We start from the raw sequence: 144,179 nt of genomic DNA, 5'->3' as shown, positions 1-144,179 counted from the left end.
ACCTTATATTTTTTACATGGTTCCAAATAACTGCAAAAACAAAGTCATTTTTACTGAAGTTCAAACGAATTCAGGGGTCTCATCCTAGACCCTAGAGGGCATTTATTTATTCAGAGCACAAAAGCATCACACAGTTTGGCACTGCTTCCCATTACTGTTCCACAAAGATCCAGGACTAGAGCATTCAGGGCAGTGCAGATCAAGAGTGAAGGAGGTGAAGTGGGATAGCTACAAGAAGAAGGCAGCACTGCACTTACCCAATCTGCTTGCTTCTTGCCAGCACTCAGTTCCTCGTTTTCATAATTCACTTTAATGTTTTAACTGCAACGATTATTAACGGCTTTTGAAGTCTCAATGGCTTTGTGTTGACCCTCACCATGGGCAACTGAAGTCTGTGATATTTCTCTGGATTTACACTGGTGAAACTAAGAGCAGAATTTGTCTTACCATAACTGTTAACACTTTGCATGTAAAGTGTCTTTCCTCCGAGGGTCTCAAAGGTCCTTACCAAGGGAAATACTATTATCAACTTTGTTTTATGTAGGGACAAATCTGAAGCACAGAGATGATTAAGAACCACATCTTCAGACGTGTACTTGATGTTAAGCACCTACATCCCCATTTACACACCGAAAGAGGAGACATGGGGCTAGATCCATAAAAGGACCTAACTGCCACTTTAGTTGCCTAAGTTCAACATTAAGGCACCACTGAGATCCTCAAAACCCCTGCTCAGTTGCCTCCTGCCTTGATAGGCATTAACGTCCCTGGGTTTCTACATTTCCATTGTTAAAGTCCTTTAGATGTCTAAAAGTCTAACAGCAGACATGACACTGTGGTCTCAACACTAGCACCCTACACTAGCCTCCTACCTCACATCTAAGGTCCAGCAGGATCCTCATGCAGTGTGCCCCTGCTTATCTCACCTGTGCTGTCCAATCTGGTAAGCATTCTCAGAGGACACCAAAACATCTACAGTGGGTGATAAGGTAGTGCCCACCTTATATCCTGTAGCCCAGGTACAACAAGCACTCACCCAGGATATAGGCTTCAATTTCCACCACAACATGAAGGAAGGACTATGAGTCTTCCCTCAGCATGACCTAACCATTGAGCTACGGAGTATTCTAAAGCAAAGTGCTCTTAATCTCTCCCATAAAAACTTTTCCACTATGTATAAATAATTAAGTATTCAGGGGAAGAGGGGGAACTGGAACTTGCATCACCTATTTCCTAAAGGAGTGCTCTAACCACTAGGATATATGCCCAATGGATAGTTTAGTGTTTATATCAAGTGGCAACCTCTGCCCACCACAAGTTTTTATTGCCCCCTTTTGCCTTTTCCTCCCATCACTTCCCTCTAAATAATCCCTTTTTCTTTCTTCTAAAGTATCCTCTTCCCATCATGTCTTGGTCAATAGCTTCTCCTCCTCTTTCATTGCCGAAAGAGTCCATCCAGCTGGTGAGCATGGATACCATACAGCTGCTTGCCCTGAGGCTTTTAGCTCTCACTTGATCTCAGCCTAAGAGAGTATTTGATAGTGTAGACTCAACATAGCTGAAACAGTCCAAGATTTTAAAAAATTGGCGCAGACATGGGTGAAGCCAGTAGGAGCTACTGTCAAGCTACCAATTTAAGTGCCTAAATGAGGACCTATAGGATGCTTATCAAAGGCACAAAGGAACAGATGGGCACCTGACTTCCCTTTGTGCCTTTGAAAATGTTCTCTAACATTATGCACCAGTTTTGAAAATGTTGGCCTATTGCTTTTTGGGTTTGCAGCTGGAGATTTTTGTTTTTGGTAATTAAAACAGATAATTTTTCAAAGAACATTATTAATACTCTGGAGAAGAGTCATTTTGTTCTCCAGTAGAGATTCCTATATAATGTGTTATGAACAAAACTCAACCAACAGGCCACAGTGTTACAGCAATGTGTGTATTACTGAATACACCTGCACACTTATTTGACAGCAGTGAGAGCAGACTTTGACTCTAAACAAACCCCATTAAACTACAGTTGAATTAAACAAAAAAGTATTTTCTAAAACAGAGTAAACCTTACTTTTCCACAGCTCCTGAACCCCACCTCTGTCTAACAGTTGGCAGAGCTCCTACCCTTCCCTACCCTCTGCACACTCGCTGACTACCTGGGTGGGGAAGGGACAGAGGGTTATTTAGGAAATCAGATAGAAATAGGGAAACATTTATTTCTTTATGAATCACAAATCAGACTAGATTTTTAATTTAAAAAGACATGCAATATAAAATTTGGTTGAAAAAGTTTCAACCAACTCTTTTTTCTACTAAACATATTTTTTTACCAGGAGCTGGGAAGATTGAGTTTTCCAGCTAGCAAGGTGGCTTCTGTTTCCTGGGAAAAGGTTCTTATAAGTGGTTTAAAAGTTCCCAAACTCATGAGCCAGCATAGAATGTGTAATTAAAGTGTAATTATTAAGTAATTAGTCTAAGTCAAAACAAAGCATTCAAATATATGCAGGTATCACTTGTGATATTGAATTGGAACGCAATGCAGACTCCCAATTTTCCTCTTTTCCTTTCTCAGGGAGATTTCAGCAAAAAAATTAATTATGTTCCCAAAATATGGCAGCCCCCAAATCTGATTCTAAGCCCTTCCGAGGCCAATTCTGCATTGCAGAAGCCAAACTTTTGTTGTTGTATTGTAGCTAAATCGGGCCATTGGATGCTTTTGCAGGAGGAATAAATAACTCATGTTACCTCGATCTTAAACTGGGATTTTTGCCTCTCACAAGCAAAGTATAGCTAAGTCTTAGACTGAAGACTTCCAAGACCTAAAATCTTAGACTGAAGACTTCCAAGGCAAAACTGGGATGCTTAAGAAAGTAGTGCTGTTGATTCAGTAGATCAAACTCTTCCCTGCCAACCAATACCAAAACAATACCCTGGCATGGTGTTAGAGGACAGTGTGCCATTGGGAGATTCTCTCCCAGATAAAATGTAACAATTAGTCATTAAATATCCCATTTCGCTTTATGAAAGTAGAGCATTAAACTATATGTGCCTACCCAGATTCCCCAACAATTTCAACTAGATATTTCTGTTTCACTTCCTGTCCTAAACTCTGTGTACAGTTGCTATGTGCTATTGGATAGAAGTGGATATAGTCATTTGTGTTTATCTAAAGGGAAATCTCTGTACTCTCATTTAAATCTGTGGGTCCCATTAAATTAAACAGAAGCCCCTTAAAATACTTAGGGAGAGAAGTAGGCACATAGTTTATGAAAGTCTTTGGTATTCTTTGTATGAAAGATGTATAAATGTGCTACAGTCTGCACCCCTATGTTCACCCTTTTTACAAAACTATAATGGATTTTGTACAAAGTATGGCTTGTGAAGTCTCATCTGAAAACACATAATTTGCTGATCATTCTTGTTCTCTTAACATATGTGTGGCAACATGGTATGTAAATTTATAAGATTTTACTGTAGAGAGATAGGCTCAGTGATTTGAGCACTGGTCTGCTAAACCTAGGGTTGTGAGTTCAATCCTTGAGAGGTATAATCTATAGGGATCTGGGGCAAAAACATCTAGGGCAAAAATCTGTCTGGGGATTGGTCCTGCTTTGAGCAGGGGCTGGACTAGATGACCTCTTGAGGTCTTTTCCAACCCTGATACTCTATGATTACTGAGACAGGTTCCAAGGTAGAAAAGTAAGCACAAACCAGTTCCTCAAGGACAAAAGGAAAACTGATGCCTCAGCCCAATGTCAACAAAATCAGATAGACTGTCACCTGATTAAGTGGCCATTTTTTGGCAGGAAAAGGGGCAGGAGAGAGAAATCTACATTTTGGCTAAGAAGCAGCTGGAGATTTACTTCCTCAAAGACTTCTCTCCCCTGAACCTCAGCTGGAGATGATTTTCAGAGAAAAATAGACCTACAAGAAAGGGGAACAGATGCCCCAAAATATCCCTCCCCTTCTGTCTGCCAATGGCATCAATAATATCTGAAGGACAAGGTAATTAACACTGAACTGGGAGAGGGGTCCTAGCAGAAAGGATTTCAGCCAGTAAGACTGCTAAAGCATGTGGTGAAAGAAACTTTTGCTTTGAATTCATTTATCTTGTTAAGTTAGATATTGATTACATTTTAACTTTTTATTTTCTTGTAACCATTTCTGACTTTTATGCCTCGTTACTTGTAATTGCTTAAAATCTATCTTTCTGTAGTTAATAAACTTGTTTTGTTCTTTTATCTAAACCGGTGTGCATTTGGGTTGAAGTGTTTGGGAAACTTCATTTGAGATAACAAGATCTGTACATATCATTTTCTGTTAATGAAATGACAGACTTTATATGAGCTTGTATTCTCTAGGAGGGTGCTGGGCAGTGCAAGACACACATTTCTGAAAGACAGTCTGGGACTGGGAGTTTGATGACGTTGCCCTGCAGTGTAGCTCATGGCTGGATGGCTGGCTAATGCACTCATACAATATAGCTTTGAGTTATTTACTTACTGGAGGCTGTATGTGAGCTGACGAGGAGTGGTTGCTCTCACAGCAATGCAGCACAAAAGGTACCCTAGGTTGGAGTATTGAGAGGATACAGCTATCCATCAGTCCAGATTGTGCCCTGGGGAATGCCACAAATGTAAGGTATTATTTATTCTGGCAAAGACTGGGCTAAAATCACTTTGCCCTACCATAGGAGCAATGGGAGATAGTTTGCCTCATAAAGGTAGCACCAATGAAAAGTAATGTGTAACAGCCCTTTATGTATATTTTCCATCCCCTCCACCCTCATACATGTTAAACAAGTTGAGGATCAGTGTACAATGGGGAAGAGCCATAGTTCCTCCACTTTAGACCTCTCTCCACCTCTTTTTTGGTGAGTTGCCAAGTGGGAAGTGCAGAGGTGTACACATAGTTAGATTAATCCAATGTTCATAAACCTCCAGTCTTTGGGTATGTCTACACTGCAATTAGACACCCATGGCTGTCTCATGGCAGCTACCTCAGGCTGGGGGCTCTTTAATTGCAACATAGATTGGATTCCATTTGGTTTGAGTTTTGAAGAGCTGCTGGTTCATACTGTATCCAGTCTGGTTCTCAGAAACTTTATCACCAGCTGTGATGTGAATTAATTTGATTTTTTTTAAATATTATTTAAAACTGGGTAGAAATCATTCCCACTATATACCATCAGCAGTTAAGTTTTGTTCACTGTTTCAGTTTGTTAATTTGATCCTGTGAGGGTATTTGCAAGACTTGTCTGCTCTATACTCTAAATTATAAATTTATGGAAAGGACCAGTAAAATGTATGTAGGTTGCCAAATTATAATCTGATCCTGCTAACCTTTTCTCACAAATAATCCTCACTCAGTGTGTCAATGGGACTAGTCAAGTGAGTGAAGGTTTGCAGGACTGGGTCCACGAACTAATAATTTCTGCTATATTTAAAAAACTGAACCATACAAGGGTACATAAACATCTGTGTAGTGCTTATATAGATATGAAACTGGACTAACATCCAGAAGAGCTGGGAAGTATTCCTGATTCTGCCAATTACTTACTTGTGGCCTGGGTAAGTTTTAACCTATCTGTGCCTCAGTTTCCCATCTTTATGAAATGCTTTGATTTGACGGACAAACCAAAATATCTGAAAATATTTTTGGTTTAGTTTGACCGAGAAAGAGAAGTTTGTTTTGTTTTTTCTTTGTTGAAACAAAAAACTGATTTTTTTTGTTCAGCTGAGAATGATTTTCTTTTAATATTTGTTGTTATTTTCTTTTTGTTTCATTTCTTACCCTTTTTTGTTTGACTTTTTAAAATAAATCAAGCTAAACTTTTAAATGAAAAGTCAAAACATTTTATTTGCAAAATGTTGAAATAAATCAATTTGACTTTTTAAAAAAATCCATTTTTGGCTGAATCTTTTGGCTGAAATTACCCAAATTTGTGACTAGTTTTGTAGACAAATATACTTACTACCCAGGAAAAACGATGATCTGATAGGAAAGATATGTGATTGCCTTTCCCTGTACTTCCAATGGTTATTCTATTTATTAGTGGTGCAGTAGAGATGCTACATGAAACATTCAGATGACACTTTCTTTCCAAACTCTGATGACAGCCGCTTGGAATGCCTACCTCACCTCCAAATCATCCTCTGAGAGTATTACTAACACCTTTCCTCTAGCTCAATCATTTAGTAGGCTCTAAGGATTAAAAATTTGAGACAGGCGATCCCTTATAAACGGGAAGTCACTTCACATTTATCACTTGTCATTAGTTCTTACTTGTCATTAGGTTTTAGGCAACTTGATTGTGTTTTGCAAATATGCAGTATTATGTGAGTAAAGTGACTGAACTGATTAATAGTGCTATCCTTAAGTACTGTATATTATTGAGAATCCTGCCGTTCTAATGGCAGGCTTAACTAGTTTCCAAGTTTTGAAGCCAGAAAAAGCCAAAGAATTTTTTAGATATTAAAAATTATACTTTCCAAGCACATTTTAGAGCCAGCTAATTAGATGCAAATATAATATGATATTTAGTGAAGAAACACCCTCAGGTTTGGTGCATCTTCTTAAGCAGAATAATGTTTGCTACAACAGAAAGGTATCAGATTTACTATGAACACATTTCCTGCAAGGGACCTTTCTTTTTAATAATAGCTGAAATGTAACAAAGAAATAGTTCAAAAGTCTGTTTCTTATATTATACCCTGCAGGTATGGTATTTAAAACTCCTCTTAAATTTTCTCTGCCTTTTTCTTTTCACTTGAAAAATAATGAGTACAGGCTAGGTAGCCAAGGCAGAGTTTGATATGGTTCAGATAGCAGGAAGGATTACAGGACAATAAGAGACCACAGCCATGCCTCATCGCAACAGCACTGCAGTCTGCACAACTTTATGCTCCATTTAGGAGGGCAGGTTATGGCTGGGAGGAGGGGCAACCCCCAAATGATATATTTTAGCACTTGAGTCAATTTGCAGACATCAAACAGTTCCACAGGGTTGTTGTACTAACACTATGCCATTTGTTGTACTCTTATACTCTGGAGAAAACTTTTGAGTAACACTGAGTTTACTTAGCTGAAGAAAGTTTGGTGAACTTCAGTTCAGAATGAGGCCTGTTAACAGCAGGAAGAGTCCAGCCTACAGCTACAGAGGATTCAGTGCTCGATGACATTAATAAGATCCAGATCCACGAGTTAGACAGCTGTGATCTCCTTTATCCTCTGCCTTGCAGCGTGAGTATGTTAAAGCTTTTCATCCCTTTTAAAGTATTCCCCCTCCCCAGTCCAGAACCCAGGGTAAGGGAAAAATAACAGAAGAAGCAGGAAGAAATTACTGTTCTAATTTTGCATTAGTAAGAATTTGTAAACGACCACTGGAAAGATAAAGCTAAGTGGGACTGTTGCAAAGATACCAAAATAATCAACTCACTGACTGTTTAACAGATATGTTGATTGGAAGTGTAGAAGCAAAAGCTTCTTACAAAAAAATAGGAAAGAAATGTATATGTAAGAAATCCGACAGTAATTGCTTAGATAAAGTAAGGATTCTGAAAGCACAAAGTATAGCAACAAATGCTAGAGCTGCAGTAAACATATTTCATGACATATTTCTGTGATGCATAATGAAAATTATTTTAAGCTCTAAGCATTATAATACGTTGAAATGTGTTTCTTATACATGAGTTTTAATGTTACTGTAAGGAAGTGATAATGAACTGAGACATATTGCTGTGATTTTTAACATTTAGTTTTTACATATAACATTATAAAATTATCTAGAAAAGAAAAATAGTATTCCTTGGTTGTTGTTGTTTTTTAAAATGTTTAGTCTTCTCAAAATTTCTCCTAGTCCCAACATGAATGAAACAGTTTGCTTATTGTAAAGTATCATTTACATATGTTCATGTATCTGAAGGGATTACATGCCACTGCGCTATTCAAGTTAAACTATTCAAATTAAGCGTTCAAAAAACAGTGAGGACTTGACCCTTCAAAGCCTTACTCACGTGAGTAATTTCAATACAGCTACCCCTCTGAGTGGTTGTATAGGATTGGGCCGTAATCTGTGCACCTGACATTAAGCGTTAAAGGAAAATCCATACAGACAACAGATGTTTATTCTAAACGTTAAGAGTTAGACATGCTAACCACATCAGGCACATCAGGAAAGCCCTTTGGAACTGTATTTGTTATTGTCAGAAAACGTATGCCTTTCATCTCATTTAATTTTAAATTTTTGCTTTCTAAAGCCTGGTTAAACAGGTGAAACAATTCAATTCAATAAGAAATAGTTGTGTCCCCAAAATATGGCAACCCCCCAAAATAGTGACTTCTATCACTAATGTTCAAGTTCTATTGCTATAGTTTTTTGTTTTGTTTTAAAGCCTGAATATCAGTAATAGGAGCAGCTGCTAAAGTGAATAAAGAAATAAAAGGGTTTAATCAATAAGCTCTTATTCCTACCTTCTTGTTTTCAAACCAACATTTTCAAGCAATGCTTCTCCAGTTTATTACTCGACTCAAAACTATAATCACAGCATTTTTCATTCATGCATTTATGTTTCCTTCATTTTCTTACATACCTCATTAATTGCCTAGTTTTAAAATAACCCGTTATTACAAATGAACAGCTATTAATCTTTATAGATACACAGATTTCAAGGGGACCAAAAGAGACTACTATATATCATCTATTTAATATTTATTTTTCCTTTCCATGATGTCTGCCTTTCTATAGGTTCAACATAACTACATGGAAATAACAGCTGTATAATTCAAAGTCGTTACCCGTGTTTCGGGACAAACCATAATTACAGGATTGGGCCCTTTAATAGTTGCTATTCTGTTGGTAAAAATTAATGCTTTCAAAACAAACAGTAGATTAGGCTATAATGGTTTCAAATGTGCAGTAGGCATAAAGTTCAAAGAGTTACAGATGTTTTTTATCAAATGGATGATACTTGGACATAGCTTTATTGGAAAGCTAAATATTTACTAAAATAATTGGTTTTGGTATTTTAAGGTCATTTAATGAAAGGAAAAAAACCTTGCCATTAAATTAGTAGCAAATGTTTCTAAAATTTTGATTCTTGTAACATAATTAGTCAACAGAAAGCTGAATCATGCGTCTCAAATTTGATTTTTAAAGCATTAAAAAGTGTCATCAAAATAACCGTGGGCTATATCATGCCACTGATGTTAGGGGCAACTTTTTTTTATTAGCGTTACAAAGCAACACCTGTTGAATATCCCTTTAAAGATTAGTTTTGTACCATGACTAAATTTGTCCATTTTTAATAAAATTATATAAAAAAGGTTCTATTCTAAACTCAGTGTTTCTTTTATGTATTAATGCAATCCCCCGTTGTCTACACCCATGGCTGTTTAATCATTGGTAAGATTTTATATTTTTCCTCCAGTGGTGAATAATATCACTATATTTCCCATTGATTTTCACCACAATGTAATTTGGACACAACTGAACAAATTCTACTCACATTTACACACTGTGGAATCCCCAATATAGTCAATGAGACTGCATAACATATATCTGTCAAAAGGTGACATTGCAATGTGTCTGTTTGCCATCAGGGTACTGCTGTGTTAAAAAAATAATATTACAGTTATCCCCAAACACCTTTTCAAAGCAAATACTCTTACTTTGAACCCTTTATGCAGGGGTTACTTCAGAGAAAACTTATTCTGAATGTATAGAGCGTTAATTTGATCCCTGTAATTTAGCACCTTTGTAGTACAGCGCTGTAAAGAACAGATAACTCAGTGGTTTCAGATGTGAGACTATAATGAGGTAGGATGGGCTCCTTTAGGATGGCCCCAGTTTTGTCTAATTTAACAGCTTTGTAGTCCATACTGTTTTTATTTTGTTGGTTTTGACAAGGGTTGTTTCATCTTTATTTAATACCCTCTTGATTTTGCTGAAAGAAGGATAGGCCTACATTGAAATGCTTGTACATCAGCCAGTGTTAGGCCCTGCTTGATTCATTCTGTGTGAAATTGATTTAATTAATGAAGGTATATGTACCAATGACCATGCGTTCTGCATCAACCTGAGACAAGTTCTTAGTGATTTAGCATGTTAGATGGGTGCTTCAGGGAGTCCAAATAATGAGACCAAAACAGGACTAAACACACCAGTTTCAATGACTGTAGAATTACCTCTGCATCAGAACATCTGCTGAGATGTGCTACTTAAGTGGTATTTTTCTGCTTTCATTTATAGTGTAATATTGGCATCTAATGCATATAACAGAATGTAGCTTAATTTTAAAGCTGGCTTTATTTGTGAGGTATTAGTCCTTGTTAGTTTGAGTACCACTAATGGCAATTATGTATATCTTTGACCCTGCTTTGTCCACATTGGACCCAATCCTTCTTCCAATGAAGCCAATAGTGAAGAAATACTGTTCAGTGTATGTGTAGCTCTGCTTATTGCTATCGGGAATACTCTATCTGTGTACTCTGGGGCCAATCCTATTTCAGTGAAATGTTATCCTTTTGTCACTCCATATATAACAATATTTACTGAGAATACCCAAATGTAAATATTTCCAGCAACTGAGGCACAACTGTTTAGAGACCACCATACCTCTTTATTCTCTAAATAGTCCATCTATAATAGCGTGAAGGCTCTCTGGTCTGCACTTACCCTCAAACCTGTCTCACATACCTTTTCTCTGATGCACAAAGACCTCAGTTGTCTACACCCATGGATGTTTAATCAGAAATCGCTCATTTATTTTAATCAATGATAAGGTTTTATATTTACTCAGTAGAATCAAAATTACAGGGTGAAGTGGGAGTTTTGCCATTGACTTCAATAGGGCCAGGATTGACCCACATTTCCTAACTCCACTAGCAAGATAAGGAAAGATGCAGATGTCCCTCAATGCTGTGAATCCCTATGGCTCTGTTACACTGCTGTAAATTTGAACTCCACTGGGGTGAATAGATTTAGTCCAGATATACACTGGTGTGACACAGCAAATTTTGTTCCACACATTTTGTCCCTTCTGTTTATTTTACAAAGGCTGCAACTCTCAGGGATCCCCTTCCTTCCTTCATTGACGAACATTGTAAAGCTCCTGTTGGGAGCAGGAGCAAATCCTTTCAGATCTGCAAGAGTGGTTAGAGCCTACTATGTGTCTTTTTGCAGCATAATCACCAGCATCCAAAGAGACCATTCTTGTAATGGTCTCTGAGTATTCATAACACTGTACAGTATCCTGAGTAGACAGCTAATATTGTTTTCTTAACCCCTAGCAATTGGCAGTCTTGTTCAGTCCCAACAGGCCAGTTGTGTTTTCTTACTTATGCTTATGGAAAGTTCAACATCAACAACATTTAGTTTAAAAATGCTCACAGAATGTGTGCAAGTGAAACAGAGACAGAGTCTCTTGCTTGTTTCTTTAGCCATCCCAACATGCACATTTACTCAGCTGTCACTCTGGATAACATCGATTAATAACACAGTAACCCAGGCAGGTAGCACAGCACTCATTTCATACCCTCATCAGACTGCTGGGCAAGCTGTCCCTTCACCCCAGTAAAAATGGTTGAACTCTTCACCTAGGCACTTCTTACAAAATGCTAAATCTTGATTTCTAACACTTTCATAATTAGTTTGAGCTCTGGCTATGGGGTGGAGCAGGAGGAAGAAAAAGGTTGTGTGTTAAATATTGTAAGACTTCCGCAGTTTTATATGTAACATCAGAAAGGGGGAACTCCTGCATAAAGTTGTTCTCATGGTTTTCATTATCACATAGAGTTAATCAAAAACACTTCAACCCCCGGCAAGGATCACACGGCAGTGAGAGTATTTAGAGGGTATAAAAGCATCTTACTCACTCAGACACTAATTAACCTGGTTAAAAATGAAACAGTTTAAAATAAAGTACTGTATGCGTCAGGCAGGGCTGCGTGTTACCTCGGATTTACTGTGTGCACACACAAATGAAAGCCAATCCTACTTCTATCAAAGGTAATGGCAAGATTCCCGTTGACTTCAGCGGAGTCAGGATCAGGCCCATAGCCTTCATTTTAAGTATAAAGAGAAATAGAATTACCTTGTATACAGTTGTGCTTTATATTAAACAAGTTGATATTGTATGTGGAGTGTGAATTCAAAAACTCTATACAAACTCTGCCCTCAGTTATGCAGGTAAACCCCAATGAAGTACAAGGGCACAGTGTATTCACTTCAGACTCAGTCGTGATTTATTGTATGTAGCTGCTGCTTACGGTGAGCAGATAGCAAGGGTGAAAAATGGGGACAATTTTTTTTCAGGGTGGGGAGGGTATAGTTGCCCTAGTATTGGGATGCTCCTGATAATATTGAGATGTCTGGTCACCCTAGTGCTGCTAAACTGCACCCCAGAAGCTCCCAGGCCCTCAGAGAGAATAATCCAATGCCACACCTTTTCTGAGGTGTAGCATACTCCCTTTTGCATGCTAGTCCCTCTCTATGGGCCATAACAAAGGGGCAGAGAGACCTTGGCCCCTGCCTCTCCCCCCCTCTTTTGAGGCAACCTGTATCTGCAGGAGAAGCAGCAGTCCCTCTGCCCTCCTGAATGCAGAGATTTAAACTCAGCATAGCCTTTATGTTATCTGCACAAGAGAAGAAGGGGAAAATTCCTTGTGCCCTCTACCTCCACTGTACACCCATGTAAGAATCAGTCTTTGTAATTTCAGTTAGCCTCGAGAAAAGGGGCCAAATGCTGCAGTAGGCAGGCTACATTGTGAGTTTTGCCTGAATAAGGAGGAGGATACATAATTTGGCCCAAGAAGAGCTTATGGTATGTTCACTGGCTCTTAACTTAGGCCTCAATCTTGTACTGAGAGCAATGTGGTAGACACCTATGCCCACATGGAGCCCCATGGAAGTCTGAGAAGCTGTACATAGCTGGAGTGAGCTGCCCCTGTGATCCTCAGTGGAGAATGGTGGCCTTAACTTGAAACCCTCCAGCTCTGACATAGAGTTAGAAAACAGTAATAACTGAACATAGCTAAGTGTGCTTTTATTAGAGAGCCACACTGAACCCTGATTATTTTTAGACATAAGTTCCCATTGATTTCAGTGAGCACTTCTCCTTAAAAGCTTCAGGTGCAATAGGCCTTTAGTTTAACATTCTGTGTTACTGGTGTCCATGATATTGTGGAACAGTTCAAGAGTTATTCTGTTGCACTGATTAAAAATAAATAGAGCACAGTAGAGTACTCAGCTTTCTCTCACATGAAACTAATCCACACATACATTATTTATAAATAATGCACACCTCCCTAGTTCACAGCATCTAAATTATGCAGAATAAGGAACAGCTGACAAACTAATTTACAGACGTATGTTTATCCTAGTGGAGATTACTACATTTGTTGTCAGGGTACTTGATGGCCCATAATTTAGATTAAAGCATAAATTGGTAGATGCTGCTATTACAGCAAAGCTAATGTAATTTTGTTAATTAAAAACTAATATTAAACATCTGTCTAGGCAGAAATCTAACTTTAATCAAATAAACACAAGCCTTAGTATTAAAAACAAATCCTTTGCTTAGATAAAAGGGACATTTTAATTAACTTAAATATATATGGAAAGTGTAGTTTGAAAGCATAAATGCAATTTAATTTAGTTTTAGTCAGCCTTGTTAGAAAGTTGAAAACTTTACATGCATTTCAGAGTAGATATTAACTTGTAGAGCTGTGTCACAATATTGCATTATACTGTACTTGATTGTCCACGATAAACTATATTTTGCTACCATGCACACACTCCCCTTCTGTTTATACAAAACTGTTTATTTTAGTGCAGGAATTCCTTAGATGTAGTCAAGGGACACATGTCTCAGTAGTAATGAAATATTTAGTTCAATATTCACCTGAGAGAATCACTTAGCATGGATTGTCTAAGCAATAATATTTGGTTACATTTGCATTGGATTTCTGATAGGAAGCAGGAGTTTTCCAATGCAGACAAACAGGCCAAATTCATCCCATCAATTTAATGGCGTTACATCTGGAATGAATTTGGCCTATTCTTCATTGAATTGTAAGGAATTAGGTGTATCCCTAAACTTAATTTATATGGAAATAATTACCTGCATAAATGCACACAAAAGAACGTCCATTGTTAATGCTATACCATTAACAAGACAGATATTTTGTTGTTTTGCGTAGTGTTCATTATACCTTATGCATTTTATCACTCATAGTTAGACAACATAGGTAAGCAGTTCTTGTGGTCAGCTGTTGGATTTTTTATTACTGTACGAGACTGAAAGCCCTAAAAGCAAGCCATTCTTTGGACACTGAAATCCAAATCCCATTTTATTATGATGCCAATGAACTGCTGAGATTCTCCTTGGCTTGTTAACATGATAGCAGACAGAAGAGAAGAAATAAAAAGTACTGGCCTGTGAAAGCCAAATCAAAAGGGGAGATTGAAGGGATTTCTCGAGTTACTCAGGTGAGTCTTTAAGACCCCACCAGTGACCCAGCCAATGGACAGAATGATGCAGGTTCCGTTTGGTTGCTCCAAACGCCTAGACATGGTATCCAACTGTCTGCACAAAAGGCTGAGAATTTGCAGTTTCTTTGTAAGCTTACTGCACAATAAACAAAAGAAGGGAATCTGATACTAACTAAACAAAGAATGAACAGTCAATAACATTGTATAAAGTTTTTGAAGTCACAAATCTTTATGTGGCAGGAGGGGCTTTGTATAGTCCTAGAATCCTTTACTGCAAAGCTTTTGTTGTTGTTGTTTGGTTTGGTTTTTCTTCTCATCTTTTAGGTGTAAGGTTTATTTTTCTAAACCTTAAGCCACACCTAATAATAAAGAATAGGATTATGTCATAAATTACATAGAATAAATGTGTTCTGTGGATTAAATTAAATAAAAAAGGATGAGGAGATGAATTTTATATAAAAGTCCCTATGATTAATAAGAGAGAAGAAAATATTTTGCAGGATGCCTTTGTTTATGTTCTTCAATAATATAGTTCATGTTTGCAAAACTGAAGAGTCTCATGAGAAACTGATACTATTTTTGTACCACTGGGTCTCAGCTTCCTAAACTGAAACAAAAATGCAGCATTTAAAAATACCTTGATCAAAATGCTCTTTCTATCATAGGGTCTTGTCATAAGAAATTCATGTGGAGTAATGTGTACAACTGAAGCACAGTTCATTAGCATTTATAGGCCTGAATTTGAGTCCTCTTATAGTGGAAACATTATTATGAGCTCATCAGAATATATTTTTCTCAGAATGCATTAGCTGTCAAGTTTAAATAATATCTTACATGCCCTTTTGTAACTTGTAGAATTAGCTTTATGAAATCCAGCTGTTTAAAATAAAGTCTTGACTAGCAGTGCCATCTAGCATCTCAAAAAAAAAAAATCACCGCCACCACCATGCAGCTAGAAAATTGGTAGGTTAGTATTTATGAAAACTATCAATCTATGTAACAAATCTATGTAGCAAGTTGTAGTCAAGTGAACAATAGCACATGTTTTGATAATCAGTGCTTTACCAAATATAAAATCTGTACACGTCACAAACCATCTGGACAATAAAAGTGTCACAGGCAGGACTTTGATGTATCCTTTAAGAGAGCTGAGATTAGAGAGTGGGGGGAAAGGGTTGCATTTAGTAGTTTCATGTTGTGTCATAATAGATTAGAAACAGAATGAAGCTGTGTTAAAAATGGGAAGGAAGGGACAGCAAGAGTTTATCTCCTTGAGGAGTTTCTTTACTTTGAATATAGAGGGCATGAATAACAATATAGCGCATAAGATTAACAGAAAAAATTATAAGTTTTGCATGTACAGTAATGGTAAACATCTGCTTTATATGGCTTGATGACTGAAATTCCCATGCTTTACTGCCCCATTCAGAAATGTAAGGGGATTGTGTTCATTTTACACATATTTTGGCAAAGATCCATATCCTTTGCATACATACATATACTCTTGTAAAGTGAAACCAGATTTATAGGAATATATGAACAAGTAGAATTTCACCCATAATATTATTGTTTGTTAGGCACCAGCAAATTGCTTAGTGTTACATAAGACAAAGCTTGAGTGCGAAGAAGTCCCTGCTTTGAAGATCTTAGAGTCGAGAAGATAGGCACAGAAAAGGCAGGATGCACTGGGAAGCCACATGAGAGATGTTTACTAATCATCATCATTGTTGGCTCTGTTCTTGTGGCTGTCATGGAAGAAGTGAGTCTTTAGGGGAGACCTGAATGCAGAGACGGGTGAATTGGCAAATCACGATAGGGTAAGTATTCCAAGCATAAGGAGTCACATGGAAAAGAGGCAGAGAGATAGAAATGAGAAAAGATGACATAGTAATTCCTCAAAACATCCCTTTGAGAGTCTTTTGCACATAACTATATACCAGTGGTCATGCAGCCAAAACCTGTTTTGAGGTGTGGAGACGGGTTGGATGGCTCAAAAAAGTGGTAATGAGGTCCTGCATCTTTCATTTCTGGGTTGCTGTTGGAAATGGACTAACAGTAAGAAAAAATATGGATTCTGTTGGTGACATCTAAACAGATTTTTGTTTAAACGTTTGCCCCACTTTTTCGTTCACTTTTGCATAGACTCTCGTGAAGCAAAAATTGTTAACATGACTATCTGTGGAAGATACATTTTGCATAAACAAATGAATCTTTCATTTTCTCAATAAAAGATATTCTCTTGGGGCAGAAGCAGAAATAGTGTACGTTTCGGTCAGATAATGAAGGAATAAGGTAATTTGGAGAGCAGTGAGGTAGTTCCAATATGGAATACTCCCAGCAAACAGTCTATAAAAAACTGCAGCCTGTGGAGAATGCAAAGTGCTCATCCTGGTTTGAATCTAGCCCAGTTCAGTTACCTAAAGTTTTCAGATAGCTGGTGGTGACCAATGTGAAATGAGTTATTGGGATTGGCCTAGTTTCCAGTGAACAGGTGTTGATATGACAAATTTGTCAGCATGCTGGCAGCATGAGAGAGAAACAAACAATTATATGGAAACTAACCTGCCTTCACATACCTAGAGATTGCTCCCTCAAAGAAGTTAATCTTTCACAAGTATGAAATTCACTTTATTATTTTGTTTTTTATTATTGTACTTTAGTGCCTAGAGTCCCAGTGCTGGATCAGGACCCTATTGTGCTAACAACGTAGAAACACTTTGTTAAAAATTCTGATTGCCTAGTATGAATGCTTGGGCCATTTGTTGATATAGCAACAGGCAAATGCACTTCTGTTTCAAACCATCTTTCGCACACTGCAAAATGCTACTTCCCTAGTATCTGTACTAGTTATTTCAAAAACACTGTAAATATGCAGTATTTTCAATTTGAACTGTATGTTAACATACAAAAAAGTCACTGTTAAAAAGAGAACTTTTATAGCATTTTATTCTGAGGATTTATTTCTACCTTTAGAGAATTAGGGCTTGTCTACACTTACCGGAGGATTGACACTGTGGCAATCAATGCATGGGTGGTTGATTTAGCAGGTCTAGTGAAGACTCGCTAAATTGACCACCAATCGCTGTCCCATAGACTCCTGTACTCCACTTGATTGAAAAGAGTAAGGGGAGTCGACAGGAGAGAATCTCCCTTCAATGTTGTGTAGTGTGAACGCTGTGGTAAGTAGATCTAAGCTGTATCGATTTGAGTTAGGCTATTCATGTAACTCAAATTGCGTAGTTTAAATCGACTTTTCCCTTTAGTGAAGACAAGGCTGAATACACACAAATGACAAATTTTGGTGGCTCGCTGCACATTTTAAAGTGTGATGAAGTCCCTGTTTTTGTGCTAGAAATGAAGATATCTTATTGACATGCTTCTGTAGGAAAATCTTAAAGAAGATGGTGGGAGTGGGTATTTTCTAGACAGTTTCTTTTTTTCTTATAACTGCTTACATCACAGTCCATGAAAGGGAAACTCCCATGAGATGAGTGGACATGAGTCTTTTCATTTTCAGTATGGTAGAATGCTTAGGTTTTGTATACTTTATATCTCAAAGTAAATGTGTAGCTTACTTTTTTCCTTTTCTTTATGTTCCAGTTGCTCAATGAATTCCTCTTCTTTTCCCCTCTTACATTTTCCTTCTATTGTGACAAGTCAGTGGGGAAAGAAACCCAGCCTATAGATGAACATGGTTGCCTCTGCAGCACTAACATAGCTATTTCGTTTATGTTAGTCCCATCAATCCAATTAAGGAGTTTCATAATACAGCTAAGGCCTTGCCTGCAGTGGTTCTTGTGCCTGATTAGGGAGTTCTCTCATTTGTTGAATATGTCCTCTCTTTTTATGCTTAAAGAGCAGGGATGCTAAAACAGACAGTGAAGGCAGAGGGTAAAATTTCCTATCAAAAGGAGAGGTAAAAAATAAAAAAATCAAACTGCACTCTCTTGCACAACAAACTCACTGGCACGAATCTGATTAGCTTCCTAAGGCCAGCAAAAGCACAAGAACAGGATGTTTTCCTTAAGGGATGAGGGGATACGCTGACCTTTTAATTTATAAAGGGAAACCACACACCTAGGTGTGGCAGCTCTGCTGACTAGGAGCAATTAGGACAGAATCTGGGTTGTTTATTCTGCTGGGCTCAGAAGTCCTTGTTGAGAGATCAACAAGGGCTTTCAACCATTCAGAAAGTTTAGTATATTTCATGCGTATGCTAGTTTTTTAACTGATTTGTGTGTTGATACTATGGATTTGTTCGTTCTTTGAAAAAAATGTCTCTTTTAAAAAGAGAGACTGCTTGGGATAGTCTGCTACCGTATAGAAGTCTGGCTGCCTCTTAACCATAGTGGTAGATTCTCAAGGGACATGCACTTGAAATGAATCCTCGTCCATATAACAAGTTGCACTAATTCAACTAGAGAAGTCTTTCTAGAACTGATTTGGTTCAAACTGGTGCAAACTGCTGTGTGGACTCTTAAAATCTATTTAAACCTGTTTTAGGTTAATTTAGTTTGTCAATTCCTACTGATTTAAAATAAATTGATATAAGCCATGTTTAAATGGATTTAAAGGGTTTGCAACAATTTAACTAAAACAATTTAAAAAACAATTTTAAACAAACTAATGCATCTTACACTATAGACAGAGAATAAAAAGCTGATGCTGTTGTGACAAGATTAGTAATACTTTATACCTAAATATGACCAGATTTGGATACCTTTATTCATGTTGAAAAGCACCCTACTCTATGAATAGCCCTTTTAATTTGAATTAGTCATGAACTAAGGTGCTACTAAGCATGAATATGAGAATCAGAATCTTGCTGATGATTACATTTGCAATCCCTGGGGCAGAATGAGAAAAGGAAGTGGTTAGGGTTCTCCATGAAAGCCCCTTGCCTGTGGAACTCATATTTCTTCTGGCCTGAAATAGCTTGAATTTGAAAGATAAAGTGGGTGAGGTAATATCTTTTACTGGATCAACTTCAAGCTCTAAAGCTTGTCTTTCTCGCCAAAAGAAGTTGGTTCAATAAAAGATATTACTTCACAGCCCTTGTCTCTCTCATATCCAGGAACCAGCAGGACTCCAACAACACTGAATGTGATAGGCCGTCAGACCTGCCATGGAAACCATCTATTTGAGAGGGCTTCTGAGGAAGAGTATACCTTGCTGCTCTCCTTCCTAGTTTGTGTGTTAACTTTTCATGTTTCATTCTGCCCCAGGGATTGCAAATGTAATTACTGTCTGAGCACCAAAAGCTGAGGTATAGGTTTTTAAAAGTACTGTATTTTAAATCTAAATAAAAAGTAAATCACTTTAAGATGCAAGCCATCATCAGCAAGATTCTGATTCTCATATTCATGCTTAGTAGCACTTTACTTCATGAGTTATTAAAATTAAAAAGGCTATTCATAAACAAATCGGCCTGGCCTGCCAGGGGCTTTCCCTACACAAGCGGCATCCCAAGTTTGGGAAACACTAGTGTAGAGTAATAAAATATTTATAAATATTCCCATTAAAAGGTTTGTCTCTATTGTCTAAATTGTAGGTATTCATGGTAATTGCACTTTGAAAATGCAGTCAGTTATCTACAAAACTAAGAGTTATTTTCTTACAAATACAAATTTTAAATTATGACTAAATTCTTTCCTCTACTTCTGTAAAAAGAGGAGGAGCTAATCTTGCACATTTCCCAGCCATCTCCTCTCTGTGGATGCTGTTCTACAGCAGTAGAGGGAAGCCCCAGCCACCAGTAGTCCTGGGGCAGCTCTACTTTTGCATGGGCCTCTGTGGACATCTTGAGATCTGGGCAGAAAGATTTCAGTAAGTTAGGTTGGCCCACGGAATTACATCATTCCAAGAATACCACATAGAGGGATAATGAAGTCTAAGGCACCTGTCCTGCAAAGGCTTGTGGGTATGCTTAAGTTTACATCCCGTGAGCCTGATCTAAAGACCACGGGAGTTATGGGAGTCTTTCCATTGACTTCACTGGGCTTTGGATCAAGCCCAGGGGGTAGCTCCATTGACTTCAATGGGACTATTTGCAGTCTATAAACCTAATCGTGTGTATGTGTTGTTGCAGGATTGGAACCTAAGATGGCAGCAGCAACTCAAGATACGTTGGGATCAGACAGTCAATGTACCAAAAGGCTGTTGAACTACTAACTTTTTTATGTAGCAAGGCTGTCTATTTGTAAGACTAGTATTTATTTTATGCCATTAAATTCAAACCAAGATAATTTGGATGTTGGGTTTTGTCTTGGCCCTTTGGAGTAGCATAAGCATTTTTTAACCTTTCTTTGAAGCAGAAAAAATAGGGCTTTCCAAAAGTGTTCAAACATCTCAAACTTTTGAACAAAGTTCTAAAAATTTGGTAAAACTTACATGTTTTTTAGGTATCTCTACAAAAAAAAATTCAAAAAAATTTAGAAGTTCAATTTTCTTTCTAAAGGAAATAGCACATGAATAAATTTGGCTCCACAACATCAGATTTACTTTACAGTTTCCTTCTTCAATTCCAAATGGATTGAGGAATATGCTGACTAATCCAGACTTCTGTAGAAATTTCAGTCCTTGGTTACACAACTTTGTTTAATAAATTATGGGTTTTTTTCCAAATATTAATCAGTTCTTCCAGTTTAGCCAAAGGGAACAAAACTTGTTAGCATGAAATAAAATACATGGAAACTCATTTCCTTTTCTTCATAGCTAAGAGTTAATTTGCTGTGAGACAAATTGAACAGGAAAGGAAAGATAACTCTTCATTTTGAATGCATCTGTTTTAAGAACATGTACTAAGCCAATCTATAGCTTTTTTCTTATAGTTGGAAGAGTTTTAAGTCCACCCCGCAAAAAGAAGTCTAATGAGATTAGCAAATAAAACATATTTTTGGATAAAAAATGGAACTAGCTAAGTATATTAACTGAAATCCAACAGCTTCACTTTTAACTTACTGTAATTGAAACATCTTTACATTATTTCACTTTTGAATTATTACAGCAAGGATGTTGTATGGGCTTGGAACATTTTGAGGTTCATAAATCAATGAATGTCTTCCTCTGCTCTTGTTAGCATCCCTGGCAACTCTGCTTGAAGTCTGTTTTGGGGGAATTCTGAAAGCTTTTTCAACCACAAATTACTGGGCTAGATGTAGCAATCATTAGGTGAAATTCTATGGCCTGCGTTACTCAGGAAGTTCAGCCTAGATCAGCAGTTCTCAAACTGTGGGTCGTGACTCCATTTTAGTGGGCTCGCCAGGGCTGGCGTTAGACTTGCTTGGGCCTGGGGCCAAAGCCCAAATTCAAGTCCCTCCCTTTCTCCTTCCCACTCCCCCCCACCAAGGCTGAAGCCCTTGGGCTTTGGCCCCCCTGCCCTGGGCACCAGAGTTCGGGCAGGCTCAGGCTTTGGTCCTCCTTCCTGGAGTCATGTAGTAATTTTTGTTGTCAGAAGGGGGTCATGGTGCAATGAAGTTTGAGAACCCCTAACCTAGAGCATCATAATGGTTCTTCTGGTATTAAATTCTATGAAAGGATTAAGAGGAAACAAGCTATTTTCATGCACAATTGATATAATTTTGCTTCTGCGTTGAAGAAGCTTCAAATATGCATTGAACAGGAAAACCACACCCACTTTCCTCACACTAGCCATCTGACATTTCAGAAGACAAGTACTTCTCAGCACAAGATAGCTGAGAAATGTATTCAAATTTGAAATTATTTTTGATCTTTAGCCACATAATATAGCAAAATCAGGTAATATTTTAAAAATTGTTTTATAGTGTGATGTAGGTGAACATTACAGTGGGAGGTACCAGCAATATTCTACAAATGAATATCAGCAAGAAATGGAGAGTTGAACCAGTTTTGTCTCATGAATAGAGCACTAGACTGGGACTCAGACCTGGTTTATGTTCCCAGCTCGGCCACTGGCTGGCAGGGTTACTGTGGGCAAGTCACTTCACCTCTATAAAATCAGGATGACAATACATCTCCATTGGGAAGCACATTATGATCTACTGATGAAGAGGGCTACAGACCCAGCTGTGACAGACGGACAATTTTCTCCAATATCTTGAATGAACTTTACTTAATTGAGTTAAACTTTATTGACTTCTTTCTGGCTGATTCTTAATCCTACTTTGGCAATCTCATGTTTGATATTATAATGGTCTTTTTAATGGCACTGTCATCTGTGTCAGTGCCACAGAACAATGTCATCTGCAAAGTCAAGATCTTGAGGTTTTCCTCTACTGCACAACTCCTGAATTTACTTTGATTTTGCTCTTTGAATCATAAAATCTGTCATAATGCAGAAAAGATAGGGTGGTAAGATACAACCCTGCTGCACTCCAGTGATGATATCAAACCAGTGTCTCCGCTCTGTCCTTACAAAGCATTTGAGCCTTCTGACAGCAATTTCACCAGTGACACCATCTTTTTAGGAAGCCCAAATTGATGCAAGATCTTCCATAGTAACTATTAATGCAAAGTGTTGGTGAAATCTATGAAGTTCAAGACTAATCTTTCTGGTAGATGAGCCCTCTCTCAATCAACTGTCTCAGAATAAAAAGATTTGGCATATATATGATCCTTTTGGTCTGGAGCCTGCTTGCTCATTACACAGTTTTTCCATCAATGACCAGTTTGATTCTGTTCAACAGTATCCTGTAGGGCACTTTTCCAGATACTGAAAGTAATTTTATTCCTTGCCAATTGCCACACACCAGCTGGTTGCCTCTTTATTAATTTATAGATCACATCTTTCTTACAATTCTCTGGACAGAGTTCTTTTCCCCAACACTATATTATGAAGTTTATAGTTATTACAAAGTTAGTTATTGAAACAACTCAAATACAAAATCCATCTCAATTAGCCAGCCAGAAGGAAATCACTGAGTTGACAATAACTGAATCTGAATGGAAAGATGATGGTCGTAGGCCCAACTCATGAGGGATCTTATCACCTGAAACAAAATATGCTAACAGCTTGTCACGGAGCACGACTCCTATCGTGCCTTCTCCCTGCAGAAACTGCACTGACTCCAGTGGCTGTGCCTTCACCATATCCTTTTATTTAAGGTCCTTCCACCATTTCCACAATTCCCATGCAGCAGTCTATTTACAGCACCAACAACACTTTTTGGCCCTTTCCCCAGGACCAGAGGCTTAAGGCTTCTGAATAACTGGGCTCACCCAGCCCTAGTCCCTTTACTCCTCCTTGGCACTTCCTTTCTGCCTTATAAAATATCATGTATCCAGTAGGGATCTTCCGTACTCTCTGTTTATAGCAATGGTATATGGTATGTAATAGGAACACTGGAACCTTAATGGAAGTTGGGGGGAGGGAGAAGAGGTCCTGCTTTGTGCCCAGGCTGGAAGCCAGAGCCAGACAGCAATAAGAGCAACCCAGGGAGCCTGGGCTGCTGTGGGGAGCCCCAGACCTTCCATCTGTCCTGGGGGGGGGGGGGCAAGAGGATCCAAGAACAGCCCCCAGCTGTGTTCCCACCCCCTGGGATGTACCATCCAGGGCAGGTGGAGGGTCTGGGGCTCCCTGCAGCAGTCCAGGCTCCTTGGGCGGCTCTTTCCACAGCCCAGCTCCATCTTCTGGCCTGGCTAGAGTGCGAGGCCTTGGGCGGGGAGAGGTGTGACCCCCTCTTGAACTCAGAGCTGGATTTTAAAATCCCTCCTAATTCCTGGGACAGACATTGTTTTTACATCAAATACCATCTCTTTTCTTGTTTCTGTCTTCTTAGCTTTATTCTGAATGTTCTGATGACAAGACAGTGAAATAAAAGTTTGCCGGTGGCCTATGTGCCAGTTAGAAAGTTAGGTAACTTCCACACTAGAAAAGGGGAGAGCACATTTCAGTTCCTTGTGTTGGAAGTGACAAAAATCCCTCCGAGTTTTTTCCACTGCGTGGCTGACCTTCCTGCTCTGTCTTGGGAAGCTATGCAGGAGACCTACTGTCACTGGTTTCCCTGGTTGCCAGATATGGAATGTATTCAGTGGCAATTCCACAATATGAAGCCATTTATGTTACTGCCATTCAGGCTTTCAAGGTTTTGAACTGAGTTGCAGGAGAGATTCCACAGCATCCAGTTCACCATCTCATCGCTCCCCTTTTCATCCCATGTCCTGAGAGCCTGCAGTACCAGAACCCATAGCGTCCATGGGCAATATGCCACAAAGATAGTGCTGTGCTTTCTACGCCTCCCCAGTTAGGATCTGTGGGTTCAGGCTCTTGTCTGGTCATGGAAGGAGATGGGAACAGTTAGCTCAGTGTTTAGAACTTTCATTGATATCAATGGATTGAATGCAGAGTACAGGTCTATTTGCACAGTAGATTAGTGAGGAGAAATAGGTTAAAAAGATGGCCATTGCAGATGCATATCTGAACTCTATGCTAAAATCCATCATTAACTTTTACATGATTCAGGGTTATCACATGGATACCTGTATCAGTTTTATCACTTTTTAAACATAACAGCACTTCAGCTAAGACATTTTATATGCATTTTAAAAAGGCAAATCCTTAATCCAAACTAATTGATTGCAAATTTTCATTTTAAAAGTGAAAGTGATATTAATGCACTATTCAGTCTTAAAAATTTACAATTTTGTTTGTGTTCCCCTCTAAATCAAATTCACCCAACAAAAATTATGGAAAAATGTCATCACTTACACAAGACATTTTTAATATAGGAAGCAATTTGTACTCCAGAATTACATAAACCTTTAAAATTTAACATTTACAAAGAGGATAACAACCAGGACTGGCTTTACCATGAGGCGAACTGAGGCAGCCGCCTGAGGTGCCAGACTGGGGGCGGGGGGTAGGGTGCCACTAGGACCCAGAGTGTAGAAAATTGTGTCTGCTTATGGTGCATATGTATTCTCTCTGCTCTAGATGCACAGAGATGGTGGAGTGCTGTGCTGGAGGAAGGAGAGCACAAGAGACATAAGAGGCAGTCAGGAGAAAAGGTGAGAGGGAATAACAGAAAGCAGCAAGAGCTGCAGGGAGAGAGAAGAGGAGGAGCCTCTTATGTACCTCTCTAGCACTCCCAGGAGCCTGGACTGATTAACACCAGCTTCTCAGGAAGCTTCCTGTTTTCTGCTGCTTCCCTGAACCTACTTGAGGAGAACAGGTAGTCATCTGAAGTAGTAGGAGCCAGATAGGCCCTTAAGACGCTGATATCTTCCCTCTCTCAGGCTCTGCTACCAGCTGTTCGTATTCGTCAAGCAAAGTACTAACAAACTTCAACAGGACTTTATTTTTAAAGTGGAAATCTCTTTACCAAGCTGCTGCTGCACCCTCTGTAACTCTCACTCTGCCTCCTCAACTCCTCCCCACTTCTTCCTGTTTCCTATCCTTTCAGACTCTCAACAGCCAGTGCTCCCAGTTCTAATAATTACAAGCAACATCTAAACACCACACCAGCCTGCTTATTTGTCCCCTTTAATTGAGTGTTGAGAGCCACTATAGCTGGCACAGAACAGCAGTCATGAGTGAAAGAGAGAAAACACCTCTCTGGGGTAGCATTTAGAAAAAGAAAGAAAGCAAAGGAAGCTTTTCTATCTAAGCAGGAAGGAGCTCTCCTGAGATACATAGACGCAAATGTTCATAGTGAGCCTTCTAGCCCCAGTGAGGATGTAGGTGGTGAGGAGATGCCTGATCTTCCAGTTAGTCAGAGTGCAGGTGACCTGGCAGCTACTGCAGCATCCGTATCTCCATCTCAAATGGATGTAACCATGCACATTCCTGAAGAAAAGTGTAGATCAGAGAAGAGTGTGGTGGAGGCGCAAGAAACAGCTGCAGCTGAGTTTAGTTTCTTAAGTCTAGATGATCCAGGACTGTGGACCCACTTGAGCAGTAGCCTGAGGGACTTCCTTGTACTGCATGGGCCACAGCAAGTGAAAATCTTAATGTTCCCCAAAGACAATGAAAATAGAAGTTTCCATCCAACACATTACTGGCGTGAAATCCCCAATGGTGACAAAGTGGAGAGGCCGTGGCTTAGGTACTCAAAAACCCAGAATGCTGCATACTGTTTTTGTTGCAAACTCTTCCAGTCTAATGTTCCAGCCACATTGGGTTCTACAGGAACAAAGGACTGGAAAAATCTGGCTAGAAATCTGGCATGCCATGAGGAGGCAGCAAATACCAGAGAGCATTCCATAGGTGGAAAGAGCTTGAGATGAGACTAAGGTTAGAGGCCACCATAGATGATCAGCATCAAGAGAAGATTGCAGAGTGTCTTTACTGGCAAAATGTTCTGAAAAGGCTCATTGCCATTGTGAGAATTCTTGCTACCCAAAACCTAGAACTGTGTGGCACTTCAGATCAGCTGTATATGCCAAACAATGGAAACTGCCTTAAAATTGTGGAGCTGATGGCTGCGTTTGATGCTGTACTCCAGGAGCATCTAAGAAGAGTCACCAGCCATTGATGATACTACAGGAGCTGATATGACAAATGTGCTTCTTAAAAAGCTGGAAGATACGGGAATTGCTATAGCTGACATGAGAGGTCAGGGCTACAATAATGGTGCCTACATGAGAGGAAAGAACAGAGGAGTGCAGACACAGATCCAAGAGTTAAACCCTCAAGCTTTTTATGTCACATGAAGTTCTCATTCATTGAACTTAGTGGCCAGTGATGCAGCACCAGTTTCTAGTGAGGCTGCTGAATTTGTTAATGTAATTCAAAGCATCGATGTATTTTTCTCAGCATCAACTCATCAATGGCAAATTTTGAAGAAACACCTGACAACATCCTCTCTGAGACTGAAACCACTGAGTGCCACAAGAACGGAAAGTCGAGTGGAGGCGATAAAGCCTATCAAATACCAAATTGGGAAGATAGATGATACCATAGTTGCCATTATGGAGGATAATACTATGACAGGAGCTGTTCGTGAGAGAACAGTGGCAGAGGGAAATGGAATCACAAGAAACATACATAACTTCAAATTTCCGTGTGGCTTAGTGTTGTAGCATGACTTACTGTTTGAAATAAACGTTGTAAGCAAGAGACTCCAAGGTGTTGACCTTGATATATCTGAAGCAATGGAACGACTGGACAAAGCAAAGTCATACCTACAGTCTTACCGGTCAGATGAGGGATTTCAAAGTGTTCTGAAGGGTGCAGAGAAGTTGGCAGAGGAACTTCACACTGAAGCTATTTTCCCACCCATTCAAGAATACAAGAGTCACCGAAGAAGATGACATTTTGATTACAGTGCACGAGATAATCCCGTAAGAGACCCCAAACAACAATTCTAAGTTGAATTCTTTAACCAGATGCTAGATTGTGCAAAACAGTCAGTTGACGAACGTTTCATGCAGCTCAAGGAACACAGCAGTATATTTGGGATGTAGTATGATATTCCAAAACTCCTCACTATACCTGAAGAAGACCTACACCAGCAATGCAGGGCACTAGAGACAGTGTTGATACATGATGACATGCACAATATTGATGCGAGTGATTCCTAAAAAGGATGGAAGCAAATTTTTGAAGTGGTGTAAGGAGTTTTGCTCTAGCATACTCATGCTGCGCTTCTATTGAGGAGATCACTTACCATTGCCACCAGCCCGTCAAGTTTTTATCTCTGTTTAATTCCTTTTAAGCAAAATGTTGTTTTGCTTTGTTTCTTTTGAGAAGTATTAGAATGAAATTAATACAACCTTGACATAATACAGTAGAAAATTCACTTGGGAATACAGAAACCGCCATCCTAGAACGAGCTACCGCAGAAAACTCTTCACTATATTAGTGATTTAATATTTGTGGGACATATTCTGTGCTGACCTCCACCTCAGGCAACGTCACTGAAGCAGTGGTAAAGGGGTAGTCTTGCTTGAGTCAGCACAGAAAATGGACCCTTCTGCAATATCATATAGCAATGAGTTCTACAGTTTAATTGTATATTATGTTAAAACATTTCCTTTTATCAATTTTAAGTGAATTTCATTTTAATTACATTAAGTTTATTGTTTCTATGGTATGAAAAGGGTTAGATAGGAGCAACAGATAAATAATTATAGAGAGGTTATTTTATATACACCTGTTATATCCTCTTATGCATCTTCTTTCCAAATAAATAGACCTAGTCTGTTAAATCTCTTTTGGTAGGGAAGCCTGCCCTCCCCCATATGGGCTTGTATTCAGTGGGTTAGACCTTTTCTATATCTGTCATCACTTTTTGTGATGTGACCTTAACTGAAATCTGTGTCCAAGGTAAGGACATGTAAATCATGTTACTATATAACAGCCTTTTTCTTATTGCTCCCTAACATCTTCCATAATTCCTTTTACCTGCATTACACTTTGAGCAGATATCATTGATCATTCTATAGTTACACCCAGATCATTTTCAGGGATGTTTACAATTAATTCAGAACCCAGTTATGTGTTTTAGTTCTTTTAAATTTCCCCTCCCAATATACATTAATTTATACTCACTTACATTGGCTTTCATTTGCCATTGTGTTGCCCAGTTACATATTTGTTCCATCTTTCTGGATCTCCCAAAAACCCTCAAATACTTTTTTGTCAGCAGCAAAGCAATCATCCGGGTCATTTAGTTAAGCACATGTTCAACTTTAATTGGGTTATTAATACTTTTAATGCGATTAGAGTTAAGTATGTGCTCACTCCATACAAGGGTCCCCCTATTCTCCCCTTACCCAACATGCCAAGGTTATGGACACACTCCTTTCCCCCCCTCATTTTCCCCTTCACACACATCCTTCCCTAACTGACATGTTCCAGAAAGAAAGCAGAAAACCTTTAGCGTGTCATCATATCAAATCTATTCGGGAGAATGAACACAGGTGAGTGAGGGTCAGAGGGCTCAGCAGCTTGCAGAACCAAGACATGTTCCCTTAACACATTCAATAGATTTGAATAGATTAGAGGTGTCTGATTTATGGAAAATATACTGGTTTGTCTGTCAGATTATACTCAACAACATACTTCATCATTACTGGAATTGTGTCAGCGTATTTATGCCTGCATCTGTAATTTTCACTCTCTGCATTTGAAGTTTTTTACCCATGAAAGCTTATGGCCCAATAAATCTGTTAGTCTTTAAGGTGCCACCAGACTCCTCGTTGTTTTTGTGGATACAGACTAACACTGCTACCCCTCTGATACTTGTAATTGACTGGATTATCTTGATTGTTTCTTACTACTGTTCATGCCTACAGTTCCTGCAGTCACTTTCACTGCCCTCTCCCTCTCTCCCCGCACAGGGTCCCCTAATCTTCCGGTCAGTGGGGGCTCTGTGTGCTCCCATTCTCCCCTCCACCATACCGGGATCTCCCATTCTTCCCCCTGCCAAGGGTCTATGTGTCCCCCATTTCTTCTCTCTCTCTATACCCGGGTCCCCCATTCTCCCCTGCCTACCATGCCAGGGATAGTGGGCATGCCCCTTATCCCCCTTGCTTTCCTCCTGGACCATTCTCCCTTCACACACACCCTGCCCTAATTGTTTTCATTCTTTCCGGAAGATAAGTCATTTAGAATGTCAACATATTCAGCTCTATTAGAGGTGATGACCAGAGATTAAATAGGATATTTTTTATACGAGAAGGTTTCCACAGGTGCTACCAACCACCTGTTTGATCTAAAGACAATTTCAGAGGTACTTGAGGCTATGCTAATCAGATGGCAGGGGTTCCATACATCTCCCAATTTTGGTTTTCCCCCCAAAATCTGTAGAGTTTTGGCTATTGATACCTAAAACATTCTCTGAAATTTTGGAACTGATCAGATGCAGCATTCAAATTTTATTGCATACAGATAGAAAAATTTTGTTGGATTGAGTATAAGGCCTTTACAAGTTCAGCCATTTAATAACTATATTAAAAGATGCAAGTGTTCAGCATCTCAGAAAATCAGGCCCATATCCCAGCATTCTCTATGGAATTAATAGAACCATAGACATGCAGGGCTGGACGGGATCTCAAACAGTCATCAAGTTCACCCTCCTGTGCTGAGATATGTCCAAATAAACCTGACTGGTGTTTGTCCAACCTGTTCTTAACAGCCTCCAATGATGCAAATTCTACAACCTCCCTTGGAATCCTATTTCAGAGTTTACCTACCTTATAATTAGAAATCTCTTCCTAATATCTAGCTATATTTCTCTTGTTGATGATTAAGACCATTACTTCCTAACTTCAGTGAACATGGAGAATAAGTGATCACCATCCTCTTCATAATAGCCCTTAACATATTTAAAGACTATTACCAGGTTCCCCTATCAGTCTTCTTTTCTCAGGTCTAATCATGCCCAGTTTTTTTATCTTTTCTTTATAGATCAGGTTTTCTAAACCTTTAAACATTTTTGTTACTCTCCTCTGGACTCTCGCCAATTTGTCCCACATCTTTCCTAGAATCTGGCAACTAGAACTGGATACAGTATGCCTGCTGAGGTCTCACCAGTACCACATAAAATGGGATGGTTACATGCTGTGTCTTACATACAACTCACCTGTTAATACACCCCTAAATGCTACTGGCAGGTGCAACTTAATTTTTTAGCTTTCCTACATTCTCCTTTCTGAGTCTACTCTTTACAAGTTAGTGGCCTATAGCATGGGCTGCGAGTATCACGAGTGAATGAAATGATTGCTGTTTGATATTCATATTTCAAAGTCCTTGTGAAGGAGTGGACTCATCACTGAAGCACCTCCTCATACCTGGATGTGGCATAGCAGCTCTCTTCCTGTATAGTAGCCCCTGTCAACAGCCACTATGGTCATCAGCCCTACAGTCAGGCCACAATTTAAATCTACTCCTTCAAGGGTAGCCAACAAACCAATGTCAAAAACTTTGTATCAGACCTCCAGCCTCAAATCTGAGCCCCCATGGTCTCATACCCATCTCTTAGGGTCTCCTCAGAAACTTCCCCCACCTTTTCTGGTGGCTAGTAGGGAAAATCTGGACCTTATCACTACACCCGGTTCCAGCCAAGGGACCTATAACCAGCAGCCAAGGTCTGGTCCACACAGCTATTTGCTGCTCCCTCCCTGAGCATCTTCCTATTGAGCCTCTCTCAGGCCTTCTTTCCCATTACATCTCTAGGTTAAGCCATCTTACCGTGCTGGGACTCTCAGAGCCCACCCCTGGAATCCCTTAACAAAACCCCCAGCATAAAAAGTATAAACAAAAATTCACTTCCATCCTTCGTTGGCTTAGCCTTACATCTCTCTCTATTAAATGCCTCTCAGATCTCTCTTCTTGGAAGTCCAGGTTCTGACCTTTTGTCAGAGCTTGTCACCAGACCATGGTCCATGCCACTCCTGCCAGCTTCCTCTACTTAGGTGAGACTCCCAGGACTTACACTCTGCCCCAGCCTTCCTTCTTGACCCTCCCACTCTGTTCTCTCTAGTCTCTAATAACGGAGAACAACTACAGAGTTTCACCATACAGTCCCTTTCTAAGCTGTATTTCCTCTCTTTAAACTAACCACTCAGCTCCTGTCCAGCTGGGCTTCATCCTCAGTTAAACCTGCTTGTCACTCCAGGTGCAGCAAGGTAGCCTAACTGGCCTGTCAGGGGGCCCACATTAACCCTTTCAGAGCCAATGCAGGGAACACACCCTGTCACAGTCGTATTATCTTTGAATATTCAGATGCATAAAATAGAAAGGGCCCAGTCTTACAAACCCTTATCTGGGGGAGTTGTTGTAACATGGCTGCTACTCTGAAACCTGTGTGAAAACAACTCAGGAGAATTAGGGTTGGCAGGATTAACCCTTTATCATGAAAATAATAGGGTTAAAATGTAATGAGGTTGGGCAGCCTCACAAGCAGGGCTGGCTTTAGGAAGTGCGGGGCCCAATTCGAAGAGTTTCGACGGGGCCCCAGCAGGGATGACTTAAAAAAAAACACATGTAAAAAAAACACGTGGGGCTTGTACTCACTGGGCGGTGGTCCGAGTCTTCGGGGGCACTTTGGTGGCGGGTCCTTCACTTGCTCCAGGTCTTCGGCAGCACTGAAGGACCCGCCGCTGAAGTGCCGCTGAAAACCCGGAGTGCCGCCAGGTGAGTAAAAATTAAAAAGGCACCTCTAGCCAGGGAAGGGATTCTCACTGGGCGCGGGGCCCTCTTAGGCACGGGGCCTGATTCGGGAGAATTGGTGGAATAGGCCAAAAGCCGGCCCTGCTCACAAGAGCAGGCAGGGAGAAAGAAACTGAGATTTCTCTTTTTCTTTTCTCCTGCGGCCTGCCTGTTTGGATGCAATCTGTTCCTCCAGTTTTCTGGAAAATGGTCAGAATTAGCCTGCATTGTACGCATAGGCTTCAAGTGCTTGTTATGGTCAGAAATACCTCTGGTGCTGGCATACTCTGCTGGCTTTAAGGGCTATGCACCCCTGAGCTGCATACTGGAGGTTGGAAAAATGCCTGCAGTGATTTTCTAATATTTAGTGAATACCCAGGGAAGACATTTATGTCCATTTTTAACATGCAAGAGGCAACATACGTTATTTTTAGCATGCAAATGCCTTCTTTTGCAATTGATTGAAGGCTACATCAAATTTCAAATTTAGGGAATTTTGCATTTAGAGCTAATTATCATCAGTGACTTGCAGTGTGGATAAAAACTTTAGTAATGTGGATCTGTGTGGCCAGTTGTTAGCTATATACTATACAGAAAAATTATGTCTCTAAGGCTAGCAGGATGGATGACTTCACTTCAGAGAGTTTCCTAAATCTTTAACATGTTGTATACATTTTAAATAATCTTAGAAAGAGGATACCGTATCATTATCCTTTGCTTATGTATTTTGATCTTAATAGAAACCTAAACAATTTGCTAATAAACATAAATCATGACTAAATTGAATTTCTGAGGTTTCATTTTAACTTACATTTAACGAGACATAACTAGCTCACAACTGGAACATACCTTCTTTAAGAACAAAAACATCTTAAGGAAAGGTCACAGTTAAACTATCGACTCTCTTTGAGGCAGGGACCATGAGTAGCTCTGTGTCTGTACAGCACACCGCACAAGAGGGGACTTATCAGAGCCTCTGCACACTATCAAAATATAAGTATTGAATAATAATAATAAGAGTGTATATATTTGAGTGGTCATATTTCAGTCATGACTAAGGCCCTACTTGAATCGTGGGGTGATTGTCAAATAATTGCGGCTGAGTTGCAGACAAAACATGGAAAATCGCTGAAAAGTAATAATATATATGGAGATATACCTATCTTGTAGAACTGGAAGGGACCCTGAAAGGTCATCAAGTCCAGTCCCTGCCTTCACTAGCAGGACCAAGTACTGATTTTGCCCTAGATCCCTAAGTGGCCCCCTTAAGGATTGAATTTATAACCCTGGGTTTAGCAGGCCAATGCTCAAACCACTGAGCTATCCCTTTATGGACCTTTATTAATTGTGGTAATTTGGAAAAGCCAGAGAATATCTGTTTAAGAAAAATTTGCTGTAACAATATAAACACTCATGTACTATGTTACGTCTGCTCATTTTTTGATAACCAGACATTTTGCTGCAACTGTATTACAATTATTAATGCGTAGGGCTGACAGCGGAAGCCCCAGATGCCAGCCACCTAGGGCTGACGGTGGGAGCCCCATCATGCACAGGGCTGACTGCGGGACCCCGCCCATCAGCCACACAAGGCTGACAGTGTATGGCAGGACTCCTGCTGTCAATCAGCCAGCTGACAAAATTGCAGTGGAAGCCTAATATTGTAGGATTTACAATTTCTGCAATATCACAAATTAAGTAGGGCCTTAGTCATGACCTTTTTTAGTTAAATAGCTTCAAGAGTGTGATGCTGTCTTCAGATATACAGAGTACCCCAAACCAGAAAACATGTCTGAGTAGACACCACAAAAACTTGATGCTGTGCGGGGGTGCCAGTATCCTTCAGATTATAGTAGGTGAGATATGTATTCTACACCTGTTAAAAGACTTGATCAGAAGTTTGGGGGTGGGGGGAGAGTTTTCAGCTCAGCATTTACATGCACACTCCATTAGAATCTAGTGTATCAAGAGCACACTATGTTCTATGTCCTTTAAAGAGCAGAGAACCGCTTTTGGGGCCTGATCTTGCAACCACTGGTGTATGATCAGGATATAGATACACATTAAACTTGGGGCTGCCCATTGCTTACCTATTATTGTACACATTTCTCAATCAACACAGGACTCAGTTCTGCAACCCTTCCTCATACTGAGTAGTGCTTACTCTCAGGAGTAGTCCCATTGACTACTACTCATTGTCTTTTCTGTGGCAGTCAATGTGTGAGCTGCCCCTGCAGTTTGGAAATAACAAAGAGGGAGCCCAGTTTGCTACTCCAGTTGTCTGTGGTGAGCGGAGTGTGTTCAGCTGCTGTTTCCGCCTCGCAACTCCATTTCAGACAGCTCCACAAGCACTGGTTAGAAGGGACTCCTTCCCTGAATTCCGATAGCACTCAGGAGGCACAGAGCCTAGCCAAGATGTTGATCTTTGGCTGAGCTCTGTACCCTCTGCGTAAGAGAATCTGGACTTCGTTCAAAGGAAATTGTAGATGGTCAGCACCCTTCAGGGACCAGGGCTTTATTTGTATAAAAGCTTGTGAAACTACAGGTATTTTTCTTATTCATGACACAGTCTACTTTTATTTTTAATCTTGCTTAAGTTATATCCTGTAGCAGGGAGTTAGCCCAGTTTACTATATGTTGGATTCAAAGTAATGAATATGATTTTATGTACTGAAGGACTGAATTATCCCTATGCAAGGAAAAACTTGCACAGGGACCAGGACACTCCAGGGTTTTCATGACACCAAATTTCCAGCACAATGTTCCTTTTGATGGGTCTGGCTTCTAGGAATGGTTTGGAGTAAGACCCACCAACCCAGTGGGTATCCCAAGATCTGTGAGAAAATTCCATAGATCTTGAGATATCCAGGGAGAGTGGGAATTCACACAAAAGGCTCAGTATCTGAGACGATCAGCTTTAATTCTCATCAGGAAGTAAGTAAGTAAGTGTGTGTGTGTGAGATATGCCACAAGGTGCAGCCATCATTCACCCCTAACATGTATGCCCAGACCCTTGGATCCCAAGCTCTGCAGACTTGGAGCGGATGGGCTTAGATGAGATTAGGTGACAGAAGGGAGCATCTTGCAGAGTCATTACTATCCTCTTCTGCCCATCCTGTCCAGGATCTGTTGATTTTGCTTCCATTTGTTCATTTTAGTGGAAGACTTCAGTGGCCTATATTTGAGGGAGTTCTGTATGCAGAGAGAAAAGAAAATATACTCTCTGAGGATGGTAGAAGTCCCTGCAGATTCTGCCCTTTAAAGTAGATTTTGCAGACTGGAGTATACAGATCTGGCTGTGAGTATGCATTTCTAGAGTCAGACAAATATTACCAAACATGGTCAGTGTTCAACTCATATACATGGCTATTTATGGGACTCTAGTTAAGTGTTTTGGGAGCTGTCCTGCAGTCTGTTCCACTGGACCCCAGTAGAATGAATTTCCTACTCATTTCTTTTTAAAAAATAGCATTATTTATCAAACAAAAATTACATGGATATCATCTCTATGTGGCACACATATATTATTTTACAAAGTTTACCATACTTTCTTTTCCAGACATAACATAACCATAAACATAGACTGGGAAATTAACCATAATTAGCATCTTATGAAGAATAAACTATCTTCTAAATCATCTGCTTAACGTGCAGAGTCCAAGCATCTTAGCCAATACATTTGTGACAAAGAAACACACCAGACATAATACAGAGGTCCAGTAATTATTATATATTATTACATAATGGAGCTTGTAGCATGAGTAAAGCAACAGGCTAAAAAATGGTGTGACAGCCGATGCCTCATGTTCACTAACAGGTGTGTCATGAAATACTGTCATGTGCACACTTCTCACATGTTGTTTAAGCAATTCTATTGTCACAGACAGTGTGGCAGTTGTGCCTAGTGGATGCAACCAGTTAAGCCTAGTGGGTAGGGCCAGAGATGGAATTGGAAGTCAGGAATCAAAGCCAAGGTGCAGGCATAAGAGCAGAGTCTGTCATAGCAGCCACCTAATTGCACAGATAAGTCTGGAGGGGACACCAAGAAGTAGTGCACCTTGACCAATTAGGGACCCTGGAAGCACTACCAATCAGGCCCTCCATGAGCTGTCACAAATCCTGTGGCATTTGGCTCCACAAGGATCACAGCCTGTCAGTTGCTGGTCTGCTGTGGCTGGCAACACAGAGGCTGTTACTGAGGGACCAGCAGTTGCAGGTTCTTCCCTTTGGATCCTTACATCTATTCTATTGCATTCTCTAACTATTGGAGCCTGGAAGGAATAAAGAATATGGAGTTTAATGCTATCTTGTCTTCCACATATGAAAAACTGTTTTTATGGAGAACAACAATCCATTCATTAATTTTTGCACCAGAAGTTCATGAGGGAATTTCACAAATCTACTAGATGTGCCAAATTCAGGTGGCTTTAGCTGCATATATACCACTGGCTTCAAGAGTAAGATAAGCAGCATTTGGCCCAACATCCTTAATAACAGTCATCATCATCATCCCTAGCTCTCAGCTTTTCATCAGTAGATCTCAAACCACTTTCAAAGAAGGTCAGTAATCATTATCCCCATTTTACAGATGGGAAAATTGAGGAACAGAGAGGTGAAGTCACCTGCCCAAGGTCATCCAGCAGGCTAGTAGCAGCCAGGAATAGAACTCAGGTATCTTGAGTCTGAGTCCAGTGCTCTGTCCCTTAAGTCACACCAATTTAAGTGCTATATTTTACATTTGTCTCTTTAAAAACACGTATAAAACACTAACATGAGCCAGATAATTACAATATAGGAGAATCCAGGACTTATTCTCCACTCTTCTCCCCAGCTCCCCTCTAGAACAAAAGATCAATTATTTATTCACACTTTTTGAGATCTATTCCCTTCTGAGTATGTGCAGACAGCTGTCATCAATGGCAGTTTTGAGTGCATATTGAGAGAATAGACCATTTTAAAGTGTTCTATCTCAGACAGCAGCAAAGAAATCTGTTAAACTTTCTGTCCAAACCATGTCCCTTTTGGATATCTGTCACTGCAAATTCAGAAGACCTGTGGATCTAGTAACCTGCAGTTTTTGAAGATGGTACAATATTGGTGGATGATGATGTAAAGTCAGAGACTGCTATCAGTTCCTGAAATACTTAAGAACACTATCAGGGACTTTAGCTGAAAATGTCAGTGAACTGGAGGATTGGAGAGAGCTTTTACAAAATCTAAATGTCCTAGAACTGTTTTAAGGAAGCTATTTTTCATTTCAGTAAAATATTTTTTGTTTGAATTTAAACATCCCCTTGCTGTGTTTGCAACTGCCACATTGCAGCACTGTGCTAATGCATGAGAACTGAAAAGCAAAATTGCCAACTGGCCAAATCCTACTCCCACAGACACTACTGGGAGTTTTACTATTGACTCCAGTAGGATCATCAATGGTCCAGAGGGCTGAATAGAAATAAAAGGAAAAGTGAGTCATCTGTTTTCATTGTCCTTGCTGAGTGAATTGCAAACAGAATCTTGGATTTTTAAAATTCTTTCAGTTTTATCCATCAAAGGTGCTCCTAGTAGTACAGTTATGCAATATACATGATTTTTAAGCTGACAGTCTCCCTTTAATGCTCTATGCTTTAATTACAATACTGCAGTATGGATCTAGGGCAGGCCTGGCTTAACTCAATTTTGTTTATTTCAGACTTGCTGTTTGCATGTGTTTTCATGGTTATGACTGACTTAGAAATTCAAGCTCTTTTTGAAAGATGAATGCAAACAAGTTGAACTCTGTTAAAACTCTTAATATAGTCCTTGCTCATATACATGGAATTGTGTCAGTTACTCAGTTGAAGATTCTAAGAGTGTGCAACAACTCAAGGGTTGCTCAAGTGTTACAAAAGGTAATACCCATGCAGTCATCTATATTGCAACAGGCAATTTATACTGTATTGAGCAACTATAGTCTACTGGACTGAGAATGGGTCTAGAAATGAAAATATCTAGGTTCTTTTCCCATCTCTGCCACTTACACACTGTGGATTAAATTCATCCATGTGCAGAGGGCCTGTGTCCAAGGTCTATGTATCACTTAAAACCCAATTAAGTGGGTCTTGAAGGGTGCATTGTGCTGGTCTTATGCTTAGGAATGAGTTTCACCCCATGTGAACTTAGAATCACAGATTATTAGGGTTGGAAGGGACCTCAGGAGGTCGAGCAAGTCACTTAATTTCTTTATACCAGAGTTATGAACACCAGAGTTACGGACTGACCAGTCAACCACACACCTCATTTGGAACTGGAAGTATGCAATCAGGAAGTAACACACACACACAAAAGCAAATACAGTACAGTACTATTTAAAATGTAAACTACTAAAAATACAGGGAAATTTTAAAAACAAAAATTTGACAAGGTAAGGAAACTTTCTGTTTGTTTCATTTAAATTAAGAGGGTTAAAAGCAGCATTTTTCTTCTGCATAGTAAAGTTTCAAAGCTGAATTAAGTCAATGTTCAGTTATAAACTTTTGAAAGAACAACCATAACATTTTGTTCAGTTATGGAGTTACAAACAACCTCCATTCCCAAGGTGACTGTAAATCTGAGGTTCTACTGTACCTCACACTATATGGAAAATGGGAATAATAATGTTTGCTCACCCTTGTAAAGCACTTTGAGATATGTGGAAGAGCACTATAGAAGGACAGAGAATTTTTGTTATATTGCAGATTACTTACAGGAGAACCATAATGGTGACTTGTCATAAACCATAACTTGCATAAAATGCCACAGATGCATCTGCCTTCATTTATGGGAGTAAAGCATACGGTGTAAAGGTTTCAGCGAGCAGTGCTCGGTCTGAGTGGCCTGCCTCACATTAACACAGAGTTTTGCATGCTGGGACTTGTGGATTCTACCTGTCAGACCACTTTTGTACAGGTGGGATTGGTCATTGCAGAACTCTGCAGCCTGAATTTGGCCTACAGACTGCATTGTTTGCATCATCACTGTCATATAGCATTCTTTGCATCATTTCAGGCAGCACTCTCTCTACGAATGACGTCACCTGCCCAAATCTGCTTTCATTGCAGTAGCTGGCAAAATTCCTATGGACTAAAATGGGAGCAGGATTGGATCCAATAAGGTGAATATACATCTCTAATTACACTGTCAGCAGCAAATGGTCATGATGACTATCCAGCAGTCCAAAATCTGTACAGGAGGCTGGTGGTATTTCAGAGTGAGCTGACTAAAATAACACTTAAAGATATAAGAGAGACGAGGTGGGTAAGGTGATATCTGTTATTGGATCAACTTCTGTTGGTGAAAGAGACACGTTTTCAGGATCCACTGAGCTCTTCCTCAGACAAGTTTATTACCTAAACAACCTTTCAGGGTTACCTGAAGAAGAGCTCTGTGGAGCTTGGAAGCTTGTCTCTTTCACCAACAGAAGTTGATCCAATAACAGATATTACCTCACTCACCTTGTCTCATATCCACGGACCAAGATGGTGACACCAATACTGCAAACTTAAAGACATAGAAGTTACATACAACACCAAATAAAGATGATAGTTTGAGGGAAATCAAAAGTATGCAGAGCCTAGTGTGTCCACCCGTGAGATACTCCAGCAAATCAAGAATAAAAATTTTGTCTAACTACAGGAACACTTGGAATTCTTACTGTAAAAAAAGATCTCTACTGATCAAAAGAAAAGAAATTGATACAACCATCGGAAGCTAGTAGATTGTTATGAATATTTCCAATTAAAATTCCTATGTGTACTTCATTTTCCCCAACATTCTGAGGAAAGTTGATCTGCCAAAACAACACCCTGAAAAATGTTTTCTATTCGTTGCATATATTCTTTAAAAGGGGGGGGGTTGCTTTGTTTCAATGTGGATGAGTCAATGTTACTGAATGTTTATGAGAATGCCACTAAATATGCTATGTGAAAATCATAAAGAGCTTGGAGGCAAAAAGGAAACAGTTTTAGAGGTAGTAGGTACCACTTCTAGTGTAGGACCTGTACTGAAGTTAGTTCCTTTTCAACTTAGCAGTGGAACAATTAATAAAGGAACCCATTAAGGTCTGATTGTTGCTGCTAAAAAGGAAGGTTGAATTTCAGTCCTTTGAAGTAACTGAGAATGATTCAGGCCTCATTACAGAGATATAATCTACATTCATACATTTATGTTAGTGATTCAAATCTATTGGGACAGATTGAATTCCGTTAAATAGTGCATCTTTCCTGTGGAACTTTTCTCAGGCTTTCTCAGGCTAACCTAAGAGGTGACCTAACAATACAAAGTAGTGGGGTATTTAGGGATTCAACTGTGCCATAAAAGAAAGGCTATACAGAAAGTAGAAAAAGGAATGAGATATAATCTAAAAAGCTATGTCAGCTTTTCATTTGGGCTCTGTTTTGTAAATGCCTTCCCTGTCATCGCACAGTATAGAAAAGGACTCTAGCTGTTGTAGTGGTTTTAAGTACTGCACTAAGTATTGCACCTGCCAGAACCAGATTTAATATGAAACTTCTAAAGTTGCAATTTTTATTTTTGAGTCATGAAATCAAGCAGAAGTTATAAATAGGTCTAAGTAGAACTTCTCACGTGAGCAGAAAATTCAGCTGTGATGCTTTAAATAATATTTTAAATAAAGCCTTTTTAGCTTCTAGTTATATATTCTCTTCCCAGTGCAGAAAAACTCTTTTAAAAATTGCTGCATTTTGTGACATTTGTTATCACAAAGGGCTATAATTTGATGGTGTCATCAAATGTACAATTTAAAAGACATGTATTTTTAATTACTTGTCATTTTAAATTTTTTGAATCAGCTGAACTTTTGGCTGAAATACAGATCCCTCAGAAACCCTATACCGTATTCAGACATTGTGGGTAACCCAGGTATAAAACTATGAGCTAGAAAATTGAAATTAACATTGTGGCCACATTAAAGTTGTCAGCCATTCATTATAAAATAAACTTTTCCTTTTTCTTTTCTCTTTAAGATTAGTAACTACAAAAATAAATCCTAAATCAAATTAAGCCCCAGAATTTTCTGAAGCCTTTACCATAGTGAAAATATGAAGAATAAATATTCTGAAGTAACATAAACAACACCATAAAACATATTGATTCCAGCATTAAATGGTTCCATTTTTAAGGTTGTTTAAATGTCACCCGCAGAATCTAAGCACATAAATTTAAGAGCTGACTCTTTTGCAACTGAATAAACATCAAAACTGGAGAAAATCATTTCTAATTTTTTACTGTGAAGTTAACACTATACTAAAGAGCCCAGCCTAATGAATCAATCTAATTTTTTTACCTATTTGTCTTTTATGTATTTGCTGCTGTTCAAAGTAAGATTGATTCCAAATGCACAATATAATGGCAGAGGCTGTTTTTCCACTGCATTCTATTGATCAGCATTATTTCCCTCAGACAAGTTCTATGTTTATGCACAGGATAACTCATTTTGTTTCCACATAATGTCAGTTTCCCTCTGTAATCTATTCTCTTACTTAATCGTGTTTGGTTATCTTGCATTTTATATGGATTATTTTACATTAGTGAATGCTCATGCACAGTTTAATATCTTGTGTACCACTGTCCTTAATCACGAGCAGGGACACTCCCTGGTCTCTTATTAAGGTATAAAAACTTAGTGCATCACACAGGGTTGCCTGTTAATTGTTGGTTAAAAAAAGCCACAGAAAACCATTCAGACAGATTTTATGGGGAAAACTTTGCAATCCCCATAAAAGCCCATTTTGCTTTGAAGTCCGACGCTTGATTCAGTCAATGACTCATGTTAGTAATTAGAAATTATAGGTCATTTAGATCCCCGATTTCATTTGAGACCAGGAGAGTGAGGGGAGATAAATCTTGAGAGGCTTAAAAGGAAGAGCAGGCTAAAGTGTGAACTTTTTATTTCAGCAACGGAAGCGAGAAATCAATGGTATATTAAAGGGGGAGAGACCTCCATGGAAGCTGGCAGAGGGGAAGGAAAGGGAGCTAATTATGTCTCTTCCCTTTTACTCTCCTTGACCAACATATAATCTTACTTTTCAGGGCTTGTCTGCACTATATTCTTCTAACCAGTCTCGCCCCCGATCCCTTGTCTAGCCCAGGAAGGGGGGTGGGGGAAGAAAGTACAGCAACAAGCTCCAGGTGGTTCTCTCAAGCGCTTCACTGCCAAAAAAATAAAATAAAACCCTGCGCAGAAAACAAGCATAAAAAAGAGGAAGAAAGGAAAGAAGGGGGGTTCCCTAGAGGGGATTGGTTCAGCCTGGAAGACAGGGAAATTAGTAAAGCATGAGTCTCTAAGCCATGCTGGTGGCCAGCACTCGGAGGAGAAGAACGCTTTAGGAGCAATTAGCAAAGAGCTGAAGGCTGCTACTTCTGCTGCAGACGGGGAGGAAGCAAGGGCAGTTCCGTCCGGAGGCTCCCTCCACAGCAGGCATTTGCTCACTCCAGCTGCAAAAGAGTTTCAGATGTCCCACCGCTGCTTGACCCCCTGCAAACAAGGGTTGACCACCAGAGGCACATCCCACCTCTTGCTTGTAATCACTGATATACACTGAGGCTACAGCTTCCAAACTGTTTACAACCAGACGGGGGAGAGAAGTTGGGATTTTTTCTCTCTCTCTCTCTCTTTGTTTTTGTTTTTTTTTTTGTTTTGTTTTTTTTTTTTTGATACTTTCTGGAGGATTCAAAGCAAAACAAAGAAACTGCCTCCTCCTGGGCTGTCAGTGAAAAGGGGCGAGTTGTACAACTGGCTTGCGCTTTGCCAAGGAAAGGGGGTGGGGAAATCAGAAGAAGGTGCAAAAGTCATCAAGTGTGTGTGTGTGTGTGTGTGTAGGGGGGGTGGGCTTGGGGCAAGAAACCCCTTCCAGTACCCCCTTGGGTTCTAGTCGTTATTTATTTTTGCTATCGTTGTTCACTCTGCTGTCATCTATTTTTCAGACCTTTCTGCATCTAAGATGGTAAAGAAAGGAGGGAGGAAGAGAACGAAATAACCACGGGGAAGCCTCAGACCAGGTTGGGGAGGGGGGGTGAGAGTAAAAGGAAAGAGGATTAACCACCACCACCACACAAAAACCCCACCAACTTTCTTCTGTGAGGGAGGACTCGAAGGATTAAAAAGGCAGCAACTTCTGAGGCGATTTGTCCCGAGTTATGGATGTTGGTGCCCTCGCTTCAGGCCAGATCAGAGCTCAGAGGGCTCTAACCAGAAGCCGCAGCCACCAGCTCTCCATTTGCCTTTTACCAGGTTTTACCCTTCCAGTATGTTTCTTCTGATGAGACATTTTCCAGCGCCCAGTGTTTCAGTACAATGTGCAAATGGATACTGACAAATGGTGCCTCAGCCTTTTCCCACCTGCCTTGCTGCGGGTGCTGCTGCCTCTTCCTGCTGCTCTTCTTGGTGTCTTCTGGGTCTGTCATCTGCCAGGACATGCGGTCTCCGGTGGCCACCAACGCGTCTTCTTCGTCCTCCTCCTCCTCTTCATCCTTCTCCTCTCCTGCCGGTGCGGGGAGGCACGTGCGGAGCTACAATCACCTCCAGGGAGATGTGCGCTGGAGGAAGCTCTACTCTTACAACAAGTACTTTCTCAAGATTGAGAAGAACGGCAAGGTCAGCGGGACCAAGAAGGAGAACTGCCCGTACAGTAAGTACTGACTCCCCGAAGCCCCTGAAAACTGAGCGCCCAGAAGAAGCCCAATCAATATCCCACCTCTCCCCCCAGAAAAGCCTCACACAACTAGGACAGTCACCCCACTACTAGTGCATCTCGTTTGCTCACATGCCAACCCCCACCCTGCCATCCAAACTTTTAGTTCTCAAGAGCACTTGCTTGGGAAGGTGACAGGGAGAGGTGGGGTGGTGTCTCTTTGGACTCTGCTCGCTGCATCCTTCTCCTATCTGCACATCTCATCTCTCTCCAGAAATTTGTTTTGCAAATGGTTTGAGTGAACACAATTGGTTTCCTGGGCTGGCAGAAAAGCAACTTAGAAAGATTTGTAAAGGGGGAAGGGAGGGTATTTTCTACAGAGTCTGAAAACAATTATCCCCTGTCATTAGAATGGTTTGATGTGAACTCTAGTTTAAAACAATACATTGATTCCCCACCTCCCTTTAAGCCCCACAAGATTTATCTACTTCTTCCCCCCCTCCTCATCCTTCCACTCTCTATCCTGTGAAAAGTGTTTTTCTGGTTTTGATTTCTGTCCCTGCATGTTGTTGGGTTTTGAGCGATTGCAGCCCATGAAGTTAACTTTTAAGGCACCACTGCTGCTATTTGTCTTTGCCTTATTTTGCCTTCTCTCTGGTAACATGATGCTCATGTCTGCGTTGTCAATAGCATATGTGCTGCTTTGTGGTGTCCTGTTGTACTCTGTTCTTCAGAAAGCTCTCATATTGCAGCACTGCTATACGACTATTGCATCGTAAACATCTGGGGCTGTACTCATACGGACCTCACACACATTTCATTGTCATCGTTTTTAAAGAAGAAATATTTTCAAAGTAAAAGTCACAAGGCTGTTTCAGTGTCTGTAGTTTACCCTGTAGAGTGAACGTTTCTCTAATACTAATTAGCTTCTAGTAATATTGTATCTCTGGTAATATATTTTTGGTAGTCAGTCTTGAGAAATGTAATTTTTGTGCAGGCAAGAAAATGAATAATCTCAAGTGGAGGGGGTGGGGAACTGTAGTAAATCACAATACATTGTAGTAAAAACATTGTACAATACATTGTAGTGTAATTTTAAATGCCAACATCCCTGTGTTGGAAAGGTAGCCTGTGCTATACCAATGTTTGAGAAAGCTACTTTATTTGATCTTACCGGTGAAGAGCAGCTGGTTAGGCTTAGTTGTTTTTTTAAATCCAGATATACCTAGGGATATATGCCCTGCTAAAAATAAATGAGAGCTGCTTGAAACAGTAAGTAAAGTACAGACTGTGGTTTGGCAGGATGCCATGTTGTATGTTTAAAAAAAATTACAGTTAATTCTCCAGTACTTGTATTCTTTCTTTACACCTCCATAATATGCCTTTTTTTCATTTGAGTTCTTGTGTCATTGCTTCCACTTGCTACAGCTAGCAACTTATTTTCATATTTTATATTATCACAGGTGTTAATTCTGCAGTGTTAGACCTATGTTTGTAATGCTTTAGGTGTCAAAGCAGATTGGTTTTCCCATGTAGTCTTTTAATTTTCATAGAAAATAGTTTTATGAGATACAATCATACGCTGAAGACTTCATTTTGGTAGGTTAGCCTGTACCTCTAGCTGTTACCATTGTTGTACCATGTTTCTTAATAGAGCAGAGTACTGAGCTTCTTAGAAATGTGTTTCTAAATGTGTACCCCTCTACTTGTAAAGTAAATCGGTTTCGTGTGAACATATTGCTTCAGGAAGGGAATGGGAATTAATGTCTGATTCTGCAGACATTAATGCAGGCAAGTAACTTTACTCAGGTGAGTAGTCCTATTTTAATCAGTACAGCTATTCATTTAAATGGAGTTACCTACATGTGTAAGTGCCTACAGGATGAGTCCCTAACTGAGGAAAGAGAATAAAGGGAAACACAAACATACACATGATCAGAGCCCCAGTCCTACAGTAGGAGCAACTCCCCTTAATCTATCTGGCATTATGCCTAGGACTTTGTTTTTCACCCAACACATAATAAAATTAGAAGGTAGTTAATATTCTTGTTGGCATGTCATAGATATTTTCAGATTTGCAGAATGTTTGTCTGCAGTGCCAAAAATTAAATAAAACATAGATTTGTTTACCTGTTTCCCCCCCATGCACATAAGAACTTCAGAACGGCCATACTGGGTCAGACCAATGGTCCATCTAGCTCAGTATCCTGTCTTCCAACAGTGGCCAATGCCAGGTGCTTCAGAGGGAATGAACAAAACAGGTAATCATCAAGTGACGTAAGTCAAGCATTAATTCAGAAACTACAAAATAATTACAGCTTCTTGTCAGCAAAGTTTACATAAAGTAAATGAAGGGCACAGTTTCTTCAAAATGAGTAACTTGAGAATGCTTAAATGAAGCACAGTACTGGAATACCTTTAAAAAGCAAACCCATCTGGATATATAATATTTTAGTAAGTATTTAAGTTCTTGCTATCAGATCAAAAAGAGTCAAACATCTACACTGTTCTTTAACTACATACCAATGCAAATTAAAATGTCTTAATGAAAGTGCACAGCTGTGTTAAATGATCCCCACCTATGTTGCCTTGTATTTCAAGAACATCCATATCAAAACATTGTAAGTGAAAAGCATAGGTTCATAATTTAACATGTGGCTATGTAATCAGAATACCACCATAATCTCCAGATGGATTGAGTCAGTGGCAGTATTTTGTATCATCATTAAGATATTGTCTAAATGTGTAATTACATGTGAATAAACTCCTGCCATACCTAAGAGGTAAGCCATCTAGCCAGCCCATCAAATTGTAGTCTGTTAAATATTAGGGTGTTTAACCTCTGAAATAAGTTCCTCATCCAAAATCACATTTCCCTAGACAAATAATGATTACTATTGACACCCATGGCTTTATTTTTTAAATATTTTAATTTGGGGATTAATTTCTTTCACTGAGATGATAATGTTTAAAATCCAGTTACACTACAAAAAATGTTATCTATGGGGCTGCAAGCTTCTGATATGCTACATAATTAGACAACAGTTTTAATGGCTGCTTGCCAGTGAAATGCTATGAAGTAAAAGGAACAGTTGAGAAAGTCAGGATAAACCTTCAGAAAGTACAATTTAGTTTCCAGTTCCTAAAATGGCTCAAGAAGCATTCATTGCTTTGCTCTATAAATATTATATAGTATGCACTAAATAAAAGTTTACTTTGGCAGATGTTTTCCAACTTGATTACACCAGAACTGTTACCTCAGCCTTTGCATACCTCCAGGATAACAGAACGGGTGAATTATGACTATTCTGTAAGAAGTCTGGGGGAGCTTGCATAATTTATCATAGCTGGAGTATATCTGTCACTAGATATACATAGTATAGTTTAGGTTTTGTTTTATTATTCTTTACATCTAGAGCTTTGCCCTTGAAACTCTACCACTCGGCACTAGTTCTTACCTCAGTGTTACAGCTGCAAGGTCCTCTTGCTACAGCTCCTGATAAGTCCATTTCTAGAAGTGAATAAAACAGCTGTAGTGCGCTCCAGTGACTGTGAGCATGTGTGAAACAAAAGCCCTGAGTAATTACAGAAGTATTGCCTATAACTTGACATCTGAGATGGCTAAGAAGAGTGTTACGCTTTTAGCATATGTAAAGATAGAGGCCTTGCTGTGTGTAGACATATGGCCCAGTTGCATCTTACTGGAATTAGTAGGATTGCACGGGTCTAATGGAGAGTGAATTTTGGCCCATATAACTTATGATGAGTTGGCTAAGGTAGACGTACATTCAGTCTTTTTAGTATTACACTGTCAAAAACAATAAAAAATTGACTACATAGTCAACTTTGTCTGAAGGCCTCGAAGTATGCAAGATATGAATGTTAATAGGCATAGCAGTAACAAGGGAAGAGGGTAAAATATGAACTGCACAGTTATTAAGTTCTGCAGCCTGAATAGGGATTGCAGAACTGGATTCATTTTTTTTTCTATTGTATTAAATCTGTGGGCCTGATCCAAAGCTCATTGAAATCAATGGAAGATTTCCCATTCACTCCCATGGGCTTTCACTTCCAGTAAGGTGGTATGTGCACAGTGCTGTACAAAACATACTATAGAAGGTGGCACAGCAACTACCACAAGGAATTTACACTCAAATTAGGCTGGCACCATAGGGGTATGTTCTGAGCTAGTGTGAACTGATGCAGCTATATTTAAATCAATGGAATCACACTGATTTTATAGCAGATGAGATTGTATCGTCTAGTATACCTACTTATTGACTTCAGTGGGCCCTTGCAGTCTTTGCATTGACTTCAGTGAACTTTGTATCAGATAGATAATTCACAAAGAAAATCTACATCAATGTCACCTATGTTAACAGTGGCACATTCGATTAAGGATACATGACTATAAGAAAAATCTATTAATTTCATTGTCTCTTGTAATTGGCTTGTCAGCTGTAAACAATGTTTAACTGTTCCCAGGTGTAATAAAACCATTTAATTTGATTGTAAATAACAGTGAGATAGCTGCAATAAGATCAGATGTACATCTTTAAATAAAGACTAGAACATTGAGCAAACTGTGCTGTCTTAATACTGGATATTATTAGAACAGAATGTATGAGATCATTTTAATTCTTTCAGAGTTGGTTTAGTATATTAAGCAATATTTTTTTTTTAAATTAAAGACTGCTTTCCAGGCTCATGTATTTCCCTGGTGTCACTTTTTACATGTTGTTGACAGTTAAAAAACAATTTTCAAAAATTGACCTCAGGAAATCATATACTGCCTCCTAATAAATACTTTTGTTTCTTGGGAAGGAAATCTATATATTTTTATTACTTAACTGGTATCTCATTTAAGTCTAGGTTGTTCCTGGAGTTCAGTTACATAATTTATAACCATCAGCATACAAGCACAGACACTTGGGATTTATGTATATGGAAGGAATTGTATTATTTAATGTCTACATGACACTCTCCTGTTACCGTGACTGCATTACCACCATGTGGACCCTCCACACTGATAGTGTAGCCTTATCATAAATTTCTTAAGATTTACAGTTGTAAGGAGTCTTTTTTTTTCTTTTTGTCTTAATAAATCTGATTTATAACCCCTTGCAAAAGAAGACTGAGACAGCATTAGGTGTGGATCACCCTGACAACGTAAGAAGAATATGAGACCAAGGACAAGTAAGCTTACATATTCCACACTGCTATTTCAGTCTTAACTTGGTAAGGACCGTAATATGTGGCTCAAGGCAGTATGAAACTTCTCAAGCATGTTCCATTATAGTGTAAGAGCCTCTGTCTTGAAAGAGGGCATTTTAAAATGTTTTCAGAAGCCCTTCTTAAGTCTCCAATTTTATGTGCCCAACCCAGTTCACATTGAAGTCGGTGGGAGTCTTGCCACTGATTTCAGTGGGAGTTGGATCAGGTCCTGTAGGACTAAAGTTTTCGCTCGTCTACAGAGCCTTACCTGTTGAAGGAAAGCTTATATTTGCAAGCAATGTCTTTCCACTCTTTGTGTCTTGGGTGGTTCCCAATTATTTTTATCACATTGAAGATTCATGAATGTTAAACACAAACAAGGTAGAACCTCCTTCATGTGAGTGCTAATGGAAAAAAAAATCCTTTCTGAACCACAATATTGTGTTTTTTCTCAAACGTTTTCCAGCTGAGGAGGTGGAAATGGTGTCAATAAAGTCAGCAGAGTGATTGAGCAGCCACTATGGGAGTAGTTCTAGAGTCTATCCATTTTTCTCCTAAGCTTGACTCAGTCTTTAATTACTCAAAAAAAGTATTGAATTAAGATTACAGTTCACACGCAAATCTAATGTCATAACTATTCTGTGCAGCTGCAGTAAGAAGTGGAGTGTTAAAGTGTATTGTTGCAGGGTATTTTTTTTAAATCTTATTTTTGAAGACTTTAATGATCTCGTTTGCCTTTAGAATAGTACAAATGTTCCTTATAGTGTATAATTCCAAAATTTGTCAACATTAATAGTGGATATTATCTTGTTGGAATTAAATGAAAATTTCGCATCACTCACTCCAGGATATGAAACACAACTTCGTTATATAATGAAGGAAGGATTTACAAATGGACTCTATACCAATATACTTTAATTTCTATGTTGGCATATGCACTATTATTGCAAGTCAGACCATGCATGGCTAACATAGAGATTATCCTTCTCTTACCCCAAAGATTTATTTAGTGAAAAAAGCTCTCCAGTATTTTAATGTCTATGGCTTCTTATTATTTAGATGCTTTATTTTTTCTGTTGAATCAGTGGTTTTTATTACTTGGTTTTGTGGACTGGGAAAATCATTTTCTCACAGTACTAGTTGCCTTTGTTGCTAGTGCCAACTCATTGTAATGAACAAAAAGGCTTTACAATATCGAATAAAGAAGAAATCAGACATAAAAAATGCCATCCAAAGCTTTAAGAAGAAATCAACCTGTTTCTTGGAAAGCCGTCTCTGTCTATAAACATCAAAATCTTCAAGGAAAAAAGTGTGTACACTTTCATCTTTGAATGGATTATTAAAACTGAATTAATCCTTTGAGAGGGTACAGTTTTACACAAATGTGAGTTTCAGTTAATTTAAATGTGAGCCAGGTCACATGCAAAACAATAGCTTTAGGGGCACTCTTTGCTTTTAAATCAGGTCACTTTTGTTCTTTCTTTGAACATTCTGTTCTAATTAGAACAGTAAATCAAAGAAAACACTTAAACTATATTCCCATGTAAGGTGGAGAACTGGATAATACCTTTTTACTGCTACTAACACGTGCATCCAATTATTGCTTGATAGATTCATAGTAAGTAGTAGTAAAGCATTACCTTATTTTATAGTTAGGCTAATAATTCTTTAGCCTATCTCCTTACATGTTTAGCTCTAAATAACCTGTCAGTATTGTGTATCTTCTGTGATTAAAGAGGAATTTTCACACACTGGGGCAAGCTTCAAAAATTAAAATATGCTGAAACAAAAAGCTGTTTAATTTCTTTCTAACTTTCCACATGGTGTTTCTCTTGATGCTTGTACAGTAGATCCTTGTTCGCAGCAACAATTTGTAAGAGCAACTGCTGCTTACCAGCAACATTTTCTCTGGGAACACTTTCCCTAATGTGAAGTGTCCACTCAGCAACATAGCCACCACATAAGAGCAACATTTGTGACATTGTGACGCCACATACTCCACTTACTTGCATCATTTTTTTGTGTGGCAAAAACAGACAAAATGCCAAGAAGTCTCTAACTCAGGGATCAGCAACCTTTCAGAAGTGGTGTGCTGAGTCTTCATTTATTCACTCTAATTTAAGGTTTCATGTGCCAGTAATACATTTTAACATTTTTAGAAGGTCTCTTTCTATAAGTCTATAATATATAATTAAACTACTGTTATTGTTAAGTAAATAAGGTTTTTAAAATGTTTAAGAAGCTTCATTTAAAATTAAATTAAAATGCAGAGCCTCCCGGACCAGTGGCCAGGACCCAGGCAGTGTGAGTGCCACTGAAAATCAGCTAGCGTGCCATAGGTTGCCTACCCCTGCTCTAACTGAAAGAAAAAGTACAGATTATCCAAGACTGTCCAACTCCAAGGGCTATTCAAAACCAAGTTGCAGTCAAGTGGGAATTGCACAGGTCAGTTGCATGCAGAATATGGAAGCAGAAGGATAACTTTTGGCTAAATACTATGACGGACAGTTGAATAACTGCCGTAAGAGTGGGTGTTAAGGAAAAGCCCCTGATGTTGACCAGCTGTCTTTATATGGTTCAAGGAGAAGAGGGCACAGGGAGCACTGCTTGCTGGACCCACAATCAAGGAAAAAGCCCTTCAGCTTGCTGCTTCACTTGGATTAAACTATTTTAAGGCAAATGACAGTTGCTTTACCAGATGGAAGAAACGCTTCAATGTCACTTTCAAAGAAGAGCATGACAAAAAGCAGTGGGCAGACACACGAGCAGCTTAGCAGTGACAGTACGAAAAACTTCCTCACATTCTTGAAAAGTTTTCCCTGCTGACATCTACAGTGCTGATGAAATAGGACTTTATCTGAAAGGCTCTGTGACAGAGGACATGTAGGAAACAAAATTAAAAGCAAGAAGGAGGGAAAGCTTCAAAGGACAAGGTAACTCATCATCCCACTGTGGGCTCAGAGGGATGTTTCCATGGAATGATCAAATGGTCTCAAGAAGACAGGGTAGAACCCCCACCCACTCCCACAAACTTTGCATAGTCTGCATGTGTGGAAGACAAGGGATGTATAGACTCATAGACTTTAAGGTCAGAAGGTACAATGCAGGCCACAGAATCTCACCCACCCACTCCTGTAATAAACCCCTAACCTACGTCTAAGCTATTGAAGTCCTCAAATTGTGGTTTAAAGTCTTCATGGTGCAGAGAATCCTCCAGAAAGTTACCCATGCCCCACACTGCAGAGGAAGGCGAAAAAGCTCCAGGGCCTCTGCCAATCTTCGCTGGAGGAAAATCCCTTCCCGACCCCAAATATGGCGATCAGTTAAACCCTGAACATGCAGGCGAGACTTACCAGCCAGACACCCAGGAAAGAATTCTCTGTAGTAACTCAGATCCCACCCCATCTAACATCCCATCACAGACAATTGGGCATATTTACCTACTAATAATCAAAGATCAATTAATTGACAAAATTAGGCTATCCCATCATACCATCCCCTCCATAAACTTATCAAGCTTAGTCTTGAAGTCAGATATGTCTTTTGCCTCTACTACTCCCCTTGGAAGGCTGTTCCAGAACTTCACTCCTCTAATGGTTAGAAACCTTTGTCTAATTTCAAGTCTAAACTTCTTAGTGTCCAGCTTATATCCATTTGTTCTTGTGTCCACATTGGTACTAAGCTTAAATAATTCCTCTCTCTCCCTGGTATTTATCCCTCTGATATATTTATAGAGAGCAATCATATCTCCCCTCAGCCTTCTTTTGATTAGGCTAAACAAGCCAAGCTCTTTGAGTCTCCTTTCATAAGACAGGTTTTTCATAAGACAGATCCATTCCTCGGACCATCTTAGTAGCCCTTCTCTGTACCTGTTCCAGTTTGAATTCATCCTTCTTAAACATGGGAGACCAGAACTGCACACAATATTCCAGATGAGGTCTCACCAGTGCCTTGTATAATGGTACTAACATTTCCTTATCTCTACTGGAAATATCTTGCCTGATGCATTCCCAAGACCGCATTAGCTTTTTTCACAGCCATATCACATTGGTGGCTCATGAATTTGAGTTTGGCTTCTACCTCGGATGTGGTAATATCTACCTCCATGTCCTCATTTCCATTTATCATCCTACCATTATCCCTAAGCTCCTCATTAGCCTCATTAAAGACTGAGGCAAAGTATTTGTATAGATATTGGGCCATGCCTAGATTATCCTTAACCTCCACTCCATCCTCAGTGTTTAACGGTCCCATTTCTTCTTTCTTTGTTTTCTTCTTATTTATATGGCTATAGAACCTTTTACTATTGGTTTTAATTCCCTTTACAATGTCCAGCTCTACATGGCTTTTGGCCTTTCTCACTTTATCCCTACATGTTCTGACCTCAATAACGTAGCTTTTCTTGCTAATCCTTCCCATCTTCCACTCCTTGTAAGCTTTCTGCTTTTTCTTAATCACGTCTCTGAGATGCTTGCTCATCCAGCTTGGTCTATAACTCCTGCCTATGAATTTTTTTCCTCTTTCTTGGGATGCAGGCTTCTGATAGTTTCTGTAACTTTGACTTGAAGTAATTCCAGGCCTCCTCCTGCCTTTAGATCCACAAGTTCTTCAGTCCAATCCACTTCCCTAACTAATTTCCTTAATTCTTTAAAATTAGCCCAAAATAAAAAACCCAATCCCAGATCAATTTTTGTTTATCCTTCCATCTAGTTTGAACTGAATTAGCTCATGATCACTCAAACCAAGGTTGTCCCCCACCAGCATTTCTTTTATGAGGTCCTCCCTACTCACCAAAACCAAATCTAAAATGGCATCCCCTCTTGTTGGTTCTTCAACTACTTGGTGAAGGAATCCATCAGCTATCGCATCCAGAAAAATCTGAGCCCTAATATTATTACTAGCACTTCTCCTCCAGTCTATATCTGGGAAGTTAAAGTCTCCCATGATCACACATTTCCCATTAGTGTTTACTTCATTAAAAACATTATAGATGTCTCTATCTGTATCCAAATCAGATCCTGGAGGTCTGTAGCACACCTCAAGCACTAACTCAGGGGAGACTCTAGTAGCTCTTTCCCAATGTGATTTTTGCCTAGACAGACTCTGTCTTATCCATTCCATCCCTTCTTATTTCTTTACAGTCTACCTCATCACTGATATACAATGCTACTCCACCACCTTTGCCTTTTTTTCTGTCTTTCCTAAACAGCACATAGCCTTCAATACCTGTACTCCAGTCATGACTACTATTCCACCATGTTTCTATTATCTCTATTATATCTGGTTCACTTCCTACACCAGTAGCTCTAGTTCCTCCATTTTGTTACCTAGGCGCCTCGTATTAGTGTACAAACATCTTAATTTTTGCCATTTGGCTTCACTGACATTCTTTACCCAATTAGGCACAGACATTCTGCCACTAGTATCACCTATTAGACTGGTATCTACACTACCCTTCCTCCTTATAGAAAGCGCAGGGCATGGAATATTTCATATGCAGTCATGAGGCAAGATTGTTTCAGATAAGGCATGTCACTTTTTTAACTGCACAAATACTCAGCTCAGTCTGAGTCTACTAAGGCTTCTGGAAACGTTTAGTGTACACTGGACATGCTCAAAGGATTAACACAGGTACTGGTATAGTCAGTTTCATACTAACTGAATTGAGCTAAATCATTATAAGTCAGATGTAAACCAGTTTAAGTGTGTCCACACTGGGGTTTGGACAGGTTTAACTAAACTGATGGAAAAATTATTTTAGTTAAACTGGTGCAATTTTTGAGTATAGACAAGGCTGAGGTTTTGAGAAAGATTCTGGAAACATTTTGATATACACTCAGAATGATCTGAGTCTCAACACAGGAGTTAGGGGAACACCAACAGACCCCAGTTAATGTTGGCTGGGATCAAACTTGGGACCTCTGAAACTTAGTGCTACTACCTGAGCTAACAGATTAATATTGCTTAGCCAAGACTCTGGCAGACTTCTTCATCTCTAGCTGGACTAGGTCCCACTAGAGGGGGACAGTGCCACACCAAGAAGATATGGGTTACATTAGCACAGTCACTCAGATACTGCTAACATAACTGTTTTTATAAATTAAAAGTATGTGAGCTACTGTGCTAATTAGACATCACCCTCACCCTGAACGTGTGAAGTCACAAACCCACAAAGGACGTGTACAATTTCTTAGAGTAATGTGGCTGAAATTGTTTCACTGCAGCTTCTGTGCATGCCACCCAGTGATAGCCAGTATTTATGTAGTCTCTGGTCCTTCCACGCACAATAGGGAATTGGATTGTTCCCTTCCCCCAGAATCTGTGACAATATGCACTATTGCTATGTCCTCCTACCTGTAGCTGATGGCACAACTTCAGTATTATGAATACTAGTGAGATGAAATACACAAACTGAAAGAGAACACCTTGGTTTAAACACACTGCCCTAGAAGTTATCAACTATGTAGAGCATTCACAATCAAAAATCTTTGCTAGAAGGGTTAAGGTTGAATTTTTTTCAGTGCAACATAGCCAGAACTCAAAAATTTAATATCTGCATTTACAACAATCTATTCATTTCTAGAAAAAACAAACAAACAAACTTGGAAATACTGTGTGAAAATGAAGAGTAAAGCCTGTTCCCCACTGCCACAGAACCCGTATCACTCACTATCATTGTCCCATTGTTTTTGTCTTTAATGGAAATATTCTGTACACTGTTGTGATTGTGTAGTAAAGTTTTCAAAAGAAGCACAGTCCTTCAGTACACTAAGTTATGTCAGAGTTCTGCAAAGTTTCTGACAGGTTAGTATAATGGTGGAGTAGAAGAATCTTTTTTATAAATGATCTGTCTAGTGTTACGAAATATCTTTATTGTGTAAGCTTTACTGGTTTGTATATTCAGCTATTTTAACTACACATGTATCAACTATAATATCTATTTGTAGTGAGTAATGAAGTAGTATATGCTAGTCTTCTAATGTATGGGAAGCGGATCAGTTTAATAGGAAATAGAAGTTTAAGGCCCTAAGGAGGGGAGACTTTAACTGCAATTCTGCTGGAAGTGCCAGGAATGGATTCCAGAACTGAGTACAAGGAACCTTTCCTTTTCTATGCTTTCAGTGACACCCCCTTTCTCCCTCTGGGTCCAAGCAGCATGGAGCAGGTAGCTGTCTAATTCAAATGCAGAGAGCAGAAGAGCCAGACCTGGGGAGGAGGGCCAGCATAAATTTGGACAAGGAAGTGGGGGTGGAAGAGGCTGACTGGAGGCCACTGAAGGAGAGATTGAAACTGGGAACCAGAAGACAGAGGAGACTAGAACTGATTGAGCAAGGAGACGGGGGTCTGGGAGCAGATAGGGGGAGACTTGGGCAGGCTGAGCAGAGACTGGAAGGGAAATGGGAGGGACTCAGAGTGAGTGAACGTGTATGGAAGAAACGGATTGGATGAGAAGCTGAACAAGGAAATTGGGACTGGGAACTAGTTGGCTGGGAGACCATCCTTTCTCTTCCTGCAATGCCGTGCCTCATTCACTACAACCTTCCAGGTTCTGCAACAAATGAACTAGTGGGCTTACAAATACCAATCTCCTTCACTATATAACCAAGCTTCATCCCCAGAGCGGATCCTCCTCTGCACTGACTGAGGCAGGATCCTTTGGGAAAAAAATTGTATGGATGATGTAATTAAGAGACTGTGTCCTAATACATGTGCACAAGGGGGTAGAATTAAGGTTGCTTAGGCAATCTTAATTTGGGCATTTCCTAACTTTTGAGTGCTTGACTTTGCAACCTTAATAATGTTCTTTTAACATAGTTTTTGTGTGTATAATATAGCGAGAGACCGAAGTGAAGACTTCAATATACTGTTTTATTACATAATATATATTTATTATTTCAGTCCTTCAAACAGTTAATCAAGATTCCCATCTAAGTACACAAACTGCCAGGAGGTTTATTTCTTTTCAGATCATTCTAAAGATGAGATGAAGTTAGAGGTCACAAGAGATGAATAATAGCTTTCAATGCAATTTCATTTAACTCCAGACTTCAATATCATTGACTTCCGAGGAAGTAAACAATAAGGGATTTACTGCCTCATCAAATGACCATTTTTAGGCAATCATGAGCCAAGATTTTCTTTTTGTATATAACCATATGGCTGATTTTTTTTTCATGGTATGATTTATGTTTTCATACAAGTATTTTAGGTATATTAAAATGATGTTGGGGAAAGGAAAACAAAGATCTTTGAAAGTGAGGGAAATTGCCCTCAAGTATCAAATAAAACTTGGTAACCTCCGTAACTGCTTCTGCTTCACAGCTTTACTCATTCATTCAATGCACTGTATGGATCATTCAATTGCATTGCATAGCACAAACTAACAATACATGCACTCCCCTTAGTCAAAATTAGTGCAATACATTGATTTATTGATTATAGGATCAGCTTCTTGTAGTAGCTGGACACAACTACAAACATTAAAAATATAATAGCCAGTGATCAAACAGTATAGCTACAGATGCAAATGGGTCCTATCTTTATAACAAACAGCCCAAATCTTATTATACAGTACAACAGTGTTACATTCATGACAGACAAGGTGTGCTAAACATCAGAAATGATTGTATCTTAAAGACCTAAACTTGGGATGTTTCAAGACTAGATCTTAATTCTGTGGGTTGGGCCTCTCTGTAATCATTATAAAACATTTCTATAAAAACATAAATGTAGATGCTTTAGGAAATACGCCATGAGCACAGCTTCTTTCTGTTCCCCTTCCCTATACTTCTATATGCTTTAGTCACAGGGTATGTCTACACTATGGGATTATTCCGATTTTACATAAACCAGTTTTGTAAAACAGATTGTATGAAGTCGAGTGCACGCGGCCACACTAAGCACATTAATTCGGTGGTGTGTGTCCATGTACCAAGGCTAGTGTCAATTTCTGGAGCGTTGCACTGTGGGTAGCTATCCCGTAGCTATCCCATAGTTCCCGCAGTCTCCCCCACCCATTGGAATTCTGGGTTGAGATCCCAATGCATGATGGGGCAAAAACAGTGTTGCGGGTGATTCTGGATAAATGTCATCACTCAATCCTTCCTCCATGAAAGCAATGGCAGACAATCATTTTGTGCCCCTTTTCCCTGGATTCCCCTGGCAGATGCCATAGCATGGCAACCATGGAGCCTGTTTTGCCTTTTGTCATTGTCACTGTATGTGTACTGGATGCCGCTGACAGAGGCGGTACTGCAGTGCTACACAGCAGCATTCATTTGCCTTTGCAAGGTAGCAGAGATGGTTACCATCCCTGTTGCACAGTCTGCCATTGTAAATCGGTGATGAGATGACAGTTATCAATCATTTTGTACTGTTTGCAATTGGAAAGTGGTGATGACTGTTATCAATCATTTTGTACCATCTGCTGCTGTCATGAGTGCTCCTGGCTGGCCTCATTGAGGTCGACCGGGGGCACATGGACAAAAATGGGAATGACTCCCCAGGTCGTTCCCTTCTTTATGTTTTGTCTAAAAATAGAGTCAGTCCTGCCTAGAATATGGGGCAAGTCTACTAGAAAGCCAGAGAGCAGAGCCGCTCTGGGTCAGAGCCCCAGAGATCCTGCAGAAGTGATGAGCTGCATGCCATTCTAGGGGGTGCCCCTGCAACAAACCCACCCGTTGCTTCCCTCCTCCCCCAACCCTGCTCGGCTACCGTGGCAGTGTCCCCCCATTTGTGTGATAAAGTAATAAAGAATGCAGGAATAAGAAACACTGACTTTTTAGCAAGATAAAATGAGGGGAAGGCAACCTCCAGCTGCTATGATAGTCCAGGCAGGACATTAAAGGGTGCGTGGGAGAGGAGCGCAGCCTCCTGCTGCTATGATAGTCCAGGGAGTACAGAATCTTTTCTTTAGACACGAAAGGGGGAGGGGCGGCTGATGGATCTCAGGCTCCAGCTGCTAAGATGAGGATGGTTATCCAGCATTTTGTACCATCTGCCAGGAATGACAGGGAGTCATTCCCATTTTTACCCAAGTGCCCCCGGCAGACCTCACCGAGGCCAGCCAGGAGCACTTACGGGCTGATGACGGTTTTCCACCATTTTGTACCATCTGCCATCAGGAAAGGAAGGGGAGGGGATGCTGCTGTTCATTGCCGCAGCACCGCGTCTACCAGCAGCAGGCAGTAGACATACGGTGACATTCAAAAATGGCAAGAAACGATTTTTTTTCCCTTTTCTTTCATGGGGGGGAGATGGGGGTAAATTGACGAGATATACCCTGAACCACCCCGGACAATGTTTTTGACCCTTCAGGCATTGGGAGCTCAGCCAAGAATGCAAATGCTTTTCGGAGACTGCGGTATAGCTGGAGTCCTCAGTCCACCCTCCCTCCCTCCATGAGTGTCTATTTGATTCTTTGGCTTTCCGTTACGCTTGTCACACAGCACTGTGCTGAGTCCCTGCTGTGGCCTCTATCATAGCCTGGAGATTTTTTCAAACGCTTTGGCATTTCGTCTTCTGTAACGGAGCTCTGATAGAACAGATTTGTCTCCTCATATAGCGATCAGATCCAGTATTTCTCGTACAGTCCATGCTGGAGCTCTTTTTGGATTTGGGACTGCATCGCCACCCGTGCTGATCACAGCTCCATGCTGGGCAAACAGGAAATGAAATTCAAAAGTTCACGGGGCTTTTCCTGTCTACCTGGCCAGTGCATCCGAGTTCAGATTGCTTTCCAGAGCGGTCACAATGGTGCACTGTGGGATACCGCCAAAGGCCAATACCATCGATTTGCGGCCACACTAACCCTAATCCGACATGGCAATACTGATTTCAGCGCTACTCCTCTCGTCAGGGAAGAGTACAGAAACCGGTTTAAAGAGCCCTTTATATCGATATAAAGGGCCTCATTGTGTGGATGGGTCCAGGGTTAAATCGGTTTAACGCTGCTAAATTCGGTTTAAATGAGTAGTGTAGACCAGGCCATAGGAATTTGATCATGACATCAATTTCTGACAATATTAGGCTATTCCAAATCAGTCTACACCTCCTTGAAGTGCTAAATATATCTTAGAGTTGGGGTATCATTTTTTTCATTATTGTCATCATGCCTTTGGCATCCTAGGGCTTTATTCTTTTGGCTGAATTTGCAACAATTGCATTTACTTTTACACACACACACGCCCTCTTTTTGCCTTCTCTTTTATGGCACTTATGGTATAGCTCTTCTTTGAAATGACAGTCTCTAGTTTATACTCTATTTGACTACAGTGAAAACACTTACAATAAGGTTATTCAGTCTGACACTTGGCTAATGTGACATTAATCTGGTGTACATCACTCTTGGTCATTTCTTCTACTTCTCTTGCTGCAGTCTTCATTAAAATAGACACATCTGCAGCTGGAAAACACGGAAGATCAACTTCCGTTTCTCTGTGTCTTCATGCCTCAGACCACACACCAAACAACCCATCCAGATTTGCTCAAAATATACCATGCTTGTTTAATTTCTACAGTTCTACCACACAGTCACTTGTGGATTCCATATGCTGATTCTGCTTATGCAACAGAAAATGTTTTTGCTATGGTAAGAGGATTTGGAGACAAAGACCTTTATAAAATACCTATAATAATATCTGTGAAACTCTTCTCTTTTGACTTCATTGGTTTTGTGTGTACACAATAATAGATCATACAGGTAAACAGGGGTGTTAGCTTTTGTATCTGCAATGCTATTAGCATAATAAAACCTGCTCTAGTCTTTCAACATATAATTCATCATAGGGATCCATATGTCCAATAAACCAAACCACCCTACACAGGCTCAGAAAGATATTTAGTGCTGTTTGGAATAAAATATTATAAAATTGCTGCTTCACTGACTAAGGAAGTGTCAACAGCGATCGCTTATTCTGGGATCCCATCTGTATTGCCAGTTTGTGTCATTTGTAGGCTTTCTTGAGGAGAAGCTGTCGGTGTGAGGCCCGTACACACACAAGGAAAGTCTTGAACAATATTGACGAGCAAGAAGATCAGTACACAGGAACATCCTGTAACTTGCTATTACATTATAGGCAATGTAGCAAGTGATGCCTATGGTTAAGTGGCCCAACGTTTCCCATTAGATGCACAAGGGGGTGAACTGAGGTACAAGGAACCTTAAGTCTGGTGTTTCCTAACTTCAGAGTGCTTGAGTTTGCAAATTAAATGTTCTTTTAATGGGTTTTTTATTTAATAGATGGAAACACCCTTAGAAACAGCTCTATCACGTTACAATACATTGCAGCACCAACAGGATTTTGATCCACGTTTTCTGTCTTTCCATAGTAAACAGTCAGCCACAGTCAATATACTAAGTACTGTACCATGTTACATCTGCTAACTGATGGAAATTGCTTTTCTAATTAAATTAGAATAAAGCCTCACAACACAACTACAGCATAAGCAGAAAGCATTATCAGCTGCTAGCCAGACTGTATTCTAATATTTCATTTGTGGACCTGGTCACAAAAAAAAAAATCAGAAAATGTATATGCCATTCTGTATCTGCTTTTTCATTTAAATTTCATTTTTTGCAAAACCTTCCTACCTGCTGTAGTCACATGTGTACATGAATAGGGATGATTTCTGTTCAAGTTGTAGTCTATACTGTTAACCAACACTTAACACATGCTACTGTACTTCAGCCTGGTATTTCACACTTTATGGGCCTAATCCTGCTTGCCTTACAAAATGCCCACTGATCTCAGAGGAAGTTTTATATGACTAAGAAAGGCAACATTTGATCTTAAGAGTACTTTTCCTGTAATCAGGATGCCACAGCCATGCAACAAGCATTAATCAAAATGTTTTCAGTTGAACTTGGCAGTATGCAACAATTGACACTAACCACAATCTGCAGCATATTAGCAATGTGGCAGGCTCATTGAACTGATCGTTCTAAAGCAATATGCCTGGGTTAAAAACATCAAAATATCTACATAGGGTTTGAGATAACAATTTGTTATATCCTGCTGAGCTACAGCTCAGCCTGTATTTGGCTTAGTTCCTTTACATGCTGCCATTTTATGCTCTTTCCTGGTATCAAATGCTCATAAGAGACTGGAATTTTCCACCACAGAGTTTTTCATGTAAAAGCCCATTAAATGCCATACTAACTGTCAAAGTAATTTTTTTTCTTTCATTGAATTTGATGTAAGAACGTCAGAATTACCAGACTAGGACAGACCAATGATTCGTCTAATCTGATATAGTGTCACGGATAGTGACTAATGCCACATAAGTGTAGAATGAATAATGGATCGAACTGTGCAAAGCTATAACACCAGGGACAATGACCCCAACTAACAATGTTTTTTTATTCCCTGAGGCATGAGAATTGACAAACTTTAAAATTTGTTTTTCTAGCATGATCATACTGTAAAGCCCCAATTTTATTAACATTAATCTGATGCACAACCGGTTATATGAACATTTTCCTGCTGCCAATGTCTTCCTTCTGTCATGACTTCAGTCCTTCAACCAACGTTCACGCAGCTGAACAGGTTTGAAAAGACAGAGTTTTGTCAGGAAAGGAGAGACAGAGTTATATCTGTTACCACTCATTATAGTCATTCAGGGATAATGTATAACTTATACACTCTACCTACTGTAATTCTGAGATGTTCAATTTTATGAACTTTTTGATTTTATGAAGTATTCAATTCCCAATTAGTTCATAACATCGGAGTTATACTGTATACTCAATATTATTTGTAAGGGAATTGAACTCCCTTAAATGGGAAGTCATGGTCTGAGTGAACATAGTTTTTCTTCTGAAACATACTTCTCATAAAAACATTTGAAATATAATACTAGTGCAGTAAAGAAGAATTATCTAGCTATTAAGTATTACAAACAGAAATTAATTTGTCTACCCTATAAAGTAAAATATGTTGTTTTCATTTTTTTAAATTATAGGTTATTTATTAGATGCCAATACAGTTTTCTAGCACTGCTATAAAGTAGGATAGTTTTCAGGGAAGCTAATTTTCACCTCACTTTTTTGATGATTCAGTATATCTATCCTTCTTATGTGCAATCAGCAAAAGCCAGAGAGATAGTCTAATCTCTAGCTTTTACATTTCTAAAATTCCCTGGAACTGTAAATGTATTCTGTGAATGTTAATTCAACCCTTCCCACGTCCATAGATTATAAGGCCAAAAGGGACCACTCTGATCATCAAGCCTGACCTCCTGTGTAACACAGGCCATAGGACTTCCCTGAATTAATTCCCATTTGAACTAGAGCATATCTCTTTAAAAATAATTCTTCATCTTCATAGGTAGATACATTGAGTTCCCTTCGGATTTCAGAGAAGAACAAGGTCCAGTCCCCTGTATCTGAATTTTCAAGATCTCATGACACTTTTCATGAAAGTATTGGTATTTACCCCACTGTCCTTGCCCAAAATTATGTCCTTCTCTTCCTCCAACTCTCCACCAAGGTGACTACATCTCACTGGCACTGTTTAAATTCCAAGACTGATGCTGCAAGTCTTCTGTACATGGAACTCCTATCACATACTGGCAAATATGCAGTGATAACACATGGCTAATAGAAGGCATGCAGGGATGAGTTTTTCCAAAGGAATCCTTAAGGGCATAGCTATTTAAGTATGTTCTTGTATAATTCACAAGTGGTCCTTACACTGCTGATATAGGATCAAGGCTTTGCAGAATCAGGGTCAGTCTGTAAATCTCAGAATAAAAAGCGCTATATGTTGTTCCATTATTTGAACCCATGACTGAATTCCTTCCCAGGACAATTTATTGTACATATTTTCTTGCTGTAGGGTACTTCTGCTTTCAAATAGAGCTGTTTGCTGTCAGATAAAGGCTGACAAATGTTTTAATGATTACAGGATGTCTAATTATATTCTCAGCATTTAGTCAGATAAAGGATTTTCCTCCTTTTTGCGTCCCAGTAATGAATTCTAGCTAACATAACCTGATATCAGTTTTTTGGCATTCCTTATAGTAAGGGTAGATTTGTTTTCTGGTTTTGAAGGAGAGCTGATATTCACAAGTCATATGTCACAAGCCACTAAAAGTGTCAGAACCCCATAGCAGGCCCTTGGTGGCTTGTTAATCTCCTTTTTAAAGGAAACAGACTAATTCACTTAAATATAATGAGAGCCATGCCTGGTATACCCTACTTTCTAAACAGTGTCAGCTATACAAGACCTGCCTTATTTCTTCACCTTTTTTGGCTCCAGCAATTAAACATTAAGCTAAGAAGCATGTTTTTTCTTTTTGTCTGAGCTATTTCAGATGTCAAATATGTGAAAAATGGAGGCTGCAGTTTTTGTAATGGAAAAATATACAAATGTTTTGGGAGGTTTTTCCCACCCTAAATTATTGTCAGCATGATGTAAAAGATAAACCTGGATGTTAAATGGAGAGACCAGATGTATGTCTAACCTTTTGCCCTCGTTATTCTAATTGGCTTCCATTAGGAGAAAAAGAAGTTAAAATAGCTCTAAACAAAAATAACTGATGGTAAAATAAACTTTTCAGCTGGATTAGAGTCCTTTATAAAAAAAAGAAAGTATTACAGTACCCTATACTAACAGTCCAAAATTCTACATTTTATACTAGTAATACTGTTGTACTTTGAGCTATTATGTTAGAATACTCCATGTTTAGTTTTAATAAGATGGAGGGGACAGCAGGATCCCAAGCAACAGTAGCAAAAAAATTAACACAGATCAAAATGTTCAAATCTGAAAGTTCCAATCTGGGTTGTCATAAACATAAAGGGAAATGTAACAACCTTCCTGTATACAGTACCATAAAATCCCTCCTGGCCAGAGGCACCAAATCCTCTTATCTGTAAAGGGTTAAGAAGCTCAAGTACCTGGCTGGCACCTGACCCAAAGGACCAATAAGGGGACAAGATACTTTCAAATCTTGGGGTGCGGGGGAAAGGCTTTTGTCTGTCTGTTCCATGCAGCCTTGGCCAGAGCAAGATCAAAGAAGCAAGCAATTTAACTCCTATAGAGTTAATGAGTATTTAGCACGAAAATGCGTTAGATTTACTTTTATTTTGGCTTGTGAATATTCTCTGTGCTGAGAGGGAGGGTATTCCTGGTTTTCCTTTGGTAACTAAAGTTTTGCCCAGAGGGAAACCCTCTGTGTTTTGAATCTGATTGCCTGTGAGATTATCTTCCATTCTAATCTTACAGAGGTACTCTTTCACCTTTTTTCTTTAATTAAAACTCTTCTTTTAAGAACCTGATTGGTTTTTCTTTGTTCTAAGATCCAAGGGTTTGGGTCAGTTGTACCAGTTGGTGAGGATATATTCTTAAATCTCCCCAGGAAAGGGGGATTGTTCTCAAGCCTGCCCAGGAAAAGCGGTGTAGCAGTTTGGGGGGATATTTGGGGAAGGTAGCGCTCCAACTGGCCCTCCCTAAATATTTGTTTAAATCACTTGGTGGTGGCAGTGTTACCTAATCCAAGGTAGAAGGAAGGATTTGAGTCTTGGGGACTTTTTAACCTAAGCTGGTAGAAATAAGCTTAGGGGGTATTTCATGCGGGTCCCTACATCTGTACCATAGAGTTCAGAGTGGGGAGGAAACCCTGACATGGGTGCTTGAAGTAAATAAATAGGTGTCAAACTATAGATTTAGGCACCCAGATTGGAAAATGTTATAGTTCCTTTCACTTTCAAAGTGCTCTGGAAAGATTCAATATTTAATCCTCACAACAGTCCTGTATTATTTCTCTTATTTTACAGAGAGGGAAACTGAGGCAAAGTGTTTAAAGGATAGAGTCTGCCACCCATTTTCCTTCCATGTAGTACCTTATTTCACAAGAACTCCCAATGATTAGGTCTTGGATGTCTCTGGATAAAATGTGCTCTTCCTTTTCCTTTTTCCATTAACAAAATGAATGTTGATGACTGGTTACTCAAATGATAACTTCCCAATGCTTTATGTAGTACATTTGGTTTATCTTTCATATTGACATTGTTCTAGAACACCTCACAGAGTTAAATACTACGTGTACAAAGTTGAAATATAGAAACACATAAGTAGAGAGAAAGAGAAATGAGGAGAGAAGGAAATGTGTCCAGAAGATTTTGAAAACAGATGAAGAGTCAATACGAGAGAGAAGTAGTGGAATGATGTTCCAGATAGAGGGAGGTGAAGAGAGTGTCTTGAACTAATGGTGACACGGCTATATGAAAACTACTAGTGAGAGTAGACCAGTGCTAGCTGGGGGAGAAGGAAAGAGGGGAGCAAATATCAGTCCATCAGATGTCCTGGGGAAGTCCATGGTAGATCTGAGTTTGTTTTAGCATGAAAGCACAGAATAAGATAAAACGTATTCCAATTTATTATTTTGAAGTGCTGACAGTGTGCTTAGCACTGGCCAGTAGATAGATTTCAAGACAGCCCATGCCCCAGTTAATGCACACTCCAGAATACAGGCATAGACCACAAGATGAATTGGGAAATCCAGAAGAAGCAATTACCTTAGCTACATTATTTTTATGTATGTTGACTTTTTTGCAAGAAAAGTGAGTTCTTAGGAGGGATTTAAACAAGGGAGAAGGTGAGGTCACAGTGGGGTAAAAAGGTCATTGCTTGCATTGAGGGAGGCAGCATGAAAGAAGGTTTGAAAATAAAAGAAATAAAGAGGGTATTGAGGCCAGGAGAGTAAAAGGCTAGAGGGAAACCTCATATAAGATGATAACCAAGATTTAGATTGGAGAGCATTTGTATAGCGCTTTGAAGATGACTCTCTTCTGACAGGTTTAGCTAGGACAACTGTGACATTGCTAACATAAGCATTCCCTTGCTAGAAAGTGTTTACCCATAATTCTTTATAGTGCTCTGATCTGATATCACTTAGAATAGTGGAAGGAGTTGGCTTTGTCTGTGAAATGTTTCTGTGACCCAGGGCTGGAAAAGAGAACAATGGGTGAGAATCTGCTGCTGAGACATTAGAGAAAGCAGGTTTTTATTTTAAACATATGTGTTAATCATAATTCAAAATGAGGACCAGGGAGAAAAATCTTGAGCTGGCATAGAAGGGCCAAGGAAGAAAATTATTTACATTGTAAACATACCATATGAATTAGTCATGGCTCAGAATGGATGGGGAGTGGGTGAGTTCAAGCTTTACATTTGTAAAATTATGACTAAAAGCATTGAGATGAGTTTTTCTTTAGAAGTAGAATGGTGAAGGGAAGATTTCTGTGTGTGTGTGTGTGTGTGTGTGTGTGTGTGTGTGTGTTAGTGAAAGAAAGATAGGGGCTGTTTAGAATAGAGAGGAGATGAATCAGGGGGTTCATGATGAAAGTAGACAAAATAATGAATGGTATAGAGTAGGGAGATCAGGTCACTTCCATATACTCTGTCATAATACCAGAACAAAAGGGCATTCATTGAAATTGAAAGGCAACACATTTCAAACCAATTAAAAGGAAATACTTTTTCCCACAATGTACAGTTAGCTTGTGGAACTCATTGCCACAAGTTATCACTAGAGCAAAACTTTTAGCAAGATTTTTTTAAAGGACTGGACATTTATATAGATAATGAGAACATCAAAAGTCATAATAGAAAGGTTAAAAATAAATGTTTGAGAGGGATAAAAAAAACTCATGCATCATGGCATAAACCAACCTCTAATATATGGGGATTAGGAAGAAACTTCTCCTTATGGGAAGGTTATCCCATAAGGAAAACTATCCTGATGTGAAGGAAATATAGGAAGAATAGTAGGAGGTCAATATGGCTCTTTAATGACCTAAAAATCAAAAAAGGAATCCTAAAAAAAGTGAAAACATGAACAAATTGCTAAGGAAGAGTACAAAAAAATAGCACAAGCACGGACAGAGAAAATCAGAAAGGCAAGTGGTTTGCAACCTTTTTTTCATTTGTGAATCCATTAAAAATTTCAAATGGAGGTGTGGACCCCTTTGGAAATTCAACCTGTGGTCCACAAACTCCTTACCATAGAAGTCTTGGACTGAAAACTGACTGAACAGAATTCAACTATAAATGTTGCACATGCTTGGCACCACATTTGATGCAGCGTGAGAAAGGGCACTGAACTGTGGGCTTCTATGATTACAACAGTACTTCTGGGTTTTGACCTGTAGGCGGGGTATTTTGATTGATCGGAGAAATGGAAGGCCTTTTCTGGAATCTGAAACTTTATTTTCATTGTTACCTTTGCCAGATCCTTTAGACACAAACTGCGGAACCACACCTACCAAGGGACATAAAAGGCAATAAGGAGGTGTTCTTCAAATATATTAGGAGTAAGAGAAAAACAGAGATGTGTAGGTCCTCTGCTTAGCAGGGAAGGAGAGCTAATAACTGATGACATCAAGAAGGCTGAGGTGTTTCGTGTTTGTTTTGCTTCAGTCTTCACTAGAAAGAGTAATGGTGATCAGCTACTCACCACAATTAATATTAACACTAAGGGAGAAGGAACACAATGCAAAATAGGAAAAGAATAAGTTAAAGAATATGTAATTAAATTAGATGTATTCAAGTTGGGAGAGCCTGATCAATTTCATCCTAGGGTGCTTAATGAACAAGCTGAAGCAATCTCAGAACTGCTAACAGTTATCTTTGAGAACTGGAGGAGGGAAAACCTAGTACCTGTCTTTAAAAGGGAGAGCAAAGAGGACCTGAGGAATTATAGAAAAATCAGCCTAACTTTGATACCTGGAAAGCTATTCGAGGAAATTACTAAGCAATCAATATATAAGCAACTAGAGGATAATAGGGTTATATGGAATAGCCAGCATGGATTCGTCAAGAACTAATCAAGCCAAACTAACCTAACTTCCTTCTTTGACAAGGTTATTGGTCTAGTGGATAGGGGAAGCAGTAGACATGATATATCTTGATTTTAGTAAGGGTTTTAACACAGTCCCACATGACCCTCTTATAGAATCATAGACTTTAAGGTCAGAAGTGACCATTATGATCATCTAATCTGACCTCCTGCACAATGCAGGTCACAGAATCTCATCCACCCACTCCTGTATCAAACCCCTAACCTATGTCTGAGCTACTGAAGTCCTCAAATCATCGTTTACATACTTCAAGGTGCAGAGAATCCTCCAGAAAGTGACCCATGTGCCCCACACTGCAGAGGAAGGCAAAAAAAACACAGGGCCTCTGCAAATCTGCCCTGGAGGAAAATCCCTTTCTGACCCCAAGTATGGCAATCAGCTAAACCCTGAGCATGTGGGCAAGACTCACCAGCCAGACACTCAAGAAACAATTCTCTGTAGTAACTCAGATCCCACCCCATCTAACATCTCATCACAGACGATTAGGCATATTTACCACTAATAATCAAAAATCAATTAATTGATAAAATTAGGCTATCCCATCATACCATCCCCTCCATAAACTTATCAAGCTTAGTCTTGAAGCCAGATATGTCTTTTTCCCCCCCTACTGCCCTTGGAAGGCTGTTCCAGAACTTCACTCCTCTAATGTTAGAAACCTTTGTCTAATTTCAAGTCTAAACTTCTTAGTGTCCAGTTTATATCCATTTGTTCTTGTGTCCACACTGGTACTGAGCTTAAGTAATTCCTCTCCCTCCCTGGTATTTATCCCTCTGATATATTTATAGAGAGCAATCATATCCCTCCTCAGCCTTCTTTTGATTAGGCTAAACAAGCCAAGCTCTTTGAGTCTCCTTTCATAAGACACGTTTTCCATTCCTCGGATCATCCTAGTAGCCCTTCTCTGTATCTGTTCCAGTTTGAATTCATCCTTCTTAAACATGGGAGACCAGAACTGCACACAATATTCCAGATGAGGTCTCACCAGTGCCTTGTATAATGGTACCAAGATTTCCTTATCTCTACTGGAAATACCTCGCCTGATGTATTAGCTTTTTTCACAGCCATATCACATTGGTGGCTCATAGTCATCCTGTGATCAACCAATGCTCCGAGGTCCTTCTCCTCCTCTGTTACTTCCAATAACTTCCAGCTTATAACCAAAATTCTTGTTATTAATCCCTAAATGCATGACCCTGCAGTTTTCACTATTAAATTTCATCCTATTACTGTATCAGAGGGTAGCCGTGTTAGTCTGGATCTGTAAAAGCAGCAAAGAGTCCTGTGGCACCTTATAGACTAACAGACGTTTTGGAGCATGAGCTTTCGTGGGTGAATACCCAGATGCATGCATCTGAGGAAGTGGGTATTCACCCACGAAAGCTCATGCTCCAAAACGTCTGTTAGTCTATAAGGTGCCACAGGACTCTTTGCTGCTTTTACATCCTATTACTATTACTACAGTTTACAAGGTCATCCTGATCTTCTTGTATGATATCCCAGTCCTTCTCTGTATTGGCAGTACCTCTCAGCTTTGTGTCATCTGCAAACCTTATTAGCACATTCCCACTTTTTCTGCCAAGGTCAGTAATAAAAAGATGAAATAATATTGGTCCCAAAACCGATCCCTGAGGAACTCCACTAGTAACCTCCTTCCTGCCTGTCAGTTCACTTTTCAGTGTGACCCGTTGTTGTCTCCCCTTTAACGAGTTCCTTATCCAGCTTTCAATTTTTATGTTGATCCCATCTTTTTTCAAATTTAACTAATAATTCCCCATGTGGAACTGTATCAAATGCCTTACTGAAATAGAGGTAAATTAGATCCACTGCATTTCCTTTATCTAAAAAGTCCGTTACCTTCTCAAAGAAGGAGATCAGTTGGTTTGGCATGATCTACTTTTTGTAAAACCATGTTGTATTTTGTCCCAATTACCACTGACCTCAATGTCATTAAAAATTCTTGCTAATAGGCCTGCAATTTCATGTGCCAGTTTCTTTAATAGTCTTGGATGAAGATTACCTGCCCTCGTCCCCCATCACTCCGATTTCATCCCATTAAGCTGTTTGAGTTTGGCTTCTACCTCAGATGTGGTAATATCTACCTCCATATCCTCATTCCCATTAGTCATTCTACCATTATCCCTAAGCTCCTCATTAGCCTCATTAAAGACTGAGGCAAAGTATTTGTTTAGATATTGGGCCATGCTTAGATTATCCTTAACCTCCACTCCGTCCTCAATGTTCAGCGGTCCCATTTCTTCTTTCTTTGCGTTCTTCTTATTTATATGACTATAGAACCTTTTTACTATTGGTTTTAATTCCCTTTGAAAGGTCCAACTCTACATGGCTTTTGGCCTTTCTTACTTTATCCCTATATGTTCTGATCTCAATAACGTAGTTTTCCTTGCTAATCCCTCCCATCTTCCATTCCTTGTAGGCTTTCTGCTTTTTCTTAATCACCTCTCTGAGATGCTTGCTCATCCAGCTTGGTCTACAACTCCTGCCTATGAATTGTTTCCCCTTTCTTGGGATGCAGGCTTCTGATAGTTTCTGCAACTTTGACTTGAAGTAATTCCAGGCCTCCTCTGCCTTTAGATCCACAAGTTCTTCAGTCCAATCCACTTGACTAGTTTTCTTACATTTTTAAAGTTAGCCCTTTTGAAATAAAAAACCCTAGTCACAGATCTATTTTGGTTATCCTTCCATCTAGTTTGAACTGAATTAGCTCATGATCGCTCAAATCAAGGTTGTCCCCTACAACCATTTCTTCTATGAGGTCCTCACTACTCACCAAAACCAAATCTAAAATGGCATCCCCTCTTGCTGGTTCAGCAACTGCTTGGTGAAGGAATCCATCTGCTATCACATCCAGGAAAATCTGAGCCCTATTATTATTACTAGCACTTGTCCTTCAGTCTATATCTGGGAAGTTAAAGTCTCCCATGATCACACAATTCCCATTAGTATTTACTTCATTAAAAATGTGAAAGAAGTTTCTATCCACATCCAGATCGGTTTCCGGTGGTCTATAGCACACCCCAAGCACTATCACAGGGGAGGCTCTAGTAGCTTTCTTCCCCAATGTGATTTTTGCCAAGACAGCCTCTGTCTTATCCATTCCATCCCTTCTTATTTCTTTACAGTCTACCTCATCATTGATATACAGTGCTACTCCACCCCTTTGCCTTTATTTCGGTCTTTCCTAAACAGCACATAGCCTTCAGTACCTGTACTACAGTCATGACTACTATTCCACCATGTTTCTGTTATCCCCATAATATCTGGCTTCACTTTCTGCACCAGTAGCTCTAGTTCCTCCATTTTGTTACCCAAGCCCCTCACATTGGTGTACAAACATGTTTATTTTTGCTGTTTGGCTTCGCTCACATTCTTTACCTGATTAGGCCCAGACATTCTAGTGCTGGGATCACCTATTAGACTGGTATCTACAGTACACTTTTTCCTTATGTCCATTCTCCTACCCACGGCTGTATCCTTTCTTACTTCGTTTTCTTCCCTCTCAATGTTAAAATCCGGCGTGGAGATTACCTGGACATCTCCCAACCATCTCCCCACAATTCCTAGTTTAAAGCTCTCTTAATCAGTTGTGCCAGCCTCCATCCTAGAAGTCTATTTCCCTCCCTACTGAGGTGAAGTCTATCCCGAGAGAACAGTCCTCTGTCCATGAACGCCTCCCAGTGGTCATACATCCCAAAGCCCTCCTTATAGCACCACTGCCTGAGCCATCTGTTGATCACCATAATCTTGTCACACCCTTTGTTGCCTTTCTCTAGGAACAGGTAGAATCCCACTGAAGATCACCTGAGCCTCAATTTACTTAAGCATCTTCCCCAGCCTGGCATAGTCTCCCTTGATACGTTCCAGTGAGAATCTAGCCCTATCATTTGTTCCCACATGAAGGACAATCAGTGGATTCTTTCCTGCTCCCGTTAGGATCCTCTTCAGCCTCAGGTCCACATCCCGTATCTTAGCACCTGGCAGACAGTACACCCTTCTGTTCTCTGGATCAGCTCTGGTTACAGGCCTGTCTATTCTTTTCAGTAAGGAGTTCCCAACCATGTAGACCTGCCTTTTCCTGGTGATGGTGCGATTCTCTGGTCTATCCCGTTCCCTCTAGCTGCAAGTCCTCTCGATTCCTAGTCTCCCTTGCAATCCTCTGCAACCCATCCCATATCCTCCTGGTGCTCATATTTGGTGTTATCTCCATTAACTCTTCCCCTCTTCCTATAGGACTAGCTGCTCATCTCTTTTTCCTTGCCCTCCCACCTTCAGTGACCATCTGCTGTGCCCCTTCTTCATTTTCCAACTCCACAAACCTGTTCCTGAGCTCTGTTTTTCCTTCACTAGCCAGTCTTTTCTTCTGCATGGTTCTCTTAGTCACATGCTTCCACTGTCCACTTTCCTCACCCAGCAGTCTCCCCTCAGAGTTCTTTGGTCCTGCTTCCATCTGCAAGTCTGAGCTTTTCCCTGCAGCCTCCGCATGTCTTTGCTCCATCATCCGCTGGAACCCCCTTCTAAACTCAACCAGAGTTTCCACTGCATCACCAATCCTCAGATCTTTTCTTCCATCAGCTCTACTAGGCAGCACTTCATGCACACAAAACTCTTTTCAGGTACCCCCTCCAGGATTATGTACATGTGCAGCTTCCACATCCAGTCATCTTCATTGTGTCTTCCACTTCTTGGGTCGCTACCACTGCTGCCTCTGTATCTGTCATAGCCTTCTCACCTAAGTCCTGTTAGTCCGGGAAACACAAACCAAAGCAAAACACCACCACCCACAGCAAAAAAACAAAAAACAAAAAAAACAAAAACCCAACAAGCACCAAGACACTGCCAGAACACCACACACCTGCTTCACTAGCCTATCTGTTCCTCTGCCTGCCTCTCTTAGTCTTTCCCCAAACTCCCCTTGCAAACTCCCACTTAAGCTTCCCTGTTTACGGCTCTGTTTGCTGGCTTCTGTGCCACTGCAGCTGTTTGCATAAATGTGGTTCAGATGACATCACTGTGCACTGGTTGCACAACTTGTTGAAAGACTGTACTCAAAGAGCAGTTATCAATGGTTCACTGTCAAACTAGGAGTACATATCTAGTGGGGTCCTGCAAGGCTCAGTCCTAGTTTCAGGACTGTTCAATATTTTTATTAATGACTTGGATAACGGAGTGGATCAAATGCTTGTAAAATTTGTGATTGACACCAAGCTGGGAGGGGTTGCAAATACTTTGGAGAATGAGATTAGAATTCAAAGCAACCTCGACAAATTGGAGAATTTGTCTGAAATGAACTGGATGAAATTCAGTAAAGACAACTGCAAAGTACTACACAGGAAGGAAAAATCAAATGGACAAACTACAAAATGGGGAATAACAGGTGAGGTTGTAGTACGGCAGAAAAGGATCTGGGGTTTATAGTGGATCACAAATTGAATATGCGTCAACAATGTGATGCAGTTGTGAAAAAGGCTAATATCATTCTGGAGGGTTGTTAACAAGAATGTCATATGTAAGACACAGGAAGTAGTTGTCCCATATACTCACCACTGGTGAGGCCTCAGCTGGAGGACTGTTTTCATTTGTGGGCACCACACTTTAGCACAGATGTGGACAAATTGGTGAGAGTTGAGAGGAGAGAAATAAAAATGATAGAGTTTAGAAAACCTGACCTATGAAAAAAGGTTAAAAAAATGTGCATGGTTAGTCTTGAGAAAAGAAGACTGAGGGGAGAACCTGATAACAGTTCTCAAAAAAATTAAGATCTGTTCTAAAGAGAATGGTGTTCAATTGGTCTCCATGTCTAGTGAAGGTAGGACAAGAAGTAATGGGCCTAAGCTGCAGCAAGGGTGATTTAGGTTACATACTAGGAAAACTTTATAACTATAAGGATGAGTAAGCTCTGGAATAAGCTTCCAAGGGAGGCTGTGGAATCCCCATCATGGAAGGTTTTTAAGAATAGGTTAGACAAACACCTGTCAGGAATGGTCTAGGTTTATTTTGTCTGTCCTCAGCACAGGGGGCTGGATTTGACGGCTTCTTGAGGTCCCTTATGACCCTGCATGTCTATGATTTTAATAATTCTGTAACTATCTACTTCTTGCACTTTCCTCCAAAACAGCTGGTATTGACCACTGTCGGAGGCGGGATGTCAGGCTAGACAGATGACTGGTTTGATTTGGTATGGCAATTTCTATGTTTCCTAACAATGGCTCAGAACAGGGACCAAGACTTCCTTGTGAGAGGAAAAAAAGAACTGTATTAAAAGGAGCGCTATCAGGTTGAAAATCATAGATTTACTGAGACTTTGAACAGAGAAGCAGTGGCGCTATATATAAATTATACATCCCATAATCGCAGTTCTTTATCCATTGTATTGCTTTTTTTCTTGAATTTGGGAAACCAAAGTAGCCAAATTGCTCCTGCTGTGATTTCAGTTTCTGCCAGATATATCTTTTCACTGCCTTATAAAAATACTCTTTGGGGTCAACCCGGGAGAAAATACTCATTGATTTGTGGGCTGTGCAAACCCTGAAAAGATGCCAGCTTTGCAGCAGGCTGAAGTGGCCAGGGGAAAAGATCAGCTTGGGATGGAGAGAAAAAGGACATTAAAAACTAAATCAAATTAAAAAAAAAACACCTTTTTTCTGGGAACTGCAGAGCAGCTTGGTGATAGGGGGAGCACTTCAGGTAGGGGGAGTACTCCCCATCTCCTGTGCTCTGTCCAGCTAGCTATCTTAGCACCATCACCATCTCTGCCTCCTTTGCACAAGCCCTAATATTGGAATAATACAGCCCACAAGAATTCCTAAAGCCCGATTGTTGGAATTATCCTTATTGCAGAGCCTCAGGGATGAGGGAGCTGTCAGAATAAATGATGACTATATTGTTCTGAAAGCCTCTCTACGGTACCTGCCTCCACTGTGGACTCTGATAAGTAAGATGGGGGCTCACTGAACCTTTCACACCTACCCATCCCTGTCTCTCATTCTTTCTCTCCTTCACACACTCATGCTTACACTCTGTAGGATTTCCATAAGTATCAGGCAGGCAGGGAATGGTTTATGACTTTTGTTTTAGGATACAGCAGTCCTCAAGGCCACATATTATGCAATCATTAGAAGAGGCATCTTGTGTAAAGCTATGAAGGAAGCTAAAAGCTATGGACCAAAACTCCAGCTGTTCTTTCTCAAACTTCCTTTTTTATACACTTGGCAAACCAGGTTTGAAAAGGCCAGGTAGCCCATGCTGCCATTTCAGGAACAATGATCAGTCATTGCTGCTTTGTAGCCTGAAGGCCCACAAAACATTAGTGTGCACATAGTCCAACCATGGACACTGATTTCTGCTGCTTAGAACCTCTATTTAATGACTCACCATTACTTAAAAATGAACATTGGATCAGATCATCTCCTGCCATGTTTAAATCCATGTGAAAGTGCTTTTGGGGAGGCAATCATCTCATTGTGGGGTGGGGTTTAACCCCACACTAAAAAGGTTGTAGTGCTAGCTCCCAAACCTGGCAGATTCCCAGGTTCCGCATAGCTGCCAGAGTCCTTGTCCTGTTCTCCACCACTAGCTCCTAGGAATCACAAAATGTTCCCCATACATGTGATAGCCAAGTAAAACATTTCAGAATCATTTGGTAAATTACATTCCATACACCTTTTTTACTGCCTCACCGGCACTCTGTACAGTAATCCAACTCCCCCAGGACTACATCTAACAGTTCCAACTTCGCAGCATTTAGAAAAGAAAAGAAAAAAACTTGCTAGGGAAACATTTTCCATTCCCATTAATACAGAATTTCCATACGATGACCCATGAACCTGAAGAGGCAGTGCTGTGATCTGGCAGTGACAGTTTTAAGGTTTACTGCCTCATTACCCTTCTGGGATAGAAACAAGAGCTTCAGAGCACTGGAAATGGGAATGGGAATTTGATAATTTATGCTTTGGGTACACACCACTTGCTGCTAGCCCAGGAAGATCCCATCCCGTCAGACCTTACAGTTACAACATAACAATGCATGGATATCTAATTTTAGTAATTTTTCCAAGTTTTTTAAATTATTTTTATTTTTTATAGTTGTCTTATCCTTTCAAAGCTTGAACAATTGGATGCATTGTAACTATTATGGGATTGTCTCAGACACTTATTGGGTGAAGTTCTGTTTTGATAATTGGGCCTACAATTTACCCCTGTTGTGAGCTCAACAATCAGAAGTGTGCATAAGTTCACAAGATGTCACAATAATCTATAACAACAAATGCTGATGGGAAAAGGTACAAAAGGGAGACAGTCTAATTAATCTAAACAAAAAGGCCTACTCATATAACTCAAGGACTATGTTAACTTAATGCTTGGTAAAAATAGAAGATGTGAAATTGGAAATTTATCAACCAAAATTGTTGTATCAGAAAGTAGGCCTAATTAGTGGACAAAACAATGAGAGAATGGGCAATTCCACTCATAACTCCTGTTTTGTGTCCTTCAAGAAAGATTCTTTGGTGGGAAAATAAGAACTGATGAAGGCTACTGAAGCACATTCAAAATTTAATCTAACTATAGTAAAAACTATAGTCTTCTCCCCTCCCCCTCCAGATTGTCAATTAGTGGAAAAAATTTTAAGAGTTCAACTTTTCATCCTGATTAGAGATGGGAAAATTTTTCAAAATCTCAAAATTTTTCCCAGGATGAGGAACCCATTTCCCACACACCTCTGATAAGCTTACTCCACAGAATACCATCATGTATTTTGTGTATGCCACATATTTTACACAAAGGCTATTTATAAAGTGTGATAGAGTCTCTACAAATTATATTGGAGCTATTTTGCAAATCTCTTTTTTAATAAAGCCAAGATGGCTCAGTGTGCAACTGTACAGGACTCTGGGAGGAAGAGGAAAATTATAACAAATGAATTTTAAAAATCTCTTAGTTACATGGAATTACTTTTGCAGATAAAAAAAAAGATATGATTGTGAAGTCCAAAAAACTTGGGACTATCAAAGGATAGACGCAAGCGCTATGTATCCTTTTGGGAAGTTGGGAATGGACCCTATCTGAAGACATATTGCTGTCATTCATTACTAGTCTTCATGGTTCATCAAAAAAATCAGACCTTAACTATATCACTGGCCAAGAACTGAGTATTACCCAACTCTAAGTAATACTGAGATAGAAAATGCAATATGTGGGATTTAGAAAGAAACATTTTTCCAGTAGCTCATGTACAATGCTAAATTAATTAATTGATGGTGGGGAGAGGTTAATTGCTGAGGGTGTTGCAATGGTAGATGTAGCCCAGGCAGAAATGATTAGGGGGCAGGTGAGTGAGTCAAAGGTGTGTGAAAAACTAATTTATCATGGATCTGCAATGTATCACATGGATATCACCCACATCACAAATGTGGCATAAATAATATTTTTGTACATGCTGTCTCCTAATCTTGAAATCACAGCACTGGAAGGTTTTTGTTTATTTGTTTGCTTTGGTTTGTTTTTCAATTTATGGCTAGAGTTGGATGGAAAATGATTTCCCTATCCCACAGAAATTTGGGATATTGAAATTTTTCCTATCCCAAATGGGGATGAAAAGCCAAAATCTCAAAAAATGTTGTAAACCCCAAATTTGGAGAAAAATATTGTTTTGGGTTGGTTGAAATGTTTCATTTTAGTAATTGTGAAACTTTTTTTACTATGAGTTTAAATTTTTTAATGAAAAGGTGTTTTGAACCAGAAAGGCATAATTTTTTTGTTTAGAAAATGTTGAAACAAAACATTTGACTATCTTAAAAGTGTTTTCCAAACAATTTTGGAGTAAAAAAAATTGGTTGAAATGGATCATTTCCCCCAAACAGTTTTGTTTTCAATGAAACAGCATTTCCAATTGAAAAAACATTTTTCTTGGAAAATTCTCAGCCAGCTTTATTTAAATTCAGAGTACAAAGGAAATTGGAGAGTGAGCAGATGCAACTCTGATCAGTAGTATATGGTATTTGTCCCAAGCATAATCAGGCTCCTAGTGGATTACTGTACCCAATGCAGAAGTGAACACCATAATTGGCACTAACCAGCAGCTCCATGCCCTTGTTGGCAGCCTTATTGAAGAATTCAAGGAATGCATTGGCACAGTGATTGAAGTACACTCAGTCCTCAAGAGCTGGGATGAGGCACATTGGAGAGGCATTATGGTGAAGCTTGTATTACCCCTTCTCAGACTGTATGAAGCCTGTGGCCTCAAGACTTCAGTTTCTAGTACTGTCCAATCATCATGTTTCACAAGCACTCATATTCCGTTTGTGCTATGGATTTGGTTGCATGTTTAGGCTTTAAAATGTTAAAGTGTGTCCATGCAGCAATATCTGCACAAACTTAAATCCTTGGCTTGGATTTGTACATTTGGCTTCTTTACACCTACAACTCAGGCATGTGCAAAAGTACCCACGCTTATTAAAATATGGGCCATTATATCTATTTTGTATATGATTGATATGTTTTCTTTCTTTTATTTATAAAGTAATTTAAAAGGTAGGATCCTAATCATAAAATGTCTACCTTCTGCAATGTAACCAATTTCCTTCCAACCAGTTTAAGATCAGGTTGTGGCCTGCCCTGTGGGCAACATCAGAGAGCAAAGGGGCATAAGGCAACTGCTCATTCCTCTACTTCCAATGCATGAGGCAAACAAGCTCCACAGAGCTGCTGCATCCCCACCTCACAGGTGTGGGTGGAAGGGGAGTGGCTTACTCCATACCCTCAACATGCCCAATGGTGAAGTTACACTCCTCAGTGCACCAGTGTATCTACCACCAGGTACAGACTTGTTATGGTTTATTCCCTCCCAAGAGGACCAGAGCAACTCCAGAGTTGCTTCAGGGACCGCACAACAACACACTGCCCCTTACTCTGGGCAGACTGCAAACTGATGAGCTAGCCTTTAATTTTATAAAACTGCATATTTTTCATGGAGAATAAAGAGCATAACACATTTTTACCAAGAGCAACAATATTAATTAATCTTTGCACAAACGTGTTCTGCATGCTGCCACCTATTTGCATTTGATATGATCTACACAAGTATATAATTTTGGGGGCAGGGGAGGAAAGAGAGGAAGACACCTGCTTTTTTTTTTCCTTTTATGACAGATCTTTTCCATATAGAATTTCCTGAGGCCAGTAGGCATAATTTGATTTGTTCATGACTTTTTGATATAGATTTATCAACAGGAGATATTCTCAGCACACTGACTTTTAAAGATATCATGGGTAGAATGAGAACCATTACAACTGTGTGGAGATAATGGACAACATATGGTTTTTTGGGCAGGGGTTCAGGGGGAAGGGTTTCTACTGTCTATATGTCTGGCTTTAATCATTAACTTCTTCATGAAATGTTGCAATTGTTGTTTAAGAGAGCTGTTACACTATTCCACAGTATAGGACTGTGGATTATAGGTGAAACTGCATTAAGAGGCTGCAGAGGTTAATTATGCCTGAAAGTTTCCAGTACTATCCACATCAGTTGACACTCCTAGTATACTACATAAACAATCTGGGGAAAGCTATCATTAGCAAAGCAGGAAAGCAGCCAGTACCCTGTACTATCTCTTTGGTTTTTGAAGCTTCTTTCTCACATGGCCGTCTACTACAGATGAGTTAGTGTGTATTCAAACAAGTATGTCAGTCAGCTATGTACTCTCTGTGGCATTGTAACAGCATCTCTTTTGTATGCACATGTAATAAGAATCTCAAACATCCATCAAAACATTTAATACCTTTAAAGTTCCACTCTATCAGCCCCGGGCTTGAATTAAAGGGACATGACAAGATTACAAATTGGCAAATTTAAAAAAAAATAGTTCGAAGTAATTTTGTGTACTTCACCTGCACTAGAGTCCTCTTGTCAATTTTTGAGGTTAAATAATCACATTTTTCTATTTTATGAAAGTTATTTTCTCTCCTTTGCTGCTGCGTGGAAGATCCACACAAACAAAGAAACTGACTATATCGGTGTAAACAGTCCAAGTACCTATACAAAAAGTGTTTAGTGTGAACAGTAAACAAACTGATAAATCATATAAAATGTTTTCACTGATCTTTCTGTTATAATTCTGCTAGAAGTTAGTTGTAACAACAGAAGGTACAACATTTTCAGATAGAAGAGCAGTTTTTAAAATGATGGTGTCCCTTTAAGGCTATTTAATTTGAGTTCCAGACTGTATTTAAATCCATTATTATCTCTGTTTAACACAGAGAGAAATGTGTATTTATCCCTCTTTCACAGATATTACCCCCATCTCTTTTATCACTCATTTTCTTGCAAACTAACAGAGTTTTCTTTTTTTTAATGGAGTGGGGGCAGTTTTACACTTCTAAGAGCAGAAGAACAAGTTGGGGAAGGGCTTGGAAGGTCAGCCAGGGAGTTTAAAGTGTGGCAATTCACTTCTGTCTCACCTCATTCCTGCTTCTTCAGAGCAGCAGCACAATAATCTTTTAAATCTGTTTGATTTGGCTCACATGCTTGAACCAACTTGGACATTGTTTGCATGGAAGCCACCTTGAATTAGCCTGCATAAGAGCACAGTGAAAAGAATCACAGAACACTCAACAATTCTCCAGCTTTTGGATAATTAACTAATAGAATTTCCAAAGAATTCCTCTACACTAAAAATAATGGATCCATTGAGTTAAAAAAATGAATTAGAAATAACAATATAATGTAAAATGCTCATTATGCTGAGATATGATGTGGGACATTTTTAGCTGTCAAAATGTGCTTAGAAATGTATAACAAATGCCAGCGTGATACTGTGAATTATGAAAAGGAAAGGCACAAGTTCTGCTGTGCACTGCTGCCAGTAAATGTCTACTTCTGTTTATACGTTATTACTACAAAAACCAAAATAAGATAGTCATTAGCCAAATGTTGTACTGTGCTGTCCAACTTTGGTTCCTGAATTAAAAACTATGAATGCCAAAAAATGATGTTTACAACATCTAATATGTTGTGTAATAAAGGAGTATTAGGTAGTGCAGCTAATGAAATTATTAATCTTAATGACTTGGCAGTGTATTCTTAAATTGAGTTTAATACTGCTCTCATGGAAAAGGTCTTATTTCATATTAATTGAAACAGACTCCAAACGTTGATATTATAATGCCCAGGATTAACAATTAGTAATGCTCCCTTTTAATTGTTGAATTTGCTAAGAAGACAGCTTGCAAAACATTTGCTTTATAACGGAGGTGTCCAAAAGTGCAGCTGCCTGAAATATTACTCTTGATCACCCTTAGTTTAGTATAATGGGGAGGACTTTGGCAAATACTGGCCCTAGCATACAAAGGCAGTTCAAATCCAGATGGGTGCATACTGAGATTAGGGACTTGTAGACCACACTACATATTTAAGTTTGAGGGCCAGATGTTCAGTGGCATATGTTGGCATAGCTCCGTTGAAGTTAGTGGAGTGATTCACACTGACCAAGGCTTTGGCCTTGAGAGTGCTTACTATCTATTCCATGTTATGCATATAGGGGGCCCTGTTCTGCAAACCCTCATTTAAGTGAGTAGTCTCCACTTCCACTAATAATAATGTCATTGCAGTCAATGGGATAGTCCTTGTGAGTACAGACTACACAGCGTTTTCAGGATCAGATCTGGGCTCTTTGCAAGTTGTCAAGTGACACTCTGATTTGAACAGTCTGGAGACCCCAACTTTCATGATACATGTGTTGTCGATTTTCCCATTATCAAGATGGCCGGGCAAGTGTTTCATAAGTACTTTTTTTATTAAGAATGTGGCAAACAAACTCCATTCCCTCTCTCATTGGTATGACAGCTTGTTGGATGCTAGCACTCAGTCACTCATTATTTGAACTCAGGAAATTGAGTGGCTTGTTATATTTGTTTGTTTATTTCATTATCACAAATGGGAATCGCTCTGAACTTTGGACATGGAACCAAATGCAGGTCAGAATGATGTCTAGAAAAAAAAACCTAGATACATGTCTTAAAGGTATGATCTGAACTCCAAAAAGTCAAGGAAAGAGATGCTGTTTTTTAAATAGAGCTCTGTAAAATTTGCCAGTTGTAGTCATCAGTGATTAATGTGAGCATTTTCTGTGCTATCGTTCTGTCAGGATGTATGCCTCTCCTTCCTCCAAATTGTGGGTTTGACCTTGGGTTTTGATTGTATCCAACCCCTTAAAGCCAAACTCAGTCAAGATTTTGTGCCAAAACCAAGAATTTGGCATGATTTCCATCCAAAACAAAAATGTCAGCCTAGGTTCACCTGAAGGTTTTGTGAACTTTTGACAAACTTGATCTGAGGTTTGAGTTTGTAACAAAATCCAAAGTCAGGCAAATTTCATACAGTTTCTTGTTTTACTCTGAATATTTCCAACAGCTCTAACTCCAAACAGTGGATTAATTTCTTTTTTTTTTATTATTTATTGTTGCAAGCATTCTGCTGTATCCACAGATGAGAAGGCAGGTGAAGAACAGCAACCTAGCCTTAAATGCATTCCCTGGCTTTGAACAGTTCAGACCAGATCCTTACTACAGTACTTGTCCGACATCTTATTTCTATTATTTTTAATAGAAAGGACTTTTAAAATCCTTTTATGGAGAAAACCAACCTTTTCAATGCCCCATATTATTTTTTACAGTGTTCAAACATGTGTATTTATCTCCACATAAAAAAAAACAACCCATGATCCCTGCCCTGAAGAAACCACAATCTAATTTCAGACACAACAAAACAGTAGGGAGCAGTTGTGATAGGAAGGACCAAGGCTATAGCAGTAAAATAAGGCATGTACACAAACCAGTGAAATTAGTTTTGTTTAATAACAATAAACAAAATTAAATGGCATGGTTGACTCGCTTCTCATGAGCACCTCAATAGAAGCAGAATTTGAGTTAGGAGAAAGGAGAAGCCTGGCAGACTAGTTCTGGAAGGTTGTTACTCTTAGATACACAGAGAATGACACAGATAAGGTGAGATCTCTGGTGTTGGGAGATCTATGTGTATGCTCATTAGAAAAAGAATAGGTAAACTGATAGACATGACCTTCTTAGCCAAGATGGCATTGCTGCTGAATACCTTTTTTTTTTTTTTTACTTTACCTAACATCCATTTGACTTACGTTATCTAGCTGCTTGGTTTGCTCCAGTATTAACAGTTATTTTGCTTATGTACACCAACACGTGCTGCTGTGGTTTTGGAACAAAGACTCAGACTAATTTATAGAACTTAGCCACATGAACTAAGAGCAAGGGCACTCCTGTTAGAAACCTGACTTCAGCTAGTGTCTGCCTAACCACTGTTGGGTCTAATGAATAGCAATGGACACTGTATTCCAAAGCACAGTGAATCAAAGGTAATAAAATTGAGATTAGACCAAAGCAGCATCTGGGAGTGAAGTTTTAAGTAGCAGACAGGAATGTGTACTAATTATTGGACTGTTAATATGTTACATGTGTCGGTTGAGAGGAGATTGGTGTGACTAAGGACAGGCAGTAGCAGAGCCAGTAGCCCTGGATTTTATCCATCACAGATTCAGTATTAAATCTCCAGCTGCTTTATAACTTTTTTAATACAACATATTCCCATGCAAAACCTGTCTGCGGGACAAAGCACAACACTTCTTTCAGATGTCACCAAATTTATGTAAGTGCCTAGAACCATTTGGCTTCCTGCAGAGGAGGATGGAGAGCTTAAATGAGACAGCTGGACACTGTTTTCCTGCTAATAAAATATTTGTACATCTTAGACTGTGGGGAACTCAAGTTCATCGATGTGTTTTTATGGCCTTGCTCCTATGTACCCAGGAAGGATATTTTGTTGAAGTGATGTTGCTGCATTGCCTTCTTTTGGCCCTGAATAAAACGGTCAGTCCTTGTTCAGGACCGCTGACAGCAATTCCAGGCCCCAAGGCAGAACCATCAGTGAGCCCCCACACCCACACAGATGCTGTCTGGACAGTGCTGTGCCTGCACTGGCTGGTGCCCAGCGAGCTACCGGCTGCGCTGCTGGGCACACTCTTCCAGCACAGCCAAGGCTTCCACATGCCCGTTCGGTAGGCTGCCAACTGTCTAATTGTGCAGACTCAAAGACCCTTGCCCCACTACTTCTCCGAGGCTCTCCCCATCCCACCCCTTCTCCAAAGCCTCCCCCTCGCTCACTCCATCCTCCCTCCCTCCATCACTCAGTCTCCCCAACCCTCACTCACTTTCACAAGGCTGGGGCAGGAGGTTGGGGTGTGGAAGGGGGTGTGGGGTGCAGGCTCTGGGAGGGAGCTTGGGTGCAGGAGGGGGTGTGGAGTCAGGTTCTAGGAAGGAGTTTGGGTGTGGGCTCTAGCCTGAGTCAGGGGGTTGGGGTTGGGGTGGAGGAGGAGTCAGGGCATCGGCACTTACTCGGGCAGCTCCCGAAAGCAATCAGCACATCCCCTCTGGCAGGAGCTCTTAGATAGGGGGCCCAGGGAGTTTCCACTGCCCACAGGCACCGCTCTCATAGCTCCCATTGGCTGCAGTTCTTGGCCAATGGGAGCTGCAAAGTTGGCGCTCGGGGAGGGGGCACAGGGACGTGCTGGCTGCTTCTGGGAGCAGTGCAGAATAAGGGTGGGCAGGAAGCCTACCTTAGCCCCCGCTGCACTGCCAGCAGCGGGAGCCAGGGGCCTCCAGACAATTGCCCCCTTTGCCCCCTCCTTCACCCCATTGGCAGGCCTGAATGCTATCAGGAGCAAGTACATTTGCCCAAAGAAAAAGCACTCTTCACCCTGGACTTCTCTCCTCCTTAGAAATATATAGTTATTCTAAGCACCCATCTGTAAGACTAAATGTCATACTAACCCAGCCTGTTGTACAGAATAATATTTAGCACTTGCACTTTATATTTTCAAAAGTTGCAGAAACAAAGTAAATAATGTTTCAGAAGCACAGAAAGTAATACAGTTTTAGTAGGGCTTACCATCTTGTTAAGCAATATAACTTTAATCAGTTTATATGTATGGATGAGACATAAGCTCAAAGATTAGTTGCACTAATGGTGTACTAAGTGAATTGGTCACTTTTCCTATGGAAAATTCCTTGACTCAAGTTTCTGCAGTCATCAGTCACTTGACTGCTTTAAAAGCACAGAAGAAAATTCACCTAAATAGGGTTATTATAGCTTGCACCATTCTCATATTTTGTTCTTCTACCAGGATTTCTTAGGGTAAAATTATCTCGTATACTCCAAGGAAGTCCTTGGGATTACACCTGATAATTGAAAGGAGACTGTATCCTTAGTGCATTAGTAATTAGTTTAAAGAAAAATTCCTGTGAAACTATAACATGTACTCTCAGTGCATGTAGTCATAGACTTCTAGACTCTCTAATGAAAGTAAAGGAAACTCACTCAGAATTGGGCTGTTCATAAATCCAAACAGGCTCTGTTTTCTGTGTGTGTCTAATTGTGCAAACCCAAAGCTCCCAATGGGAGCTGCTGGAAGCGGTGTGGGCCAAGGGAGGTACTGGCCGCTGCTTCCAGCGGCTCCCATTGGCCTGGAGCAGCGAACCGCAGCCAGTGGGAGCCGCGATTGGCTGGACTCACAGACGCGGCAGATAAACAAACTGGCCTGGCCCGACAGGGGCTTTCCTGACACAGGCGGAGTCCCAAGTTTGGGAAACACTGCCTTAGGGAAGAGAAACATTTTGAGTGCCTTTCAGTGCTCTCCAATTTTTGTTTTTTTTTAAATTTCTCTAATTTAATCTATTAAATTGTTCCATGAAGAGCAGTCACTAGGATGCAGTATCACAGGCTTGCTGCTATCCAGGCAATATAGGCTTAAACTGTGCAATGGCAGCATCCTATGCACCACAGGCTTTGCCTTAAAAGGAGAACAGTGGTGGAGCTCTTCAGTGTTACACAGGTGTTTGCTTGTAGAGGTGCAGACTTACCCCTGCAGTGCCTCCTGCTGGTTTCTCAGGAAATTAACTCATTCCAGCTCTGGAGCGCTCTCTGCAGGCCAGTGATCCACCTGTCCTCTGGCCCCCATGTCCCTCCTTTGACCCCTGTGCCCTTTTACCTGGGGTGCTGCTCCCTGGCAGTAATCCCCTCAGTCTTAGGGTCTCCCCTCCCCGGGGAATCCCCATCCACTAGTCCCACCTCAACTCAGATGAAGGCTACTGCCAGTTATTGTCTAGCCCCACACCCCAGGGCAGACTGCAGTATCAGCCTACTCATCACTGGCAAGGTTGGGTTTGGACCTGCTGCCTTGGCCTACCCCAGGCTGCCCTCGGCAACCCCCAGTACCTAGTTGGCCCAATGTTAGGCCACAGCCTGGAGCTCCCCAGCTCCTCTGCCTTTCCCCAGCCCTACTCCACTCAGGTACCCTGTCTCTAGCTCCCTGCAGCCAGGCCCTTCTCCCTCTACAGGCAGAGGGAGACTATTGAGCGCCTGGTTCCCAGCCTCTTTATACAGGCCAGCTGTGGCCTGATTGGGGTGTGGCCCAGCTGCAGCCACTTCCTCATCAGCCCAGCTTAGTAGCTCCCAGCCACAACCTTCCTCAAGGCTGTTTTAAGCCCTTCAGGGTAGGAACAAGGTAGCCACCCTGCTACATTGCTCATCCAGTGGCTAAAAAGGCCATCTACGTGACCAGAGAGAGGAGGTTGGCCGATGGAGACTCCGGTGACTGTGGGGCTTGTTTCCGCTCCATGGTCCAATCACGCATCCGGGCGGAGTTTCTCTGGGCGGCGTCCACTGGCTCCCTTGATGCATTCGAGGAGCAGTGGGCACTGTCCGGGGTTCTCTGCTTGGTGTCCCCGTCAGGTTCCCTCCTTCTGACCCTTTGACCTCACTCCTGTCCCTGTTCTTTTATTGGTTGTCCCCCGAACTCAGTGGGTTCTGTGGCCCTGTGGTTCCTCCCCTTAGGCTGGGGGAGGATCCTTTAGCAATGGGCGGGCTTCTTCCGCCCACTTCCCAGACACCCAATAGATACATTGCTCATCCAGTGGCTAAAAAGGCCATACGTGACCAGGGAGGGGAGGTTGGCCGACGGAGACTCCGGTGACTGTGGGGCTTGCTTCCGCTCCATGGTCCAATCACGCATCCGGGCGGAGTTTCTCTGGGCGGCGTCCACTGGCTCCCTTGATGCATTCGAGGAGCAGTGGGCACTGTCCGGGGTTCTCTGCTCGGTGTCCCCGTCAGGTTCCCTCCTTCTGACCCTTTGACCTCACTCCTGTCCCTGTTCTTTTATTGGTTGTCCCCCGAACTCAGTGGGTTCTGTGGCCCTGTGGTTCCTCCCCTTAGGCTGGGGGAGGATCCTTTAGCAATGGGCGGGCTTCTTCCGCCCACTTCCCAGACACCCAATAGATACATTGCTCATCCAGTGGCTAAAAAGGCCATCTACGTAACCAGGGAGAGGAGGTTGGCCGATGGAGACTCCAGTGACTGTGGGGCTTGTTTCCGATCCATGGTCCGTTCACGCATCCAGGCGGAGTTTCTCTGGGCGGCGTCCACTGGCTCCCTTGACGCCTTCGAGGAGCAGTGGGCGCTGTCCGGGGTTCTCTGCTCGGTGTCCCCGTCAGGTTCCCTTCTTATGACCCTTTGTCCTCACTCCTGTCCCTGTTCTTTTATTAGTTGTCCCCCGAACTCAGTGGGTTCTGTGGTCCTGTGGTTCCTCCCCTTAGGCTGGGGGAGGATCCTTTAGCAGTGGGCCGGCTTTGCCCGCCCACTTCCCAGATACCCAATAGATACATTGCTCATCCTGTGGCTAAAAAGGCCATCCACACGACCAGGGAGAGGAGGTTGGCCGATGGAGACTCCAGTCACTGTGGGGCTTGTTTCCGATCCATGGTCCGTTCACGTATCCGGGCAGAGTTCCTCTGGGCTGCGTCCACTGGCTCCCTTGACGCCTTCGAGGAGCAGTGGGCACTGTCCGGGGTTCTCTGCTCGGTGTCCCCGTCAGGCTCCCTTCTTATGACCCTTTGACCTCACTCCTGTCCCTGTTCTTTTATTAGTTGTCCCCTGGAATTAGTGGGTTTCTGAAGTCCTGTGGATCCTCCCCTTAGGCTGGGGGGGATCCTTTAGCAGTGGGCGGACTTCCGCCCACCCACCTCTCGGATACCCAATAGATACATTGCTCATCCTGCTCTGAGTCAGATACAGCATCACTATTGAATGCTACTACAAATTGGCTCTGATTCAGTTTTGTGACTCACTTTCGGATGTCACCAGCCTCCAGCGGTGTGCAGGGCTGGAAGATAATCAAGAAATCCTATTGGTTTGGGGTCAAATTGTCCCCTATGTCTGGTGTTATATAACATATTTTCATTTGGCCATATATACCCACCCACTTGATTCAGGTGGTAATAGTGGGTTAGCCCATGTCCCACCCTCGGTGGAACCACCCCCAAAAGACCATTCTACAAGGTTAGCTCCACCCACCCCATGCCATAGACCCTGCCACAGTTGGCCAAGCGTGGGTGGTATAGAGCTGGCTATGCTAGCCAGGCATTCCTTATGAAAGGTGAGCCCTTAATTGTCTTTTTAGCTAGTCTTTCTTGCCCCTTTGTGCCACTCTGACAGGCTAGGGTCTGGCCCTAATGCCAGCACTGAAGGCTATGACATCTGTGTCTGCAAATGTCAGAGATGAATTTAGCCTATATGCTGTAATATGTGTACTCTGGACTCACGGAGTCTCCACAGAATTCCCAAGAAAAACCCTGGTCTCTCAAACTGGCAGAGAGTTCAGTCCCCTACATCCTGGGATGCTGAGATGTCTCAGAGACCAAGGTGTTCTGCACAAAACCTGCTGTAACAAAGCTATGTCTGAAGACAACCATTCCTATGTAAATCACTCAGCTAGGCCCAGCATCCTAAGGGTTGTGCTCAAGAACACAGGTCTACAGCAAGCTGAAAGAGAGTTTCTGTAGCTGCTGCAAGTAGTAGGCCCCATGCCCTCTCTGTGGGTCAGACAGTAGAATGCACATCATTCACTCACACATATATGCAAAACTAGTATTTAACAGCATGCTTTCATGCTGCCTTCCCAGCCAAGTACCCACTCCAGCTCCTGAATGCACCCAGTCTTGGGGGAGCTGCTTTTGTGACTGTCAGTGTCCTTTTGATCCACCCCTCTTGAGGGCAAGAAGTGTCCACTGCTTAGTGGGCAATAGTGCGTGAGTTAATGTTGATCAGATTAGCAGTCACATATCCATGGAATCCCCATATAACTGAGTGGGTGATAATGATTAGAGGGTAGCCATCCTCTTAGCCTGTAACCACGACAGCAGTTTTCATCAGAGCTGATTTATTTCTTTCACTCTGCAAAATTTTCATTCTTTACCACTACTAAAATTAGGCCTGAAATGTACAGGCGAATATTAACTTTTTGAACAAAAATAACATAGACTGAACCTCATAGCTCATCTGGTGCCATCTGTTACTAACTGTTTTGTCAGTTTTATCATCCTGACTAGAGCCAGACTCGACTGAATGAAACTTAAATTACAAGCCCCAAACTTGAGGCAAATTGAGTGCATCTCTGAGGTTTACAAACCTCAATCTAGTGGGAGGAGGGGAAGAGCCTGCGAAAGCAGAATTGCCTGGATGACTTTGTAGATCAGAATTTTGCAGTGGTGCATACCAGTCAACATTTTCCAGCTTTACCTGCTAAATCCATCTCTACTCTCCTGACGAATTCATGGCCCAAAAGAGTGACAGAAGCTGAGTCATACTGGCGCTGATAAATGTAGTTGTTTGAAAAGGTTTTCTAAGATGGTATTTGGCATGTTTGGAAAACATTAAGGGCTGGAGCTTATCCCAGCATGGAACTCAGAGTGTGGTGTATAAGGAACTTCATCCCCTTCCATGAAGGGACAGGACACAATTGCAATTCCCTATGATTGGGTGCATGATCAATGTTTCCCTTTTGGTGCATGTGATTAAAAAATGGGGTGGGACAGGAGCAAGGAAAAACAAAGACAGTGAGGGGAGCCCGCTGCACCATCCAAAAAGACCTTGATGAGGGTTGTGTCTTCTGACACAATTCCTCCCAGTGCTTAGACACAGCTGGGGTCATTGCAGCTCCTAACACAGGGCTGTGTGTTACACCCTCAACTTAAAACACAGATGGGTATGTGTCTATTCAACAGCCTCAGACTAGAACTGCAGTCTGTCCATATGTTCTGGCTCAGCCTGATAAATTTTATAAATGCTCTTAAATGGCTTTTCCTTTTCAACATTTAAAAACATTGCTGCAGATGTGGGCATCACCTTTAGGAGGACCTAAATTCTGGGGAGGTGCAGAATTGGCATCCAACCATATACTATGATGTAAATAGTACCAGTGCTTTTGCAGTGAAAACCAACAGGAGGAATTATTAAGTGAATCCAAATAGTGTACAATAGAAGTATGCCACACTACACTGAATTATGCATCTCTTTCTTATAGCAGCACCACTGGACAAAAAACAAACAAAAAATAGGGCCAATCACAAAGGAGCAGCAAAATAACTAAATTCACACTTTCTATTATTTCAGTGCAAGTCTATAAGATTGCCACACAAAGAATTGCAGTGGTATAACAAAAGGTGCAAATTAAGACAAATTTAGCTATTTTGATGCAAGTTTGTATGTAGACAAGCCCATCCTGAGTGAAATTCTCCCTCCACTAGGAACGCTTCCATTAAAGTCACTTGGAGAAATTGTAGGGCAGATTTGTCTCTGTATATTTTTTTTTTGTAAGTTAAGGGCTCCCCAGGTATGTCCTCTTTTATAGTTAACCTGAGGTTGTCACCTTCATAAAAACAGCTGATCAGATGTTAATACCTTGAAGACTCCATCTACTGTTTACGTACATTTTTTCTGTATTGATGATTTGCATTACGGTAATGCCCAGAAGGCTCCATTATGCAAGCTGCTGTGCAAACACACTGGAAGGCACTGTCCCTCCCAGCTCCAAAGAGTTTATGTTCTAATTTAAAGACAAAACAAGACTGTAACAAGCAATGAGAGGAAAGGGAAGGGTGGAGGCAACTAACAATAAGATTTGGATTTGCAGAACACAATGTGCATAGTACACACACCCTAAAATCACAAGGGGTGAAATTCACTCTAGGCCAAAGGGCCTACAAAAAGTTCTGTGTACCACTTATGCCCTTACCTTGAATGGGGATTAAGCAGTACGTAGGCACTGTGAAGTGAATTTCATCCTGAGTGTATTTGCTGAATAGGAGGATGCAGATCACCTTAGTCTCATGGAATTAGACCACAGTGAGTTGCATTTATGTTGGCTCTAGAAAGAACTATCCCTCTGCCCTTCCAGTTACAAGTATAGCTTAATGATAGTGTCTGCTAAAAATAAGGTCATTTAGGAGATAAAACAAGTGCTGCTCCCCATTTTAAAAGGTAAAATCTGTACCTCTATTTACCTAACCTTTTAAGAGGAAAATTATGAGATCTGTACCTTAGTAATTAGAGAGATGTTAGAAAAGTTAACCTTAAAGGAGAAAAGGCTTCCTTGACTTTACTTTAGACAACCTACATTCTTCTAATGTTTCCTTTTTCATTCGAAAGTAGTAAACTACCCTTGCCTAAAACCAAGGTAAATGGGCTCTTAATGCAGTAAGTCAACATTAACTGCCTGACCTTCATCAAGCACATGGCATCTTGTCACAATCGCTTATCAGTGACAGGTGTATGGTAACAAAATGTTACTTTTCATTTTCTTTCCAGCAACTGGGTAGCAGCTAACGCTAATCTTCCTGAGATAAAATCAGCATCATGTCCTCAAGGGATTTTGTGCATCTGTTTAGCGTGTTACACCATAATAAGAAAATAGGAGCTGGAATTATAGGACCTGATGTTGTCCTTGAAGTCAATGGTAGTTTTGCCATTGACTTCACTGGGAGTAGGGCCAGGAATATGGGTTGTATTTCACTGGAATATAACCCTCTGCTTCCTAAGATAAAGGGCATTTCTAAAGAAGCCACTGAAGTGTTTTCACAATCCTTAAGAGTTATAAATGACACACAGATTTCATTTGAAATTGTTTCTTTATTTTTAAAAAAAATGTTAAAAAAGTGCTTTACTAAAGTTTCACTTATACTGAGATAATCAAAGATCTTCATACTGTGGAGCACATGTTAATAGAATGAGTGCCCCATGGACCCTCTTCCCCTCACATTCACAATCATGCAAACCTCTCACTCATACGGCTGCTGCGGCAAGAAGCTAAGTGGAAAAGTATTACTAAGGATGTGTCTACATTTGGAACTGTGGGTATGGTTCCCAACTCAAGGAGACATACTTGTGCTAGCTCTCATCAAGCTAGAGCATTAAAAATAGACTGTAGCTGCAGCAGCGTGAGCAGGAGGATTGGCTAGTTGCCCCTAGTGTGTGCCTAGAGTCTCTGCATGTACTCAGGTAGCTATAGAGTGACCAGACAGCAAATATGAAAAATTAGGACGGGGGTGGTGGGTAATAGGAGCCTATATAAGAAAAAGACCCAAAAATTGGGACATCTGGTCACCCTAGGTAGCTAGCACATCCCACTGCTTTACATTCTGTTTTTAGTGATGAGAGTTAATGCGAGTATGTCTCCTCGACCTGAGACTCTCACCCACAGCTCCAAGTATAGACATACCACTAGAAAGTATTGAGGCTAGACCTCAGCTGGTATAAATTTGAATAGCTCCAGTGGATCTAGCCTTTATGTATTTTAATAGCCTTTTAATGCAGTTTTGCAGCTGGAAATGAGGAGAAGAAGCCAGAAGCATATGACTGGCCAGTTCTCTGCAAACCACCAGCAATCTGTGGATCCCAGTTTGATAACCACTGATCAACTAGAATTCCAGAAACAAACAAACTTCATTTCAAACACCAGGTAGGGTTGCTAAGTGACAACAGTGAACTGACTTACCATATCAGTTACAAAACCCACACATTTAATAACAAGGAAAGGAATGAAAAAATTGTACCCTGCCCAATAATAAACATAAATATGTTGGGCTGGGTCCTCAGTTGGTGTCAATCAGCATATCTCTATTGATTACGGGAGAGCTGCTCCGATGTATGCAGCTGAGGATCTGGATCAGTATTCTAATCAAGTGCAAAGAAATGCATAATTCATCACAACACACTTAACTCTGACACCTGGCTTTTGCTTGTCTGTTTTTTGTTTTATGTGTTTTTCTTGACTTGGTTGTGGTGTCTAAATATTTTCTTGTAAGGGTTACTGCCAATTGAGAAATATCATCTAAATATATTTATCAAATGAGATTCTTTTGGTAAAGTACATATAATTACTTTTAGAGAATAGTGTTCTGTATTGTATATTAACAGGAAAAGTGAATAAAATTGTTGATTCATGGTAAAACAACATATGGCATATAGGTGGCTGATCAGTAAGAGTCACTAATGTATAATTTTGGTGTGGTTTACTTCCCAGAAGATTTTGTGTTTTGTGTGTATATGATGAAATATTATTTATTTATTCTGGGTCAGAGTTGGGTTTGTGCAGTGATGAAATTGAGTTTACTGGAATAAATGCAACTAAAAACCTAGTCCAAAGTTCAATAATTTAATATTAGGGTTTCCATTGACTTCAATGAGCTTTGAATCAGGCCCCAAAGAAATGGCAAATAAGGCTCCATTCTCTCTTGAATTTACCCATGAAGAGCAGCTTGCACCTTTGATTTATGGCTGTAGGGTAACGCCAATGAATTTCAGCTCAAGAGTTTTAATTTCCATATGCAGCTTACTCCTTCAAAGGGGATAAATTAAGCCCTAAATTATAATAATGTAGCATTTTAAAAGGTGATATGATTTTCATTATTGGTATATTGTTAATCCAAAAGATTGTTATAGTGAAATATAACTATACTGAAAAATGTTTTACAGATACTAATGAGCATCTCTACCACCTCAGTGACTGTGAAGTGGTATAGCTCCAGTCAAGGAAATTTACACATTTATATTAAAAAAAAAAAAAAATCACCTGAGAACTACATGGGACAATGGGTTAATTCACTGGCTCCTCCCCCCAGTCTAAAGACCTGTGATAAAGTCTGGTTTGAAGTAAACCTTGATGGTTTCAGTCTTGGGGCCATTTCTCCATTGAACGGGGGAAGGACTCAGCCTTCTCTGTGCCAAACTATAGACTGTGGTACAAGAAAGGCCTTCAAAGACACAGTTGAAATAGGTATTTAAAGAAAGCATTTTATAGCCAGAACTTCTATCTTGCTTACCTTTCAGTGGTGGTTATGAGCCATATTTTAAACATATTATCAGCTAAATCAGTTTCTAACATAGCTGTTCAGACTGGTTAGGACTGTTTGTTAAAGTGTGAGCTATTGTTAAAAAAAAATGTGTTTTAGCTTAGATAAAGCAGGCTGGATAAGTAAAAGGTTATATTCCTGTTTCCCAAAGCATACTAGAGGGTTCCCATCCTAACTTTCCAATTATCCTCCTGAAAAATAATCCTGCATGTGATTTCAGCATGACTTTGAACTTATCCTTGACAACCACTGTGCGCTGAACACAACTCTGTCTCAAAAGCCCATATTGGCAACATGGATGGCATCTAAGATTCAGGTCTCACTGACATCTGGAGATGATTTCATCATGATACCTCTTTCCTCTCCTCTCCCAACAGTCCCCACTCACAAAACAACTTCCTACTCATCTTGCACACAGACACCAATAAATTATGGCCAGAATTCATCCGTAGGTAGCATTTGTTGTCTGCTCAGAGAAACACTAGGTGGTGCCTGAACACACTGCTTCTTAGCACAACGCTATTGTTTGCATAACACAAGTCCAACAACCTGAATTCTGCGAGCACTAGATCCATAGAGGCCTGCCTGTGCTCTACCAGCAACGTCAGTCTTTATTGCCCATGAGTCTAATTTTCTTGCAAATGCGTTTGTATCTTCTCTTATTCTGCCTCTTATACCTGCAAGGAGTTCTATGTAAAAAATCTGCAAAGCCACCATGTTGTCCTCTTTCAAATCACCACTTAAAACTCACCTGTCATGGTGCCTACAAAACACTGCTGTCTGTGATAACCACTAATCAGGCTAATCGTAATAGCCACACTGTTTACCTTGTGCTTGCTCACCCTACCTATTTCTTGTTTCCACCTGTTGTGTTTCATCATACACTTTGATCGTAAACCCTTGGAAGCAAGGTGTGTGTAAAGAATGTAGCATAATGGGACCATAATCTCTGAGTGAGATTAGATGCTACCACAATACAATAATTGATAATTATAATAAATCTATTTTTAAAAGAAATGTTTTCAATGGCTTTGGCTTTAATTTATATTTTTTGTTTTAAAAAATTGGTGGTGCTTTCAGCTCCCTAACATGCATGCAATTAGCTCTCTGCACTGGGGTGTAGTAGACCTTAACTGTAAAACAAAAAAGAACATGCCAGAATTTATGCAAATATATGAAAACAGGTGCACATTTACAGAGCTTGTTGGCAAGTATGCAAGAATATGCAGCCCAGATTTTGCAGTTACATTACATTTTTTTCCAAACCAATGTCTACTTTGCTCTCCACTACCACCTATCAGTACCTTTCAACAGTACTTTAGATTGCTCCTTCCACTGTGTGAAATTCACTTCTGTATATAAAGCCCTCATGAGACCTATGCACCGGCTAAAATGAAATTAAGCTCTATTTTAAGCCTACTTCCCAGCATAGACTAAAGTATTTCGTAGTGTTTTTCTATAGATGTATTAGTCTCCTATTTATCCATTCCGGCACACTTTGGGATGTCTAGTATTGCTTGAAGAGAATAAGAACTATGATTTTACTTAACTCTTGTGCCCATGTTCTTTGTGTATTCCCCCTACTTTTGTGTTCATGTCTCAATGCATACCAAAGGATTGGTAAGACAGGAACATCTGTCTATGTCACTGATTCACGATGTGGCATTGGCTAAATCCTTTGTGGCCCATTTATCTCATCTATAAAATGTAGAGGGGCAGTGGTGTGTTATTTCCTTAGTTTTTAAAAATCAAACTGGAAAAACAGAAATGCCATCGTTTGGCATCAGTACTGACAGCCACAGCAGGTCATCAGAATTAGCACGTTTGGATCCACAGCACAGAACTCTGCCACTTGAACTAACAGAGTAACTGATAGCAGTAACAGGTTGTCATTCTCAGTGTGGGTGGGGATAAGACATTAGATGGGGATGGGACACTTCACCAATGTGTTTCACAGATATTTGCTGACAGCACAGGAATGGTGAGACTCAGGAATAGTGTGTTCCGTTCCTGGCTCTGGAGAAGAATATGCTTTACAGGGCACAGACTCTTCTGCCCATTCCCCTCAAGCTTGATCCCTTCAGTCCTGTCCAGTCCTACCTGTCCCTGCCACTCATCCTCTCTCCCAACCCTCCATTCCCAGCCCCAGTCTCCTTGCCTAGTCGGTCCATTTTTCTCCATCCCAGCTCCTCTTCTGATCCGTCTCTCTTCCTCCTCTTCCCACCTATCTTCCCCATTACCATTGACTTCTAATGGCAGTCTGCCTCCCCTAGATCCTCCTCCGGTCTCCTATCCCCTTCCCCCCCCGCCCCATTTTGTCCCAGTTTCTTTGCCCAGCCAGTTTCTGTTCCCCCTCCTATTTCTCCCTCCCTTACCCTCCTATTTTCCTTACAAGCTCCAAGTCCCAATCTCCTCTGAGGTCAGACTAGATGTTCTAATGGTCCTGTCTGGCCTTAAAAATCTATACATTTATTAATCCTTTGCCCCCACCCATCTCCCAGTCCCAGTTTTCTTCTCCCTACCACCTGGCAGCCTCCAGTACCAATTTTGTGTGCCCCCTTCAGGCTCCTTGTCCCAGTCTTCTCTGCCTGGTCTGGCATTTGTCCCCTTTGCATTTGAATGGGTCAGCAATGGGGCCACTGACAGCACAGGAAAGAGAACTTCCCTGATATCAGTTCTGATGCCCAGTCCCAGCATCACCCATACCAGCCCAGCGCTGCAGTGGCAAGGAAAGTCTTGCTCAAGCCCATGCAGAAGCATGCTCAGTATGGACAGATTCATTGGGGAAATTAGCTCCAAACCTCTAGCAAATCTCTACCTCCTATCTTTGAACTGTGGGTTGTTTTTGTTTTTGTTTTGTTGTTGTTGTTTTTTAAGGCTCATAACTTGGCCAAATTTGGGTGGGTTTTCATGGGGATGGGAAAAGGCACCTCTCTGCCACAAAGGCCACCACCGCCACCACCACCCTTGGTCAAAGGTAAAAGCCCTGCTTCAAAGCATCGGGGTGCTAGGTCTTCTCAAATAAAAGGTCACTAGAATTTTTTTAACAGGGGCAAAACAATATATTTTCATTAGCTCTGTGTTCAGAAATGGCTAAACCACCTTGGCTGAAACTTCCCCAGAAATCCAACCTGAGGCAGACACTTTGCATGGAAAATTTCAGCCCAAATTGGCAAGGTTATAAACAACTGAAAATAGGGTCTTACAATGGGCTGTGTTGAGCAACTAATATGCAGTGTACCAGACCTGCCTAGAATAAAATGAGACATAGTATCGTCCGCTGATTTTTTTCTAAAGAGGAAGCTGATTTATCTCGTTTTTATTTATCTATGGTAGCCACAAAATTATTTCATTTTCATATACACAGCTTACATGGTTCAAAAGCCAATATTGGCCTCTGGTATTTGTATATACTCTCCACTGAAGTCAGTGGGAGATTTGTTCATGTATCCAACCACTCTGCCAGGGCTAAATCTTCAATGGGTGTAACTTGACATCATTGATGTAAACCCTCGGTGTAAATTGATGTCATCCATGGGTGGGATTTTCAAAAGAACTCAGCATTGCTTTAACTTTTCTCCCATTGAAGTGAATGGTAAAGCTGTTCAGAGTTAGGCCATTACTGATTGCTTTTGAAAATGTATGTGGTTTTTGCATGCTTTGCTGACAAAAAAGATATTACTACAGTTCATACTACAAAACCAATACCCTTATGGAATAGTGTTCTGGAATTATATACCATCAACATCCGCTGAGCTCTGATCTTTATTACTGAGGATGGTTAAAGAGAACTGAGCTTGTTTTTCAGATCATAAGTTGTTTGCAGTGCCGTCAATTAAGAAAAAAAATCAACTTGTAAACTGAATCCATATGATGTGGAGGTCTTGTAGGGGGCCAAACTGAGGCTGAGCACCAGCTGGCACATTTCCATGGAAATCAATTAAGTCATCCCTACTTTTGCCAGCACTGAATTTGGCTCTGAGAGAGAATAGCTATGAAAGCCCTTTATTTCATCTTCACAAAGTCACTTTTCAGGCACTTAATTTCAGAACTACATTTCAGTAGAGTTGGCCAAACTATTTATAGTGAACAAATTATCTGACAAATTTAGCCCTCTTTCTTGTTTGTGAAGTATCCATGAGCAGACTGCTTTTTGATAATGGATCTGCAGTTACTCTATGAACATATTTCAGCCCAAAGGTTATTTGCAATTTGCTTGCTTCAACTATAATCAACTAGTCCTTTTCTGTTGTTATTATTCATTGACTATCTAAATCACAAGGTAGTATTTCTGCTCACTGGTTGGATGACTGAAAATTTATAAATGGGGGTGGTTTTGCAAAGTCTTCTGGCATCAACAGTGGACTGGACACCTGTATTAATATGTGGATACCTTTATTAACAGGTGAGTATGGGTATGCACACAAAGCAACCATTTGCCAACATTCTTGCAGACAAAACCTGCCTGCATGGATGTTTGCTAAAAAGTGAAGAAAAAAGGGTGTGAACATGGCTGAATGGAAAAGGTATTCATGATTAGTGAAACCATATGCCTATTTTTTCTCACTAGTCACTTACCTCTACTGACAGCACTTATTTGCTTCTCCTGACCTGTTTCTGTATCCAGTTGAAAAAAAGCTTAGGCCAGATCTGTCCATTAGACAGCACTGACAGCTGTCTTGTGGGCAGAAATATGAGAGGGGAAGATGAGTAATGCTCCATGTCTGTGCTGAATTACATGCAATTTTAGGCGAAGCATATTCACCCTACACCCCTGACATGTGAAGTATTTAAAAAAGCGTGTCCTTATTCTACACATGTAGCATGATTCTATCATCATAACTTTTCTGTTTCTTGACAACGTTCAGTACCAGAAGTACAGTGCTTCAAAAAAACCTTTCCAAGTGGAAATACAAAACAAAACAAAAATAAAAATAAATTCTACAGACAATGCAGCTTTTAAATACTTGAAATAACTTTCAAGTCAAGACAGTTTAACCAGTCTTTGTAATGATTTGTCTCTTGACATATGAAAAACTTGGAATCACATCTCTAGCTTTATTTTTACATCTATAGCCTAGGAATAGACATCTAATGTGTGTGGTTTGTTTCAGATTACATATTGTTTTATTTAGTTCCCATAATAAAGTCATTCCGTAGTTAGCATACAAATATATAGAACCAGAGGCACGATGAGTAGAGATGCAGAAATATACACACTTACCTATTCTTCACAAAAGTCCCCTATATTTTTATGGTCCAACTGAAGTGTCATGGACAAGAAGTCTGGGAATATTTATGCAGATGTGAACCTGGATAAAAATTTAACCTTTAGTGATTCAGTTCCATTGCTGAACCTAAAAGTCGGGTTTTTTGTCATTATTTTAAGTAAAGGGGCAACAAATAGCAATTTTTTCTGCCTTATTCACTCAGAGCTGTTCACAGCAGATAGTCTGTACAGTTAAATACTGAGCAATTTATAAGTAGAAGCTTTAGAACCAATAAAAGATAGGTGAAATGGAGCAGGTCCTTAAGGAATCAATTTTGAAGCACTTTGAGGAAAGGAAAGTGATCAGGAACAGTCAGCATGGATTCACCAAGGCCAAGTTATGCCTGACTAACCTAATTGCCCTCTATGATGGGCTCAAGTTGCAGTGGGGGTGGTTTAGGTTGGATATTAGGAAAAACTTTTTCACTAGGAGAGTGGTGAAGCACTGGAATGGATTACCTAGGAACATGGTGGAATCTCCTTCCTTAGAAGTTTTTAAGATCAGGCTTAAAAAGCCCTGGATGAGATGATTTAGTTGGGGATTGGTCCTGCTTTGAGCAGGGGGTTGGACTAGATGACCTCCTGAGGTCCCTTCCAACCCTGATATTCTATGATTCTATGAAATAGCCAGGGAGAATGACTGAGCAGAGAGTACAACTTGTTCCTGGTGATTTTGGGAGGGAGTATAAGCTTTAGGACTCCAGAAAGCAGAGGATATTGAAAGGCAGTGAAGTCTAATAGTTATCATCCAGGACTGGGAGACAAGAACTCCTTGTTATGCCACTGATGCACTGTACGGCTTTGGTCAAATCCTTTATATCTTGTTTAACCCATCTATAACACCAGATAATAGTGCTTAGCTGGGTTAAGATACCAATGTGATCATGTGTCTTAGAAATAACTTGGATACATATTGCTAATTATTGTATTGTAGTGCCTAGAGACCAGCTGAGAACAGGGTCCCATTGTGCTAGGCACTGTACAAACACAAAATAAAAGACAGTCCCTGCCCTGAAGAGCTTATAGTTTAAATAGGCAAGGCAGCCTAAAGGTAGTGGAAGGGGATGGAACATAGAAGCAGAATGGGCAGCAAATGTCATGTTAGTTCCTTGATTTTTACTTTTTGGGATGTGGGTTTTAATTGAGAGGATTGGGTTAATGGAAAGGCCATTGTCTACACTTAAAATGCTACAGCAGCACTGCTGCGGTGCTGCAGCTGAGCCACTGTAGCACATCAGGAGAGGTTTTTCTGTCAGCATAGATAATCCACCTCCCAGATAGGTGCTAGCTAGGTCGGAAGAATTCTTCCATCAACCTACCACTGTCTACATGGTGACTTAGGTTGGCTTAGCTATGTTGCTAGCAGGTGTGGATTTTTCACACCCTTGAGTGATGGAGGTGGATTGATCTAATTTTCTATTGTAGATCTGCTCCAAGAAAGTAAGAGGAGACATTGAAGAGAGGAGGCAAGGGGGGAGGGCAGGGGAAAAGGGAGGGAGGGAAGAAAGAAATGGAAGGGAAAAGCATGAACTGAGGGTGAGAGGAAGAGACTGTGAGGGAGGAGTTTCAGAAGGTATTTTAATCTGATTTTCATAGTAGTAGCTAAAACTGAGTGAGTAAATTCACAACTGATGATTTACTCAATTAATTGAGCAGCCTTTTCTGTTTATCAGTTGTCCACAAACAGATTGTGATTTCCTCAAATTTATTTGCTATTCTAATATAGTTGAGAGCTAGTTTTTCAGGGATCCTACTCCATGTGCATTCATCATGAATGTTCAATTGGTCAGATACGTCACATAAGAAAAGTTTCTCTTCAAATGTACACTGATGCATGTCACTGGTTTCAATGGGGTTGTTCTTCATTTACACCCTGGTGGTTTTGCTCCCTTTGTTGGATGAGTTTGTAAGCACTTCTAGCACTAAGAAATGCATGTGCAAATTTTGATTGTGTTTCTGAACATCATTAACACATACAGTTTTGAAATACACTTCCTTATTTGTGCCAGTAAAACATGATCTCTTGTATGTTTGTAGAAAATCAACACTAAAGTGGCGTGACTTTGCAAAAGTGAATTGTGTGAGTTGAATATTTATGATTGCTTTTTGGCATTATTCACCCAGCACTAATTGTAGTTCAATTATTTTGCCAGTTGAATGTATAGCACCATTTCATCCTATAGTTTCAGCCCATACTGCCCAGCTGAATTCAGTGTGATGTTTTGACTGAACACAGATGACAAAACTGGCCCACTCTCAAAAGAGTTGAACACGTTTGCCTACATAATTAACTCTTTAAAATTAAAGTGAACAAAACAACTAGCTATTTTGTTGTTAAATTTGGCAAATTAGCAATACAAGCCTTCCATAAAGTAGTCAAAATTTTTTTTGAGGTACTCTGTCCTTTGTTTCTTGAATTTTGCAAGTCATGTTGCATATATGACCAACTCCGTGGTTAAATTTCTCAGATATTTTGCAAGTGTCTCAATTTTAGTCTCTCTCCTCTTCAAGGGATTGATCTGATGAGCTTACTCACATAAGTAGTACCTTCATTCTTGAGTTGGAGTCAATATGACTACACTAGAAGTGGTGGTATCAGAATCTTACCCTAAATAGACAGAATTATTTTCTCTTATGACAAAAATTTTTGAAACCGCATCAACAAAAAGTGGGATTTTGATGATTTTTCTCCCTCCCAGCTAAATTTGCTTCACTTCATTTACAAAGATACAGCTGAATTTTATTTTTTAAGCAGCCGAGTAGATAGTCTCAGTATAGATACTTCCCTTGTGCACAACAAACTTCCAAGTTATATTTTTCACTCTCTTTAAAATAAATAAATAAATAAAATCCTCATTTCTTTTGTCTCTGATAGATGAAATGGAATACACTAATCACTGAACCACTAACAAATTAATAGGGTACTTTACTTTGACTCAGATGTTTGGGCATTTTTGATAAATAAAGTTGTACTGAAGCTATATGTTGCAATTCAAAGCTGTTAAGAAGCTTTTGTTACAATTTAGCCTTTTCATAATACATGCTTCTTTGAACTCACACCGCAATGGGGGAAGATGAGGAAAGGACTCTAGTGATATTTTGAACACATCAAAGGCTTAAGAAACTAAACATGCAGGACAGATGCTTTCGTCAACCTGAAATGTATCTGGTTTCCCAATCTCTAACACTATATATTGCATTGTCCTTTCTAAAAGTTCATGTATTGTGGGGAACTCTATCAAGTTTCCCTAGATTCTCATGAAATTCTTTTGTTTCCAATTCCTTCCACATTTGATCAATAAAAGATAAATAAATCTCAGAATCTCTATAGTCATCTTGTCTGAAAGAAAAATTCAGGCAAAGATACATATCCCAACTAGATAGTGATTGATTCTTACCATTTCTGACAGTAAATTCCTGTCTTGCTCCCTCACCTTTAGGTGTCTCTTCCATCGTTTTCACAACTCATCTTTTCTTTCCAAAGTACAATTCCTGTTTGAAGCAGACTAGCAATAAAACATATGTCCTGCCTGTTTCTATTAGGTTTTCTTGTGGAGCTCCCCTCCCATCATGTAGTCAGAAATCCATGTCCCCCTGTTACCTGAAAGAATGTGGGTTAGTTAGAGAGGGAGAATAGTCTTGCAGTAAAGGCACAATACTGAACAGGTGGACAGCAGGGTTCCATGACTCTGTCACAAACTCACTATGTGAGCTTGAGTAAGTCACTTACCCTCTCTGGTCTCTGTTTTCCTATCTGTGATATGGTGATGAGGATACTTACATAAGAACGGCCATACCGGGTCAGACCAAAGGTCCATATAGCCCAGTATCTTGTCTTCTGACAATGGCCAATGCCAGGTGCTTCAGAAGGATTGAACAGAGCAGGCAATCACCAAGTGATCCATCTCCTGCTGCCCACTCCCAGTATCTGGCAAACAGAGGTTAGGGACACCCCTGCCCCTCAGGGCTAATAGCCATTGGTGGACCTATCCTCCATTAACTTATCTAGTTCTTCTTTGAACCCTATTATAGTCTTGGCCTTCACAACATTCTCTGGCTCACTTGGTTGACTGTACGTTGTGTGAAGAAATACTTCCTTTTTTTTATTTTAAACCTGTTGCTCGTTAATTTCATTTGGTGACCCCTAGTTCTTGTGTTATGAGGAGGAGTAAATAGCACTTCCTTATTTACTTTCTCCACAGCAGTCATGATTTTATAGACCTCAATTACATCCCCCTTAACTGCCTCTTTTCCAAGCTTTTACCCTCTTTTGTATAGTGGTTTGAGATCCTCTGATGAAAATTATTTCTAGAGAGCTGTGGCTGCATCTGCAGAATATGGTGCTTCCCCATATATTCTTATTTCCAGTTTTCTTCTTGTCACACAGTAAGTCACTGCTGAAGAAGATGAAGAAATGTGCAGAGTTTGCCATGTGTGCAGAACTAATCTTTCTCCCTTTTATTGAACCTATTTGATTGTCATCAATTGGTTGTACAATGCAAAGTTTCCTAATTGGGATACGTGAACATTTTCTAATAAATGATCTTCCCAAGAAGCTGACACAGATAGCCAATGACATATTACCTGTGACTTGGTAGCAACACACATAAAGCCATGCATATGGATGTATGACACCATCACACATTGAATCAACAGTCACCAGACTGCTCTGAGGGGATCCAAAAGCAGAATCCCACATGCCCTTAGTTTTCTGTTCCTCCAAAAGCCTTCTCCCTGGTTCCTCCAGTGAGTCCTTTTTAGACCTCTGCATTGTCACCTCTGTAGCTGTGTCCTGTTCAAGAAATTTCCCTCTTCACTTCATCAGCCCCCCATAGACAAACTTGGTCAAATTGGCTTCCCCACTCAGGCAACCCATTGTTCAGTCCAGAGTACAGTTGCTAAGGTTAAAGTTAATGACTTTCCAGGTGTAGTGACATTAAATGTGACTAGGTAATGTAATAGGTAATGCTAGCAACTTTAGCAGAAGGTAGCCTATGTCTGTAGATCCCTCTATAGATAGGGGTTGCAGAAAGGGAGAGTGCCACCTCCCTGCCATGCATCCCTTTTCCTCTTGACCTCACAAGTGGCTTAGATTTTGAAGGTAGGCAAGGGTGGGTTAGGAGGTCAGTAGGTTTCCTATGGATTCCACCACACTGTCACAAGGTAAAGCCTTGTATGTTACTACTTTCCCTTTTATGGTGTGGAAAACCTTCCCAAGTGTTTTTTGGTGGCAATCAGCCATTGAGGAAGCCCCTGGCAATATGGTCCATGCAGAAGGTCCTGTGTCTAGAAGCCACAGGAGTGAGGAAGGTGAAACACCTGATCTCTTTCGTGGCAGAGAAACCTTTCCTGACCACACGGGCTACTCCGCAAATAAGGGAATGGAGTCCTACATCCAAAAGGCCATGAATCCTTTCTGAATATGTAAAGGGATACAGCCACAAAACCTCACTTAGCAGCTTTATATAGTTCAATTTATAGCTATGTCTTAGTTGAATTATAGCATTCAATAAATTCAATAAACTATAGCTATGGTTATAAGACAATTTCAGTCATAACCCTTGAACTCATTCACGCACAGCTTTACCAGAAGTGTTCCTTTTCTGCAGATATTTTCTGTGCTTGATGTCCGCTGAAGTGGTATATGTGTGCATGAGAGAGGGAAGACAGCTTACCTGCTCTGGAATTACATCAGTCTATAAAAATCCAGTTTTCTGATTCTGGCAATAATTGTGTACACTTTTTCAGACAGACAGTTCAAACACTACAAACTTCATTTTGAAATTTTTCTACAAACAAGGCCCAGATAGCTCTCCGTCATCGGTGGGTGGGAGAAAACATAGGAGGTTTTCCTTGTGGTGGTTTCTAAGGCCCAGTCTACATTAGAAACTTTTGTCGGGATAGTAATGTTGGTTAGGAGCATGATTATTTTTTCAACATTTTTGTACTGACAAAAGCTCTATTAGAGGCAATTATATCAGCAAAAAAGTGCTTTTGTTGATATAAGCTACATCTGCATGAGAAGGGGGTTTTGCCAGTAGAATTATAACAGCAAACCCTTTCTAGTGTCCTAACATATGTATTCTAAAGGCCAAAGGAGGGATGAGGGAGATTTGGGGTCTCTTATTCTTGGTGATGGGAGACACATCTGTACCTTTGTCTGGAAATATGATTATAAATGGGATGCCCATCACTAACTGACCTATAGTATTTTCCATGAAGTGAAACAATGATGGTGCTGATGATCTCATGAACTGGCTAATGTGTACTACTACCCTCTGTTGGACCGACTCCAGTGTGCATATAGGGTATGGCTACACTCGAAACTTCAAAGCGCTGCCACGGGAGTGCTGCCGCAGCAGCGCTTTGAAGTGTGAGTGTAGTCGCAGCGCCAGCGCTGCGAGAGAGCTCTCCCCACACTGCACGTACTCCACATCCTCATGGAGATTAGCTTGCAGCACTGAGAGCCGTGCTTCCAGTGCTGTGGCACTGTTTACACTGGCGCTTTACAGCGCTGTGTCTTGCAGTGCTCAGGGGGGTGTTTTTTTCACACCCCTGAGCGACAAAATTGCAGCGCTGTAAAGCGCCAGCGTAGCCATGGCCATAGTCTCTAACCTGTTTACACCTAAAGAAGCTTCTCCTTTAGTCTGAATAATAGGGGACTGTGCTGGTGGAACAGAAGGAACTAGTGTCTATCCCCATTTTTGCAGAGTTACCACAAATTTGTTACAGTACTTTACACATACTGCTTTCAATTTATAGATCTCACTGAAAATACTCTTCTCTAAGTATTCCCACCTTTTTTTCTCTCTCTCTTTCTCTCCCTTTGAATTTGATAGACCCACTGGGATTTTCTTATCTTGTTTTTGCTAAAAATATTCATTGACTAAGACTGTCAACTTTGCTTTATTCCATTATAATAAAACGTAGCAGCCTTTAATCATTACCAGCAATATTACTGGCACACCAGTTTTTACATCTCAAATATGCTTCTAATTTTCCCAGTCAAAGCCAAATTGTTGGTGATATCTTAATTTTCTTTTCTTTTAGGTAGTTAATGCCAAAATGCAAGGTTATGATCTTGAACTGAATATTTCCCAGATGTGTGGCAAGGTGAAAGGTGGAACAACTAGCAGAACCTGACTTCCTATCCATGTTAGTCTAACTTAGGTGAATTTTAAGTCAGACTTAATTAACCAGTCAGACCTCCACAAGCCTTCACCTTCACAGCTGCTCAAGATGAAAGCTTAAAACTTGTGTGGATGTAACATATTCCACATGTTGGAAGAGAAATCAGAATCAGCTGCCACTGTCTCCTTACACATAGTTTATGGTGCCCTGTTAGCCACCTTCTTGTCAAAAGTCAGTGATCTTCTAAGAGTTAAATGCTACTAATGCATTTACAGATTCAGGGCCTGTTCCTGCTTCCACTGATGTCAACTGCAAAATTCCCCTGAGTTTAATTTAGAACGTGATTGACCCAATATTTGGAAGGTATTGAGCATCCTTAACTTTCATTATCCTCAACACTTACAGAAGTCACTTGGCACCTTGCAGGAGCAGCTTAATGAAAGAATACTGGAAAGACTCAAGATCCGGAAGTATGGGTTTTAATAAAACCCCAGCAACACTGGAATTGTTAAAATGGAAATCAAAGATTAATTTTAGCTGGTTTAAAGTATAAATGAGTAAAGACCACTATTAGTAGGAAGCAGTGTGATCTAGTGATTAGACTTCTCGCTCGTATTTCCAACTTTGCCACTATCCTACTGGGTAACCTTAGGAACGTCACCTCACTGCTCTGTGCCTCTGTAAAATGCAGGAAATGATACTGACCTCATTTGTAAAGTATTTTGAGATTTACGGACAAAAAGTGCTATGTAAGAGCTAGGTAGTAGTAGTAAGCCACTATAGAATTCTCAGTTCCTAAAGCATTGTGATTTACTGGTTGGCAATTTTGGTCACAAAGGCTCTGAGAACTACACTTCTCAGAATGAAACCAGCAGGAGTCCCTGCTCCCTTCCAGGAAATGTTGTTATATGCACTATACTCCGTGATTTTTCTTTTAACAGTCTTAGAACAACCTCTTGAGGTGTTAATTGACCAGGTTTGAGTGATTTGGAATGACATTATGAGCTGGTGCTATGACTTATCCTAACTATCATGTCCCTGTGGAGATGCTTTGTGGATAGAGATCTTACTCTGTTTCAGATGCTGTGAACCATGTGCAGTAGCAACCTTCTCCATTCAGTTATTACAGTTTGGTGCTTTAGCATAGCGATAATCCCATAAAACAGTTGATGACTGTAATAGACTTTGGGACCTAAAGGATTATCAGCTTTGCAAATACCACTCAGTAATTGGTAAGGAGAATTGAGCCTTAATGATCTGATGGAAGTAGTAACCACTTCTCTTTCTGAGGGTAGTATAAGGTTAGTATGACAGGTGTTTTCAAGGAGGCATTGACGAAGGCCTCCACCAAAGAGGATGATCTTGTCAATTAGGGACTAGTATCACATCTTCCATTTTGGGGAATACATGAAGAGGGCAGTAGCCAAACGGTAAAATCAATATCTAAAGTCTTCAGATTTTCTTGATTCTGGTCAGTTTCATTTTAAATCTAGGTTTGGGACAGAAATTGCACTAAGGATATTGATTAGTGATCTTCTAACTCTTGTTGAGGTCAACATGGCCAAGCTGAGTTTGTTGGATCTGTTAGCTGCCTTTTGTACAAAGTGCTGTTGATATGTCTGAGGTCCCTGGAAGGAGTGGATGGAACTACTTGGAAGTGTCTTCTCTCCTTTTTATACTGAACAACCCAGAGGGGGATTTTGGGTGAATGTCTGTCTATCTCTAGGCAGGAGTGAAAGTAGTTTAAAGGACTTATCGGTACACTGGAGTCCTGAGCGGGGTCTTGGCCTCAACCGAAGGGGCGTGGCCTCAACCGGAAGAGATGGGACCTTTCAAGATTTAAGGGCCCTGGGGCTCCGGCTGTGGCTGGGGGTCCCAAGGCCTTTAAATCACCCTGGAGCTACCAGCTGCAGAGGCGGCTGGGAGCTCCGGGGCTCAGGGGCGAATTAAAGGCCTAGGGCTTCGGCTGCCATGGAGCTCCGGTCCCTTTAAATCACCTCAGGAGCCCTGCTGCTGCTACCCCTGGGCAGCAGGGCTCGGGTTAGGGCTGAGGTAGCAGCGGCAGGGTTCTGGATGCAATTTAAAGGACCCAGGGCTCCTTTAAATCCCCGCCCAAGCCCACTGCCGGAGCTCTGGTGGTGATTTAAAGGGCCCAGGGCTCCCTGCAGCGGCTGAAGCCCTGGGCCTTTTAAATCACCACCAGAGAAGCCAGTCCAGTCGTACCAGATCGTACCAGATTACTTTCACCTCTGCCTCTAGGGCAATCTTAGGATGGATTTTGCATGGATCTTGTTCAGTGTATGTAAGAGGTCTTGAGGAGGGCTACACAAAGGAATTTGCTAATGGTTATTAAGGAGAAGTTCTATGGCCTGTATTATACAGAGAGAGCTGCCAGTAGTGTATTCTTCACAGGGGTCCCTTATCTTCCCTCCTTCCCAGTTTAGTGCTTGTTACCTGTTTCCACACAATGTAATGCTTTTCTTCTTTCACGGGCACATGACCAGGAAACCAGCTGGGTGTGTTGGGGGCAGAGTGGTGAAAGAGTTTGTTAATTGTGGTATAATGGAGTAAAAGTGTAGTACAATTGTACATATGCATTTCAGTGGATTTTCACAATGTGTTGTAATTGTTCATTATTGTGTTGTTTTAAACATTGGAAGGGACTCCCAGTACAGGCACATGTATGTCTTAAAACATCAAAATAAATAAAGTAAATAAATAGACTTTTACTGCTTAATGGCAACCACAGTAATTTTAGTCACATGTTTTAACTTACTCTTTTTCTGTCCAAGCTATTTTTCTTGGTGGTTACTACAAGAAGAAAGGAGATTGCATTGTTGGTTTGAGGGAAAGAGGGAGTGACTCATCAGCCATTTAGATGATGGGGTGGCAAGAACATAAAAAATCACAAAAATGGGGGTTGGGGGGAAATGTGAGCATTGTGGGCCATATTTTCAAAAATGGCTACTGATTTTGGGTGTCTTCATTTATCGAAGTTCATCTTGTGACACCCAAGAGCATGATTTTCAGAGGAACTGGACACCCCATAACTCCAGTAGGAATTACAAGGTCTCTGTCCAGCTGAAAAGCAGGCCTTGTAGAGTATTGTTTAGTTGGGGGGAAGGGGTTTAAGTATCAGCCATTTCAAATGTATAAAACCAGTCCAAGCCCTAATGTGATTAATCACCTAAGGTGCAATTTATGAGCATAGACTCTTAGCCCAAGTAAAAGAGTTCTTGGGCAGGAACTTCACAGTGGTTGTAGCAGAGGAATAGAATTAAATTCACAACGTAGAGGCCAAAAGTAGGGCAGCTCCACAGGTTATATACCATCTCTGGGCACACCATGCAGGGTTTGTGGCCCCTGAAGTCACATGATTTCAGGCCCAATTGGCATGCCCCTTCCTTAACCTCAGCCACTCTCCACCATGGATGCCTATGTGTAGAAATCACTGAGCCTGGCTTTAATGTACAAAGACAGGTGTTGGGTCTGTCTTCATGGCCACTCAACATCTGCCCATTCCCATGCAGTGATTCTGTGCTGGAGGGTCTTCCTCATCCTCAACATCACCACATGAATTTAGCCCCCTGTAACTGTTACTTGACTGTCTTTTTTGCTATCGGATTCCAATGAGCAGAGGCCTCACACTGAATATGGCTGCCAACATTTTTGGTAGGTTGAATGAAAGAGACGGAAAGAATTTATGAAACCACAGTTCAAGTGCTGTCGTTTAACTGGGTTGCAGGCACAGGTCTGTGAGTATGTGTGCAGGAGGGTAAGTCAGTCAAGAAAAGTGTCTTCAGCAGCTTAGCTATGGAAACAGAATTTGTACAAACGGAGAAGGCATGAGGCACAAGCTTGTGCAATTAGATCATGTAGTCCAGTGCGCAGAACAGAATAACTGGCTGCTATCTGAGGATGTCAGCAGGCAAGATGGGGAAACAATAAAAAAGTAGACTAGAAGATAATGAGAACAGAAGGGTGTGAAGTGATCGTGCTCTTCAGATCAGCCTTTTAAGTTCCAGTGCAAGATTGACGACTTTGTCATCCCATGTTTTGATGAAGTGTTGAATGAATGTTTAAGACGACAGCATTTATCACTGTTCATCAGAGTTTAAAAAAAATGTGTTTGTACTAAGGGACTGAAGATAGCAGATTCAGTCAGGTTAGGAAGCAGTCAAGTATTAAAGATGAAAACACTGTGAAAGACATACGTCAGATGCTTGTATTATATCATGCAATTGTTTACATCTGTGTGAAAGTGTGCAGGCCTTGTTATTTGCTTTAACATTGCTGCATACCTTTGATGATGAAGAAAGCATATTGAACATATGAAGTAAGATACAAATCTCTGTAATTTTTTGGTTTTCTAATAAATAGCAATATAATAAAAGCATTCCATACAATTCTAGAATGCCATATTTTTACTAGTTGTAGGCTGAAATAAGTGTGACATGTCATTCCATATTCTTTATGAAAATATGCTGATGATATGAATGAGAGATACTTTATTCAAGATGGCTCATGTGAGGTATCATTGGAAAGGTTATGATTTACTGAATGTGATGATCTAATTTGTGTGCCTGTATCCTTTCTGTATCTGAAGTTAGGAATATTGACTAAGTATCAGTATTTCAGCTATGCTGCTTTGGGTAACGCCCACCGCTAACACTTTAGGTACAACAATGGAAAAGCCAGACAGGGCTCATGGCCCAGCAGCGAGGACAATGGACTGTGAAAAGGCTTGGCCTTCCTGCTTATGCTCCATACTGCCACTGACTCATGGACACTGTGATACTACAGAGTCAGGTGGTCTTGTCACCTGATACTAAAACATTACCTGGGATTTCTTGTAACTTTCCACTGTAAGGGAAGGGGGATCAAGTTTGGGAAACAAAGGATTCCCGTCTTATGTAAAACCTATTTAAGGGTGAGTCTGAACAAGAATATAACTGGAACTCTGAAACACAGAAACCTTGCAAACTGCCTGCAACAATATCTAGGGTGAGAAATACTATTTGTAACCAATTTCTTTAGTGAAACTAGCTTAGTTTGCATGTTTGATTTCATTTGCTTGGTAATCTGATTTGTTCTGTTTGTTACCCCTTTTACCACTTTAAAATCTGCCTTTTATAGTTAATAAAATTTGCTTTGTTTATTATTAAACCCAGTTTCTGTAATTTCTAACTGGAAGGGCAAGGAGTATGCACACCTCTCTCCACATTGAGGGAAGGGGCAAATTTCAATATATATCTTTGGGTCTACACTCCAAGGGAGGTGGACATCTGAATGCTGGAGCAAGTCCCTTAAGCTGAGTCTTCCCAGAGAGAGAGAGAGAGAGAGAGAGAGAGAGAGAGAGAGAGAGAGAGAGTGTGTGTGTGTGTGTGTGTGTGTGAGAGAGAGAGAGAGAGAGAGAGGGTAGTGGTTCTCAAAGCTGGTCTGCTGCTTCTGCAGGGAAAGTCCCTGGTGGGCTGGGCCAGTTTGTTTACCTGCCATGTCCACAGGTTCGGCCGATCGCAACTCCCACTGGCCGCAGTTCACCGCTCCAGGCCAATGGGGGCTGCAGGAAGGTGGCCAGCACATCCCTCAGCCCGCGCCACTTCCCGCAGCCCCCATTGGCCTGGAGCAATGAACTGCGGCCAGTAGAAGCCGCTATCAGCTAAACCTGTGGATGCGGCAGGAAAAAAACCAGCCCAACTTGCCAGGGGCTTTCCCTGAACAAACAGTGGACTGGCTTTGAGAACCACTGTGTTAGAGGAGGTTTTAGAGCCTGGCTCAGCAAGACAGGTTAAAGGGGCCCATGCTGGCAGAACAGGTAGACTCTATGGTATCTCAGCACATCAGTTGGCTTCCCAAGGGGTCCAACCTATCACAGTAAGTACACAAAATATATTGTATTAAGAGAGAGTTATTTAGCATTCATTTGTGAGCTCCCCCTTTGCCAAAAAGGCCTGATGGAGGAGTTGAGTACTCAATTACTTAATCAGACTGGATGAGGGAGTGATATGCTAAGGAGCTAATTAGTCATTATCTTCGAGAGGAAGTAAGAGCTAAGGGTGGTGAGACCGATTTCTCTTCCTGGAAGAAGGATTGAGGACTACAGAAAACAGCAGCAACAGTTGCTGCATTGGATTGTGGTAGTGATTTGGTGGCAGGAACACAGCTAAAGCTCATGGAGATGCGAACAAATACAAAGTGTCCAAGGCTCTTTGTGTGGGATCTCAGGACAGGAGGGGAGCCTGCCTTCTTATACAGTCCAAATGAAGTGAACCCCCAAAATCCATTTAGCATGAATTTCACCTTTCTGCTGATGTGCAAGATAAGTATCTAAAAAAATTCTTCTTCCTTCGCCTTATAATTTATACACCTCCCTTGATGTATCCGTGCTATATGGAATTGGGAACTCGAACAAGCTGAAGTTTGGAGGTTAAAGGAGGTTATTATTATGAGCATACATTTCTCCACTGAAGACATAATAGTGGAAGAAAAGATCATTATTTCATTTGTGACAGGGCCTGTCATAACCTATTCCCAGATTTGGACCTTAGCGTCCAAAATATGGGGGTTAGCGTGAAAACCTCCAAGCTTAGTTACCAGCTTGGACCTGGTAAAGCTGCCACCACCCAAAAAATTAGAGTGTTTTGGGGCACTCTGGTCCCCCCAAAAACCTTCCCTGGGGACCCCAAGACCCAAATCCCTTGAGTCTCACAACAAAGGGAAATAAACCTTTTCCCTTTCCCCCTCCAGGTGTTCCTGGAGAGATACACAGAAGCAAGCTCTGTGAATCTAAACAGAGGGACTCCACCCTCCCCGTTCCGAGTCCTGGAAAACAGAATTACCAAGAGCTAATCTGTCTTCCCCCCTCACCCAGAGGGAATGCAAAGTCAGGCTAGTAAATCTAACACACACAGATTTCCCCCTGACTTCTTCCTCCCACCAATTCCCTGGTGAGCACAGACTCAGTTCCCTGGAGTTCCCCACTAAAGAAAAACTCCAACAGGTCTTAAAAAGAAAGCTTTATGTAAAAAGAAAAAAAATACATAAAAATGGTCTCTCTGTATTAAGGTGACAAATACAGGGTCAATTGCTTAAAAGAAATATGAATAAACAGCCTCATTCAAAAAGAATACAATTCAAAGCACTCCAGCAACTACACACATGTAAATACAAAAAAAATATAAATTTCTATTTGATCTTTTGTACTTACAACTGGGAAACAGAAGATTAGAAAGCAGGAAATAGAAAAATCCTTCCCATAGCCGAGAGGGACAGATACAAGCAGCAGACAAGAACAAAGAACTCAGACACAAACTTCCCTCCACCCAGATTTGAAAAAGTCTTGTTTCCTGATTGGTCCTCTGGTCAGGTGTTTCAGGTTACTTCTTTCCAGGTGTAAGAGACATTAACCCTTAGCTATCTGTTTATGACAGGGCCCAATCCAACTCCCACTGAAATCAATTAAATGACTCTCACTCATTTCAGTGGGAGTTGGATCAGGCCCCTGATAAATAACTTTTTCTAGGGTTATGATGAAGACTTTCTGAAGTTATTGGGAATCTCATAACATTTGGCTTAGAATCTCTGTTTTTCAAAGATTTCAGGACCAGAAGGGAACATTGAGAGTATCTAGGCTTACTTTCTGAATACTCCAGCCCTTTGAATTTCACCTAGTAATATCTAATTGAACAGTAGATTATACTCAAGAATATGTAGCGTGAGTTTTGTAGGACTAATAAAACTTGGCATGCACTGCAAATGGTTTCCTTTGTGTGGCTCTTTACATCAGCTTTTTATAGCCTTTACCTTGTTGGGCCTACAATCTTCTCCTGGCTTCTCTGACAGCACCTGATGTGGATACTTGCCCGGGGCTGCTCTGCCCCACATTAAAATGAGAGAACAATTTTGTTTAGTTTAGGCCAAGACTTTCATAAATATGCATCTAAGGATGTAGAAATAATTTGAAGCTAATTTTTTTTAAATTCAAAAATAAGGTCACTTACATTTGCAGGTCTCAAATACATACAAAGACTCAGATAAATACAATTATTATGTACCAAAATGAAACAAAGAAAAAACAATTAAAATTAGATGTGAAAAGTAGAGAGTTCTGAAATGATGGTGGGTTTATTTTTTGTGTTATCGCTGTACTGGACAGTGTGGGGAGAAGAGCTTCATTGCAAAAATATCAAAGATAACTTGATTCTGCTGCATTTCAAAATTGACTGATTCTTCATATTTTGAAGCTTTCAGCATGATATTTTATCTTCTTATCCATTTGTCAAACTGGAACTTCTGAAAATGTTTTTAAAATTTCATATTAGAAAAACTAATGACAATTGGCAATAGAAAACCTTCTGAAAACTCAAAACCAGAAACTGAAAAGGCAACTGAAAGGCAAGAAATAAAAACTGAAAATGATAAACAAAAAGCAGAAAAGTTTTCATAGAAAAACTGTTTGCAAAATTGGCCACATTTGAAAAATGGCCAGATTTCATAGGAAAAAAAACCAACTAAAATGTAGATTGGCTCTAATCGTTGTCTCCCCCAGGATCACAACTTATTAACGTACTCAAGTCAAATGGTGTCCAAGAAAAAGGCAGTATGTGTTCTTTCTGAAAATAAGACAATCGGTGGCAGGCTTTCACCAATGAGCACATTAAGAAGTTGATATTATTATTAGCCAGAGAGTTCCTTCATGTTACCTCCCCCTCTTCTAGCTGCATGTCTGGTGCTACTAGTCAGCTGCTCTCATATGAGTGCCTATTCACTTTAATGAAGGCCAACCTCTCCTTAGCATATCACCCCCTCGCCCAGTCTGATTAAGTAATTGAGTACTCAACTCCTCCATCAGGCCTTTTTGGAGAAGAGGGAGCTCGCAAATTAATGCTTAAGTGATCAGAGTGCTGGATCAGCTACTGGCTCTCAACACTCAGACGCAGACACAGACCATTGTGGTTCACCAGTGAGATTTTTACTTTATGACCAAATTGTCGTCTGATGTTTTATGTGACTTACTTAATTTTAGATCATTCTTTTAGAATTTTGATTTGCTAACACATATTGGTATAAGCATTTTTAATAATAATTTGTAAAGAGTTTCCAAAATATTAAATCTAAATTAGCAGCTGCCACATTTGCTCTGTCGATTTGGAGATATTACATGTGGTCACATACAGTAGAAAAGGTCCTCCATTTTTGTTCCTATGTAATTTTGTTGAGATAGTATCCTAAGAGGGTTCCTCAATCATGATCCTTTGGGATGCAAGTGCACAAAATCCCTGACTAGTCTTTGCCTGTGGTTGATGTTCCTGGTGCTTGTTTCCACGGCCATTTGCCCATATATACGTTAGTCCACTACTGAACATCCAAGAATAAGATTCCTTGTGATTATGACTTGTGTAACGCCAGACGATTGACAACATTTCTTTCTCTTAGCTAGTTTGCAAATAGTTGTGTTATTCCCTTTGGTGCATATTTTTGACTCCTGTTGCCTGGAATGGGACTTGTGCATGTACATTCAAAATCAAGATTTGGTTCACAAATCAAAAAAACTGCAAAGTGATGGGAAACATAAAATTATCATCAGATCAGTGAAATCTATGGGCATTAACCAAATCCCTTTGAAGTCACTGGGACTTTGGATCAGCCCCTAGGTGAATTTTCATTGAAAAGATTTTGAAGGAGTTTTTTTTAATCCTGAAAACATTTTAAATTGAAATTTGAATCTGCCCTACCAGGTACAGGTAGATTGCAATGCTGCAGTTTATAGTCATGCACATCTGGGTCTAAGAAAACATGTAGTGACATTTAAAAATGTGCAGAGATTTTTGTTAGAAACAAGCACACAGCATATTATATCATCTTTTTAGTGACTGTGTAGAACCAGCACCTTGTTCTCTGGACCAGATTCTGCCACCAATACTCAGTACTCTGCAAGTTGTTTCTTTGTCTTCAATGATTTATATTAGAAAATGGGGCCACTCATGGAGAAAACTGCTAGTTCTCAACATGAGTTGAGGGAGGTAGAATCTGGGCCTAAATTGGATACAACAACTTTAAAAATCCTTGTAAGTATTGTTGCATGTGGTGAGCTATATGGGCTGTAGCATCTAGACAAATTAGAATTTGCTTGTCTGTGACTAATTTTAAATACTGTTTTTGTGTTTCAATAGCATTGTTTCTTTCAGTAGCATGCTAACTTGCATTGCTGTTATGCTTGGGCTAGCTACTCACTGCCCTGAGTAAGGGGTGTTGTGTAGCTTTGCCATCCCAGGAGCACGACAGAGGATAAATTGTGACTCACAGTCACCATTCCTCCCCATGGTTCCTCCATTACCACTATCCTTTTTGTGAGTGAGCTTACTTTCCCCTATGTCTGGATTTTGGCCGACTACTCTAGTTGGTAAGTAGGGGGGCAGAGCCAAAGCTCCTCTCACTCCCATTTTCCAAACCACTTGAGAATTAAAGGAGGGAGAAGGGACTTACTTCTCCTTATCCCTCTGCATGTCTGAGTAAGGGCTGTGATAATCTAGTCCAGGGATCAGCAACCTTTAAGAAGTAGTGTGCCGAGTCTTCATTTATTCACCCTAATTTAAGGTTTCGTGTGCCAGTAATACATTTTAACATTTTTAGAAGGTCTCTTTCTACAAGTCTATAATATATAACTAAACTATTGTTGTATGTAAAAGAAATAAGGGCTTTTAAAATGTTTAAGAAGCTTCATTTAAAATTAAATTAAAATGCAGAGCCCCCTGGACCGGTGGCCAGGACCTGGACAGTGTGAGTGCCACTGAAAATCAGTTCACGTGCCGCTCGGCACCTGTGCCATAGGTTGCCTACCCTGATCTAGCCCTTCATGAGTTTTCTATGCTCTGTTGAACTCTGTTGAACTCTGTGTTGACATTGTAATAACTTAAAAGGTTCAGAGGTTCTGTTCCCATAACCTTCCAAAAGTTTGGATGATAGTCTCAAGTTATCTAAATGTATGCAACTGGAAATTGGATTGGAAATCTCACATGATCAGGATTCTTACAAGATATCCAGCATGTTCTGGCTTGAGGTGGGCTAGGCATGACACAGCAATAGCTTTCCTTGTGGTATTTCAGTATTTCCACTTGTGATTTAAAGCAGGAAGTGGGGAGGTTCTATGAGAACATTAAAAATCATTTTAAAATCTTCTGAATTTTTTCCAACCTCAAAGGATCGCTCTTGGATCAAGATTTGGCATATGGTTTAAGATGAGATGTTTATTCCTAATTATAACATTGTGGTCTCTGCTGGATTTGTAGGAAAATAATTTTGCTGTGACCCTTGTATCATAATTTGCCATCTGACAACTACATTGAAATCATTATGATTACAGTCAGTGAAACAGGTTTATTTTAATGAAAACACTTCTGAAAGGCATGTCTTCCTTAACTCACTCTGTTTCCTACACTTATTGCACCTGCTTCTTCATCACTGTACACCTTGTGCAGTCATATGTACTTATGCAAAAGTGAGTATAAATTACACACATTCTGATATGGTGTCATTTTATACTCATTTTGCACAGGTGTGAACAACTGCAGGCTTAGTGTCCTGATCTTCCTCACTCCCTCTCCCTTTTCTTTCCATCAGTCTGGCTTCCTCCACCAAACAGGGCAAGTGGATAATCAACTATCCACCAATCAAACACTTATAACTGATTGACCCACCTCTCTTGAAACCACCCTTTCCCTGAGGGACCTATCAATAACAACACCTCCACCCCTCAAACATGAATTGTCCAGCTCTTGAACTGATAAATGCCTAATGTCATTGCTTAATCTGCTCCCCACCACCACCGCTGTAGACCCAGACCCAGGCAACCCAGACATACAGGGGAACCTTTCAGGACAACAGACACCAGCAGCCAATAATAAACATGAAACAAAAGTTCCAACAACACAGTCTGGTAGAATCCTACTGAAAGACCCCCATCATTCAACCAACAACAGCTGCTGCCACCACCATCGAAGCTGTTGTCGTCAGGCAGCTGATGAACTGGAAAACTACCTGTTTCAACAGCCATCTGACATCATCACATTCCAGCCAGTTGGGCTCATTCGTCTGTGGGAGAGAAGAGGGAACTGCAGAGATATGTTTGTGTGAGATTATAATTTAGAAAGGCTCCCTCACAAAGGGCAGTATTATAAATACAGGAATTTTGAGATGTGCTGTGATAGAATCATAGAATATCAGGGTTGGAAGGGACCTTCGGAGGTCATCTAGTCCAACCCCCTGCTCAGAACAGTACCAATCCCCAAACAGATTTTTGCACCAGATCCCTAAATGGCCCCCTCAAGGATTGAGCTCACAACTCTGGGTTTAGCACGCCAATGCTCAAACCACTGAGCTATCCATGGAAGCAGAGGGTGTGGAGAATACAGTGTAGCTGTTTGCAGAAGTTTACCACAGATGCACTCCATAGCTTTTCGGAATAAAAGCTTTATTCCTTTTTCCTTCGCTGGTTTGCTGTTTAGCAAACCCCAAGATCTTTAGATGGTGTCAGAAATGCTGAATGAGAGAGAGACTGAATTCATTCTGAGGTTAACTCCTGTGTTTGAAACTGAAAGCAGAGGAAAAGGGAGCATGTGGAGCAGCAAACAGAGAAGTACAACGGCTTTTATATGTATTTTATAAGCATGGTGGTAGCTTGGCTTCAGAAGGGAAGACAGCCAAAAATGGATGTGCTGCAACCTCCATCCAGTCTGCAATTGCCAGGCAATGTTGCAGAGAACTGGAAAAAAAATCTGACAGAGATTTGAATTGTATTTAGCAGCAATATGAGCAGAGGAGAAAAATGATGAAGTAAAATCATCAGTCTTTTTCATGTTGTTGGGGAGGAAGCATTGGATATTTTAACAACTTTAAGTTGAAGAAGATGAAAATATGACGTTAAGTAAAATACTAATTAAATTTGAGGAACATTGCATGCCAAAAAGGAATGAAGCCTTTGAAAGAGACACATTTTTACATATATGCAAAAAAATTTCTCAATGACCGGTCTGTGGACTGGCGCCGGTTCCTGAGATCTCCCTTACACAGTTTAGGAAGACAGCAAGCTGCTCCCTGGTATCAAAAAGGTTGCTTCAGAATTAAGGAGACTCGGTAAAATCCATGACTTTTGAGCTGACAGAGCCTGTGGTCAGAGATAGAATCAGTTGTGGCAGTAAAGACTACATGTTGAGAGAGAGAGAGAGAGACTGCTCTGTGAAAGAGTTTTAACTTTAGAAAAAGCATTCCAGATGAGCAGGGCAGCAGAAACGGTGGAAACACAAGCCAAAGAGCTAAATTCACCAGAAGGGGTTATTCTCATACAAGTATAAAAGAACATAGCCACTAAAGGTCATCTCAAAAAGTGGAACCACCCACTGTGAAAACCACTGTTAGTGAAGAGACTGTTTACAGATGGTCATGCGGAAGGTGCGAATCACAGCACAGCCCAAAACAGAGTTTTGCCTTTGGGAAACTCTGTCATAAGTGTGTGGGAGGGGAGGGGAAATCACTTTGCAAAATAATGCAGATTCCAAATGCAGAAAAGTCAAATGGATGCAGTGGAAGACTGTATGGTTGAGGAGTTTTACGTAGATATGCTGGGGGCTTGTCTACACTACAGCAGCTGGTCGATTTAAGCTACACAATTTAAGTTACATTAATAGCGTAATTCAAGTTGATGTAGCTTAGATCTACTTACCACAGGGTCCACTCAGGGTATGTTGATAGGAGATGCTCTCCCACTGACATTGTTTCTGCCTGTCATTGAGGTGGAGTACAGAACTCGATGGGCGAGCGGTCTCCCATCGATTGGGTGTGTCTTCACTAGACTCACTAAATTGATGCAGATGCATCAATTGCAGCAGCGCTGATTTATCTCCATAGTGAAGACCAGCCCTGGGATGAAGCGCAATTTATGAGGGACTGGATACAGCCAATGAAAGTGAATGAAACAATTATTCCACTCAAACTGGACATAGGAGCTCAAGTTAATATTCTGTCTAAACAAGGTTATGAGAGACTGAAAATAAGACTAAAACAGGGACCAACAAAATAAAAGAAACTAATTATTCTGCAAAAAATATACCAGTGAAGGGGAGATACGTTACTAGTATCAAATATGAAACCATCACGTACAGCTTCTCATTCATTGTAGTACTAAAAGAGGTGACACCAATTTTAGGCCTGGGTCAATCTCAACCTGTGAAAAGCTCAGTCTGGTAAAATGGATGCTCTCACTATAAGATCATAGTAAACCTGGCTATGAGGCACTTATTCAGGAACATCGTGATCTGTTTAAAGCTGAGTTGCTTGCAGGGTGAACATACAATCCAGATAAACAATTAGGTCCCTCCACTTATCCATATCCATGGAGACAGATGCCATTTGCACTCCATGACAAATTCAAAGCTGAGCTCTCAAGGATGGAAGCAATGCAAATAATACAAAAAAACTGAAGAGTCAATGGAAGGAGTGAGCTACCCAGTCCTTGTGAAGAAAAATAAAAGCTGGCTACACATATGCTTAAATCCTAGAGACTGTGACAAGGCTATGAAAAGAGAACACTTCCAACTGCCAACAGAGAAGAGATTATGGCCCATTTTGTGAATGCACAATCTTTCAGTAAATTTGATGCCTCCTCAGGATTTTTTTCAGCTAAAATTAACTGAAGAAAGCCCAAAAGATGCAGCTTTAATACCTCATTTGGAAGATAGATTTTTATGCTTACCCTTTGGCATAACATCAACACCAAAAGTCTACCACAAAACCATACATAAGATCTGTAAACATATTAATGGTGTCGACACCTCAATGGATGACAGTGTCATCTGGGGCTCAACCAAAGAGGAACATGACTGTAGCCTTTGGAAAGTGTTGGCTTCCAACAGAGCTGCAAATTTGAAACTAAATAGGGAGAAATTCTGTCTTGGGGGTTGCAGAACTGACTTTTGTTGGAGAAACTATTTCCAGTGAAGGTGTAAAACCTGATAAGAGGTTTCAGCCATTGAAATGATGCCATGTCCCAAGTCAAAGATGTCCAGCAGTTCCTGAGAATGGTTAATTATCTTGGAAAATTCATACCTAATCTACCTACAAAAGCAGCAGCTTTGAGGAAACTCCTAGAAAGTAAAAATGAATAGTACTAGGATTCAGAACAGGAGGAATCATGGGAAGTTTTGAGACAACAACTGATACAAGAGTCCATGTTAAAGTTCTACACTTCAAACAGGCCTGTTGGAATTTTAGCAGATGCTTCACAGTCTGGCTTAGGTGCAGTGATTTTACAGAAACACAGTGATTGTTGGCAACCAGTGGAGTATGCATCAAAATCACTGACTGATGAGGAAACCAAATATGCCCACATTGAAAAGGAGCTTTTAGGAATATTGTTTGCCTGTGAGAGATTCAATCAATGTATTTATGGCTGGACTCTAGATATTGACATGGACCACAAGCCCCTGTTAGAATTATTTGGCAAACTGCTAAATGATTGTACCTTAAGGATTCAAAGAATGATGCTAAAACTACAAAAGTATGATTTGGTTATAACCTACACACCTGGTAAATTCATGTTTACTGCAGATGCACTTTCCAGAGCAATGACTCCACTATGAAACCAGAGAAGACTGTAGAGATAGAGATGCAAGCCTACATAGATCTGATTGTAAGTCAATTCCTGTAGCTAATGAAAAACTGCAACAAATAAGAGGGGAAACAGAGAAAGATGAATCACTGGGGATCCTTAAAGAAGAGCTAATTCAAGGGTGACTTGAAGAAATAAGCAATTGCTATCCAAGTATAAGAGACTATTGAAACTGCAACATGGACTTACTATGATAGATAGGATGATTTTCAGATTCAGCCAGGTTGTAATACAAATAAGCCCCTGGAAAGAAATGCCATGGAAGATCCACAAGTGTCATTTAGGAATTGAGAAATGCAAACAATGGGCCCGAGAAGTGATATATTGGCTGCGGATCAATCATGACATTGCTGATGCGATAGGAAACTGCTTTTCATGCTTGAAATACAAGTCAAGTCAACAGGCAGAGCCTCTGAGACCACACCCTGTTCCACGAAAGCCTATGAGAAGGTAGGCACTGACTTATTTATCTGGCAATCAAAGGATTATTTAACAGTCCCAGATAATTAGTCTCTGTATCCAGCAATTTGCTCACTGCACAGCACTAGTACTAAGTCCATAATAGCTGGCATGAAGGGAATATTTTTCAGACATGGAATTCGAGATGCAATCTTTAACAATAATGGGCCACAATGTTCCAGCACAGATTTTAGGCACTTTGCCATTGATTGGTTTTCATCACAAAACATCAAGTCCAAATTACCCCCCACCACCAAATGGATTTGTGGAAAGGAGTTTATTGGTAGTGAAGGACCTTATGAAAAAGACATCTGACAATGGAGGTGATTTCTATAAAGCTTCACTGGCTCTTCTCCAGCTCAGCTGTTAATGGAAAGAAGGATTAGATCTAATTTATCAATCCCTAAAAAGTACTGAAATCTAATGACAACAAAACCATACAGAAGATTAAAGAAAATCAGAAATAGATGCAGAAATATTATTTTCACAAAAGGGCCTGTGATCTCCCATCTCTTAACCCAGGTGATAGTGTCCCTGAGGAATCATGCCTGTAAAACTTGGGGCCAAAGGGATACCATTAAAGAACAGCTGAATCCATGGTCTTATGGAGTTCAGACGAACCAAGGGGATACATTTAGCTGTAATTGAAGAAATCTAAGAGTAATCCCAGAAAGTTCCAAAACATTGACAGTAGATGTGGACTCAGTCATTTACCAACCAACTGATCATTTATCAATGGACAAAGGAGAAACTGGCAAGGAACAAGAGAACAATTCAGACTCTAATGAAAGGCTGATGCTGAGAAGATCAGAGAGGGATATCAAGTGTCCTGAAAGACTCAGAGACTTTCTAACCTGCCTGGAGAATGGGGTATTTGAAGAAAGAGAGTAGTAAAGACTCACTTCAGAGAGATGTGCAGGTAAATCTCTCCTTTCTAAATAGTTGACCCGTTCGGTGTATGAATTGTAGTTTATGGAAATGTACTAGTCAGGCTGAGAATTTAATGTATGTGTTAGATAGTTGTTGGTTGTTTATAGTGAGCTAGTTGGCTTTTTAGGATGGAAGATGTAAAGATATGTTTGTGCAAGACTATAATTTATAGAGGCTCCCTCATAAGGGACAGTATTATGAATACAGGAATTTTGAGATGTATCCTGGAAGTGGGGGAATAAAAGTTTTATTCCTTTCTCATTCACTGGTCTGTTGTATAATGAACCCCAAGATCATTACAGGAACAGAGAGGCAATATTTGTGGGGAGAGAACAGATAGGAAGCGTAAGAGATCACCATCAAAAGGGTAGGCGGAGGGCTCCGAATTGGGGGGTAGGCAATGGAAGGTGGAATTATTCTAGAAGTCTAAGTTTACAGACACACAAACTGCAGTTTTAGAAATTTTACAGGTGCTTGTTGTCACAAATGACAAGACAACATCCTACACCACAAAGAAAGAGGTCCTGGAGTCTTATAATCCTGTTTGACTGATACGTTCGGAACTCTCAGAGCTGCATTCAATTATTAGTGCAGTAACGTCTTGATAAAGTATCAGATACTTTATTAATCACAGAAAATACTGAACTATTTCCTAAGGAACCGTGTGATTAAATTCCACACTCGCCCCAAGATTTTCTGTAAATATTTTTAGGTCAGGTTCCCAGCACTTTTACAAGAACACAAGATTGCAAATAGCAATACAAAACTATATAAGTGCTATTTTTTTTTACAATTCCTCTGTGTAGTGTGAGATGGCCAGCCATTCTTCTCTTGCCTTGTCATTTGTATAATGAACACTTGTGTAAACTATAAAAATACAGTTTATTTAAGGTAAATATATTTGGTTCCTATGGAGAATATGTTTCTAGCCTTTGGGAACTGTGAAGTGAGCACATGCATGGCTACAGGGCACATCTCAAGTTAATATTGTGAATGTTTCTAATTATAATGAGTTGGAAATGATTTGGGTATTGAAAACCATGCTGTTACAGTGGATGTGGTCAAATGGGATTAGTTGTAATTGTTGTAGTTTATAGAGTTACGACGGTAAAATAATTGTGATATCTGTTTTAAAACCATAATGGAGGCCACAAAGATTTTTTTTCTTTTTCCTTCCAGATTTCTACAAGACATAAAACTGAATTGAACAACTACTACTGAGATTCCCCAAAATTGCTTCATTAGTTTTTCATAGTGGTTATTATGAAGGCAAATTATACACAAAATAATTTCCACTTTACATGTTTTGTAGAAATTAAAAGACTAAGCTACGAGAATGCCAGAGTCTGTTTATCTGCCATGCTGAAGCTGATTGTACTGGTGGAATATGAAACTTCTGAACCATATAGGGCCTAATCCTGCAAGCCCTAGATGTAGTATCATTATTTATATCGCAGTAGTGCCTAGAAGCCCCAGTCATGAACCAGGACTTCATTGTGCTGGGCATTGTATAAATACATGGAACAAATGGGAAGTTGACCCATAACAGATTTTGCCACAAGTATTTCCCTTTTCAATCTCAAAACAAAGTTATTTTCATTAGATGGTTAAAAGAACTTTAATTACAATTTTGGAATGTTCTACTGTAAGAATCTGTTTCTTTCTTACCTGGGCCAGCCTATGACCGAATGACTTAAGTGATTAGTACTTGTATGCAGGTATTTTCATCTTTTTACCAAAGGCCATTGGTTTGAATCCATTCCAGCTTATCATTTCTGAAAGTCAATATGTGGCTGTTTTGTGACTTATGTCAAACAAACTGGTGGTCTCATCTAAATTTGATTATGCATATGGCTGTATCACAGAATAAATGGGAAGATTCCATTGTCTTAAATGGACTTTCAATCAGAGCCCTGAAACATAAAGTCTCTAAAGAAAAGACTATAAATCAGGCAAAATTGCATAGGGAGAGAGGCAGTGTGATCGAGTAGACCCAAATTCTGTACAGACCTAGTGTGCAGTTCTGTTGACGTTTCTAGGGTTGCATTGGCAATGGGGAAGGTGAGCAGGAAGTAAGCACAGAATTTGGTTGATGTAAATTAAGAACACAGGATTCATGTCAAACATGAATCTCCACTGAAATCTCCAGAAAGACTCTGCAGATGAGTATTTATGAAGTTATCATTTGGGACATAAATAATGTTTTTTATTCACGCTTCCAAGTTTTTAGAACTCAGTAAGAATAAATCCTGTACCAATGGTGATGAGAAGAAACTGATAATAGTCCAGAAGAACCCAGCCACATTTTAGGCAAGGGTTACTGGGTACAGTCAAACCAGTTCCAGCGCAATAACATTCGTCCTGATGAGTTAGTTCTGCTCTATCAGTGAGGAAAAAATGGAGTGTGAGATTGTGACCACAGTTTACCAGAAAAATCTGTTGTATTTGATGTTATACTGAGTATGGTTCATTGCACTGTATGCATTAAAGCAATGTTTCTCAAACTAAGGTCACCGCTTGTATAGGGAAAGCCCGGGGTGGGCCTGGCCAGTTTGTTTACCTGCCCCGTCCACAGGTCCAGCTAATACGGCTCCCACTGGCCATGGTTCACTGCTCCAGGCCAATGGGAGCTGCTGAAAGTAGTGTGGGCCAAGAGACTTACTGGCTACTGCTTCCAGCAGCCCCCATTGGCCTCAGTGGTGAACCGCGGCCAGTGGGAGCCACAATTGACTGAACCTGCAGACGGGGCAGGTAAACAAACCGACCCGCCCTGCCCCGCCCCGCCCCGCCCCGCCAGGCACTTTCCCTACACAAGTGGTGACCCCAGTTTGAGAAACACTGCATTAAAGTACTGTATCAACTTACAATATATTTATGCATCATTCAAGTGCAAAACAGGACTGGCTAATTCAATTCCAATTTTGTACTTGAGTAATATACTATCCAGTTTCAAACTGCACTTGAAAATTTAATAAATGTTACACTGAAAAGTGATACTATATTGGTCAATAGAATAACATTTTATTTTAACATGTTGCAATTCTTACAAGTATAATATGACAAAATATAATTCAGTTTAATCAATATTGACATATCTGTATTAATAATGTCCCTTGAAATGCTAATTTAGATTCTTTCTTTGTTAGAAATGGATTCAACCTGGTTTTATTTGACCCACACTAGGAATTACAGCAATTTAAAATTTCCTTATAAATAATGGTCTGTGTTCTCCCCATCACTGTCTGGCATGGAAAGAGCAAAAACATATCAATCACACAGAAAAAGAGACAGAGGGAGTGCTTGCACCACATCTTCACCCCAGCCAGGGATTGTCATCTACAGTTACTCCATTTAGTGATGCTTGTTTCTGAGCTGGAGTATTTTGAGGGAGGGGGATGGCCAACAGGGTGGTGAAACTAAAGAGCTGCTGTTCTTCATAGAATGCTCTTGTAGGCAAGCCAAAGAGAAACTTTGAAGCTATCTGAGAGTGTGACAGGTGAACGTGGCAATAAATCTCAAAAGAGCTGTGTAAACATTAGAGACCAGATCCTCAGCTGGTGTAAATTGCCTTAACCCCACTTAAGTCTATGGAGCTACACTGGGTTAGGTCACCTGAGGATCTGGCCCTAATTAACTAATTCTCTGCTCTGTGGTTAGTAAATAAGTATTATTGCCCCATTTTACAGGTGGGGAATCCAGGGTATGGAAAGGTGAAATGACTCAATGTAGCCTCCATTGTAACTTAATAGCAGAGTTAGAATTAGAACTTGGGGGCTCATCACTCCTCTCCTGTCCTTATTTCCCTTTGGCTATGCTGCCAAAGGGTACATCTTCACTATAGAGTTAAGCCATGTTTACACTACGGACACTAGAGTGGCATAGGGCAAGCCTGTAGTTAAGACACAGACTAGAGCGGTGGAAGAGTTTTCTTCCATTGCTGTAGGAACTCCACCTCCCTGAGCGATGGTAGCATTCTTCCATTGACATAGCTGCATCTATATTCAAAGTTAGATTTGCGTAGCTATAGCACTTAGGGGTGTGGATTTTGCACACCTGTGAGTGCTGCAGCCATGTCAATCTAAGTTTTAAGTATAGAACAGACCTTGGGTTAACACCTCTCATTAACCTGGCTCGGGGAGAGTGGCCACACCAAAAACCACACTCCTAGTGATTGGGTTGCCAGCACAGAGTAGCCACATCCCCATTGCATCACTAGCTGAAACATCAGTAGCATCCCCAATAGGCCAGCTAGTTTGAGTTTAAAGTACCACCTAATTCAAGCTAGAGATTTGTCTATGTGGATGGGAATCAGATGGGGGCAACACTCAAGTTATACTTTACAGTCAAGGCATGCCCTAAAGCTGACTTTACAGTCAAGGCATGCCCTAAAGCATATATATGTTAATGTTGACTGAGATATCATAAACTTTCACTGATCTGGCTGCCCATGTCTTTTCCTGACTGAAACTAGTCAGGAAGCTCCAGATTCCCAATGGGTCCCTACTGTTACTGGTTTTCCTGCCTTTGGAGGTGAGAGAGTTGAGATCTGGATATTATTGTAAACCTCTTTCCCTGCTCCTCACTGGCAGTGGACCTGCACCACTATTCATTGCATCCTCATTCAGTGTTTACTCACACTGTAAGTGTTTAGGTTCTCAGGGGAGATTAATGTAGACTTCAGTAGATAATCAGGCTCATCTCACCATAATGGAGTTCTTTTAGATTACAGAATTCTCTGCATTACATTATCCCGCACCATGATGATTTATCTTATTGCAGATGAAAATATAAACTCACAAGACCTATGGCAGAAGGAAAGAGGGCTATTTCAAAGTTTCCAATAATATGGACTGCTTCAATTGTTCATGCCTGTCAGGATTTATATTTTATTATAGGTATAGATTTGAGTCACACATATCTAGTTGTTATTCTAAATTTGTAATAAGAGATTTGATAAACGGAGTAGTTTAAATAAACAAAAAACAGAGCCCAAAGGATAGTTTGTAACTCTCAATGTGGACAAGACAGAGAAACTGGAAAACTTTTAATTCTGCTTTCTGCTTAAAAATGGCCTTTCATTTTCAAAAAGGAAATTTGGAAGGGCCTTATTCCACCGTTATTTCCTGCTTGTGGCTATTATTAAAGTCAATTAGACTCTTGTGCATGCAGGAACAGCAGGATCAGGTTAGTTGTGGCAGGCTGTTAGTATAAAATCCAACTCCTAACAAGTCAGTGGAAAGCCCTCACTCACTTCTGTTGCTGCTGGATGCACCAGTGAAGCCACTTATCCTTCAGTGAGAAAAAATAATCCATAATATTGACTGGGTCCATTTGATGTTTTTCTTTATTTTTGGTAAATGCTAACTACCTCACCAGCTTGTTCACCATTAAAAATTACCTGATAGTTCTCTCATACATAGATTCACAATACTTTTAATATGCATGGCCCAAACAGATTTCCTCCTGCAAGCCCTCTATGCTAGAGGCAGAATTCCTTAACTACAGACCAAATACCATTATTGCAAATTTCCTAGCATCACCCCACCAATGTACCCCACTTTCAATGGGCTTTTTCCTGTATGTAGCACAATTATCAAAGAAAGGCCCAGGAAAGTATGCTCCTCACATAAGGTCTTCACCCCAAGCCCCACTTCAGATTAGGTTCTATAGTCTTAATGTACTCAATATGGTTTAAGGACCAAAAATAAACATTTCCAGCTAATGCATTGAATGCCTAGTTATGTTGTTTTCTCCCTTAGTTGTGATTATAATATGGAATTTTTAGGTGACTGGGAAAACAAATGGATTCCCCAGCACCCCAACCCTTATTTCTGAGAGCACTTGCACCCCTTGGACACAAGGTTTAACACAAACTTGGAGGGAAATTGTTGTGGGTTCCTGTTGCTTCAAACGTTGGTAGCTCATTACTGTAGAAAACTTGCTGAAACCTGGCTCCAACTAAATTTGTTCCTAAGGTTGCTTGGCCAGTGTAGAAGGCCTAGGATTTGTTATTCATAAAATTTCTGACCATTGCTACCACTCATGCAGTTTTTCTGGTTGTATCAACTTGATGAGTACTAGTATAGGCAGGACACTATTTTAGCATGTCGTATAGACCTGTTTATACACCAGGAAGAAAGGTTTGGACTCACCTACACAGGCTGCATAAGCCATGTTAAAACCAGTATATTTAACCTGAATTTAAATATGGCTCCTAAACAAGATATTAATCCCAGTGTGAACATGGTCAGTTTTAGCTCCATCTTCATACCCACTGGCCTGCTACTAACACTGCAGGATGACATTTTTGTGGTGGTTTTGTTGATATTGAGACTTGCCTAATATTAACAGGAACCACTAACATCACACATGGGGCAGTGACTTGTCACACTCACAACCCAATATGGATTAAAATAACCTAAAGATAAAAGACTCTGTATCCCATTACTGGTCCTTTGAGCCATTCAGTATCCTAGAAAGCCAGGGCTGCCCGGGGCGGGGGGGGGGGGGGGCAGAGTGGGGCAATTTGCCCTGGGTCCCACAGGGGCCCTGCAAGCCCTGGCCCAGCAGCAGTCCAGATCTTCGCCAGCATTTCGGTGGTAGGGGGCCCTTTAGTGCTGCCGAAGACGCGGAGCAACTGAAGGGCTCCTCGCTGCCAAAATGCCGCCGAAGACCCAGACCGCCGCCGGGTGAGTACAAGCGCCGCAACTCCCCCGTTTTGCCCCAGGCTTCCTGAATCCTCTGGGCGGCCCTGCAGAAAGCTGTCTTGAAAAAAAAGTGATAATCACTTTTATTACAAACAGAGCAGAGTGTTTCTCTGCCATCCCAAGATAATGTGGATGTCAAGGTTAGTCCTACTATATCCCAGAATGTCAACACACTTGCCAAAAATGAATTTATCAGCTCAGTGCAGCCGAGAGATTTAGTTTATCTAAATGTCCTACAAGGAATAAATAGTTTACCACTGTTTTTGAAGATTGGGGCAAATCTGACATTCTATTGACATATGCTATAGATTTAATTTAATGCTGTGGTTCAGATGTCTCTTCTGATAACTTTTAGTGAAATCTATGCTAAGAGTGGAACTGTTTAAGTATTTTATGGGGGTTTTAAATGCAGGGTTAGCAAAGGAAACATGATAATTGAAACAATGTTTGTATATTCTCTTGTAGTGATTTGGAGAGGAATGTTACTAAAGCTTGTTGGTTGGTTGGTTCTGAATATTAACTGAATTTTAGCATGTTTTGAAGGGATTCATTTTAAATTTGATCTCTTTTTTTTCCTGTAACTGGCAGATCACTTTCTTTAATGAAATGAATAAAATTCTTTGAGCTGAGCCTCTCATTTATTGATTTTATTTCATTTTTGTATTTTAGGTATATTGGAGATAACATCTGTGGAAATTGGAGTTGTGGCTGTTAAATCGATTAACAGCAACTATTATTTAGCCATGAACAAGAAAGGAAAAGTCTATGGCTCTGTAAGTATGTTGCTTTTGTTTTCAAAATGGACTGCAGGAGTCATAACACAGTTTTCTCCCCCCACCCTGCACTAGCTCAGTTATCTGTAATTTTCTAGTAATTAGAGCTGCAAGGAGTTCTTCATCAAAATTTCAGGCTCTCATAAGCCAGCTCACCATGGTTTGTTCATTAGGCTAAAGTTTGGTAGTGGCTGCTGGCATTCGTCATGGAAATGGCCTTTTCTGGTGTCTGTTCCGGTCACATCTCCCACTAAATAGCAGCCAACATAGCATGAAAACTGCAGACACTTTGGAGAGAATCTAAAAAAATTTAAAATTTTAAAGGTATTTTATTCTTTCATGTGTACAGTACAATCCTGTTTGTCAATAATTTGGAGGGAAGCATCTGAAACCTCATAAACAGGGGTTTCAGATGATGGAGCAGCAGCTTGGAAGGTATTTAAAGGCTGTACACTAGGTTCCCAACTCTAGAGTGCACTGGACAGCATACTGGTCAGCTTTACAGATTCACCAGCTTCAAAGGGGCAACACTGATTATCGCACAAGAATACAGTAGAGAGGGGATAATCACATCCTCAGGAACATAATCAAACTTTGGTTAATCAGAGTTTGGTAAACCTGTACTTACCTATAAAAGATAGAATGTGTGTTTGTTTAATATATGAATTATCACCAATCATTTTCACAGCTGCATGTAATATAACCCCATGAATGGATGAACTAAACTCTGGTTTACACACACACTGCATATATCTATAGTGTACATGTCAGGACCCTGGTCTCAAATACCAGTTTTGAACCCAGGCCCAGTGGGTCCTCAGGAAGCAGCACTGGCCATCCGACTGCACTTACTTTGACTTACTTTGGAATTCAGACTTGGGTAGGCTAGCTTCTAGGATTCCTCAGCCGGCTCCCTGAGTGGCCACATGATCTTGACCCTGATTGGCTGGTGACCATATATAAACTTGCAGGTAGAGCATGACACTGTCATTGTTTAGAATGGCCTGCATAATTCACTAATGGGTTTAATGGCCAAATTTATGCCAGTAAAACTTTTTTTATCATCTGTGAACTAGGATGAAAGTTTGGATCAGAATAGAATTCTGCATCTGGGAAAAAGGAGTCAAATGAGTTATTTTTATTTTTATCAGAAATATTTGCCAGCCTTTTTGATTGGTATTTTACAGCTAGTATGAGCAGGCAAAGGGGCAGTGGCTCTTTAATTTGATTTATTTATCAGATTCAGGATTAACCAGACAGAAGGAGAATTAGTGTGGCTTAGAGCTGTTGCTTAAGTTAATGGCCATTTGCCTTTTTTTCCTCCATTGAAGCAAATGATGAAATATTAAAGTAAGTCCAAGCAGTCTTTAGGTTTCTAAATGTGGTGAAAATAAAGAGCTATTCTGGGAAAGGGAGAATATATTCCCTGGAGATGTTTTTCCACATTTACATAACTCTGCTAATGGACTAATATTGCGACTCAGTGCATTTTTGAAAGTCAAATTGAGTGTGACTGATTCAGTCAACCGTGTGAAGAAAACAAAAGTATGTTTTCTGTACTTTATAACTGAGGCCTGGTTTTCACTAAAAAGTTAGGTTGACCCATCATCCTTACATCGCTCATGGCTGTGAAGAATCCATATCCTTGAGCAGTGTAGTAAAGCCTACCCAATCTCTGGTGTAGACAGCGGTAGGTCTACAGAAGAATTCTTCCATCAACCTAGCTACCATCTCTCGGAAAGATGGATGAACCCTTCCTGTCGGAGTAGGTAGTGTATACATTAAAGTACTGCAGCGATGCAGCTGCAGCCTTCAAGGGTAGAAAAGCCCTGAGGTGACGTGAAAGATTAAGCCAGGGTTTGAAAGTTCTTAGCTGTATCTAAGTATAATGAACTCTTGATCCGTTTTTAAAAAGGCAAATCTACAGGAATAAGTCATGAAGATTTATATGAATTGCATAAAAAGTAGTTGTCATATATTGCCTCTATGTACCTTCAAATGTCTTTGAAACCATGTAATTATTTTAAAGACTCACTTAAACTATCTGCTATATGAATGTTCCTGCTATATATTTGTTGCTGGTTTTTACATTTTAAATGCTCAAAGTATCTAACAACATTCATCAGAAATAAAATGTCTAAAGCATCTCAAAATAATCTTATTTGTACCGTAAATAACACTTTATTATTTTAGCATATTCTTTCTTCTTAATTTTAGTCTCAGCATTTGACTAGGTGCCTTAGAATTACCATATGTAGGTAGGTAGGCAGGTTGTCAATGTTTACATGTTCCATTGTAGGGTTCTTGTGGGCTTCCCTGTAAATAAGAACTTGCTTTGTGCATGTAGGAATTACAGAAATATATACTGCTTTGTGTCTTACTGCACATTTCAATGTGCAGGGTTTCAAATGACCTACTTGCAAAAGACTTCCAATTTGTATTTAAGTGGCTTTATTGAAATGGCTTCCTTTTTTCAATATGGAAGCTATTTGTTTATTAAAGACATTCTTGTCATCACTCCTGAAAAGCAGATCTGTGTATGGTAAATATTACAGGAACAATTAGCCTCCCATGACAACATACTTGCCTTTTATGTTTTACATCCTCTCCTAGCAAACTGATACCAATTTTCTTGAAAAATGGAAACCATTCATCCTTGGAAGTGTGTGTGCAGAATTTTGTTAGGTTCACAGTGAACATTCTTACAATATGCATATTGGGCCAGGCACTGAAGTCTTTCAGGTCCTGATCCTTATTTATGGAAAGGCCCTTTATACCCTACTGGCATGTTAAAGGGGCCTTAAGGTCCATTTACACTGCCAGAGTGATTTGCAGCCACTTAAAGTCTCCTTTTCAGTGCCACAGTGGCATGAATGGACTTTAGTTTAAATGAGCCTTTACAGTTTAAATTTTACAGTTTATAGATTCATTTAACATGTGCTACCAATAACCTGGATCAAGACACTTCAAAGACTGCATTTGCTTAGAAGTGCAACATGGTGAATGAGTCCATAACTGCTACATAGAGAAACCTTATAATTAAGAACCTGATGTAGTATTGCTGCCATGTCCCATCCGAGAGGTGGCTGCATTTCACTAGTGGGTGAATTATATACTCTTATTACTATATATAATTATTTATTGCCCAATCGGTTACATTTTTATTTTGTAGCATAACTGATGTGTTATAATGTGCATGCAATTAAATATTTCAATAAGCAAACTTTATAATTTTATAATAATCAGCTAGATTATGTAGAAAACTTGTAAAGCACTTTGGAATTCTTCAGGTTATTATTGTATACGATATTATTTTATCCTCAATGATGTTAAAAAGGTCTTTATATTCTGAAGTGGCCGGTTCATTTTTCTCTATTTACAGAAAGAATTTAACAGCGATTGTAAACTGAAGGAAAGAATAGAAGAAAATGGATACAACACATACGCATCCTTAAATTGGAAGCACAATGGAAGACAAATGTTTGTGGCCTTGAATGGAAGAGGAGCTACAAAGAGAGGACAGAAAACAAGGAGGAAAAACACCTCAGCTCACTTCCTTCCAATGGTAGTAATGTCATAGATGAAGGAACTGTTTTATTGATGCAGTTGAACCAAAGGCTCTTTTGTCAAGTATACTTGGTAATCCTCTTGAAGAGTAAAGGCAAAGAAACAGTGCAGACGTCTGCCTGTTTGAAAAAGGGGGGGAAGCCTTTGAAGGTTTTGTGCTCATTGCTGGCACATGAAGGACTTTTAATTAGTTCTGTGTCATATCTTATAATCAAGATACAAGCTGGATCAAATGGGATGGGAACTATTCCCAGTGTGAATAATGTTTTTTTATCTCTGTGATAGAACTTGCAGGACGTGAGACAATCTGTTGAATGATCTTTGGGAAAAGTTATTTATGGAATACTAACTCATATCAAAGACCTTCATTGCTCATTCAAGCCTAATGATCCAATGAACAGTTAAACACGCAAGCATTTACTGGAAGCACTTGGGTCATATGCACAAATAAAGAAGTTTCTGGAGTGGCCTCATGGAAGAATGGATAGGATTAAGAAATATAAGCATATTAGAGTTAAACTATTCTAACAAAATAAATAGTATGGTTTGCCCATGTATTCTAACTTCATTCCTTTTTATTTTTCTCTAAGTTATTTATTTAATAGGATGTTAAATATCTTTTTTTGGTTTTAAATGATTTCCTCGGTTGCTTCCTTATTTTTCCCCCTTTTTTCAGCTTTTCTTGTAGGGGTTGATATAGTAAACTTTCAAAACCTTACTGACTGCCTGAGAATAGGAAACTGACAAGTCTTTAAGGTAAAGTCAGCATTGCAGTGAATATGTCCAATCTGTTTTCTTCTAAACTGTTTTGCACTTAAGCAAAAGGACCTGAAGCAGTGCTCAGATTTATCACACACATTGGATGTGTTTATGTTTGTGAATCCTACCTGCCATCACTCAAAAACAAACTTCAAGGAATACATTGTCAGGAGGGTTTTGTTGCTTGTATGAAATGGATGGAGAGGGCCAAATCTGTACTCAGGTGCACTCGTGTTTGGCATGTGTATGTAATTCAGATCCCATTGATTTGTATTTGGGATTAATGTAAAGTCTTACTTAGGGGTCTGATCCAAAATTCATTGCAGTTAATGGGAATCTTTTCATTGCCTTTAGTGATCTTTGGAAACATCCCTAAATGCGGCTTAAGTCCATTGATTTTAATGAGATTGCAATGTTGCATGCATTTAAATACAAGCAGAATTATCCTGTGGAATTGGAAGCACCTGACAGCAACATTTGGCTCCCGAAAAGTGAGTCCAAAAAGAGCACACTCCTGCAGTCTTTATTCAGTTAACCTGCATAATTCAACCAAATTGTCCTCATTAACAGCTTGAAGAGTCTCAGACATATATTGAGAGTATTTCCTGAATAAACATCATAGGATATTCATGATCATGCATTTATCAGAGACTACTTTCACATGCATATAATATTATGAGAGCCAGCTTAAAAACAGCATCCGTATCTCAAGTTAGAATATCTTTCATATCCATTACAATAAATGAATGCTCAAAAAACACATCAGGCACTTTTTATGTAATGTTACTATTCCCATGGCTTAATTTGAGCAAATGAGTTTAAGCCTATTATGAAGTCTGGTCATCCTAAAAGAATATAAGGTTTGTTTTTTGCTTTACTTATTTCTGTAAATGTAGAGAGCTATGGATAGCTCATCAATATAACCGTACTGAGATTCATTTTGTTAGAGCAGATGAATAGAAAACAGTACATCAGCCAACATGTACCACTGTCTTCACATTGTATTCCACTAAATAAATGCATAAACTTCTCTGCAGTGTCTGTAGTGAGAAAAAAAAAGTAGTATAATATTTTTTCTGAATACTTTAAGTGATAACTATGAGATTATATTGATGTGCAGTTCTATCTTCAGTATTGTTGGGAAAAAGTTGGTTTTATTTTTATTGTTTGGAAACTGTATTTTGATACAAAGGAGAGTCTTGATAAATGTGTCTTTTTTTAAAAAAAAACACTAAAGTTTTACCTGTAGAAAGGCTGGTGTTCTTGTGATCGTCTATAACTTATTTGAGTCAATGCTTAACCAGCACTTCCAATGTTAATCGTTATTTAAGTATTAGCTGTGTATTAAAAAAAAAAAGCAGTAGCAGCAGCTTTCCCATAACATGTAAAACAAAGAACAGTCAGATTGTATTTCCTGTTCCTCCAAAAAAGTTGGCTGTTTTATAACAAAAAAGTGCATTTCAGGCACAATATTTTGGCTTGTAGCTAACATTGCATTTCATGGTATTTGGTTTCCAACCTATTTGTTGATGAATGAGATTTTTAAAAAAATCTACCTACAGTAGAATTTCAGATGTTAAAATTAAATTTGTAATTGAGACTGAAAAGCAAAACTTGTCATATTAAGAGGGAGGTTTTCTTGTTTAAATTTTTAAAGTAATAATTGCATATGACAATGTATAATGGACCACCCACAACAAAAATTAAATGTGTGGTTGAGAAAATATAGTATTGGATAACCACTTTAACAACATCTATGGTACAAACTAGGTTCTCATTTCACAGAACCATTTACATGACTTAGGGGAGTGTATATGTAAACGTTCATAATTACAGGATTTCAAAACACTAAAACAGCTTCTAGCAAAACATGTCGCTGCTCACAGAGGCCAAGAATAGAAAATATCACTTTTCTGAAATGAGAAGAGGTGGGGACAGGAGCCATTCTGTGGAACGAATGGTTGGTTCCTGATGGTTAACAAAAATAAAACATTCTTGAAGGAAAATGATGGCCTGCACTATAGGCATGCTCTGGTATTTAGTGTGGTAGAATTGTGCTGCAGACAGTCTTCCCAGAGTATTAGAGTTCCTTTTACCATAAGAGGAGACTCCTGATCAAGTTGAAGAGGGTGGGTTTTTTGTTTTTGTTTTTTTTAAAGGCTGATCAACAATGTACAGTATGTTATATTTAAATAAAAAATAATAAAATGCTGGGAATAGAGAATACAAATATTGTCCTTGATTGTTTTATTAGCCTTAAATGATACTTCATAATAAAAACAAAAAATGGAAAAGCTCCATGTATACTACAGGATGTGGTTTGGCGCTCCATAGCCCCAAAACAAAACAAAAATCACTTGAACATTTGTAAGGTTTCTTTAATTTTTTGCATGTGTGAGTCAGCTATCATCACTCTAATAACAACCAAATGCTTTAGATTCTTCCTGTAAGTGTCTAGGTCCACCTAGCTTATACAGTGGAAAAAATGAATTTAAAACAAGCATGTTTGATGAAAGAATGAAGGGCTTTAGGAGAAAGAGCATGAACTCACTTTGTAAGTAAATGTTGGATAAAGAAAAATACCCTACATTTTAAAGTCTTTATCCAAAACTCTAAAGCTTTTAAAGTTCAAGTAAGGTTAGTAAGATGCAGTAGTGCAAAAACATTTGTACATGGAAGTAGACTCCAACTTCATGTCAGTTATGTAGGCAAAGCTCTGTATTAAATGAATCACAGCAAATTTAGGACCGGTTTCTGAAGTCAGAGGTGAGGTTACCCCATCTCTTAAAGTACCAGGTGTCATTATTTAGCTTTCTTAAATTAACTGTCTGGGATTATTACCCACTGCTAATTTCTTATTAAATTTTAGAAGGAAAAGAGCAACACCGAACACACGCATGCACAAACAAACATTTTTTCCACTGGAATTATGTTGAGTATGAACACTTGTAATGTGGTCAAGAAGACTGCTTTGTGGAAACCATTTCAAAGCAATTGATAATGACAACATTAAATACATACAAGAAACTACCTGTTTCATGTCACATTATGGCCAAGAGATTCAACATGAAAAATGCATTGCTTTTAATTCCAGGAAATTATGGTTTTATATTTGCATAGATCCATTCAAGAGATGTTTGAACCTAGTATTTAATGTCATGGAAGCTCTTTGGGACTGTCTTTTGAGGCTCAGGGACTGTCATTTGCCACTTGTTAGTACAGCACTTAGTACATTGGTACCCAGATCCCTGACTGGGACTTCTACAGGCTACTATAATATAATGAATAAGAAGGAAATGGGACCACAGAAGTTCCTCATCAGTATTTTTATGGAAATTGCACATTGCTTTCACATGACAAATGTATTGCACATGATGAATAAACTGATATCCTGGTGAAATAAAAATGCACAGGTTTGGCCATTTGGTTCAGTGTGAAACTACTACTATCTCAATATCCCACTACCTAAAGGAAAGTACATCAGATACCTAAATGTATACGGTACATGGCAGGTATTACCATAGACAACATGTTGCAAAGAAATAGAAGAGCCTATGTTCATATTAGATCTTAGAATCTAGGATTCTCTTGGGATAAACTAGTACATGAAGAATCAAAATATTCTATGTTCTTCATTTACTGTTGTAAACCGAACATATGAATTTATGCAGCAAAGCCAGTGACCTCAGCTGCAGTCATATTATTTTATGGTCTGAATCATTCTACTTGGTTTTAATTATCTTATATAAATTTTAGATGACTAATTCACCATTTTACTAATTTCGAAATCATTTAGCCATCATATCAGTAGTCCTTTTGCCTGTTGGCAATCTGCACAGAGGGTCTTTCTCTGAAGACAAAATTAATGCCAGCATTACACATTACATGAAGCAGACCCAACATGCTATACTTTTGTATGGAAGAGAAACTTTTTAAAAACTATTCAAGTTTTATACAAAATGATTTTTTCAGGAAAGAGGAACATTTCCAGTGCAAGTTGAGCACTGTTAATTTCCACTCATACTTAATTTATTGCCATAGATATTCTCTATCAAACATTTGTAACTTTTAAGTTTAGGAGAGGCCAAAGCTAAACACATAGTGGCTGGAGAGTATCGTAAAGTATCACAAAAATGCTCAAGGATTATCAGGTTACTAACCACGCTCCACAAACATGGGAGTTGAATGTTTAGTATTCAGATTCATTTTTCACCCCTCACAAAGATGGTCTGAGGTAAGGCCAAATGAACAACCGTATTATTAGTAATCACCATAACTAGATTACAGGAAAGGAGTAAGAGGAATAAACTCTGAATGGACTATATATTCTTCCATGCGATCTTGTTGATTACAGATTGCTCTCGCCCCTTGCTCCACCGATATGGCCACCAGGTGCCCGTTATCTACCGGGTAATGAGCGTTGGAATAGGGCGGAGGTTCGATCACTGGATGCCCTGGGGGGAGGTGACAAGTGCCCAAGGGTAGTGACGGGGATAACGCAAGCAATCAGTCGTAGTGTTAAAGATTAAGGATTTATTAAATGAGTCACAGATAAGGATAAGGGATAACACAATTAGTTACAGCTTGGGCTTACAATATAATACTAGAACAAATAAGACAAACACTACAATTACAAATAGAAGCTGGCCCTGGTATTTTTCTAAGTCCCAGTAATTATTCAGGTCGTCCCAGGGGTTAGTAAAAGTGATATTGGTGCTATTAGTAATCATAAATGCAGCAACTAATCTTATTAAACACAAATTGCGAGGCTCAACTGGTCCCCCTTGCGTTCAAGGTTTCCTGGTCAACGGGTTTCCCCTAGCAGGAGCCTTGGGGCGGCTGGAACCAGTCTCTGCCTCTTATCTAGCAGTACAGATATACAGATATCCTTAACAGCTAATCTTACTTACACATACAAACCACAAAAGTTTCATTACGGCCGGCAAGCTGTCAGGCTTCAGGGAACGCGTGAGCCCGGAGAGAGACTGCAGGGTGATCAAGCCTGGATACGGTTCGACGGGAATTCGATTTCTCTCTGCCCGTCCCCGGGGGGGGGCCAACAATATATAACGAATTTTTCGTCATAATTTATAATAAGCCAATTGCAGGGTCGCGAGTGGCTCATGCCCATACAAGGGAGGCAATCGGCCCCCAGCATCTCTACCCAGGAAGCAACCGTCGTGAGGGGAACTTCCCCTCCTCAGGTCGGCCGACCGCAAGGTGCTGTTTCCTGTTACAAGTTCTGCTTTCTGAGCAGCTATGTGATCAGTGGCAGTTCTGGGGGCTGGGGGAAAATTCCGTTGGGGGGTGGAGGCCGGAGCACCTGCTGTCTGGCCCTAGGGCCCAACTTGGGGGTCTAACAGATCTATGCTGTGGATGTAAGATAAACTGCTGATAAGACAATTTATATCCGCTACAATGCAGAAATGCAAATTTTCAAGATACTTCCATACCACAAATTGGGATTTCCACAGCCTGCACAATGTGCCTAAACTGGCTTTGACCTCTCTTCAAAAGGGGGTATGGTTTGGCCAAAAAGATATTTTTATCTCTCCATACTACTAACACAGATTCTACTGTCTCATAATGGTGAAAAGCAGTGTGAGAAGACCTTCAAGTGAATTAATTGGACTTCAACAGCTTCCTGTGATGTCAAGATACTATGCAATTAAGTGATCATACTGTGATGGGTTGGACCACCTTCTGGGATGCCACCTGATGCACTGGTATTTCACTGAGCCTCCCCTGCTCTATCAGCCTGGGTTTCCTCTCCCTGCTTTGCTGAATTAGGCTCTCTGGCCTCTTGCAGCACACACACATAGGTAGGGCCAAACTCCACTGCAAACATAGACTGAAGTAAGCTGTGTGTGAGAGGACTCCCCCAGCACTCATGAGCACACTCCTTTTTGGGAGATTAAACCCAAAATAATACTGTTTTGTGCTGTATAGTAAAATCTGCACAGCACAAGCTCATAAAAATTGACCCTCTCTGCCTCAATGTGAAGAGAGATGTGCACACTTCTTGTCCCCCAATTAGAAACTGCATAAACTGGGTTATATTATAAATAAGAAATAAGTTTATTAACTATAAAAGGTGAATTTTCAGTGGATATAAGAGATAGACAGAACAAAGCAGATTACTGAACAAATAAAACAGAGTACACAAGTAAAGCTCAATATACTTAAGAAACAGGTTACAAAATGTAATTTCTTACCCTAAATGTTATTTTAGGCAGATTGCAAAGTTTCTGTGTTTCAGAGTTCCAGTTATATTTCTTTTCAGACTGGACTCCTGTCTCAGTCTGGACTCCTCCCCACCCCCGCCTTCTCCTTCAGGTGCCTTTTGTAATCTTTCTTCTTGGGCAGACAGACCATGGAGCGGAGGAGTCCCGTTTGCCTTCCTCTCCACCCTTAAATAGGGATTTACATGAGAAGGGAATCCTTTGTTTTACCAAACTTGCCCCCCCACTTCCCTTCCAGTGGAAAGTTACAAGAAGTCCCAGGTAATGTTCAGTATTAGGTGCTAAGACCACCTGACCTAGTATGTCACAGTTACATCCCCAGACAGAAACCTCCCAGGAGGAGGAGAGATTAGTTTCTTTATGGTCTTGTTGTTCCTTCCTTGTGGCCCATCAAATCTGATGGCCTGTCGTCTGGTGGGTGTCTTCCCAATATATACCCAGTTATAATTGTTATATAGTCCATATTCCTAACTTTAGATACAGAAATGGTACATGCATACCAATTGGATAATCACATTCAGTGAATTATAATGATACCATACCTTTCCAATGATACCTTACAAGACCCATCTTGCATAAAGTATATCTCAGTTATGTCATATTCATATTATAAGCATATTTCCAAAAAGAATATGGAGTGCAACATCACACATGTATCTATAAAACTATATTGATTAAATCAGTGTTTCCCAAACTTGAGATGCCGCTTGTGTAGGGAAAGCCCCTGGCAGGCCGGGCCAGTTTGCTTACCTGACGCATCCAAAGGTCTGGCCAATCGCGGCTGCCACTGGCCATGATTCGGTGCTCCAGGCCAATGGGGGCTGTTGGAAGCGGCGCAGGCCAAGGGCCTGAAGCTGCAATCAGCTGAACCTGCGGATGCAGCAGGTAAACAAACTGGCCTAGCCTGCCAGGTGCTTTCCCTATACAAGCGGTGTCCCAAGTTTGGGAAACACTGGATTAAATAATGTTAATGTCACAAAATAAGTATTAGCTATTATAAGAGTATCAGGATGATTAAAACCTTTAGAAGGCATAGCCTAAGAGTATATAATAATTTGCAGAGGAAGCATTCCTGCACCTTTATGTTATATACTAA

General features: G+C 40.1%; 1 protein-coding gene across 1 annotated transcript; it reads left to right on the top strand.

Annotated features, from left to right (window-relative positions):
- Positions 1 to 43,206: 43,206 nt before the first annotated feature.
- Positions 43,207 to 139,050, top strand: FGF10 (fibroblast growth factor 10). Its single transcript, XM_050947163.1, has 4 exons — positions 43,207 to 43,373; positions 43,518 to 44,221; positions 132,412 to 132,515; positions 135,898 to 139,050. Exons 2-4 carry the CDS (start codon positions 43,888 to 43,890, stop codon positions 136,093 to 136,095), a joined length of 636 nt encoding a protein of 211 aa, XP_050803120.1. The 5' UTR covers positions 43,207 to 43,373; positions 43,518 to 43,887; the 3' UTR covers positions 136,096 to 139,050.
- Positions 139,051 to 144,179: the final 5,129 nt, after the last annotated feature.

The sequence above is a fragment of the Gopherus flavomarginatus genome, chromosome 3 (genome assembly GCF_025201925.1).
Source record: "Gopherus flavomarginatus isolate rGopFla2 chromosome 3, rGopFla2.mat.asm, whole genome shotgun sequence".
In the NCBI taxonomy this organism is placed as follows: Eukaryota; Metazoa; Chordata; order Testudines; family Testudinidae; genus Gopherus; species Gopherus flavomarginatus.
This window is presented reverse-complemented; position numbering and strand designations above follow the sequence as displayed.

What these genes read in the sequence shown, in the direction of transcription:
- FGF10 (XM_050947163.1), top strand. Translation starts at nt 43,888, where the DNA reads ATGTGCAAATGGATACTGACAAATGGTGCCTCAGCCTTTTCCCACCTG. An exon ending in GAAGGAGAACTGCCCGTACA is followed by an intron (nt 44,222 to 132,411) that starts GTAAGTACTGAC and finishes TTTGTATTTTAG; the next exon opens with GTATATTGGAGATAACATCT. An exon ending in AAGGAAAAGTCTATGGCTCT is followed by an intron (nt 132,516 to 135,897) that starts GTAAGTATGTTG and finishes CTCTATTTACAG; the next exon opens with AAAGAATTTAACAGCGATTG.